At 48.1% G+C, this 144,179-nt stretch overlaps 1 protein-coding gene across 1 annotated transcript; it reads right to left on the minus strand.

Moving 5' to 3' along the window:
- Nucleotides 1–14,758: 14,758 nt before the first annotated feature.
- Nucleotides 14,759–83,186, minus strand: LOC138253600 (uncharacterized). Its single transcript, XM_069205796.1, has 2 exons — nucleotides 82,739–83,186; nucleotides 14,759–14,946 (listed from the first exon to the last, which is right to left on the minus strand). Exons 1-2 carry the CDS (start codon nucleotides 83,184–83,186, stop codon nucleotides 14,759–14,761), a joined length of 636 nt encoding a protein of 211 aa, XP_069061897.1.
- Between the last annotated feature and the right edge of the window lie 60,993 nt (nucleotides 83,187–144,179).

A 144,179-nucleotide genomic window follows, 5' to 3' on the forward strand; every position in this document is an offset into this window, starting at 1 on the left:
GACAGTTAGGCATCACACAGGGAACACATACATATAGGTCACAACCTTATGAGCACTGGGGTCCTGACTAGCAGGGTCCCAGTGACACATAACAAACATACTGAAAACATAGGGTTTTCACTATGAGCACTGGGCCCTGGCTAGCAGGATCCCAGTGAGACAGTGAAAACACCCTGACATACACTCACAAACAGGCCAAAAGTGGGGGTAACATGGCTAGAAAGAGGCTACTTTCTCACAACAGTGAAGGTGCGAAGCAGGTGTACCCTATGTTCCTGTAAGAGACAAAGGGCCAGATGTATGAAAGCTTTTTGCATTCACTAACAGTGCGAATGCCCGTTTGCGAATGCAAAAAGCCATTTCAGAATGTATGAAAGGCATTCTGAATGCAATTTTAAGGAATCGCTAAAATAGCGATTCCTTAAAATTGCGACCCAGATTAGAGAGTCGCAAATTGAGACTCTCTAAATAAGAAATCGCAAATAAGGATTCCTTATTTGCGATTTCTAAGCACATGTAAGAAGCAATTCCTAAAAGCGATTTGGGCATTTAGGAATCGCTATTTACCACCAAGTTGAACTTGGTGGTAACCACGTGCAAATTTTAAAAATGCATTTTTAACATTTACATGTAAAGCACACATGCCCTTTTGGCATGTTTGCACCTTATTTGTTGCAAAAATTTTTTTTGGGGTGCAGCAGAGAGGGCCTTAGGCCCCCAGCACCTGGGGTTTTGCATTTCCAAAATTGCGATTTCTGGTTAAGAAATTGCAATTTTGGAAATGCAAAATATTCGCAGATATGGGCCTACAGGCACATAGGTGCGAATGGGGCCGGTATCACAATTTGCCATTCGGTAATAGCATTTGCGATTTTTAAGAAATCGCTATTAATGATTTGCATATGTGATACATTGCATTTTGCTAATCAGAAATAGCGGTTTCTTAAAAAACACTATTTCCGACTCACAAAAGGCCTCCTTGATATATCTGGTCCAGAGTTGGCTCTGGCAACCTCTCAAGCTTTGCACTTGCAGTTGTGAACAACCTTAAGCTTAAAACCAAAGTTAAAAGGAAGAGGAGATTAAAAGGTGCTATAAAAGGCCAAGAAAAATCAACAAAATAAATCAAACGGCTGGAAGTGACAGGCAGGATCTTCTAGATCCCCAAGAAATATCGTTGAATGATTACTCTCTGACTAGTGAGGCAGAGCAAGTGTTCAACCAAGTATTAACATCGGGAAGGTAGAGGAATTCTAACTCTCCATACAGGTGCCGCTGAATACAGAGATTTCAAATCCACTAAATCCCATGGCTGAGTCTATTAGACAAGAAAACTCCTTCTATACGTGCAAGGCAATATGTTCTATGGATATGATAACTCATTATGCCTAGCTTCAATGATCCCAACATCATACTATTTCATTGATCTATTTCCTGACCCAATCTCCTCTGCCCCACTAGACAGGGACCATCTATTTGATCTCTTCTATGCGATTCCATCATTAAGACTAATTACCTTGAAAGACATAAAATACATTAATCCAAGTACTCATTAAAATATCTCTTCCAAAAATCATCTCAGAGAGACCAGAAGTGAGGTGAAATTGTATACACCTTCTATCACAAAACTTAATATGGAAAATGTGCATCATCCTCGTTCTATGGGTATAGATATGATCCTTCAAACACATGACCAGAAAGCCCATTTTAGGCAAAACTCCCCCATTGAGATAAAGTTGGAGACCAGTATCAAACACAGAACCATGTACAGTTCCGGACTACCCAAAGGGGTATTTAAGTTAGCTGGATATATTATAACGATGACCAAGAACATGATTGTCAATATAGAGAATAGCAGCTGAGTGGTACTGATATACAAGCTGAGTGGAATGTCACAGGTCATGGCTCTTGTGATGAAGATAACAAATGTGCCTGGTTATAGGAGACCTCAAATAGTACTACTGACATCAAAATCAATTGACTTGTATACCTTTGTTTTAACGCTGCCGATGCCCCAGACCCTGGAAACAAATAATAGGAGGGCCTGATTATCCAAGGCCTAAAGTAGTACTACTAATATCAAAAGTCAACTGGCTCGTATACCTTTGTTTTAATACTGCCAACACCCCACCTCCTGGAAAAAAATGTAAGGTCATTGAAAGTAACAGCACAATCTCTACAGAGGTAATTTTAGTCCTCTCTTGAAACGTCGCCAGGATTGAACCTAAACACGAAGCTGATGACTAGCTGGCTTATGTGAACTTACATTAAATTTGCTGTTTCCAGGAGACGTATGTAACAAAAATGTATCTGTTTCTGTACCAAATAATTATTTTGAACTCTCATCAGGAGCAATTATATCTAATAGAAGGAGGCCAGTGAATGGCCTTCCAAACTAGATTTCTGCAAAGCTGAATTGTAAAGCAAACCAAATACCTACTGCTAAACTGGTCACTAGCATACTACACGTAAGACTGACTAAAGACTCTAATCCAATACTGATGGTTTGTGGCAACTTTTATATCAATCCACCTGTAGGATTATGGGATGAGCACATCATTGAGGAAGAAGCAAGTTGAGACATTCCAACTATAGATATACTGAGTGGCATTGGGTGTGTAGTGTTGTACCAGTGACGTAATTAGGCAATGAGCACTACATTTTTTGGAATGTCAGAGTGGGGGTGTTTCTGTGTCTATAGGTCCAGCAGGTTATTGCAATGAGAGCGGTCCAGTGTCACGTGCCTTCAGTTAATAAATAGTGTTCGCTAGCAGGGCGTGGTCAGAGTTGAAGGCATGGAGAGACCCGTCACGGCTAGCCAGCATGTAACCAACATTCTGTGTATGGCCTGATTATTTGCCGCAACACGTGCCATCCTGCCATGACTGTGTAGGCCTCGCATTATACAACACTGGCGACGAGGGCCGGTGGACCCGCTGTGCACTTCTTACCATGACCCTTGACCCTAGGGTAGGTCGCTTCCCCCGCCGCTGCAGCTCCACCTGCCCAGGCTCCTGCCACCTCCCAGCAAACCGTAAGTATTCCCTGCGCTCCCCCGTCCAGCCCCTCGTTACTCACCTCTGTCTTCTGAAACTCTCTCTCTTCCAACTTTTCTTCATACCTCTGCTGTCCTCTCTATGTCCATTTTCATTCGCTTTCTGCCCTTCCTCTGGTATCCATTTTCCTCAGTTTTCTGCTCTTCTTCTGTAGCCCATCTTCCTTCGTGTTCTTCTCTTCTCCCGCTTTCTTCTCTTCTTCTGCACCCCATCTCCTTCGTGTTCTTCTCTTCTCCTGTGTGTGGTTCTAAAAATTCTGGACCCATGTAATTTACTTTGCCACAGCAGTACGATTTTAGTATCAAAAGACCGATAATGACTAGTACACTAAGCATGAGCATTTTCGCTCAATTCCAGCAGCGTTTTCACCTCGAAATCGCCATTTTCGTCCTGCACTCGTGGCTCCCATTTTATACACGGCAGCCATTTTTAAAAGTTGCCCTCACATAGGCTTATAATACAGTCAGTTTTGATTCCAAGGACACGTACACCTTGATTGACTTTTCTCTGAGCTGGGCAAGCTGGAACCATTGCCTCAGGCCAAACCTGTTTGGTCAGTCCCTCTCCCAGTGGCCGAATCAGATAGCATCAAGGCACACCATGCCATAAAACCCTTATTATCGCTCACACACCCTGCCTAATCTTGCTCGCACCTGCACCTGCTCTTTTCTTCTTCTTACTTTACGAGGGGGAGGTGCCCGTTTTTATTGGGGGTCCACACTTATCTGATGTAAAATACTAGGCCTTGCCGGGTAATTTATTATGGGTTGGATGACATGAAATATGAGGTTTCATCATGACACTGTTTTTTCCTTTGTAGTGAAAACATGTGAATGACCAACCAAAATGTCAAGAATGTTTGCCTGAAGCTTAAAAAACTGTATATAAGGAAACCTGATTTTGCATTGAAACACAGTCTCCTGAGAACATACAAACCGTGCTGTTGTACTTCTAGGACGCTTGTTACTTGGTTGCAGCCAATAAATTCGATCTTTGACTTCACCTAGAACTAGAGTTTCTGTGGTCTGAATCAGGAAAGTACCCGAGGTCTTTGGGTGTACCCTGGCACCGCTGGGTTACAGGATCAGTACCGGTTCTGAAAAACCCAGTACCTCAGTTGGCGCCCAACGTGGGGCGATACCAGCGGTACCGGTCCAAGCCTGAGGTCCGTGAGGAGCTTCGTGTGAAAATTCTGGAGGAAGGCCGCCACTTCATCGACCCCTGCATGTCGACGTGGTCCGAAAGTCTTTGCTGCGAGGTTCCCCGCTTCCCGACGGCTACGAAGGACTGCTGCCCTGGCTATCGCCCTGATTTGGACCCTTGATGTTTGGTAGAGCGAAACGATAAGACGAGTCTTCTGGTGACGTCATCGATATTTTCAGTTAAGTATAAGTGGAGCGTCTCCCAGTCCTTAGTTGGACACTTGGTTTGGTCCTTAGTTGGACATTTGGTTTGGTATCCCTTCGGGATCACTTTGATTTGGAACTTGCAAGTACCAAAGCCGAAGGACTCGTGTATTCACGAGACTATCGTAAACGATAATCCTTTGAAGTTTGAAGCTAGACTAGTGAGTGAAGATGCCTGGTCTTAGCAGACTTGGAAATTTGTTTTGTCTTGGTTGTAAAAGGGACTACCGGTTGGAGGACTCATGTCCGGTTCCTCCGATTGGAACTCCAACCTATGAACTATATGTGAAGCACGGAGTAGGCCCCATCACATATAATGAAGTATGGATCCGTTACACCAGAAAAGATGGTGTTTCAAAATGGCCCCAAAATGGTAGCTTTGACACAGAAATCTTAGATAACCTCGAAGTTAGACTTTTTAAGAAGAAAGCCCGGCCGGCAATGTTTGATTCTTTCCGCTTATGGCGTAAGGAAGCCAAGCAAAAGGAAATTAAATTAGCTAAGAAAAATAAGAGAGAAAAAGGTATTTTGATTATGCAAGCTGCTATACAGTTTAAAGATAACGAAGTAGAACAGTTGAATGAGCAGATGCATAGGCGACATAAAATGACAGTAGATAAATGCTATCCAGTTTTGCCGCCTCTTCAGCAAGATGCAGCAAAAGACTCTGAAAAAGATCCCCTAATGTCGCATTTGCTAAGTTCGCCACCACCCTATGCGTAGAATGCCACGGCACCTCCGCAACCTCTAGTTGCACAACCAGTGGTTGCATTGCCTCCTGCTCCTCCACAGCACCCACCAGCTATTCTTCAGTTGGTTCCTATTCCTCCGGTGCAGCCTCCTCAAGGGCCACCGGCTTTGACATCTGCTCTGCCTTTACTTCCTACAACTTTAACTACTGTAGCGACTACCACTCCTGGTATTGTTTCTGACACTGCTTCTGTCTCTGCCTTGTCTCATTCTGTTTTTCCTCCTTTTCATTTGTCAACCTCTCCCTCTGTCCGTCAGAGAATGACAAACACTGTGACTAGTCTTTTATCCCCTCTCTTTGGGTCATTAGCTACGACCCCAGTTTCAGAGCGTAAACAATTGCGTAGCCAATTGCCTGATGGTAGGGAGAAAGAGACACTGAATTATTTGGCGCATAAATGGGTTACTGAACCAGCGAGATATGAACTAGAGTCTGTTATGGATGTCTTCCATCAGTGCGAAGAACCGAAACAGAGATACGTTTTTGAGAAAATGTGTACTTTTCTTTCTGAGGATTTAGAGGAAAATGGTTTGGAGCCCAATCCGCCTAAATTGTGTCGTGTACGGTTTGATTTTGCGACAGGTTTGATTGTGGGTTCAGATGTCGAGAAAGCAGTTGCAATGTTATTGTCGTTTAGGACTGAAGGTGTTTCCAGGTTATTGTTTAAATATGATTCTTCTGCTAAAAAGAAAGGGAAACAGTACCCCATGAGAGAAGTTCCCCCACAATGGAGGGAAGGGGACCCAAATGCTAATCCACCTGTCCTGCCTCATTTCCAGCGTGTATGGGTACACGTTCCATGGAAGCGAGCTGAAGTTTTAGCCCTTAAGCAGACATTGCCTGATCCACGTAAGAATCCCCCAGGGTATTACAAGGAATTGTCACAGACTGCGGGGTCTTGCATTATGAATTTAGCTGACATAGACATGTTGTTTGGGAATGTTGTTCCACAGCCTTTATGGGGAAAGATTTGCCATACAGGCCATGCTCAAGAGTTAGGTGACACATGGGCTAATATTGCTGCTGCAGATGCCCGACAAATTGGTGGTGCTAAATCTGAGCCTTTAGTGACAGAGCTTCCTGGTAGGATTATTGATTACATGAAAACTATAATGCCTGCGATGCGTGTAAACTGGGATAAATTGTCTGCATGTAAGCAAAAGAAAGAAGAAACAGTATCAGATTTCTTCACCAGGTTTCAAGAAACGTTTGTGGACCACAGTGGTCAAGCTATGAGCACGGAAGGTGGTCAACGTTTGTTCGTCGATAAATTTGTGCATAAACTGCTTCCTGAGTTGTGTAAAAAGTTAAAAGATTCAGAAAGTTCTTGGGCAGTTTCCTCTTCAGCGCAGATATTGGCTACTGCACAGTACTACGAAAATAGAGATAAAGATGAGAGAGATAGAGTAGAGAAGAAAACTAAAGAATTGAAAACGAAGGTTCTGTTACAACAAGCGTACCCGCCACGTGGTGGTCAAAATAGTGGTGCACAGAGTAACTATCAGAACAACTATCAGAATAACTATCAGCCCCAACCGTTTCAGAGAAACTCGCAAAGAGCCGAGTATGCTCAACCACGTATCCCAGTAGGTCCCAATCAGTGTTCATACTGCAAGGAAGAGGGTCATTTCAAGTATAGTTGCCCTGCTTTGCTACAGCGCGCAAATGGTACTTCTGGTTTAAGAGGTCGAGGTGTTCCACAAGCACCTAGAGGAAGAGGACGTGGATATGTTCCGCAGAGCGCGCCCCCATTCCCCCCTCAAAACTCAATGAACAGATTTGATCAACAGGTTAATGCATCTGGTAGGACGGCTCAGTACTATACTGATGATTACTATACAGAGGATGAGCATTTGGACAGTAATGATTGCTAGGACAGCCATAGACAAAGAGAGGGAGTTGTTTCAGTTCCAGTAGATCAGAGTGGGCCTTATGTTAAGGTGATTGCATCAGGTGTGTCAGAACCTTTTCTGTTGGATACTGGTGCTACCAAGAGTTCTATTATGCACTCAAAACTCCCTGGCGCACCTTTGTCTGGCGAAACAAATGTATCAGTAGGGTTTTCCGGCGCCCCAGTTAGAAATCCGATTTCTAACCCTATATCTCTTTCTGTTGGACCTTGTAAATTTGAAACACCCCTTATTTTGACGACAGGTTGTGGCGAGAACTTGTTAGGATTAGATCTGTTAAAGAGATTGTATGCAACATTGTATTGCTCTCCTTCTGGAGTGCAACTCACATTGGGTAAGAAAGTGGTTTCACCAATGTATTTGTCAAAGGACAGATTTCCACCAGAATTTTCGTCTCTTCCTAATACTCTTTGGGCTACTGGACCTAATGATGTAGGTCTTTTGGAAATTCAGCCATATGTGATAACATTAAAAGCCAATGTTAAAATGCCACGTATTCCCCAATACAAGATCTCTAGTGAAGGGGAAAAAGCGTTGTTAGCAATTATTTGTGATCTGATTGAGAAGGATGTAATTGAAGAGACAAGAGGCAACGTTTGCAATAGTCCTGTTTTGCCTGTCTTGAAGCATACTGACCCTACTCAGCCACCTGTTTATAGGTTTGTAATTGATCTTAGAGAGGTGAACAAAATAGTTGTGCCACAGTTTCCAGTCGTCCCCGATATCACTGCATTGTTGACAATGATTCCAGCTTCAACCACTTGGTTTTCAGTGATAGACCTGAAAAATGCTTTCTTCAGCATCCCTATTGCAGAAGAGAGCAGGGACATTTTTGGCTTCAATTTGGGAGGACGAAGCTTCAGATTTAAGAGAGGTCCTCAAGGCTATTGTGAAAGTCCATCTATCTATAGTCAGGCTTTGAAAGCACAGCTTGACACTCTTATGTTACCTGATGGCTCCACTCTCATTCAATATGTCGATGATTTGCTAGTTGCTGCAGATACTAAGGAGATCTGCAAAGAAGCAACATTATCATTATTGCGTCATTTGTCTGATTTACACCACAAAGTGTCCCTTTCAAAGTTACAGTATTGTCAAAAAGAAGTGACCTATTTAGGTCATCTCTTTTCGAAGGAGGGAAGGCAACTGACCCCAGAGAGAATCAGGGCTGTTGCAGCAATGAGTGTGCCAAGAACACAGAGAGAAGTGCGTGCTTTCTTGGGTATCACATCATATTGCAGACAATGGATACCTAATTTTTCGTTAATAGCCAAACCCTTGGTGGCATTAACTTGTAAAGATACATCAAATCCCGTCCCATGGTCTGAAGATTGTCAGAAAAGTTTTGTCGAATTACGTGATGCATTATGTTCAGCTCCTGTGTTGGGTACCCCCAACTACAGCAAGCCTTTTACATTGTATGTCCATGAGAAAGAAGGTTGTGCGTTAGCAGTTTTGACACAACAGTTTGGAGACAGGGAGCGTCCATGCGCCTATTTCTCTTCAACCTTAGACCCAGTAGCTAAGGCACTACCGAGCTGCGTAAGAGCGGCAGCGGCAGCTGCTGTTTCTATCCGACAGTCTGCTGGTTTAGTGATGAACAACACATTAATCGTAATGGTTCCACATGCAGTGGACACGTTGTTAAACAGAACCAAGACACAGCATTTAACTAGTGCTCGATTGTCAGGTTACGAGTTGACATTGTTAGCAAGCCATGTACATATAAAAAGATGCACTACACTTAACCCAGCTACGTTATTGCCAATTGTGACGGAGTTAGATACTTCTGAACAACATGATTGTCTCCATAGAACAGAAGAAGAAACAAAAGGGAGAATAGACCTTCTGGACACTCCCCTTGCAAAGAGTGATGGTACTTTGTGGGTGGATGGTTCATGCTTTAAGCTCCCGAATGGTGACACGACTGCGGCGTATGCTGTGACAACTTTGTGTACGATTGTTGAAACTGCACGTATCCCACACAATTCAGCCCAAGCAGCTGAGTTAATAGCCCTAACAAGAGCATGTACAGTATCAAAAGGAATTAAAGTGACTATCTATACCGATAGCCAATATGCGTTTGGTGTGGCCCATAGTTTTGGGCGTTTGTGGAAGGAACGTGGGTTCCTGACCTCGCATGGAACTAAAATACAGCATGGTCAGTTGGTAAATGAGCTCCTTGATTCACTTACTTTACCGTTGCAAGTTGCGATTGTGAAGTGTAGCGCACATAAAAAGGTGACTGATGATGTTGGTCGTGGGAATGCATTTGCTGACGAGGTCGCAAAAGAGACGGCAAGGAATGTGATGAGCCGAATGTATGTTGCGGGCCCTGCAAGATGGATTGGTGATGTTGGAATGTGTGAAGACACGATAGAAAGCGTGAAATCGATTCAAGCTGAAGCCACAGAGAGAGAATTGAGTGTGTGGAGAGAAAGTACGGGTAAATTGGATGCGAATGGTTGTTGGGTCGAGTTGTCAGAACATCAGAGATGGTCGCTACCCGATGCGTATGTGCTTGCAGTGGTTACAATGGCTCATGGAATGGCTCACATCAGTGTGAAAGGGATTTGTAAGTTGTTGGCCCCAGTATGGCAAAATGCAGGAATTCCCAAGCGCGCAGAAAATGTGGTTAAAAATTGCATGGTATGCCTGAAACACAACCCTGGTAGAGGAACCCCAACTCCAGCTGGTCATTTTGCACCTCCTACGTATCCGTTTGAGGTTTTGCAGCTAGATTTCATCCACATGGAGAGGTGCAACAACTTAAAATACGTACTCGTTGTTGTTTGTGCCTTTTCAAGATGGGTGGAAGCCTATCCCCTAAAAGACAATACTGCGCTATCCACAGCCAAAGCCCTTGTGAAAGAGTTCTTCCCTAGATTCGGAATGCCGAGAATGATCTGGAGTGACAATGGAAGTGAATTTGTGGGTCAAGTGATGAAGAAAGTATGCGAAGGGCTAGGCATAAACCAAAAGTTTCACGCTGCAAATCACCCCCAATCAGCTGGATTAGTGGAGTGCTATAATGGCACTCTAAAGCTAAAATTGGCCAAGATACAAGCAAGCTCTGGTCTTAAATGGCTTGACGCTCTACCCTTAGCACTCCTATCAACCAGAATGACTGTGCATTCACGAGTGAAACTTAGTCCTTATGAAATAGTCTTTGGCCGCCCGGCCAATATATGGGGAGTGCCCAGGCCCAAGAAGTTTAGCGAGATAGAGCATCCTGTTTTGCTTGACTATCTGTATGAATTGACGGCTAAATTGCGTGTTTTACATCAACAGGTCCACGACACCCTGCCTCCAGTCTCTGAATCTCCAGGTCATCCCATTGAGCCTGGATCCTGGGTTTTAATAAAGAACTTTCAGCGAACCAAAAACGAGCAGCCCAGGTGGACCGGACCGCACCTCGTTCTTCTCTCCACAAGATCAGCTGTTCGAGTAGAAGGGAAGAAACACTGGATCCATGGGACCCATTGCAAAAGGGTACCCCTACCTCTGCCATATGACCGGTGGGTCCAGGAAGGTGTCGCCGACTCAGAGACTGAAACCGTGCCACGTTTTCTGCCTTTCAGCGATGCACGAATAAAAGGAACACTCACTGAGAAAGAAAGTGATGACATTTTACAATCAGCAGTATCACCTTCAGTTCGATTGGACACTACAGAACCTGAACTCCTTTTTCAGGACCACACGATACCTGGGACTAACCGTTATAATCTACGACCAAGAATAAAGGACAAATAAAACAGTTTACTTTTCTTCCCTTTAGCAAAGTTCTCCAATATGGAAAATTATTTTTGAATGACTTTTTGTTTTTTTGTTTTTTTCGAACCTCCATCCGGGTTCAGCTGTAGGATCGTGGCTGAAAAGACTTAGGGGGGTAGCCTGTGGACACAAGGTCTACAGGTCTGGTTTGTTCTAGGGCGGCCTGGAACATTCAGAACACTCCTAAGTGAAGTAAACCAACCGCCACGAACGGCAACGGTTAGAGGATGGAATCTTTCCAAAATGGAGAACATGTTGAAAGACTAAGTTTTAAGAAGAGAATATGTGAAACGATAACCAGGAAACGGTTTTTGCTGCTGTGCATTTTTATGTTATTTAGTATACTTATGTTTTTTATAGGATATGTTTTATTCTGTTTTAACGTGATATTGGCACCCACTACCTCGTCTACACCTCCTCCTTCCACTGTTTCCCCACATTCTTTTCAACTCCTCCCTAAACATGAATCTGCTAGGAGACTAGAGTTCATTAATAACTCCTTCATCTAGCTTTTGCACCAACACCAACTAGTGATAAATACAACTAACTGTTGGGTGTGTGGCCTTATGCCTCACACAGCAGATAAAGGTATCCCTTATCTGATCCTGCCTTTCAGCCACAATGGTTCCGTGTGGGCATTCAGAACGATATTCATCTATGCACACTACCCCCTACGTTTTGCGGAAGACAACCCTAAGAAAAATGCTTTAGTTAAAGGTATCATAGACATGATGAAGGACAATATCTTCTACGAGACTATCCCCAGAGATGAGACAATAGCATATATAGGATGGAACATGACCGGATATGAAGCCACAATGAGTGAGAAACAGCAAGCTCTAAGATATCTTCCCTGATTTGGGTTGTACCCCATCAGGGTCACCTGTGTCTGCAAGGTACTGGCAAGAATCCCAGAGCTCAGCTAGGGGAAAGCGTCTGCACTGAGACATATGTCTTTGCATCTCAGACCTCCCCTCCGCTCTTGGCAGCTAAGGGTACCTATTTCATCTGCCATGATAGAGCCCTTACATGGTTGCCCCCTGACTTTTTGGGCACATGCTTTGTTTCGTTCCTGTTGCCCCCTACCTACACAGCAGCGGCAGATTACCACAAGACAAGGATAGTTAGAGGCGTCTTCAGTGAAGAAGACACTGCAGGACAAGAATTTGGGGACTTCGTAAAAGGTTTTCTGCCGTTCTGGGGACAAATAGGTAACAGCAGGAGCATAAGGCAATTGATAAGAGTGGTTGAATCCACCGTGGCTGAAACCGCTGGTGCCCTTGGTAACTTGACTGCTGAGCTCCAGTCGGATCGTCTTATGACCCTTCAGAACAGGGTCGCATTAGATGTCATACTTGCAGACCGGGGTGGAGTATGTACATTGATCCAATCGAGTTGCTGTGTTTTTGTCCCAGATAACGCTCCAACAGTATACCAGGCCATCTCCAAACTGCATAGAATTTCCGAATCTATTCATTTAGATAGAGGAGATTGGTCATTAATGGGATGGTTCTGGGAACTGATATCAGCATGGGGATGGAAGATTCTGATGGTCATTGGGATGATTTTGGCCATTCTTTTCCTGTTCTGTCTATGCGTGCAGTGTGCTCCTGCGATATGTGGCCTCTGTGTTACATCATGCATAAGGAAACCTGCACCAAGAGACGAGCTAAATACTAGGATGATGTTACAGCAACATCTCAACGACTTTAGAAACATAGACCTGGACTCAGATTAGCATGAGAATAGGTTTATTGCCTATGTAAGGGCAAAAGGAGGGTTTGTGGTTCTAAAAATTCTGGACCCATGTAATTTACTTTGCCACAGCAGTACGATTTTAGTATCAAAAGACCGATAATGACTAGTACACTAAGCATGAGCATTTTCGCTCAATTCCAGCAGCGTTTTCACCTCGAAATCGCCATTTTCGTCCTGCACTCGTGGCTCCCATTTTATACACGGCAGCCATTTTTAAAAGTTGCCCTCACATAGGCTTATAATACAGTCAGATTTGATTCCAAGGACACGTACACCTTGATTGACTTTTCTCTGAGCTGGGCAAGCTGGAACCATTGCCTCAGGCCAAACCTGTTTGGTCAGTCCCTCTCCCAGTGACCGAATCAGATAGCATCAAGGCACACCATGCCATAAAACCCTTATTATCGCTCACACACCCTGCCTAATCTTGCTCGCACCTGCACCTGCTCTTTTCTTCTTCTTACTTTACGAGGGGGAGGTGCCCGTTTTTATTGGGGGTCCACACTTATCTGATGTAAAATACTAGGCCTTGCCGGGTAATTTATTATGGGTTGGATGACATGAAATATGAGGTTTCATCATGACACTGTTGTTTCCTTTGTAGTGAAAACATGTGAATGACCAACCAAAATGTCAAGAATGTTTGCCTGAAGCTTAAAAAACTGTATATAAGGAAACCTGATTTTGCATTGAAACACAGTCTCCTGAGAACATACAAACCGTGCTGTTGTACTTCTAGGATGCTTGTTACTTGGTTGCAGCCAATAAATTCGATCTTTGACTTCACCTAGAAGACTCTGAGTTTCTGTGGTCTGAATCAGGAAAGTACCCGAGGTCTTTGGGTGTACCCTGGCACCGCTGGGTTACAGGATCAGTACCGGTTCTGAAAAACCCAGTACCTCATGTGTTCTTCTCTTCTTCTGTGTTCTTCTCTGCTTCTGCTGCCCATTTTCTTCGTGTTCTACTCCTCTTCCTCACCCTATCTTCTTCGTGTTCTGCTCCTCTTCTTCACCCCATTTTCTTTGTGTTCTGCTCCTCTTCTTCACCCCATCTTCTTCGTGTTCTGCTCCTCTTCTTCACCCCATCTTCTTTGCGCTCTTCTCCTCTTCCTCACCCCATTTTCTTCGTGTTCTTCTCTTCTCCTGTGTTCTTCTCCTCTTCTGCACCCCATTCCTTCGTGTTCTTCTCTTCTGCTGTAGTCCATTCCCTTCGTGTTCCTCTCCTTCTGTAGTCCATTTCCTTCGTGTTCCTCTCTGCCTCTGTGTTCTTCTCTTCTTCTGTGTTCTTCTGTGCTCTACTCTTCTTCTGTGTTCTTCTCTTCGTCTGTGTTCTTCCTCTGTGTTCTACTCTTCTTCTGTGTTCTTCTCTTCTTCTGTGTTCTTCTTCTGTGTTCTTCTCTTCTTCTGTGTTCTTCCTCTGTGTTCTACTCTTCTTCTGTGTTCTTCTTCTGTGTTCTTCTCTTCTTCTGTGTTCTTCCTCTGTGTTCTTCTTCTGTGTTCTTCTCTTCTTCCGTAGTCCATTCTTCCTCCTCCTTCTCTGTTCTCTCCCTCGTCCATTCTTCTTCACGTTTCCTCTGCTCTCCTCCTGGCCCTGCTCCTCGTTTTCCGCCTCCTTCCCCTGTGATCTTCCTCTTCTGCCTCTTTCTTTTTGCACTTTCCCTTCCTCCTCTTCTTTCCCTTTCCCTTATATCTGACCCCCCGCCCACCGCCCTCTGCTTTCCCGCCGCAACCATCCGTGCGCCCCCGCCCCGCTCCCATTCGTTGCCCCCCTCCCGCCTCCCACCTCCAGCTGACCCCTCCTCCCTCTTATGGCGGCCGCTGCACGGCAGAGACAGCGACCCTTGACCCTAGGGTAGGTCACTTCCCCCGCCGCTGCAGCTCCACCTGCCCAGGCTCCTGCCACCTTCCAGCAAACCGTAAGTACTCCCTTGGCTCCCCCCGTCCAGCCCCTCGTTACTCAGCTCTGTCTTCTGAAACTCTCTCTCTTCCAACTTTTCTTCCTACCTTTGCTGTCCTCTCTCTGTCCATTTTCCTTTGTTTTCTGCCCTTCCTCTGGTATCCATTTTCCTCAGTTTTCTGCTCTTCTTCTGAAGCCCATCTTCCTTCATGTTCTTCTCTTCTCCCGCTTTCTTCTCTCCTTCTGCACCCCATCACCTTCGTGTACTTCTCTTCTCCTGTGTTCTTCTCTTCTTCTGTGTTCTTCTCTGCTTCTGCTGCCCATTTTCTTCGTGTTCTGCTCCTCTTCCTCACCACATCTTCTTCGTGTTCTGCTCCTCTTCTTCACCCCATTTTCTTGAAAGACATAAAATACATTAATCCAAGTACTCATTAAAATATCTCTTCCAAAAATCATCTCAGAGAGACCAGAAGTGAGGTGAAATTTTATACACCTTCTATCACAAAACTTAATATGGAAAATGTGCATCATCCTCGTGCTATGGGTATAGATATGATCCTTCAAACACATGACCAGAAAGCCCATTTTAGGCAAAACTCCCCCATTGAGATAAAGTTGGAGACCAGTATCAAACACAGAACCATGTACAGTTCCGCACTACCCAAAGGGGTATTTAAGTTAGCTGGATATATTATAACGATGACCAAGAACATGATTGTCAATATAGAGAATAGCAGCTTAGTGGTACTGATATACAAGCTGAGTGGAATGTCACAGGTCATGGCTCTTGTGATGAAGATAACAAATGTGCCTGGTTATAGGAGACCTCAAATAGTACTACTGACATCAAAATCAATTGACTTGTATACCTTTGTTTTAACGCTGCCGATGCCCCAGACCCTGGAAACAAATAATAGGAGGGCCTGATTATCCAAGGCCTAAAGTAGTACTACTAATATCTGTAGGAGGCTGGACTGGCTTGTAGTGAGTACCAAGGGGTACTTGCACCTTGCACCAGGCCCAGTTATCCCTTATTAGTGTATAGGGTGTCTAGCAGCATAGGCTGATAGATAATGGTAGCTTAGCAGAGCAGCTTAGGCTGAACTAGGAGACGTGTGAAGCTGGGTACCTCAGTACCATATACTAGGGAATTATCAGGGAGTTCCAGTATGTAGGAAAGTACCATCTTGCCTGGCATGTGACCCCCATTTTTCACTGTATATATGTTGTTTTAGTTGTATGTGTCACTGGGACCCTGGTAACCCAGGGCCCCAGTGCTCATAAGTGTGCCTGAATGTGTTACCTGTGTAGTGACTAACTGTCTCACTGAGGCTCTGCTAATCAGAACCTCAGTGGTTATGCTCTCTCATTTCTTTCCAAATTGTCACTAACAGGCTAGTGACCATTTTTACCAATTTACATTGGCTTACTGGAACACCCTTATAATTCCCTAGTATATGGTACTGAGGTACCCAGGGTATTGGGGTTCCAGGAGATCCCTATGGGCTGCAGCATTTCTTTTGCCACCCATAGGGAGCTCTGACAATTCTTACACAGGCCTGCCACTGCAGCCTGAGTGAAATAACGTCCACGTTATTTCACAGCCATTTTACACTGCACTTAAGTAACTTATAAGTCACCTATATGTCTAACCTTTACCTGGTAAAGGTTAGGTGCAAAGTTACTTAGTGTGAGGGCACCCTGGCACTAGCCAAGGTGCCCCCACATTGTTCAGAGCCAATTCCCTGAACTTTGTGAGTGCGGGGACACCATTACACGCATGCACTACATATAGGTCACTACCTATATGTAGCTTCACAATGGTAACTCCGAATATGGCCATGTAACATGTCTATGATCATGGAATTGCCCCCTCTATGCCATCCTGGCATAGTTGGCACAATCCCATGATCCCAGTGGTCTGTAGCACAGACCCTGGTACTGCCAAACTGCCCTTCCTGGGGTTTCACTGCAGCTGCTGCTGCTGCCAACCCCTCAGACAGGCATCTGCCCTCCTGGGGTCCAGCCAGGCCTGGCCCAGGATGGCAGAACAAAGGACTTCCTCTGAGAGAGGGTGTTACACCCTCTCCCTTTGGAAAATGGTGTGAAGGCAGGGGAGGAGTAGCCTCCCCCAGCCTCTGGAAATGCACAGATGTGCCCAATTCTGCATAAGCCAGTCTACACCGGTTCAAGGGACCCCTTAGCCCTGCTCTGGTGCGAAACTGGACAAAGGAAAGGGGAGTGACCACTCCCCTGACCTGCACCTCCCCTGGGAGGTGTCCAGAGCTCCTCCAGTGTGCTCCAGACCTCTGCCATCTTGGAAACAGAGGTGCTGCTGGCACACTGGACTGCTCTGAGTGGCCAGTGCCACCAGGTGACGTCAGAGACTCCTTCTGATAGGCTCCTTCAGGTGTTAGTAGCCTATCCTCTCTCCTAGGTAGCCAAACCCTCTTTTCTGGCTATTTAGGGTCTCTGTTTCTGGGGAAACTTTAGATAACGAATGCAAGAGCTCATCCGAGTTCCTCTGCATCTCTCTCTTCACCTTCTGATAAGGAATCGACTGCTGACCGCGCTTGAAGCCTGCAAACCTGCAACATAGTAGCAAAGACGACTACTGCAACTCTGTAACGCTGATCCTGCCGCCTTCTCGACTGTTTTCCTGCTTGTGCATGCTGTGGGGGTAGTCTGCCTCCTCTCTGCACCAGAAGCTCTGAAGAAATCTCCCGTGGGTCGACGGAATCTTCCCCCTGCAACCACAGGCACCAAAAAGTCTGCATCACTGGTCCCTTGGGTCTCCTCTCAGCACGACGAGCGAGGTCCCTCGTGTAGGAGGCTGGACTGGCTTGTAGTGAGTACCAAGGGGTACTTGCACCTTGCACCAGGCCCAGTTATCCCTTATTAGTGTATAGGGTGTCTAGCAGCTTAGGCTGATAGATAATGGTAGCTTAGCAGAGCAGCTTAGGCTGAACTAGGAGACGTGTGAAGCTACTACAGTACCACCTAGTGTCATATGCACAATATCATAAGAAAACACAATACACAGTTATACTAAAAATAAAGGTACTTTATTTTTATGACAATATGCCAAAGTATCTTAGAGTGTACCCTCAGTGAGAGGATAGGAAATATACACAAGATATATATACACAATAGCAAAAATATGCAGTATAGTCTTAGAAAACAGTGCAAACAATGTAGAGTTACAAGAGGATGCAATGGGGAAACATAGGGATAGGGGCAACACAAACCATATACTCCAAAAGTGGAATGCGAACCACGAATGGACCCCAAACCTATGTGACCTTGTAGAGGGTCGCTGGGACTATTAGAAAATAGTGAGAGTTAGAAAAATAACCCTCCCCAAGACCCTGAAAAGTGAGTGCAAAGTGCACTAAAGTTCCCCTTAGGACAAAGAAGTCGTGTTAGAGGAATAATGCAGGAAAGACACAAACCAACAATGCAACAACTGTGGATTTCCAATCTAGGGTACCTGTGGAACAAGGGGACCAAGTCCAAAAGTCACAAGCAAGTCGGAGATGGGCAAATGCCCAGGAAATGCCAGCTGTGGGTGCAAAGAAGCTTCTACTGGACAGAAGAAGCTGAGGTTTCTGCAGGAACGAAAAGGGCTAGAGACTTCCCCTTAGGTGGACAGATCCCTCTCGCCGTGGAGAGTTGTGCAAAAGTATTTTCCCGCCGAAAGAACGCCAACAAGCCTTGCTAGCTGCAAATCATGTGGTTATCGTTTTTGGACGCTGCTGTGGCCCTGGAGGGACCAGGAGGTTGCAAATTGGACCAGGGGAGAGAGGGGACGTCGAGCAAGACAAGGAGCCCTCTCAGCAGCAGGTACCATCCGGAGAAGTGCCAGAAACAGGCACTACAAAGATGCGTGAAACGGTGCTCACCCGAAGTCGCACAAAGGAGTCCCACATCGCCGGAGACCAACTTAGAAAGTCGTGCAATGCAGGTTAGAGTGACGTGGACCCAGGCTTGGCTGTGCACAAAGGATTTCCGCCGGAAGTGCACAGGGGTCGGAGTAGCTGCAAAAGTCGTGGTTCCCAGCAATGCAACCCAGCGAGGTGAGGCAAGGACTTACCTCCACCAAACTTGGACTGAAGAGTCACTGGACTGTGGGGGTCACTTGGACAGAGTCACTGGATTCGAGGGACCTCGCTCGTCATGCTGAGAGGAGACCTAAGGGACCGGTAATGCAGCTTTTTGGTGCCTGCGGTTGCAGGGGGAAGATTCCGTCGACCCACGGGAGATTTCTTCGGAGCTTCTGTTGCAGAGAGGAGGCAGACTACCCCCAGAGCATGCACAAGCAGGAAAACAGACGAGAAGGCGGCAGGATCAGCGTTACAGAGTTGCAGTAGTCGTCTTTGCTACTATGTTGCAGGTTTGCAGGCTTCCAGCGCGGTCAGCAGTCGATTCCTTGGCAGAAGGTGAAGAGAGAGATGCAGAGGAACTCGGATGAGCTCTTGCATTCGTTATCTAAAGTTTCCCCAGAGACAGAGACCCTAAATAGCCAGAAAAGAGGGTTTGGCTACCTAGGAGAGAGGATAGGATACTAACACCTGGAGGAGCCTATCAGCAGGAGTCTCTGACGTCACCTGGTGGCACTGGCCACTCAGAGCAGTCCAGTGTGCCAGCAGCACCTCTGTTTCCAAGATGGCAGAGGTCTGGAGCACACTGGAGGAGCTCTGGACACCTCCCAGGGGAGGTGCAGGTCAGGGGAGTGGTCACTCCCCTTTCCTTTGTCCAGTTTCGCGCCAGAGCAGGGCTAAGGGGTCCCCTGAACCGGTGTAGACTGGCTTATGCAGAATTGGGCACATCTGTGCCCAACAAAGCATTTCCAGAGGCTGGGGTAGGCTACTCCTCCCCTGCCTTCACACCATTTTCCAAAGGGAGAGGGTGTAACACCCTCTCTCAGAGGAAGTTCTTTGTTCTGCCATCCTGGGCCATGCCTTGCTGGACCCCAGGAGGGCAGCTGCCTGTCTGAGGGGTTGGCAGCAGCAGCAGCTGCAGTGAAACCCCAGGAAGGGCAGTTTGGCAGTACCAGGGTCTGTGCTACAGACCACTGGGATCATGGGATTGTGCCAACTATGCCAGGATGGCATAGAGGGGGCAATTCCATGATCATAGACATGTTACATGGCCATATTCGGAGTTACCATTGTGAAGCTACATATAGGTAGTGACCTATATGTAGTGCACGCGTGTAATGGTGTCCCCGCACTCACAAAGTTCAGGGAATTGGCTCTGAACAATGTGGGGGCACCTTGGCTAGTGCCAGGGTGCCCTCACACTAAGTAACTTTGCACCTAACCTTTACCAAGTAAAGGTTAGACATATAGGTGACTTATGAATTACTTAAGTGCGGTGTAAAATGGCTGTGAAATAACGTGGATGTTATTTCACTCAGGCTGCAGTGGCAGGCCTGTGTAAGAATTGTCAGAGCTCCCTATGGGTGGCAAAAGAAATGCTGCAGCCCATAGGGATCTCCTGGAACCCCAATACCCTGGATACCTCAGTACCATATACTAGGGAATTATAAGGGTGTTCCAGTAAGCCAATGTAAATTGGTAAAAATGGTCACTAGCCTGTTAGTGACAATTTGGAAAGAAATGAGAGAGCATAACCACTGAGGTTCTGATTAGCAGAGCCTCAGTGAGACAGTTAGTCACTACACAGGTAACACATTCAGGCACACTTATGAGCACTGGGGCCCTGGGTTACCAGGGTCCCAGTGACAAATACAACTAAAACAACATATATACAGTGAAAAATGGGGGTAACATGCCAGGCAAGATGGTACTTTCCTACACCTCGAATCCAGCGACTCTGTCCAAGTGACCCCCACAGTCCAGTGACTCTTCAGTCCAAGTTTGGTGGAGGTAAGTCCTTGCCTCACCTCGCTGGGCTGCATTGCTGGGAACCGCGACTTTTGCAGCTATTCCGGCCCCTTTGCACTTCAGGCGGAAATCCTTTGTGCACAGCCAAGCCTGGGTCCACGGCACTCTAACCTGCATTGCACGACGTTCTAAGTTGGTCTCCGGCGACGTGGGACTCCTTTGTGCGACTTCGGGTGAGCACCGTTTCACACATCCTCGTAGTGCCTGTTTCTGGCACTTCTCCGGCTGGTACCTGCTGCTGAGAGGGCTCTTTGTCTTGCTCGACGTCCCCTCTCTCTCCTGGTCCAATTTGCGACCTCCTGGTCCCTCCAGGGCCACAGCAGCGTCCAAAAACGCTAACCACACGATTTGCAGCTAGCAAGGCTTGTTGGCGTTCTTTCGGCGGGAAAACACTTCTGCACGACTCTCCACGGCGAGAGGGATCCGTCCACCAAAGGGGAAGTCTCTAGCCCTTTTCGTTCCTGCAGAGACCGCAGCTTCTTCTGTCCAGTAGCAGCTTCTTTGCACCCGCAGCTGGCATTTCCTGGGCATCTGCCCATCTCCGACTTACTTGTGACTTTTGGACTTGGTCCCCTTGTTCCACAGGTACCCTAGATTGGAAATCCACAGTTGTTGCATTGTTGGTTTGTGTCTTTCCTGCATTATTCCTCTAACACAACTTCTTTGTCCTTAGGGGAACTTTATTGCACTTTGCACTCACTTTTCAGGGTCTTGGGGAGGGTTATTTTTCTAACTCTCACTATTTTCTAATAGTCCCAGCGACCCTCTACAAGGTCACATAGGTTTGGGGTCCATTCGTGGTTTGCATTCCACTTTTGGAGTATATGGTTTGTGTTGCCCCTATCCCTATGTTTCCCCATTGCATCCTATTGTAACTATACATTGTTTGCACTGTTTTCTAAGACTATACTGCATATTTTTGCTATTGTGTATATATATCTTGTGTATATTTCCTATCCTCTCACTGAGGGTACACTCTAAGATACTTTGGCATATTGTCATAAAAATAAAGTACCTTTATTTTTAGTATAACTGTGTATTGTGTTTTCTTATGATATTGTGCATATGACACTAAGTGGTACTGTAGTAGCTTCACACGTCTCCTAGTTCAGCCTAAGCTGCTCTGCTAAGCTACCATTATCTATCAGCCTAAGCTGCTAGACACCCTATACACTAAAAAGGGATAACTGGGCCTGGTGCAAGGTGCAAGTACCCCTTGGTACTCACTACAAGCCAGTCCAGCCTCCTACATTGGTTGTGCAGCGGTGGGATAAGTGCTTTGAGACTACTTACCACTCTTGTCATTGTACTTTTCATAAGAGACAAATATACAAAACAAGGTCAGTGTATATACACATAGCCAAAAAGTTTTGCATTTCCTCTTTTCACTCTTTTCTAAGTGCTGAAAAGTACTTCTAACTTTCCAAAAAGTTCTAAAAAGTTTAAAAAGTTTTTTTTCTCTGTCTTTTTAAAAGCTCTTACAAACTTTTTATCTTTTACTATCACTTTAACTCTCTCGAAAAATGTCTGGCACAGGCCAAAATGTTGATCTGTCCAAACTTGCATATGACCACCTTAGCTGGAAAGGAGCAAGGAGTCTCTGTGTAGAGAGAGGTTTGAGTGTAGGGAAGAATCCTTCCTTGGAACTGTTACTTAACATGCTTAGAGAACAGGATAAGGCTAGAAGTGCCCCATCTGTTGAAAAAGTAGCTAATGGTTCTCAATCTGATCCAGGGACTCCCCCAGGAAAAGATTCAGGAAAGAAACTTCCTAGCCTGCCCATTACAAGACAGTCTAGCATAGTTGGTAATGATGATGAGCCACACCGTATAAATAGTGTTGTCTCACATCATAGCAAAAGCATTTATTCTCACCATACTGGTAGTGATGTTTCTGTTAGCCAAGCTGTTAGGGTGGCTTCTGTAAGGGACAGGTCTCCTTCTGTCCATTCTCACCATACTTCTGTTTCAAGGCATGTCCCTCCCACCCACCCTGATGACAGATTGTTAGAAAGGGAGCTCAATAGATTGAGAGTGGAACAAACCAGACTGAAGCTCAAGAAGCAACAGCTGGATTTGGATAGACAGACTTTAGAAGTAGAGAAGGAGAGACAGAAACTGGGTTTAGAAACCCATGGTGGCAGCAGCAGTATTCCCCATAGTCATCCTGCAAAAGAGCATGATTCCAGGAATCTGCATAAGATAGTTCCCCCTTATAAGGAGGGGGATGACATTAACAAGTGGTTTGCTGCACTTGAGAGGGCCTGTGTTGTACAGGATGTCCCTCAAAGGCAGTGGGCTGCTATCCTATGGCTATCATTTAGTGGAAAAGGTAGGGATAGGCTCCTTACTGTGAAAGAAAATGATGCTAATAATTTCCAAGTTCTTAAGAATGCACTCCTGGATGGTTATGGCTTAACCACTGAACAATACAGGATAAAGTTCAGAGAGACCAAAAAGGAGTCTTCACAAGACTGGGTGGATTTCATTGACCATTCAGTGAAGGCCTTGGAGGGGTGGTTACATGGCAGTAAAGTTACTGATTATGACAGCCTGTATAACTTGATCCTGAGAGAGCATATTCTTAATAATTGTGTGTCTGATTTGTTGCACCAGTACTTGGTGGACTCTGATCTGACCTCTTCCCAAGAATTGGGAAAGAAGGCAGACAAATTGGTCAGAACAAGGGTGAACAGAAAAGTTCATACAGGGGGTGACAAAGATGGCAACAAAAAGAAGGATGGTAAGTCTTCTGACAAGGGTGGGGACAAATCTAAAAATGTGGCTTCATCAGGCCCACAAAAACACTCTGGTGGGGGTGGTGGGTCCAAATCCTCCTTTAATCAAAACAAAGAAAAGAAACCATGGTGCTATTTATGTAAAGTAAAAGGCCATTGGACAACAGATCCCAGTTGTCCAAAGAAAAGCACCAAGCCTCCTACCACTACAACCGCTACTGCTACACCTAGTGTCCCTACTAATAGCAGTGGTGGTGGGAGCAAACCTACTAATAGCCAATCCAAGGGAGTAGCTGGGCTCACTATTGGTAACTTAGTTGGGGTTGGTCTGGTTAGGGAGACCACAGAGGCTATACTAGTCTCTGAGGGGGCTATTGATTTAGCCACCTTAGTTGCTTGTCCCCTTAATATGGATAAGTACAAGCAGCTACCCCTAATAAATGGTGTTGCGGTTCAGGCCTACAGGGACACTGGTGCCAGTGTGACTATGGTCATAGAGAAACTGGTCCACCCTGAACAACACCTACTTGGTCACCAGTACCAAGTAACCGATGCTCACAACAACACACTTAGCCACCCCATGGCTGTTGTTAGTCTCAACTGGGGGGGGGGTTACTGGTCCAAAGAAAGTTGTGGTAGCCACAGATAAACCTGTAGACTGTCTACTAGGAAATGATTTGGAGACATCAGCTTGGTCAGATGTGGAGTTGGAGGCCCATGCAGCAATGCTGGGCATCCCAGAGCATATTTTTGCTTTAACCAGGGCTCAGGCCAAAAAGCAAAAAGGACAGGGAAGCTTGGATCCTGGAACAATGGACCAAGTGCTCCCTAAAGCTAGGGCTAGTAGAAGCAAACCACTTCCTACTATCCCTCCCTCTCCTGTGGATTCTACTTCTGAGGAAGAAGAATTCCCTCCCTGTGCAGAACCTACACCAGAGGAGCTGGAAGCAGACACTGCTGAGCTTTTGGGTGAAGGGGGGCATGCCAGAGAGGAGCTGAGTGTGGCACAGCAAACCTGTCCCACATTAGAGGGTCTCAGACAGCAAGCTGTCAAACAGGCTAATGGGGATGTCAGTGACTCTCACAGAGTTTACTGGGAGGACAACCTCTTGTACACTGAGCATAGGGATCCTAAACCTGGAGCTGCCAGGAGATTAGTGATTCCTCAGGAGTACAGAAAGTTCCTCCTAACCCTGGCACATGACATTCCCCTAGCTGGGCATCTAGGACAAATGAAAACTTGGGACAGGCTTGTTCCCCTGTTTCATTGGCCTAGAATGTCTGAGGACACAAAGGAATTTTGTAAGTCCTGTGAAACCTGTCGAGCCAGTGGCAAGACAGGTGGCACCCCAAAGGCACCCCTTATTCCACTGCCTGTGGTTGGGGTTCCCTTTGAAAGGGTAGGGGTTGACATAGTTGGCCCCCTTGACCCTCCTACTGCTTCAGGCAATAGATTTATTTTAGTGGTAGTGGACCATGCCACAAGATATCCTGAAGCTATTCCTTTAAGGACCACTACAGCACCTGCAGTGGCAAAGGCCCTACTGGGAATATTTTCCAGAGTGGGCTTCCCAAAGGAAGTAGTATCAGACAGGGGAAGCAATTTCATGTCTGCATACTTAAAGGCCATGTGGAAGGAGTGTGGTGTAAGGTACAAGTTCACAACACCCTATCATCCACAAACAAATGGACTGGTGGAGAGATTTAATAAAACTCTCAAAGGCATGATTTGGGTCTCCCTGAAAAACTCTGCAGGAGATGGGATATCCTTCTACCATGCCTCCTTTTTGCCTACAGGGAGGTACCCCAGAAAGGAGTGGGCTTCAGCCCCTTTGAACTTCTTTTTGGACACCCTGTTAGGGGTCCACTCACACTTGTAAAGGAGGGTTGGGAACAACCTTTAAAAGCTCCTAAGCAGGATATTGTGGATTATGTACTTGGCCTCAGATCAAGGATGGCTGAGTACATGAAAAAGGCCAGTAAAAACCTTCAGGCCAGCCAAGAGCTCCAGAAGCAATGGCATGATCAGAAGGCTGTTTTGGTTCAGTGCCAACCAGGGCAGAAAGTGTGGGTCTTGGAGCCTGTGGCCCCAAGAGCACTCCAAGATAAATGGAGTGGACCCCACACAATTGTTGAAAAGAAGGGTGAAGTCACCTACTTAGTTGACTTAGGCACTGCAATGAGTCCCCTTAGGGTACTCCATGTAAACCGCCTGAAACCCTACTATGACAGGGCTGATCTCACCCTGCTCATGGCAACAGATGAGGGACAGGAAGAAGACAGTGATCCTCTACCTGATCTCTTCTCTTCCACAGAACAAGATGCTCTGGTGGAAGGTGTAGTTTTGGCTGATTGTCTTACTGCTGAGCAGAAAGACAATTGCATAAACCTCCTAGATCAATTCTATGAACTCTTCTCTACTGTGCCAGGTACCACTTCTTGGTGTGAGCACACTATAGATACTGGAGACAGCTTGCCTGTCAAAAGTAAGATCTATAGGCAGCCTGACCATGTCAGGGACTGCATAAAGCAAGAGGTCCAGAAAATGTTAGAACTAGGAGTAGTTGAGCACTCTGACAGTCCATGGGCTTCTCCTGTGGTACTGGTACCAAAACCCCATTCCAAAGATGGAAAGAAGGAAATGCGGTTTTGTGTAGAATATAGAGGTCTCAACTTGGTAACCAAAACTGATGCTCACCCTATACCCAGGGCAGATGAGCTCATAGATACACTGGCATCTGCCAAGTATCTACGCACTTTTGATTTGACTGCAGGGTATTGGCAGATCAAATTGTCAGAAGATGCTAAACCTAAGACTGCATTTTCTACCATTGGAGGACATTACCAGTTTACTGTAATGCCTTTTGGTTTGAAAAATGCACCTGCCACTTTTCAGAGGTTGGTGAACACAGTCCTGCAAGGGCTGGAAGCTTTCAGTGCAGCATATTTGGACGATATAGCCGTCTTTAGCTCCAGCTGGGATGATCACCTGGTCCACCTATGGAAAGTTTTGGAGGCCCTGCAAAAGGCAGGCCTCACTATCAAGGCTTCAAAGTGCCAGATAGGGCAGGGTAAGGTGGTTTATCTGGGACACCTTGTTGGTGGGGAACAGATTGCACCACTTCAGGGGAAAATCCAAACAATTATTGATTGGGTTCCCCCTACCACACAGACTCAGGTGAGAGCCTTCCTAGGCCTCACTGGGTATTACAGGAGGTTCATTAAGAACTATGGCTCCATTGCAGCCCCTCTTAATGACCTCACTTCCAAGAAGATGCCTAAAAAGGTATTATGGACAGCAAACTGTCAGAAAGCTTTTGAGGAGCTGAAGCAGGCCATGTGCTCTGCACCTGTCCTGAAAAGCCCTTGTTACTCTAAAAAATTATATGTCCAAACTGATGCATCTGAATTAGGAGTAGGGGCAGTCCTATCACAACTTAGTTCTGAGGGCCAGGATCAACCTGTTGCTTTTATTAGTAGGAGGTTAACCCCTAGAGAAAAGCATTGGTCTGCCATTGAGAGGGAGGCCTTTTCTGTGGTCTGGGCTCTGAAGAAGTTGAGGCCATACCTGTTTGGCACTCACTTCATTGTTCAGACAGACTCAAACCTCTACTTTGGCTAAAACAAATGAAAGGTGAAAATCCTAAATTGTTGAGGTGGTCCATATCCCTAGAGGGAATGGACTATACAGTGGAACATAGACCTGGGAGTAGCCACTCCAATGCAGATGGACTCTCCAGATATTTCCACTTAGACAATGAAGACTCATCAGGTCATGGCTAGTCTTATTGTCCTTCGTTTGGGGGGGGTTGTGTAGGAAAGTACCATCTTGCCTGGCATGTGACCCCCATTTTTCACTGTATATATGTTGTTTTAGTTGTATGTGTCACTGGGACCCTGGTAACCCAGGGCCCCAGTGCTCATAAGTGTGCCTGAATGTGTTACCTGTGTAGTGACTAACTGTCTCACTGAGGCTCTGCTAATCAGAACCTCAGTGGTTATGCTCTCTCATTTCTTTCCAAATTGTCACTAACAGGCTAGTGACCATTTTTACCAATTTACATTGGCTTACTGGAACACCCTTATAATTCCCTAGTATATGGTACTGAGGTACCCAGGGTATTGGGGTTCCAGGAGATCCCTATGGGCTGCAGCATTTCTTTTGCCATCCATAGGGAGCTCTGACAATTCTTACACAGGCCTGCCACTGCAGCCTGAGTGAAATAACGTCCACGTTATTTCACAGCCATTTTACACTGCACTTAAGTAACTTATAAGTCACCTATATGTCTAACCTTTACCTGGTAAAGGTTAGGTGCAAAGTTACTTAGTGTGAGGGCACCCTGGCACTAGCCAAGGTGCCCCCACATTGTTCAGAGACAATTCCCTGAACTTTGTGAGTGCGGGGACACCATTACACGCGTGCACTACATATAGGTCACTACCTATATGTAGCTTCACAATGGTAACTCCGAATATGGCCATGTAACATGTCTATGATCATGGAATTGCCCCCTCTATGCCATCCTGGCATAGTTGGCACAATCCCATGATCCCAGTGGTCTGTAGGACAGACCCTGGTACTGCCAAACTGCCTTTCCTGGGGTTTCACTGCAGCTGCTGCTGCTGCCAACCCCTCAGACAGTCATCTGCCCTCCTGGGGTCCAGCCAGGCCTGGCCCAGGATGGCAGAACAAAGGACTTCCTCTGAGAGAGGGTGTTACACCCTCTCCCTTTGGAAAATGGTGTGAAGGCAGGGGAGGAGTAGCCTCCCCCAGCCTCTGGAAATGCTTTGTTGGGCACAGATGTGCCCAATTCTGCATAAGCCAGTCTACACCGGTTCAAGGGACCCCTTAGCCCTGCTCTGGCACGAAACTGGTCAAAGGAAAGGGGAGTGACCACTCCCCTGACCTGCACCTCCCCTGGGAGGTGTCCAGAGCTCCTCCAGTGTGCTCCAGACCTCTGCCATCTTGGAAACAGAGGTGCTGCTGGCACACTGGACTGCTCTGAGTGGCCAGTGCCACCAGGTGACGTCAGAGACTCCTTCTGATAGGCTCCTTCAGGTGTTAGTAGCCTATCCTCTCTCCTAGGTAGCCAAACCCTCTTTTCTGGCTATTTAGGGTCTCTGTCTCTGGGGAAACTTTAGATAACGAATGCAAGAGCTCATCCGAGTTCCTCTGCATCTCTCTCTTCACCTTCTGATAAGGAATCGACTGCTGACCGCGCTGGAAGCCTGCAAACCTGCAACATAGTAGCAAAGACGACTACTGCAACTCTGTAACGCTGATCCTGCCGCCTTCTCGACTGTTTTCCTGCTTGTGCATGCTGTGGGGGTAGTCTGCCTCCTCTCTGCACCAGAAGCTCCAAAGAAATCTCCCGTGGGTCGACGGAATCTTCCCCCTGCAACCGCAGGCACCAAAAAGCTGCATCACCGGTCCCTTGGGTCTCCTCTCAGCATGACGAGCGAGGTCCCTCGAATCCAGCGACTCTGTCCAAGTGACCCCCACAGTCCAGTGACTCTTCAGTCCAAGTTTGGTGGAGGTAAGTCCTTGCCTCACCTCGCTGGGCTGCATTGCTGGGAACCGTGACTTTTGCAGCTACTCCGGCCCCTGTGCACTTCCGGCGGAAATCCTTTGTGCACAGCCAAGCCTGGGTCCACGGCACTCTAACCTGCATTGCACGACGTTCTAAGTTGGTCTCCGACGACGTGGGACTCCTTTGTGCAACTTCGGGTGAGCACCGTTTCACACATCCTTGTAGTGCCTGTTTCTGGCACTTCTCTGGGTGCTAACTGCTGCTGAGAGGGCCCGTTGTCTTGCTCGACGTCCCCTCTCTCTCCTGGTCCAATTTGCGACCTCCTGGTCCCTCCAGGGCCACAGCAGTGTCCAAAACCGCTAACCACACGATTTGCAACTAGCAAGGCTTGTTGGCATTCTTTTGGCAGGAAAACACTTCTGCACGACTCTCCACAGCGAGCGGGATCCGTCCTCCTAAGGGGAAGTCTCTAGCCCTTTTCGTTCCTGCAGAAACCGCAGCTTCTTCTGTCCAATAGAAGCTTCTTTGCATCCGCAGCTGGCATTTCCTGGGCATCTGCCCATCTCCGACTTACTTGTGACTTTTGGACTTGGTCCCCTTGTTCCACAGGTACCCTAGATTGGAAATCCACAGTTGTTGCATTGTTGGTTTGTGTCTTTCCTGCATTATTCCTCTAACACGACTTCTTTGTCCTTAGGGGAACTTTAGTGCACTTTGCACTCACTTTTCAGGGTCTTGGGGAGGGTTATTTTTCTAACTCTCACTATTTTCTAATAGTCCCAGCGACCCTCTACAAGGTCACATAGGTTTGGGGTCCATTCGTGGTTCGCATTCCACTTTTGGAGTATATGGTTTGTGTTGCCCCTATCCCTATGTTTCCCCATTGCATCCTATTGTAACTATACATTGTTTGCACTGTTTTCTAAGACTATACTGCATATTTTTGCTATTGTGTATATATATCTTGTGTATATTTCCTATCCTCTCACTGAGGGTACACTCTAAGATACTTTGGCATATTGTCATAAAAATAAAGTACCTTTATTTTTAGTATAACTGTGTATTGTGTTTTCTTACGATATTGTGCATATGACACTAAGTGGTACTGTAGTAGCTTCACACGTCTCCTAGTTCAGCCTAAGCTGCTCTGCTAAGCTACCATTATCTATCAGCCTAAGCTGCTAGACACCCTATACACTAATAAGGGATAACTGGGCCTGGTGCAAGGTGCAAGTACCCCTTGGTACTCACTACAAGCCAGTCCAGCCTCCTACACAGTAAGCCAATGTAAATTGGTAAAATTGGTCACTAGCCTGTTAGTGACAATTTGAAAGAAATGAGAGAGCATAACCACTGAGGTTCTGATTAGCAGAGCCTCAGTGAGACAGTTATTCACTACACAGGTAACACATTCAGGCACACTTATGAGCACTGGGGCCCTGGTGAACAGGGTCCCAGTGACACATACAACTAAAACAACATATATACAAAGAAAAATGGGGGTAACATGCCAGGCAAGATGGTACTTTCCTACACAACCCCCCCCCCAAACGAAGGACAATAAGACTAGCCATGACCTGATGAGTCTTAATTGTCTAAGTGGAAATATCTGGAGAGTCCATCTGCATTGGAGTGGCTACTCCCAGGTCTATGTTCCACTGTATAGTCCATTCCCTGTAGGGATATGGACCATCTCAACAATTTAGGATTTTCACCTTTCATTTGTTTTAGCCAAAGTAGAGGTTTGTGGTCTGTCTGAACAATGAAGTGAGTGCCAAACAGGTATGGCCTCAACTTCTTCAGAGCCCAGACCACAGCAAAGGCCTCCCTCTCTATGGCAGACCAACGCTTTTCTCTAGGGGTCAACCTCCTACTAATAAAAGCAACAGGTTGATCCTGGCCCTCAGAATTAAGTTGTGATAGGACTGCCCCTACTCCTAATTCAGATGCATCAGTTTGGACATAGAATTTTTTAGAGTAACAAGGGCTTTTCAGGACAGGTGCAGAGCACATGGCCTGCTTCAGCTCCTCAAAAGCTTTCTGACAGTTTGCTGTCCATAATACCTTTTTAGGCATTTTCTTGGATGTGAGGTCATTAAGAGGGGCTGCAATGGAGCCATAGTTCTTAATGAACCTCCTGTAATACCCAGTGAGGCCTAGGAAGGCTCTCACCTGAGTCTGAGTGGTAGGGGGAACCCAAATTAATAATTGTTTGGATTTTCCCCTGAAGTGGTGCAATCTGTTCCCCACCAACAAGGTGTCCCAGATAAACCACCTTTCCCTGCCCTATCTGGCACTTTGAAGCCTTGATAGTGAGGCCTGCCTTTTGCAGGGCCTCCAAAACTTTCCATAGGTGGACCAGGTGATCATCCCAACTGGAGCTAAATACAGCTATATCGTCCAAATATGCTGCACTGAAAGCTTCCAGCCCTTGCAGGACTGTATTCACCAACCTCTGAAAAGTGGCAGGTGCATTTTTCAAACCAAAAGGCATTACAGTAAACTGGTAATGGCCTCCAATGGTTGAAAATGCAGTTTTAGGTTTAGCATCTTCTGACAATTTGATCTGCCAATACCCTGCAGTCAAATCAAAAGTGCTTAGATACTTGGCAGATGCCAGTGTATCTATGAGCTCATCTGCCCTGGGTATAGGGTGAGCATCAGTTTTGGTTACCAGGTTGAGACCTCTATAGTCTACACAAAACCGCATTTCCTTCTTTCCATCTTTGGAATGGGGTTTTGGTATAAGTACCACAGGAGAAGCCCATGGACTTTCAGAGTGCTCAACCACTCCTAGTTCTAACATTTTCTGTACCTCTTGCTTTATGCAGTCCCTGACATGGTCAGGCTGCCTATAGATCTTACTTTTGACAGGTAAACTGTCTCCAGTATCTATAGTGTGCTCACACCAAGAAGTGGTACCTGGCACAGTAGAGAAGAGTTCAGAGAATTGATCTAGGAGATTTATGCAATGGTCTTTCTGCTCAGCAGTAAGACAATCAGCCAAAACTACACCTTCCACAAGAGCATCTTGTTCTGTGGAAGAGAAGAGATCAGGTAGAGGATCACTGTCTTCTTCCTGTCCCTCATCAGTTGCCATGAGCAGGGTGAGATCAGCCCTGTCATAGTAGGGTTTCAGGCGGTTTACATGGAGTACCCTAAGGGGACTCCTTGCAGTGCCTAAGTCAACTAAATAGATGACTTCACCCTTTTTCTCAACAATTGTGTGGGGTCCACTCCATTTATCTTGGAGTGCTCTTGGGGCCACAGGCTCCAAGACCCACACTTTCTGCCCTGGTTTGTACTGAACCAAAACAGCCTTCTGATCATGCCATTGCTTCTGGAGCTCTTGGCTGGCCGGAAGGTTTTTACTGGCCTTTTTCATATACTCAGCCATCCTTGATCTGAGGCCAAGTACATAATCCACATTATCTTGCTTAGGAGCTTTTAAAGGTTGTTCCCAACCCTCCTTTACAAGTGTGAGTGGACCCCTAACAGGGTGTCCAAAAAGAAGTTCAAAGGGGCTGAAGCCCACTCCTTTCTGGGGTACCTCCATGTAGGCAAAAAGGAGGCATGGTAACAGGATATCCCATCTCCTGCGGAGTTTTTCAGGGAGACCCATAATCATGCCTTTGAGAGTTTTATTAAATCTCTCCACCAGTCCATTTGTTTGTGGATGATAGGGTGTAGTGAACTTGTAAGTTACACCACACTCCTTCCACATGGCCTTTAAGTATGCAGACATGAAATTGCTTCCCCTGTCTGATACTACTTCCTTTGGGAAGCCCACCCTGGAAATATTCCCAGGAGGGCCTTTGCCACTGCAGGAGCTGTAGTGGTCCTTAAAGGAATAGCTTCAAGATATCTTGTGGCATGGTCCACTACCACCGAGATAAACCTATTGCCTGAAGCAGTAGGAGGGTCAAGGGGGCCAACTATGTCAACCCCTACCCTTTCAAAGGGAACCCCAACCACAGGCAGTGGAATAAGGGGTGCCTTTGGAGTGCCACCTGTCTTGCCACTGGCTTGACAGGTTTCACAGGACTTACAAAAATCTTTTGTGTCCTCAGACATTCTAGGCCAATGAAACAAGGGAACAAGTCTGTCCCAAGTTTTCATTTGTCCCATATGCCCAGCTAGGGGAATGTTGTGTGCAAGAGTTAGGAGGAACTTTCTGTACTCCTGAGGAATCACTAATCTCCTGGCAGTTCCAGGTTTAGGATCCCTTGCCTCAGTGTACAAGAGGTTGTCCTCCCAGTAAACTCTGTGAGAGTCACTGATATCCCCTTTAGCCTGTTTGACAGCTTGCTGTCTTAGACCCTCTAATGTGGGACAGGTTTGCTGTGCCACACTCAGCTCCTCCCTGGCAGGCCCCCCTTCACCCAAAAGCTCAGCAGTGTCTGCTTGAATCTCCTCTGGTGTAGGTTCTGCACAGGGAGGGAATTCTTCTTCCTCAGAAGTAGAATCCACTGTAGAGGGAGGGATAGTAGGAAGTGGTTTGCTTCTACTAGCCCTAGCTTTAGGGAGCACTTGGTCCATTGTTCCAGGATCCAAGCTTCCCTGTCCTTTTTGCTTTTTGGCCTGAGCCCTGGTTAAAGCAAAAATATGCTCTGGGATGCCCAGCATTGCTGCATGGGCCTCCAACTCCACATCTGACCAAGCTGATGTCTCCAAATCATTTCCTAGTAGACAGTCTACAGGTTTATCTGTGGCTACCACAACTTTCTTTGGACCAGTAACCCCCCCCCCAGTTGAGACTAACAACAGCCATGGGGTGGCTAAGTGTGTTGTTGTGAGCATCGGTTACTTGGTACTGGTGACCAAGTAGGTGTTGTTCAGGGTGGACCAGTTTCTCTATGACCATAGTCACACTGGCACCAGTGTCCCTGTAGGCCTGAACCGCAACACCATTTATTAGGGGTAGCTGCTTGTACTTATCCATATTAAGGGGACAAGCAACTAAGGTGGCTAAATCAATAGCCCCCTCAGAGACTAGTATAGCCTCTGTGGTCTCCCTAACCAGACCAACCCCAACTAAGTTACCAATAGTGAGCCCAGCTACTCCCTTGGATTGGCTATTAGTAGGTTTGCTCCCACCACCACTGCTATTAGTAGGGACACTAGGTGTAGCAGTAGCGGTTGTAGTGGTAGGAGGCTTGGTGCTTTTCTTTGGACAACTGGGATCTGTTGTCCAATGGCCTTTTACTTTACATAAATAGCACCATGGTTTCTTTTCTTTGTTTTGATTAAAGGAGGATTTGGACCCACCACCCCCACCAGAGTGTTTTTGTGGGCCTGATGAAGCCACATTTTTAGATTTGTCCCCACCCTTGTCAGAAGACTTACCATCCTTCTTTTTGTTGCCATCTTTGTCACCCCCTGTATGAACTTTTCTGTTCACCCTTGTTCTGACCCATTTGTCTGCCTTCTTTCCCAATTCTTGGGGAGAGGTCAGATCAGAGTCCACCAAGTACTGGTGCAACAAATCAGACACACAATTATTAAGAATATGCTCTCTCAGGATCAAGTTATACAGGCTGTCATAATCAGTAACTTTACTGCCATGTAACCACCCCTCCAAGGCCTTCACTGAATGGTCAATGAAATCAACCCAGTCTTGTGAAGACTCCTTTTTGGTCTCTCTGAACTTTATCCTGTACTGTTCAGTGGTTAAGCCATAACCATCCAGGAGTGCATTCTTAAGAACTGTAAAATTATTGGCATCACTTTCTTTCACAGTAAGGAGCCTATCCCTACCTTTTCCACTAAATGATAGCCATAGGATAGCAGCCCACTGCCTTTGAGGGACATCCTGTACAAAACAGGCCCTCTCAAGTGCAGCAAACCACTTGTTAATGTCATCCCCCTCCTTATAAGGGGGAACTATCTTATGCAGATTCCTGGAATCATGCTCTTTTGCAGGATGACTATGGGGAATACTGCTGTTGCCACCATGGGTTTCTAAACCCATCTTCTGTCTTTCCTTCTCTAATTCTAAAGACTGTCTATCCAAATCCAGCTGTTGCTTTTTAAGCTTCAGTCTGGTTTGTTCCACCCTCAACTTATTGAGTTCCCTTTCTAACAATCTGTCATCAGGGTGGGTGGGAGGGACATTTCTAGATACAGAGGTATGATGAGAATGAACAGAAGGAGACCTGTCCCTTACAGAGGGCACCCTAACAGCTTGGCTGACAGTGTAATGTGAGAGGACATCATCTGTATGATGTGACTCCACCTCAGTACCAACTATGCTAGACTGTCTTGTAATGGGAAGGCTAAGAAGTTTCTTTCCTGAACCTTTACCTGGGGGAGTCTCTGGATCAGATTGGGAACCATTAGCTACTTTTTCAACAGATGGGGCACTTTTAGCCTTATCTTGTTCTCTAAGCATGTTAAGTAACAATTCCAAGGAAGGATTCTTCCCTACACTCAAACCTCTCTCTATGCAGAGACTCCTTGCTCCTTTCCAGCTAAGGTGATCATATGCAAGTTTGGACAGATCAACATTTTGGCCTGTGCCAGACATTTTTAGAGAGAGTTAAAGTGATAGAAAAAGAGAAAAAAGTTTTCAGAACTTTTTGGAAAGACAGAAAAACTTTTTAAACTTTTAAGAACTTTTTGAAAGTTTAGAAGTACTTTCCAGCACTTTAGAAAAGAGTGAAAAGAGGAAATGCAAAACTTTTTGGCTATGTGTATATACACTGAACTTGTTTTGTATATTTTTCTCTTATGAAAAGTACAATGACAAGAGTGGTAAGTAGACTCAAAGCACTTATCCCACCGCTGCACAACCAATGTAGGAGGCTTGACTGGCTTGTAGTAAGTACCAAGGGGTACTTGCACCTTGCACCAGGCCCAGTTATCCTTTATTAGTGTATAGGGTGTCTAGCAGCATAGGCTGATAGATAATGGTAGCTTAGCAGAGCAGCTTAGGCTGAACTAGGAGACGTGTGAAGCTACTACAGTACCACAAGTGTCACTTGCACAATATCATAAGAAAACACAATACACAGTTATACTAAAAATAAAGGTACTTTATTTTTATGACAATATGCCAAAGTATCTTAGAGTGTACCCTCAGTGAGAGGATAGGAAATATACACAAGATATATATACACAATAGCAAAAATATGCAGTATAGTCTTAGAAAACAGTGCAAACAATGTATAGTTACAATAGGATGCAATGGGGACACATAGGGATAGGGGCAACACAAACCATATACTCCAAAAGTGGAATGCGAACCACGAATGGACCCCAAACCTATGTGACCTTGTAGAGGGTCGCTGGGACTATTAGAAAATAGTGAGAGTTAGAAAAATAACCCTCTCCAAGACCCTGAAAAGTGAGTGCAAATTGCACTAAAGTTCCCCTAAGGACAAAGAAGTTGTGTTAGAGGAATAATGCAGGAAAGACACAAACCAACAATGCAACAACGATGGATTTCCAATCTAGGGTACCTGTGGAACAAGGGGACCAAGTCCAAAAGCCACAAGCAAGTCGGAGATGGGCATATGCCCAGGAAATGCCAGCTGTGGATGCAAAGAAGCTTCTACTGGACAGAAGAAGCTGAGGTTTCTGCAGGAACGAAAAGGGCTAGAGACTTCCCCTTTAGAGGACGGGTCCCACTCGCCGTGGAGAGTTGTGCAGAAGTGTTTTCCCGCCGAAAGAACGCCAACAAGCCTTGCTAGCTGCAAATCGTGCGGTTAGCATTTTTGGATGCTGCTGTGGCTCAGGAGGGACCAGGAGGTCGCAAATTGGACCAAGAGGTAGAGGGGACGTCGTGCAAGACAAGGAGCCCTTTTAGGAGCAGGTAGCACCCAGAGAAGTGCCAGAAACAGGCACTACAAGGATGCGTGAAACAGTGCTCACCCAAAGTTACACAAAGGAGTCCCACGTTGCCGGAGACCAACTTGGAAAGTCGTGCAATGCAGGTTAGCGTGCCGTGGACCCAGGCTTGGCTGTGCACAAAGGATTTCCGCCGGAAGTGCACAGGGGCCGGAGTAGCTGCAAAAGTCGCGGTTCCCAGCAATGCAGTCTAGCGAGGTGAGGCAAGGATTTACCTCCACCAAACTTGGACTGAAGAGTCACTGGACTGTGGGGGCCACTTGGACAGAGTTGCTGGATTCGAGGGACCTCGCTCGTCGTGCTGAGAGGAGACCCAAGGGACCGGTAATGCAGCTTTTTGGTGCCTGCGGTTGCAGGGGGAAGATTCCGTCGACCCACGGGAGATTTCTTCGGAGCTTCTAGAGCAGAGAGGAGGCAGACTACCCCCACAGCATGCACCACCAGGAAAACAGTTGAGAAGGCGGCAGGATCAGCGTTACAGAGTTGCAGTAGTCGTCTTTGCTACTATGTTGCAGTTTTGCAGGCTTCCAGCGCAGTCAGCAGTCGATTCCTTGGCAGAAGGTGAAGAGAGAGATGCAGAGGAACTCGGATGAGCTCTTGCATTCGTTATCTAAAGTTTCCCCAGAGACAGAGACCCTAAATAGCCAGAAAAGAGGGTTTGGCTACCTAGGAGAGAGGATAGGCTAGCAACACCTGAAGGAGCCTATCAGAAGGAGTCTCTGACGTCACCTGGTGGCACTGGCCACTCAGAGCAGTCCAGTGTGCCAGCAGCACCTCTGTTTCCAAGATGGCAGAGGTCTGGAGCACACTGGAGGAGCTCTGGACACCTCCCAGGGGAGGTGCAGGTCAGGGGAGTGGTCACTCCCCTTTCCTTTGTCCAGTTTCGCGCCAGAGCAGGGCTAAGGGGTCCCCTGAACCGGTGTAGACTGGCTTATGCAGAATTGGGCACATCTGTGCCCAAGAAAGCATTTCCAGAGGCTGGGGGAGGCTACTCCTCCCCTGCCTTCACACCATTTTACAAAGGGAGAGGGTGTAACACCCTCTCTCAGAGGAAGTCCTTTGTTCTGCCATCCTGGGACAAGCCTGGCTTGACCCCAGGAGGGCAGAAACCTGTCTGAGGGGTTGGCAGCAGCAGCAGCTGCAGTGAAACCCCAGGAAAGGCAGTTTGGCAGTACCAGGGTCTGTGCTACAGACCACTGGGATCATGGGATTGTGCCAACTATGCCAGGATGGCATAGAGGGGGCAATTCCATGATCTTAGACATGTTACATGGCCATATTCGGAGTTACCATTGTGAAGCTACATATAGGTAGTGACCTATATGTAGTGCACGCGTGTAATGGTGTCCCCGCACTCACAAAGTCCGGGGAATTGGCCCTGACCAATGTGGGGGCACCTTGGCTAGTGCCAGGGTGCCCTCACACTAAGTAACTTTGCACCTAACCTTTACCAGGTAAAGGTTAGACATATAGGTGACTTATAAGTTACTTAAGTGCAGTGTAAAATGGCTGTGAAATAACGTGGACGTTATTTCACTCAGGCTGCAGTGGCAGGCCTGTGTAAGAATTGTCAGAGCTCCCTATGGGTGGCAAAAGAAATGCTGCAGCCCATAGGGATCTCCTGGAACCCCAATACCCTGGGTACCTCAGTACCATATAATAGGGAATTATAAGGGTGTTCCAGTAAGCCAATGTAAATTGGTAAAATTGGTCACTAGCCTGTTAGTGACAATTTGAAAGAAATGAGAGAGCATAACCACTGAGGTTCTGATTAGCAGAGCCTCAGTGAGACAGTTAGTCACTACACGGGTAACACATTCAGGCACACTTATGAGCACTGGGGCCCTGGTGAACAGGGTCCCAGTGACACATACAACTAAAACAACATATATACAGTGAAAAATGGGGGTAACATGCCAGGCAAGATGGTACTTTCCTACAATATCAAAAGTCAACTGGCTCATATACCTTTGTTTTAATACTGCCAACACCCCACCTCCTGGAAACAAATGTAAGGTCATTGAAAGTAACAGCACAATCTCTACAGAGTTAATTTTAGTCCTCTCTTGAAACGTCGCCAGGATTGAAACTAAACACGAAGCTGATGACTAGCTGGCTTATGTGAATTTACATTAAATTTTCTGTTTCCAGGAGACGTATGTAACAAAAATGTATATGTTTCTGTACCAAATAATTATTTTGAACTCTCATCAGGAGCAATTTTATCTAGTAGAAGGAGGCCAGTGAATGGCCTTCCAAACTAGATTTCTGCAAAGCTGAATTGTAAAGCAAACCAAATACCTACTGCTAAACTGGTCACTAGCATACTACACGTAAGACTGACTAAAGACTCTAATCCAATACTGATGGTATGTGGCAACTTTTATATCAATCCACCTGTAGGATTATGGGATGAGCACATCATTGAGGAAGAAGCAAGTTGAGACATTCCAACTGTAGATATACTGAGTGGCATTGGGTGTGTAGTATTGAACCAGTGACGTAATTAGGCAATGAGCACTACATTTTTTGGAATGTCAGAGTTGGGGTGTTTCTGTGTCTATTGATCCAGCAGGTTATTGCAATGAGAGCGGTCCAGTGTCACGTGCCTTCATTTAATAAATAGTGTTCGCTAGCAGGCCGTGGTCAGAGTTGAAGTCATGGAGGGACCCGTCACGGCTAGCCAGCATGTAACCAACATTCTGTGTATGGCCTGATTATTTGCCGCAACACGTGCCATCCTGCCATGACTGTGTAGGCCTCGCATTATACAACACTGGCGACGAGGGCCGGTGGACCCGCTGTGCACTTCTTACCATGACCCTTGACCCTAGGGTAGGTCGCTTCCCCCGCCGCTGCAGCTCCACCTGCCCAGGCTCCTGCCACGTCCCAGCAAACCGTAAGTACTCCCTGCGCTCCCCCCGTCCAGCCCCTCGTTACTCACCTCTGTCTTCTGAAACTCTCTCTCTTCCAACTTTTCTTCATACCTCTGCTGTCCTCTCTATGTCCATTTTCATTCGCTTTCTGCCCTTCCTCTGGTATCCATTTTCCTCAGTTTTCTGCTCTTCTTCTGTAGCCCATCTTCCTTCGTGTTCTTCTCTTCTCCCGCTTTCTTCTCTCCTTCTGCACCCCATCTCCTTCGTGTTCTTCTCTTCTCCCGTGTTCTTCTCTTCTTCTGTGTTCTTCTCTGCTTCTGCTGCCCATTTTCTTCGTGTTCTGCTCCTCTTCCTCACCCCATCTTCTTTGTGTTCTGCTCCTCTTCTTCACCCCATTTTCTTTGTGTTCTGCTCCTCTTCTTCACCCCATCTTCTTCGTGTTCTGCTCCTCTTCTTCACCCCATCTTCTTCGTGTTCTGCTCCTCTTCCTCACCCCATTTTCTTCGTGTTCTTCTCTTCTCCTGTGTTCTTCTCCTCTTCTGCACCCCATTCCTTCGTGTTCTTCTCTTCCCCTGTGTTTTTCTCCTCTTCTGCACCCCATTCCTTCGTGATCTTCTCTTCTGCTGTAGTCCATTCCCTTCGTGTTCCTCTCCTTCTGTAGTCCATTTCCTTTGTGTTCCTCTCTGCCTCTGTGTTCTTCTCTTCTTCTGTGTTCTTCTCTTCTTCTGTGTTCTTCCCTTCTTCTGCGTTCTTTTTCTGTGCTCTACTCTTCTTCTGTGTTCTTCTGTGTTCTTCTCTTCTTCTGTGTTCTTCCTCTGTGTTCTACTCTTTGTAGGAGGCTGGCCTGGCTTGTAGTGGGTACCAAGGGGTACTTACACCTTGCACCAGGTCCAGGTATCCCTTATTAGTGGGGTGTCTAGCAGCTTAGGCTGATAGAAAAGGTAGCTTAGCAGAGCAGCTTAGGCTGAACTAGGAGGCGTGTAAAGCTCCTACTATACCACTGGTGTCATATGCACAATATCACAAGAAAACACAATACACAGATATACTAAAAATAAAGGTACTTTATTTTTATGACAATATGCCAAAGTATCTCAGTGAGTACCCTCAGTATGAGGATAGCAAATATACACAAGATATATCTACACAACACCAAAATATGCAGTAATAGCAATAGAAAACAGTGCAAGCAATATATAGTCACAATAGATTGCAATGGGGACTCATAGGGATAGGGGCAACACAAACCATATACTCTGGAAGTAGAATGCGAACCACGAATGGACCCCAAACCTATGTGACATTGTAGAGGGTCGCTGGGACTGTAAGAAAACAGTGAGGGTTAGAAAAATAGCCCACCCCAAGACCCTGAAAAGTGGGTGCAAAGTGCACCTAAGTTCCCCAGAGAGCACAGAAGTTGTGATAGGGGAATTCTGCAAGTAAGACCAACACCAGCAATGCAACAACAATGGATTTCCTGACGAGAGTACCTGTGGAACAAGGGGACCAAGTCCAAGAGTCACGATCAAGTCGGGAGTGGGCAGATGCCCAGGAAAAGCCAGCTGTGGGTGCAAAGAAGCTGCTACTGGATGGTAGAAGCTGTGGATTCTGCAAGAACAACAAGGTCTAGAAACTTCACCTTTGGAGTATAGATGTCCCACGTCGTGAAGAGACTTGCAGAGGTGTTTCCGTGCAGAAAGACCGCAAACAAGCCTTGCTAGCTGCAAGGGTCACGGTTAGGGTTTTTGGATGCTGCTGTGGCCCAGGAGGGACCAGTATGTCGCCAATTGCGTGAAGAGACAGAGGAGGCGTCCAGCAAGACAAAGAGCCCACTCAGAAGCCAGCAGCTCCTGCAGAAGTGCCGGAAAAGGCACTTGTGAGAAAGTAGCCTCTTTCTAGCCTTGTTACCCCCACTTTTGGCCTGTTTGTGAGTGTATGTCAGGGTGTTTTCACTGTCTCACTGGGATCCTGCTAGCCAGGGCCCAGTGCTCATAGTGAAAACCCTATGTTTTCAGTATGTTTGTTATGTGTCACTGGGACCCTGCTAGTCAGGACCCCAGTGCTCATACGTTTGTGGCCTATATGTATGTGTTCCCTGTGTGGTGCCTAACTGTCTCACTGATGCTCTGCTAACCAGAACCTCAGTGGTTATGCTCTCTCATTTCTTTCAAATTGTCACTAACAGGCTAGTGACCAATTTTACCAATTTACATTGGCTTACTGGAACACCCTTATAATTCCCTAGTATATGGTACTGAGGTACCCAGGGTATTGGGGTTCCAGGAGATCCCTATGGGCTGCAGCATTTCTTTTGCCACCCATAGGGAGCTCTGATAATTCTTACACAGGCCTGCCACGTTATTTCACAGCCATTTTTCACTGCACTTAAGTAACTTATAAGTCACCTATATGTCTAACCTTTACCTGGTAAAGGTTAGGTGCAAAGTTACTTAGTGTGAGGGCACCCTGGCACTAGCCAAGGTGCCCCCACATTGTTCAGGGCCAATTCCCCGGAGTTTGTGAGTGCGGAGACACCATTACACGCGTGCACTACATATAGGTCACTACTTACATGTAGCTTCACAATGGTAACTCCGAATATGGCCATGTAACATGTCTATGATCATGGAATTGCCCCCTCTATGCCATCCTGGCATAGTTGGCACAATCCCATGATCCCAGTGGTCTGTGGCACAGACCCTGGTACTGCCAAACTGCCTTTCCTGGGGTTTCACTGCAGCTGCTGCTGCTGCCAACCCCTCAGACAGGCTTCTGCTCTCCTGGGGTCCAGCCAGGCTTGGCCCAGGATGGCAGAACAAAGGACTTCCTCTGAGAGAGGGTGTTACACCCTCTCCCTTTGGAAAATGGTGTGATGGCAGGGGAGGAGTAGCCTCCCCCAGCCTCTGGAAATGCTTTCATGGGCACACATGGTGCCCATGAAAGCATAAGCCAGTCTACACCGGTTCAGGGACCCCTTAGCCCTGCTCTGGCACGAAACTGGACAAAGGAAAGGGAAGTGACCACTCCCCTGACCTGTACCTCCCCTGGGAGGTGCCCAGAGCTCCTCCATTGTGCTCCAGACCTCTGCCATCTTGGAAACAGAGGTGCTGCTGGCACACTGGACTGCTCTGAGTGGCCAGTGCCATCAGGTGACGTCAGAGACTCCTGCTGATAGGCTCCTTCAGGTGTTGCTAGCCTATCCTCTCTCCTAGGTAGCCAAACCCTCTTTTCTGGCTATTTAGGGTCTCTGTCTCTTGGGATTCCTTAGATAACAAATGCAAGAGCTCATCCGAGTTCCTCTGCATCTCTCTCTTCACCACCTTCTGCCAAGGAATCGACTGCTGACCGCGCTGGAAGCCTGCAAAACTGCAACAAAGTAGCAAAGACGACTACTGCAACTCTGTAACGCTGATCCTGCCGCCTTCTCGACTGTTTTCCTGGTGGTGCATGCTGTGGGGGTAGACTGCCTCCTCTCTGCACTAGAATCTCCGAAGAAATCTCCCGTGGGTCGACGGAATCGTCCCCCTGCAACCGCAGGCACCAAAGAACTGCATCACCTGTCCCCTGGGTCTCCTCTCAGCACGACGAGCGAGGTCCCTTGAATCCAGCAACTCTGTCCAAGTGACTCCCACAGTCCAGTGACTCTTCAGTCCAAGTTTGGTGGAGGTAAGTCCTTGCCTCCCCACGCCAGACTGCATTGCTGGGAACCGCGACTTTTACAGCTACTCCGGCCTCCGTGCACTTCCGGCGGAAATCCTTTGTGCACAGTCCAGCCTGGGTCCACGGCACTCCAACCTGCATTGCATGACTTTCTAAGTTGGTCTCCGACGACGTGGGACTCCTTTGTGCGACTTCGTGTGAGCACCGTTTCACACATCTTTGTAGTGCCTGTTTCTGGCACTTCTCCGGGTGCTGCCTACTGCTAAGAGAGCTCCTTGTCTTGCTCGACGTCCCCTCTGTCCCCTGACACAATTGGCGACATCCTGGTCCCTCCTGGGCCACAGCAGCATTCAAAAACACTAACCGCACGATTTGCAGCTAGCAAGGCTTGTTGGTGGTCTTTCAGCGGAAAAACACTTCTGCACAACTCTCCATGGCGTGAGGGATCCGTTCTCCAAAGGGGAAGTCTCTAGCCCTTGTCGTTCCTGCAGAAACCTAAGCTTCTACTATCCAGTGGCAGCTTCTTTGCACCCACAGCTGGCATTTCCTGGTCATCTGTGTAGGAAAGTACCATCTTGCCTGGCATGTTACCCCCATTTTTCACTGTATATATGTTTTTTTAGTTGTATGTGTCACTGGGACCCTGGTAACCCAGGGCCCCAGTGCTCATAAGTGTGCCTGAATGTGTTACCTGTGTGGTGCCTAACTGTCTCACTGAGGCTCTGCTAACCAGAACCTCAGTGGTTATGCTCTCTCATTTCTTTCAAATTGTCACTAACAGGCTAGTGACCAATTTTACCAATTTACATTGGCTTACTGGAACACCCTTATAATTCCCTAGTATATGGTACTGAGGTACCCAGGGTATTGGGGTTCCAGGAGATCCCTATGGGCTGCAGCATTTCTTTTGCCACCCATAGGGAGCTCTGACAATTCTTACACAGGCCTGCCACTGCAGCCTGAGTGAAATAACGTCCACGTTATTTCACAGCCATTTTTCACTACACTTAAGTAACTTGTAAGTCAGCTATATGTCTAACCTTTACCTGGTAAAGGTTAGGTGCAAAGTTACTTAGTGTGAGGGCACCCTCGCACTAGCCAAGGTGCCCCAACATTGTTCAGGGCCAATTCCCCGGACTTTGTGAGTGCGGAGACACCATTACACGCGTGCACTACATATAGGTCACTACCTATATGTAGCTTCACAATGGTAACTCCGAATATGGCCATGTAACATGTCTATGATCATGGAATTGCCCCCTCTATGCCATCCTGGCATAGTTGGCACAATCCCATGATCCCAGTGGTCTGTAGCACAGACCCTGGTACTGCCAAACTGCCCTTCCTGGGGTTTCACTGCAGCTGCTGCTGCTGCCAACCCCTCAGACAGGCAGCTGCCCTCCTGGGGTCCAGCCAGGCCTGGCCCAGGATGGCAGAACAAAGAACTTCCTCTGAGAGAGGGTGTGACACCCTCTCCCTTTGGAAAATGGTGTGAAGGCAGGGGAGGAGTAGCCTCCCCCAGCCTCTGGAAATGCTTTGTTGGGCACAGAGGTGCCCAATTCTGCATAAGCCAGTCTACACCGGTTCAGGGACCCCTTAGCCCCTGCTCTGGCGTGAAACTGGACAAAGGAAAGGGGAGTGACCACTCCCCTGACCTGCACCTCCCCTGGAGGTGTCCAGAGCTCCTCCAGTGTGCTCCAGACCTCTGCCATCTTGGAAACAGAGGTGCTGCTGGCACACTGGACTGCTCTGAGTGGCCAGTGCCACCAGGTGACGTCAGAGACTCCTGCTGATAGGCTCCTTCAGGTGTTAGTAGCCTATCCTCTCTCCTAGGTAGCCAAACCCTCTTTTCTGGCTATTTAGGGTCTCTGTCTCTGGGGAAACTTTAGATAACGAATGCATGAGCTCAGCCGAGTTCCTCTGCATCTCTCTCTTCACCTTCTGATAAGGAAACGACCGCTGACCGCGCTGGAAGCCTGCAAACCTGCAACATAGTAGCAAAGACGACTACTGCAACTCTGTAACGCTGATCCTGCCGCCTTCTCGACTGTTTTTCTGCTTGTGCATGCTGTGGGGGTAGCCTGCCTCCTCTCTGCACCAGAAGCTCCGAAGAAATCTCCCGTGGGTCGATGGAATCTTCCCCCTGCAACCGCAGGCACCAAAAAGCTGCATTACCGGTCCCCTGGGTCTCCTCTCAGCACGATGAGCGAGGTCCCTTAAATCCAGCAACTCTGTCCAAGTGACTCCCACAGTCCAGTGACTCTTCACTCCAAGTTTGGTTGAGGTAATCTTAGCCTCCCCACGCCAGACTGCATTGCTGGGAACTGCGACTTTTGCAGCTACTCCGGCTTCCGTGCATTTCCGGCGGAAATCCTTTGTGCACAGTCCAGCCTGGGTCCACGGCACTCTAACCTGCATTGCACGACTTTCTAAGTTGGTCTCTGGCGACGTGGGACTCCTTTGTGCGACTTCGGGCGAGCACCGTTTCACACATCCTCGTAGTGCCTGTTTCTGGCACTTCTCCGGGTGCTGCCTGCTGCTGAGAGGGCTCCTTGTCTTGCTCGACATCCCCTCTGTCCCCTGATGCAATTGGCGACATCCTGGTCCCTCCTGGGCCACAGCAGCATCCAAAAACACTAACCGCACGATTTGCAGCTAGCAAGGCTTGTTGGTGGTCTTTTGGCGGGAAAACACTTCTGCACAACTCTCCATGGCGTGAGGAATCCTTCCTCCAAAGGGAAAGTCTCTAGCCCTTGTCGTTCCTGCAGAAACCTAAGCTTCTACTATCCAGTGGCAGCTTCTTTGCACCCACAGCTGGCATTTTCTGGGCATCTGCCCATCTCCGACTTGCTTGTGACTTTTGGACTTGGTCCCCTTGTTCCACAGGTACCCTCAACTGGAAATCCATCTTTGTTGCATTGCTGGTTTGTGTCTTTCCTGCCTTATTCCCCTATCACGACTTCTTTGTCCTTTGGGGAACTTTAGTGCACTTTGCACTCACTTTTCAGGGTCTTGGGGTGGGCTATTTTTCTAACCCTTACTATTTTCTAATAGTCCCAGCGACCCTCTACAAGGTCACATAGGTTTGGGGTCCATTCGTGGTTCGCATTCCACTTTTGGAGTACATGGTTTGTGTTGCCCCATCCCTATGTGTCTCCATTGTATCCTATTGTAACTATACATTGTTTGCACTGTTTTCTAATACTATTACTGCATATTTTGGTATTGTGTGCATATATCTTGTGTATATTTGCTATCCTCATACTGAGGGTACACTCTGAGATACTTTGGCATATTGTCATAAAAATAAATTACCTTTATTTTTAGTATAACTGTGTATTGTGTTTTCTTATGATATTGTGCATATGACACTAAGTGGTACTGTAGGAGCTTCACTCGTCTCCTAGTTCAGCCTAAGCTGCTCTGCTAAGCTACCATTATCTATCAGCCTATGCTGCTAGACACCCTATACACTAATAAGGGATAACTGGGCCTGGTGCAAGGTGAAAGTACCCCTTGGTACTCACTACAAGCCAGTCCAGCCTCCTACATTGATTGTGCAGCGGTGGGATAAGTGCTTTGAGACTACTTACCACTCTTGTCATTGTACTTTTCATAAGAGAAAAATATACAAAACAAGTTCAGTGTGTGTACACATAACTAAAAAGTTTTGCATTTCCTCTTCTCACTCTTTTCTAATTGCTGAAAAGTACTTCTAAACTTTCAAAAAGTTCTAAAAAGTTTTAAAAGTTTTTTTTTCTGTCTTTCTAAAAGTTCTAAAAACTTTTTCTCACTTTTTCTGTCACTTAAACTCTTTCTAAAAATGTCTGGCACAGGCCAAAATGTTGATCTGTCCAAACTTGCATATGACCACCTTAGCTGGAAAGGAGCAAGGAGTCTCTGTATAGAAAGAGGTTTGAGTGTAGGGAAGAATCCTTCCTTGGAATTATTGCTTAACATGCTTAGAGAACAAGATAAGGCCAAAAGGGCCCCATCTGTTGAAAAAGTAGCTAATGGTTCCCAATCTGATCCAGGGACACCCCTAGGAAAAGATTCAGGAAAGAAACTTCAGAGCCTGCCCATTACTAGACAGTCTTGCATAGTTGGTACTGATGTAGAGTCACACCATACAGATAGTGTTGTCTCACATCATAGCAAGAGCATTCATTCTCACCACAGTAGAAGTGATGTTTCTGTTAACCAAGCTGTTAGGGTGCCCTCTGTAAGGGACAGGTCTCCTTCTGTCCATTCTCATTATACTTCTGTTTCAAGACATGTCCCTCCCACCCACCCTGATGACAGATTGTTAGAAAGGGAGCTCAATAGATTGAGAGTGGAACAAACCAGACTGAAGCTCAAGAAGCAACAGCTGGATTTGGAGAGACAGACTTTAGAAATAGAGAAGGAGAGACAGAAATTGGGTTTAGAAACCCATGGTGGCAGCAGCAGTATTCCCCATAGTCATCCTGCAAAAGAGCATGATTCCAGGAATCTGCACAAGATAGTTCCCCCTTATAAGGAGGGGGATGACATTAACAAGTGGTTTGCTGCACTTGAGAGGGCCTGTGCTGTACAGGATGTCCCTCAAAGGCAGTGGGCTGCTATCCTATGGCTATCATTTAGTGGAAAAGGTAGGGATAGGCTCCTTACTGTGAAAGAAAGTGAAGCCAATGATTACAAAGTTCTTAAGAATGCACTCCTGGATGGTTATGGCTTAACCACTGAACAATACAGGATAAAGTTCAGAGAGACCAAAAAGGAGTCTTCACAAGACTGGGTGGATTTCATTGACCATTCAGTGAAGGCCTTGGAGGGGTGGTTACATGGCAGTAAATTTACTGATTATGACAGCCTGTATAACTTGATCCTGAGAGAGCATATTCTTAATAATTGTGTGTCTGATTTGTTGCACCAGTACTTGGTGGACTCTGATCTGACCTCTCCCCAAGAATTGGGAAAGAAGGCAGACAGTTTCAATAAATGGTGTTGAGGCCTTGGCCTACAGGGACACAGGTGCCAGTATCACTTTGGTGACTGAAAACCTAGTGGCTCCTGAACAACACATCATTGGACAACAGTATAAAATTATTGATGTCCATAACTCCACTAAGTTTCTTCCCTTAGCTATAATTCAGTTTAGTTGGGGTGGAGTTACTGGCCCTAAGCAGGTGGTGGTATCACCTAGCTTACCTGTAGACTGTCTCTTAGGTAATGACCTAGAGGCCTCAGGTTGGGCTGAGATAGAGTTTTATGCCCAAGCAGCCATGCTGGGCATCCCAGAGGAATTGTTCCCTCTCATTTCTACTGAAATGAAAAAGCAAAGGAGAGAAGGCCTGAAAACTCAGGATCCCTCTCCATCAACAGGTAAAAAGGGTATCACAGTATCCCCTAACCACCCTACCATTCAGGATACCATTCCTGTGGTGGGAGAAACCTCTCCTGGGGTGGCACCTGTTCCAAGGGAATCATCAGTTGGCAAAACTGTACTCCCTGAGGTAGAAGTACATCTCTGTGGGATAACTAACATTGGTGAGAAAAAGAGCACAATTTTAGTTAACATGGAGCATCCCTCCAACCCTCCCAGAGAAACTTGTGTGCAGAAACCCTGCACTACCTCACAACACTTAGGACAGCATCCCTGCCCTAGTGTGGAGCTCATAGGACAGCATCCCTGCCCTGCTCCAACTCAAGAGAAACAGTATCCCTGTTCTCTCTTCCAGCCATATGGACAAAGTGTTTGCCCAGCTATGGCTTTATTGAGACAGCATCCCTGTCTGGCATTTCCATCACTACAAATAGGTTCAGTGGACAATTCCCACTGCTCTAAACTAATACTTACTGATAGAAACTCTGAAAATACATCTTCACATTGTTGCTTAGCTAAAAAACTTCAAACAGGGTGGTTTACATCCCCACAGGGAAGTAACCATATAGTGGATGATAAAGGGAGTAACCAGTCTATTGCAGAGCTACTCTCTACTTATCACCACTTAGACAATAAAGTCTCAACTGGCCAAGGTTAGCCTTATTGTCCTTCGTTTTGGGGGGGGTTGTGTGAGAAAGTAGCCTCTTTCTAGCCTTGTTACCCCCACTTTTGGCCTGTTTGTGAGTGTATGTCAGGGTGTTTTCACTGTCTCACTGGGATCCTGCTAGCCAGGGCCCAGTGCTCATAGTGAAAACCCTATGTTTTCAGTATGTTTGTTATGTGTCACTGGGACCCTGCTAGTCAGGACCCCAGTGCTCATAAGTTTGTGGCCTATATGTATGTGTTCCCTGTGTGGTGCCTAACTGTCTCACTGAGGCTCTGCTAACCAGAACCTCAGTGGTTATGCTCTCTCATTTCTTTCAAATTGTCACTAACAGGCTAGTGACCAATTTTACCAATTTACATTGGCTTACTGGAACACCCTTATAATTCCCTAGTATATGGTACTGAGGTACCCAGGGTATTGGGGTTCCAGGAGATCCCTATGGGCTGCAGCATTTCTTTTGCCACCCATAGGGAGCTCTGACAATTCTTACACAGGCCTGCCACTGCAGCCTGAGTGAAATAACGTCCACGTTATTTCACAGCCATTTTTCACTACACTTAAGTAACTTGTAAGTCACCTATATGTCTAACCTTTACCTGGTAAAGGTTAGGTGCAAAGTTACTTAGTGTGAGGGCACCCTGGCACTAGCCAAGGTGCCCCTACATTGTTCAGGGCCAATTCCCCTGACTTTCTGAGTGCGGAGACACCATTACACACGTGCACTACATATAGGTCACTACCTATATGTAGCTTCACAATGGTAACTCCGAATATGGCCATGTAACATGTCTATGATCATGGAATTGCCCCCTCTATGCCATCCTGGCATAGTTGACACAATTCCATGATCCCAGTGGTCTGTAGCACAGACCCTGGTACTGCCAAACTGCCTTTCCTGGGGTTTCACTGCAGCTGCTGCTGGTACCAAGCCCTCAGACAGGCTTCTGCCCTCCTGGGGTCCAGCCAGGCCTGGCCCAGGATGGCAGAACAAAGGACTTCCTCTGAGAGAGGGTGTTACACCCTCTCCATTTGGAAAATGGTGTGAAGGCAGGGGAGGAGTAGCCTCCCCCAGCCTCTGGAAATGCTTTCATGGGCACACATGGCGCCCATGAAAGCATAAGCCAGTCTACACCGGTTCAGGGACCCCTTAGCCCTGCTCTGGCGCGAAACTGGACAAAGGAAAGGGGAGTGACCACTCCCCTGACCTGTACCTCCCCTGGGAGGTGCCCAGAGCTCCTCCAGTGTGCTCCAGACCTCTGCCATCTTGGAAACAGAGGTGCTGCTGGCACACTGGACTGATCTGAGTGGCCAGTGCCATCAGGTGACGTCAGAGACTCCTGCTGATAGGCTCCTTCAGGTGTTGCTAGCCTATCCTCTCTCCTAGGTAGCCAAACCCTCTTTTCTGGCTATTTAGGGTCTCTGTCTCTTGGGATTCCTTAGATAACGAATGCAAGAGCTCATCCGAGTTCCTCTGCATGTCTCTCTTCACCTTCTGCCAAGGAATCGACTGCTGACCGCGCCGGAAGCCTGCAAAACTGCAACAAAGTAGCAAAGACGACTACTGCAACTCTGTAACGCTGATCCTGCCGCCTTCTCGGCTGTTTTCCTGGTGGTGCATGCTGTGGGGGTAGTCTGCCTCCTCTCTGCACTAGAAGCTCAGAAGAAATCTCCCGTGGGTCGATGGAATCGCCCCCCCTGCAACCGCAGGCACCAAAGAACTGCATCACCGGTCCCCTGGGTCTCCTCTCAGCACGACGAGCGAGGTCCCTTAAATCCAGCAACTCTGTCCAAGTGACTCCCACAGTCCAGTGACTCTTCAGTTCAAGTTTGGTCGAGGTAAGTCCTAGCCTCCCCACGCCAGACTGCATTGCTGGGAACTGCGACTTTTGCAGCTACTCCGGCCTCCGTGCATTTCCGGCGGAAATCTTTTGTGCACAGTCCAGCCTGTGTCCACGGCACTCTAACCTGCATTGCACGACTTTCTAAGTTGGTCTCCGGCGACGTGGGACTCCTTTGTGCGACTTCGGGTGAGCACCGTTTCACACATTCTCGTAGTGCCTGTTTCTGGCACTTCTCTGGGTGCTGCCTGCTGCTGAGAGGGCTCCTTGTCTTGCTCGACGTCCCTTCTGTCCCCTGATGCAATTGGCGACATCCTGGTCCCTCCTGGGCCACAGCAGCATCCAAAAACACTAACCACACAATTTGCAGCTAGCAAGGCTTGTTGGTGGTCTCTCGGCGGGAAAATACTTCTGCACAACTCTCCATGGCGTGAGGGATCCTTCCTCCAAAGGGAAAGTCTCTAGCCCTTGTCGTTCCTGCAGAAACCTAAGCTTCTACTATCCAGTGGCAGCTTCTTTGCACCCACAGCTGGCATTTTCTGGGCATCTGCCCATCTCCGACTTGCTTGTGACTTTTGGACTTGGTCCCCTTGTTCCACAGGTACCCTCGACTGGAAATCCATCTTTGTTGCATTGCTGGTTTGTGTCTTTCCTGCCTTATTCCCCTATCACGACTTCTTTGTCCTTTGGGGAACTTTAGTGCACTTTGCACTCACTTTTCAGGGTCTTGGGGTGGGCTATTTTTCTAACCCTTACTATTTTCTAATAGTCCCAGCGACCCTCTACAAGGTCACATAGGTTTGGGGTCCATTCGTGGTTCGCATTCCACTTTTGGAGTACATGGTTTGTGTTGCCCCATCCCTATGTGTCTCCATTGTATCCTATTGTAACTATACATTGTTTGCACTGTTTTCTAATACTATGACTGCATATTTTGGTATTGTGTACATATATCTTGTGTATATTTGCTATCCTCATACTGAGGGTACACTCTGAGATACTTTGGCATATTGTCATAAAAATAAACTACCTTTATTTTTAGTATAACTGTGTATTGTGTTTTCTTATGATATTGTGCATATGACACTAAGTGGTACTGTAGGAGCTTCACTCGTCTCCTAGTTCAGCCTAAGCTGCTCTGCTAAGCTACCATTATCTATCAGCCTATGCTGCTAGACACCCTATACACTAATAAGGGATAACTGGGCCTGGTGCAAGGTGCAAGTACCCCTTGGTACTCACTACAAGCCAGTCCAGCCTCCTACATTGGTTGTGCAGCGGTGGGATAAGTGCTTTGAGACTACTTACCACTCTTGTCATTGTACTTTTCATAAGAGAAAAATATACAAAACAAGTTCAGTGTGTGTACACATAACTTAAAAGTTTTGCATTTCCTCTTTTCACTCTTTTCTAATTGCTGAAAAGTACTTCTAAACTTTCAAAAAGTTCTAAAAAGTTTTAAAAGTTTTTTTTTCTGTCTTTCTAAAAGTTCTAAAAACTTTTTCTCACTTTTTCTGTCACTTAAACTCTTTCTAAAAATGTCTGGCACAGGCCAAAATGTTGATCTGTCCAAACTTGCATATGACCACCTTAGCTGGAAAGGAGCAAGGAGTCTCTGTATAGAAAGAGGTTTGAGTGTAGGGAAGAATCCTTCCTTGGAATTATTGCTTAACATGCTTAGAGAACAAGATAAGGCCAAAAGGGCCCCATCTGTTGAAAAAGTAGCTAATGGTTCCCAATCTGATCCAGGGACACCCCTAGGAAAAGATTCAGGAAAGAAACTTCAGAGCCTGCCCATTACTAGACAGTCTTGCATAGTTGGTACTGATGTAGAGTCACACCATACAGATAGTGTTGTCTCACATCATAGCAAGAGCATTCATTCTCACCACAGTAGAAGTGATGTTTCTGTTAACCAAGCTGTTAGGGTGCCCTCTGTAAGGGACAGGTCTCCTTCTGTCCATTCTCATTATACTTCTGTTTCAAGACATGTCCCTCCCACCCACCCTGATGACAGATTGTTAGAAAGGGAGCTCAATAGATTGAGAGTGGAACAAACCAGACTGAAGCTCAAGAAGCAACAGCTGGATTTGGAGAGACAGACTTTAGAAGTAGAGAAGGAGAGACAGAAATTGGGTTTAGAAACCCATGGTGACAGCAGCAGTATTCCCCATAGTCATCCTGCAAAAGAGCATGATTCCAGGAATCTGCACAAGATAGTTCCCCCTTATAAGGAGGGGGATGACATTAACAAGTGGTTTGCTGCACTTGAGAGGGCCTGTGCTGTACAGGATGTCCCTCAAAGGCAGTGGGCTGCTATCCTATGGCTATCATTTAGTGGAAAAGGTAGGGATAGGCTCCTTACTGTGAAAGAAAGTGAAGCCAATGATTACAAAGTTCTTAAGAATGCACTCCTGGATGGTTATGGCTTAACCACTGAACAATACAGGATAAAGTTCAGAGAGACCAAAAAGGAGTCTTCACAAGACTGGGTGGATTTCATTGACCATTCAGTGAAGGCCTTGGAGGGGTGGTTACATGGCAGTAAATTTACTGATTATGACAGCCTGTATAACTTGATCCTGAGAGAGCATATTCTTAATAATTGTGTGTCTGATTTGTTGCACCAGTACTTGGTGGACTCTGATCTGACCTCTCCCCAAGAATTGGGAAAGAAGGCAGACAGTTTCAATAAATGGTGTTGAGGCCTTGGCCTACAGGGACACAGGTGCCAGTATCACTTTGGTGACTGAAAACCTAGTGGCTCCTGAACAACACATCATTGGACAACAGTATAAAATTATTGATGTCCATAACTCCACTAAGTTTCTTCCCTTAGCTATAATTCAGTTTAGTTGGGGTGGAGTTACTGGCCCTAAGCAGGTGGTGGTATCACCTAGCTTACCTGTAGACTGTCTCTTAGGTAATGACCTAGAGGCCTCAGGTTGGGCTGAGATAGAGTTTTATGCCCAAGCAGCCATGCTGGGCATCCCAGAGGAATTGTTCCCTCTCATTTCTACTGAAATGAAAAAGCAAAGGAGAGAAGGCCTGAAAACTCAGGATCCCTCTCCATCAACAGGTAAAAAGGGTATCACAGTATCCCCTAACCACCCTACCATTCAGGATACCATTCCTGTGGTGGGAGAAACCTCTCCTGGGGTGGCACCTGTTCCAAGGGAATCATCAGTTGGCAAAACTGTACTCCCTGAGGTAGAAGTACATCTCTGTGGGATAACTAACATTGGTGAGAAAAAGAGCACAATTTTAGTTAACATGGAGCATCCCTCCAACCCTCCCAGAGAAACTTGTGTGCAGAAACCCTGCACTACCTCACAACACTTAGGACAGCATCCCTGCCCTAGTGTGGAGCTCATAGGACAGCATCCCTGCCCTGCTCCAACTCAAGAGAAACAGTATCCCTGTTCTCTCTTCCAGCCATATGGACAAAGTGTTTGCCCAGCTATGGCTTTATTGAGACAGCATCCCTGTCTGGCATTTCCATCACTACAAATAGGTTCAGTGGACAATTCCCACTGCTCTAAACTAATACTTACTGATAGAAACTCTGAAAATACATCTTCACATTGTTGCTTAGCTAAAAAACTTCAAACAGGGTGGTTTACATCCCCACAGGGAAGTAACCATATAGTGGATGATAAAGGGAGTAACCAGTCTATTGCAGAGCTACTCTCTACTTATCACCACTTAGACAATAAAGTCTCAACTGGCCAAGGTTAGCCTTATTGTCCTTCGTTTTGGGGGGGGGTTGTGTGAGAAAGTAGCCTCTTTCTAGCCTTGTTACCCCCACTTTTGGCCTGTTTGTGAGTGTATGTCAGGGTGTTTTCACTGTCTCACTGGGATCCTGCTAGCCAGGGCCCAGTGCTCATAGTGAAAACCCTATGTTTTCAGTATGTTTGTTATGTGTCACTGGGACCCTGCTAGTCAGGACCCCAGTGCTCATAAGTTTGTGGCCTATATGTATGTGTTCCCTGTGTGGTGCCTAACTGTCTCACTGAGGCTCTGCTAACCAGAACCTCAGTGGTTATGCTCTCTCATTTCTTTCAAATTGTCACTAACAGGCTAGTGACCAATTTTACCAATTTACATTGGCTTACTGGAACACCCTTATAATTCCCTAGTATATGGTACTGAGGTACCCAGGGTATTGGGGTTCCAGGAGATCCCTATGGGCTGCAGCATTTCTTTTGCCACCCATAGGGAGCTCTGACAATTCTTACACAGGCCTGCCACTGCAGCCTGAGTGAAATAACGTCCACGTTATTTCACAGCCATTTTTCACTACACTTAAGTAACTTGTAAGTCACCTATATGTCTAACCTTTACCTGGTAAAGGTTAGGTGCAAAGTTACTTAGTGTGAGGGCACCCTGGCACTAGCCAAGGTGCCCCAACATTGTTCAGGGCCAATTCCCCGGACTTTGTGAGTGCGGAGACACCATTACACGCGTGCACTACATATAGGTCACTACCTATATGTAGCTTCACAATGGTAACTCCGAATATGGCCATGTAACATGTCTATGATCATGGAATTGCCCCCTCTATGCCATCCTGGCATAGTTGGCACAATCCCATGATCCCAGTGGTCTGTAGCACAGACCCTGGTACTGCCAAACTGCCTTTCCTGGGGTTTCACTGCAGCTGCTGCTGGTACCAAGCCCTCAGACAGGCTTCTGCCCTCCTGGGGTCCAGCCAGGCCTGGCCCAGGATGGCAGAACAAAGGACTTCCTCTGAGAGAGGGTGTTACACCCTCTCCCTTTGGAAAATGGTGTGAAGGCAGGGGAGGAGTAGCCTCCCCCAGCCTCTGGAAATGCTTTCATGGGCACACATGGTGCCCATGAAAGCATAAGCCAGTCTACACCGATTCAGGGACCCCTTAGCCCTGCTCTGGCGCGAAACTGGACAAAGGATAGGGGAGTGACCACTCCCCTGACCTGTACCTCCCCTGGGAGGTGCCCAGAGCTCCTCCAGTGTGCTCCAGACCTCTGCCATTTTGGAAACAGAGGTGCTGCTGGCACACTGGACTGCTCTGAGTGGCCAGTACCATCAGGTGACGTCAGAGACTCCTGCTGATAGGCTCCTTCAGGTGTTGCTAGCCTATCCTCTCTCCTAGGTAGCCAAACCCTCTTTTCTGGCTATTTAGGGTCTCTGTCTCTTGGGATTCCTTAGATAACGAATGCAAGAGCTCATCCGAGTTACTCTGCATCTCTCTCTTCACCTTCTGCCAAGGAATCGACTGCTGACCGCGCCGGAAGCCTGCAAAACTGCAACAAAGTAGCAAAGACGACTACTGCAACTCTGTAACGCTGATCCTGCCGCCTTCTCGGCTGTTTTCCTGTTGGTGCATGCTGTGGGGGTAGTCTGCCTCCTCTCTGCACTAGAAGCTCAGAAGAAATCTCCCGTGGGTCGATGGAATCGTCCCCCTGCAACCGCAGGCACCAAAGAACTGCATCACCTGTCCCCTGGGTCTCCTCTCAGCACGATGAGCGAGGTCCCTTAAATCCAGCAACTCTGTCCAAGTGACTCCCACAGTCCAGTGACTCTTCACTCCAAGTTTGGTCGAGGTAATCTTAGCCTCCCCACGCCAGACTGCATTGCTGGGAACTGCGACTTTTGCAGCTACTCCGGCTTCCGTGCATTTCCGGCGGAAATCCTTTGTGCACAGTCCAGCCTGGGTCCACGGCACTCTAACCTGCATTGCACGACTTTCTAAGTTGGTCTCTGGCGACGTGGGACTCCTTTGTGCGACTTCGGGTGAGCACCGTTTCACACATCCTCGTAGTGCCTGTTTCTGGCACTTCTCCGGGTGCTGCCTGCTGCTGAGAGGGCTCCTTGTCTTGCTCGACATCCCCTCTGTCCCCTGATGTAATTGGCGACATCCTGGTCCCTCCTGGGCCACAGCAGCATCCAAAAACACTAACCGCACGATTTGCAGCTAGCAAGGCTTGTTGGTGGTCTTTTGGCGGGAAAACACTTCTGCACAACTCTCCATGGCGTGAGGAATCCTTCCTCCAAAGGGAAAGTCTCTAGCCCTTGTCGTTCCTGCAGAAACCTAAGCTTCTACTATCCAGTGGCAGCTTCTTTGCACCCACAGCTGGCATTTTCTGGGCATCTGCCCATCTCCGACTTGCTTGTGACTTTTGGACTTGGTCCCCTTGTTCCACAGGTACCCTCAACTGGAAATCCATCTTTGTTGCATTGCTGGTTTGTGTCTTTCCTGCCTTATTCCCCTATCACGACTTCTTTGTCCTTTGGGGAACTTTAGTGCACTTTGCACTCACTTTTCAGGGTCTCGGGGTGGGCTATTTTTCTAACCCTTACTATTTTCTAATAGTCCCAGCGACCCTCTACAAGGTCACATAGGTTTGGGGTCCATTCGTGGTTCGCATTCCACTTTTTGAGTACATGGTTTGTGTTGCCCCATCCCTATGTGTCTCCATTGTATCCTATTGTAACTATACATTGTTTGCACTGTTTTCTAATACTATTACTGCATATTTTGGTATTGTGTGCATATATCTTGTGTATATTTGCTATCCTCATACTGAGGGTACACTCTGAGATACTTTGGCATATTGTCATAAAAATAAATTACCTTTATTTTTAGTATAACTGTGTATTGTGTTTTCTTATGATATTGTGCATATGACACTAAGTGGTACTGTAGGAGCTTCACTCGTCTCCTAGTTCAGCCTAAGCTGCTCTGCTAAGCTACCATTATCTATCAGCCTATGCTGCTAGACACCCTATACACTAATAAGGGATAACTGGGCCTGGTGCAAGGTGAAAGTACCCCTTGGTACTCACTACAAGCCAGTCCAGCCTCCTACATTGATTGTGCAGCGGTGGGATAAGTGCTTTGAGACTACTTACCACTCTTGTCATTGTACTTTTCATAAGAGAAAAATATACAAAACAAGTTCAGTGTGTGTACACATAACTAAAAAGTTTTGCATTTCCTCTTCTCACTCTTTTCTAATTGCTGAAAAGTACTTCTAAACTTTCAAAAAGTTCTAAAAAGTTTTAAAAGTTTTTTTTTCTGTCTTTCTAAAAGTTCTAAAAACTTTTTCTCACTTTTTCTGTCACTTAAACTCTTTTTAAAAATGTCTGGCACAGGCCAAAATGTTGATCTGTCCAAACTTGCATATGACCACCTTAGCTGGAAAGGAGCAAGGAGTCTCTGTATAGAAAGAGGTTTGAGTGTAGGGAAGAATCCTTTCTTGGAATTATTGCTTAACATGCTTAGAGAACAAGATAAGGCCAAAAGGGCCCCATCTGTTGAAAAAGTAGCTAATGGTTCCCAATCTGATCCAGGGACACCCCTAGGAAAAGATTCAGGAAAGAAACTTCAGAGCCTGCCCATTACTAGACAGTCTTGCATAGTTGGTACTGATGTAGAGTCACACCATACAGATAGTGTTGTCTCACATCATAGCAAGAGCATTCATTCTCACCACAGTAGAAGTGATGTTTCTGTTAACCAAGCTGTTAGGGTGCCCTCTGTAAGGGACAGGTCTCCTTCTGTCCATTCTCATTATACTTCTGTTTCAAGACATGTCCCTCCCACCCACCCTGATGACAGATTGTTAGAAAGGGAGCTCAATAGATTGAGAGTGGAACAAACCAGACTGAAGCTCAAGAAGCAACAGCTGGATTTGGAGAGACAGACTTTAGAAATAGAGAAGGAGAGACAGAAATTGGGTTTAGAAACCCATGGTGGCAGCAGCAGTATTCCCCATAGTCATCCTGCAAAAGAGCATGATTCCAGGAATCTGCACAAGATAGTTCCCCCTTATAAGGAGGGGGATGACATTAACAAGTGGTTTGCTGCACTTGAGAGGGCCTGTGCTGTACAGGATGTCCCTCAAAGGCAGTGGGCTGCTATCCTATGGCTATCATTTAGTGGAAAAGGTAGGGATAGGCTCCTTACTGTGAAAGAAAGTGAAGCCAATGATTACAAAGTTCTTAAGAATGCACTCCTGGATGGGTATGGCTTAACCACTGAACAATACAGGATAAAGTTCAGAGAGACCAAAAAGGAGTCTTCACAAGACTGGGTGGATTTCATTGACCATTCAGTGAAGGCCTTGGAGGGGTGGTTACATGGCAGTAAATTTACTGATTATGACAGCCTGTATAACTTGATCCTGAGAGAGCATATTCTTAATAATTGTGTGTCTGATTTGTTGCACCAGTACTTGGTGGACTCTGATCTGACCTCTCCCCAAGAATTGGGAAAGAAGGCAGACAGTTTCAATAAATGGTGTTGAGGCCTTGGCCTACAGGGACACAGGTGCCAGTATCACTTTGGTGACTGAAAACCTAGTGGCTCCTGAACAACACATCATTGGACAACAGTATAAAATTATTGATGTCCATAACTCCACTAAGTTTCTTCCCTTAGCTATAATTCAGTTTAGTTGGGGTGGAGTTACTGGCCCTAAGCAGGTGGTGGTATCACCTAGCTTACCTGTAGACTGTCTCTTAGGTAATGACCTAGAGGCCTCAGGTTGGGCTGAGATAGAGTTTTATGCCCAAGCAGCCATGCTGGGCATCCCAGAGGAATTGTTCCCTCTCATTTCTACTGAAATGAAAAAGCAAAGGAGAGAAGGCCTGAAAACTCAGGATCCCTCTCCATCAACAGGTAAAAAGGGTATCACAGTATCCCCTAACCACCCTACCATTCAGGATACCATTCCTGTGGTGGGAGAAACCTCTCCTGGGGTGGCACCTGTTCCAAGGGAATCATCAGTTGGCAAAACTGTACTCCCTGAGGTAGAAGTACATCTCTGTGGGATAACTAACATTGGTGAGAAAAAGAGCACAATTTTAGTTAACATGGAGCATCCCTCCAACCCTCCCAGAGAAACTTGTGTGCAGAAACCCTGCACTACCTCACAACACTTAGGACAGCATCCCTGCCCTAGTGTGGAGCTCATAGGACAGCATCCCTGCCCTGCTCCAACTCAAGAGAAACAGTATCCCTGTTCTCTCTTCCAGCCATATGGACAAAGTGTTTGCCCAGCTATGGCTTTATTGAGACAGCATCCCTGTCTGGCATTTCCATCACTACAAATAGGTTCAGTGGACAATTCCCACTGCTCTAAACTAATACTTACTGATAGAAACTCTGAAAATACATCTTCACATTGTTGCTTAGCTAAAAAACTTCAAACAGGGTGGTTTACATCCCCACAGGGAAGTAACCATATAGTGGATGATAAAGGGAGTAACCAGTCTATTGCAGAGCTACTCTCTACTTATCACCACTTAGACAATAAAGTCTCAACTGGCCAAGGTTAGCCTTATTGTCCTTTGTTTTGGGGGGGGTTGTGTGAGAAAGTAGCCTCTTTCTAGCCTTGTTACCCCCACTTTTGGCCTGTTTGTGAGTGTATGTCAGGGTGTTTTCACTGTCTCACTGGGATCCTGCTAGCCAGGGCCCAGTGCTCATAGTGAAAACCCTATGTTTTCAGTATGTTTGTTATGTGTCACTGGGACCCTGCTAGTCAGGACCCCAGTGCTCATAAGTTTGTGGCCTATATGTATGTGTTCCCTGTGTGGTGCCTAACTGTCTCACTGAGGCTCTGCTAACCAGAACCTCAGTGGTTATGCTCTCTCATTTCTTTCAAATTGTCACTAACAGGCTAGTGACCAATTTTACCAATTTACATTGGCTTACTGGAACACCCTTATAATTCCCTAGTATATGGTACTGAGGTACCCAGGGTATTGGGGTTCCAGGAGATCCCTATGGGCTGCAGCATTTCTTTTGCCACCCATAGGGAGCTCTGACAATTCTTACACAGGCCTGCCACTGCAGCCTGAGTGAAATAACGTCCACGTTATTTCACAGCCATTTTTCACTACACTTAAGTAACTTGTAAGTCACCTATATGTCTAACCTTTACCTGGTAAAGGTTAGGTGCAAAGTTACTTAGTGTGAGGGCACCCTGGCACTAGCCAAGGTGCCCCAACATTGTTCAGGGCCAATTCCCCGGACTTTGTGAGTGCGGAGACACCATTACACGCGTGCACTACATATAGGTCACTACCTATATGTAGCTTCACAATGGTAACTCCGAATATGGCCATGTAACATGTCTATGATCATGGAATTGCCCCCTCTATGCCATCCTGGCATAGTTGGCACAATCCCATGATCCCAGTGGTCTGTAGCACAGACCCTGGTACTGCCAAACTGCCTTTCCTGGGGTTTCACTGCAGCTGCTGCTGGTACCAAGCCCTCAGACAGGCTTCTGCCCTCCTGGGGTCCAGCCAGGCCTGGCCCAGGATGGCAGAACAAAGGACTTCCTCTGAGAGAGGGTGTTACACCCTCTCCCTTTGGAAAATGGTGTGAAGGCAGGGGAGGAGTAGCCTCCCCCAGCCTCTGGAAATGCTTTCATGGGCACACATGGTGCCCATGAAAGCATAAGCCAGTCTACATCGATTCAGGGACCCCTTAGCCCTGCTCTGGCGCAAAACTGGACAAAGGATAGGGGAGTGACCACTCCCCTGACCTGTACCTCCCCTGGGAGGTGCCCAGAGCTCCTCCAGTGTGCTCCAGACCTCTGCCATTTTGGAAACAGAGGTGCTGCTGGCACACTGGACTGCTCTGAGTGGCCAGTGCCATCAGGTGACGTCAGAGACTCTTGCTGATAGGCTCCTTCAGGTGTTGCTAGCCTATCCTCTCTCCTAGGTAGCCAAACCCTCTTTTCTGGCTATTTAGGGTCTCTGTCTCTTGGGATTCCTTAGATAACGAATGCAAGAGCTCATCCGAGTTACTCTGCATCTCTCTCTTCACCTTCTGCCAAGGAATCGACTGCTGACCGCGCCGGAAGCCTGCAAAACTGCAACAAAGTAGCAAAGACGACTACTGCAACTCTGTAACGCTGATCCTGCCGCCTTCTCGGCTGTTTTCCTGTTGGTGCATGCTGTGGGGGTAGTCTGCCTCCTCTCTGCACTAGAAGCTCAGAAGAAATCTCCCGTGGGTCGATGGAATCGTCCCCCTGCAACCGCAGGCACCAAAGAACTGCATCACCTGTCCCCTGGGTCTCCTCTCAGCACGATGAGCGAGGTCCCTTAAATCCAGCAACTCTGTCCAAGTGACTCCCACAGTCCAGTGACTCTTCACTCCAAGTTTGGTCGAGGTAATCTTAGCCTCCCCACGCCAGACTGCATTGCTGGGAACTGCGACTTTTGCAGCTACTCCGGCTTCCGTGCATTTCCGGCGGAAATCCTTTGTGCACAGTCCAGCCTGGGTCCACGGCACTCTAACCTGCATTGCACGACTTTCTAAGTTGGTCTCTGGCGACGTGGGACTCCTTTGTGCGACTTCGGGTGAGCACCGTTTCACACATCCTCGTAGTGCCTGTTTCTGGCACTTCTCCAGGTGCTGCCTGCTGCTGAGAGGGCTCCTTGTCTTGCTCGACATCCCCTCTGTCCCCTGATGCAATTGGCGACATCCTGGTCCCTCCTGGGCCACAGCAGCATCCAAAAACACTAACCGCACGATTTGCAGCTAGCAAGGCTTGTTGGTGGTCTTTTGGCGGGAAAACACTTCTGCACAACTCTCCATGGCGTGAGGAATCCTTCCTCCAAAGGGAAAGTCTCTAGCCCTTGTCGTTCCTGCAGAAACCTAAGCTTCTACTATCCAGTGGCAGCTTCTTTGCACCCACAGCTGGCATTTTCTGGGCATCTGCCCATCTCCGACTTGCTTGTGACTTTTGGACTTGGTCCCCTTGTTCCACAGGTACCCTCAACTGGAAATCCATCTTTGTTGCATTGCTGGTTTGTGTCTTTCCTGCCTTATTCCCCTATCACGACTTCTTTGTCCTTTGGGGAACTTTAGTGCACTTTGCACTCACTTTTCAGGGTCTTGGGGTGGGCTATTTTTCTAACCCTTACTATTTTCTAATAGTCCCAGCGACCCTCTACAAGGTCACATAGGTTTGGGGTCCATTCGTGGTTCGCATTCCACTTTTGGAGTACATGGTTTGTGTTGCCCCATCCCTATGTGTCTCCATTGTATCCTATTGTAACTATACATTGTTTGCACTGTTTTCTAATACTATTACTGCATATTTTGGTATTGTGTGCATATATCTTGTGTATATTTGCTATCCTCATACTGAGGGTACACTCTGAGATACTTTGGCATATTGTCATAAAAATAAATTACCTTTATTTTTAGTATAACTGTGTATTGTGTTTTCTTATGATATTGTGCATATGACACTAAGTGGTACTGTAGGAGCTTCACTCGTCTCCTAGTTCAGCCTAAGCTGCTCTGCTAAGCTACCATTATCTATCAGCCTATGCTGCTAGACACCCTATACACTAATAAGGGATAACTGGGCCTGGTGCAAGGTGAAAGTACCCCTTGGTACTCACTACAAGCCAGTCCAGCCTCCTACATTGATTGTGCAGCGGTGGGATAAGTGCTTTGAGACTACTTACCACTCTTGTCATTGTACTTTTCATAAGAGAAAAATATACAAAACAAGTTCAGTGTGTGTACACATAACTAAAAAGTTTTGCATTTCCTCTTCTCACTCTTTTCTAATTGCTGAAAAGTACTTCTAAACTTTCAAAAAGTTCTAAAAAGTTTTAAAAGTTTTTTTTTCTGTCTTTCTAAAAGTTCTAAAAACTTTTTCTCACTTTTTCTGTCACTTAAACTCTTTCTAAAAATGTCTGGCACAGGCCAAAATGTTGATCTGTCCAAACTTGCATATGACCACCTTAGCTGGAAAGGAGCAAGGAGTCTCTGTATAGAAAGAGGTTTGAGTGTAGGGAAGAATCCTTCCTTGGAATTATTGCTTAACATGCTTAGAGAACAAGATAAGGCCAAAAGGGCCCCATCTGTTGAAAAAGTAGCTAATGGTTCCCAATCTGATCCAGGGACACCCCTAGGAAAAGATTCAGGAAAGAAACTTCAGAGCCTGCCCATTACTAGACAGTCTTGCATAGTTGGTACTGATGTAGAGTCACACCATACAGATAGTGTTGTCTCACATCATAGCAAGAGCATTCATTCTCACCACAGTAGAAGTGATGTTTCTGTTAACCAAGCTGTTAGGGTGCCCTCTGTAAGGGACAGGTCTCATTCTGTCCATTCTCATTATACTTCTGTTTCAAGACATGTCCCTCCCACCCACCCTGATGACAGATTGTTAGAAAGGGAGCTCAATAGATTGAGAGTGGAACAAACCAGACTGAAGCTCAAGAAGCAACAGCTGGATTTGGAGAGACAGACTTTAGAAATAGAGAAGGAGAGACAGAAATTGGGTTTAGAAACCCATGGTGGCAGCAGCAGTATTCCCCATAGTCATCCTGCAAAAGAGCATGATTCCAGGAATCTGCACAAGATAGTTCCCCCTTATAAGGAGGGGGATGACATTAACAAGTGGTTTGCTGCACTTGAGAGGGCCTGTGCTGTACAGGATGTCCCTCAAAGGCAGTGGGCTGCTATCCTATGGCTATCATTTAGTGGAAAAGGTAGGGATAGGCTCCTTACTGTGAAAGAAAGTGAAGCCAATGATTACAAAGTTCTTAAGAATGCACTCCTGGATGGTTATGGCTTAACCACTGAACAATACAGGATAAAGTTCAGAGAGACCAAAAAGGAGTCTTCACAAGACTGGGTGGATTTCATTGACCATTCAGTGAAGGCCTTGGAGGGGTGGTTACATGGCAGTAAATTTACTGATTATGACAGCCTGTATAACTTGATCCTGAGAGAGCATATTCTTAATAATTGTGTGTCTGATTTGTTGCACCAGTACTTGGTGGACTCTGATCTGACCTCTCCCCAAGAATTGGGAAAGAAGGCAGACAGTTTCAATAAATGGTGTTGAGGCCTTGGCCTACAGGGACACAGGTGCCAGTATCACTTTGGTGACTGAAAACCTAGTGGCTCCTGAACAACACATCATTGGACAACAGTATAAAATTATTGATGTCCATAACTCCACTAAGTTTCTTCCCTTAGCTATAATTCAGTTTAGTTGGGGTGGAGTTACTGGCCCTAAGCAGGTGGTGGTATCACCTAGATTACCTGTAGACTGTCTCTTAGGTAATGACCTAGAGGCCTCAGGTTGGGCTGAGATAGAGTTTTATGCCCAAGCAGCCATGCTGGGCATCCCAGAGGAATTGTTCCCTCTCATTTCTACTGAAATGAAAAAGCAAAGGAGAGAAGGCCTGAAAACTCAGGATCCCTCTCCATCAACAGGTAAAAAGGGTATCACAGTATCCCCTAACCACCCTACCATTCAGGATACCATTCCTGTGGTGGGAGAAACCTCTCCTGGGGTGGCACCTGTTCCAAGGGAATCATCAGTTGGCAAAACTGTACTCCCTGAGGTAGAAGTACATCTCTGTGGGATAACTAACATTGGTGAGAAAAAGAGCACAATTTTAGTTAACATGGAGCATCCCTCCAACCCTCCCAGAGAAACTTGTGTGCAGAAACCCTGCACTACCTCACAACACTTAGGACAGCATCCCTGCCCTAGTGTGGAGCTCATAGGACAGCATCCCTGCCCTGCTCCAACTCAAGAGAAACAGTATCCCTGTTCTCTCTTCCAGCCATATGGACAAAGTGTTTGCCCAGCTATGGCTTTATTGAGACAGCATCCCTGTCTGGCATTTCCATCACTACAAATAGGTTCAGTGGACAATTCCCACTGCTCTAAACTAATACTTACTGATAGAAACTCTGAAAATACATCTTCACATTGTTGCTTAGCTAAAAAACTTCAAACAGGGTGGTTTACATCCCCACAGGGAAGTAACCATATAGTGGATGATAAAGGGAGTAACCAGTCTATTGCAGAGCTACTCTCTACTTATCACCACTTAGACAATAAAGTCTCAACTGGCCAAGGTTAGCCTTATTGTCCTTCGTTTTGGGGGGGGTTGTGTGAGAAAGTAGCCTCTTTCTAGCCTTGTTACCCCCACTTTTGGCCTGTTTGTGAGTGTATGTCAGGGTGTTTTCACTGTCTCACTGGGATCCTGCTAGCCAGGGCTCAGTGCTCATAGTGAAAACCCTATGTTTTCAGTATGTTTGTTATGTGTCACTGGGACCCTGCTAGTCAGGACCCCAGTGCTCATAAGTTTGTGGCCTATATGTATGTGTTCCCTGTGTGGTGCCTAACTGTCTCACTGAGGCTCTGCTAACCAGAACCTCAGTGGTTATGCTCTCTCATTTCTTTCAAATTGTCACTAACAGGCTAGTGACCAATTTTACCAATTTACATTGGCTTACTGGAACACCCTTATAATTCCCTAGTATATGGTACTGAGGTACCCAGGGTATTGGGGTTCCAGGAGATCCCTATGGGCTGCAGCATTTCTTTTGCCATCCATAGGGAGCTCTGACAATTCTTACACAGGCCTGCCACTGCAGCCTGAGTGAAATAACGTCCACGTTATTTCACAGCCATTTTTCACTACACTTAAGTAACTTGTAAGTCACCTATACGTCTAACCTTTACCTGGTAAAGGTTAGGTGCAAAGTTAATTAGTGTGAGGGCACCCTGGCACTAGCCAAGGTGCCCCCACATTGTTCAGGGCCAATTCCCCTGACTTTGTGAGTGCGGAGACACCATTACACGCGTGCACTACATATAGGTCACTAACTATATGTAGCTTCACAATGGTAACTCCGAATATGGCCATGTAACATGTCTATGATCATGGAATTGCCCCCTCTATGCCATCCTGGCATAGTTGGCACAATTCCATGATCCCAGTGGTCTGTAGCACAGACCCTGGTACTGCCAAACTGCCTTTCCTGGGGTTTCACTGCAGCTGCTGCTGCTACCAAGCCCTCAGACAGGCTTCTGCCCTCCTGGGGTCCAGCCAGGCCAGGCCCAGGATGGCAGAACAAAGGACTTCCTCTGAGAGAGGGTGTTACACCCTCTCCATTTGGAAAATGGTGTGAAGGCAGGGGAGGAGTAGCCTCCCACAGCCTCTGGAAATGCTTTCATGGGCACACATGGTGCACATGAAAGCGTAAGCCAGTCTACACCGGTTCAGGGACCCCTTAGCCCTGCTCTGGCGCGAAACTGGACAAAGGAAAGGGGAGTGACCACTCCCCTGACCTGTACCTCCCCTGGGAGGTGCCCAGAGCTCCTCCAGTGTGCTCCAGACCTCTGCCATCTTGGAAACAGAGGTGCTGCTGGCACACTGGACTGCTCTGAGTGGCCAGTGCCATCAGGTGACGTCAGAGACTCCTGCTGATAGGCTCCTTCAGGTGTTGCTAGCCTATCCTCTCTCCTAGGTAGCCAAACCCTCTTTTCTGGCTATTTAGGGTCTCTGTCTCTTGGGATTGCTTAGATAACGAATGCAAGAGCTCATCCGAGTTCCTCTGCATCTCTCTCTTCACCTTCTGCCAAGGAATCGACTGCTGACCGTGCCGGAAGCCTGCAAAACTGCAACAAAGTAGCAAAGACGACTACTGCAACTCTGTAACGCTGATCCTGCCGCCTTCTCGGCTGTTTTCCTGGTGGTGCATGCTGTGGGGGTAGTCTGCCTCCTCTCTGCACTAGAAGCTCAGAAGAAATCTCCCGTGGGTCGATGGAATCGCCCCCCTGCAACCGCAGGCACCAAAGAACTGCATCACCGGTCCCCTGGGTCTCCTCTCAGCACGACGAGCGAGGTCCCTTAAATCCAGCAACTCTGTCCAAGTGACTCCCACAGTCCAGTGACTCTTCAGTTCAAGTTTGGTCGAGGTAAGTCCTAGCCTCCCCACGCCAGACTGCATTGCTGGGAACTGCGACTTTTGCAGCTACTCCGGCCTCCGTGCATTTCCGGCGGAAATCCTTTGTGCACAGTCCAGCCTGGGTCCACGGCACTCTAACCTGCATTGCACGACTTTCTAAGTTGGTCTCCGGCGACGTGGGACTCCTTTGTGCGACTTCGGGTGAGCACCGTTTCACACATCCTCGTAGTGCCTGTTTCTGGCACTTCTCTGGGTGCTGCCTGCTGCTGAGAGGGCTCCTTGTCTTGCTCGACGTCCCCTCTGTCCCCTGATGCAATTGGCGACATCCTGGTCCCTCCTGGGCCACAGCAGCATCCAAAAACACTAACCGCACAATTTGCAGCTAGCAAGGCTTGTTGGTGGTCTCTCGGCGGGAAAATACTTCTGCACAACTCTCCATGGCGTGAGGGATCCTTCCTCCAAAGGGAAAGTCTCTAGCCCTTGTCGTTCCTGCAGAAACCTAAGCTTCTACTATCCAGTGGCAGCTTCTTTGCACCCACAGCTGGCATTTTCTGGGCATCTGCCCATCTCCGACTTGCTTGTGACTTTTGGACTTGGTCCCCTTGTTCCACAGGTACCCTCGACTGGAAATCCATCTTTGTTGCATTGCTGGTTTGTGTCTTTCCTGCCTTATTCCCCTATCACGACTTCTTTGTCCTTTGGGGAACTTTAGTGCACTTTGCACTCACTTTTCAGGGTCTTGGGGTGGGCTATTTTTCTAACCCTTACTATTTTCTAATAGTCCCAGCGACCCTCTACAAGGTCACATAGGTTTGGGGTCCATTCGTGGTTCGCATTCCACTTTTGGAGTACATGGTTTGTGTTGCCCCATCCCTATGTGTCTCCATTGTATCCTATTGTAACTATACATTGTTTGCACTGTTTTCTAATACTATGACTGCATATTTTGGTATTGTGTACATATATCTTGTGTATATTTGCTATCCTCATACTGAGGGTACACTCTGAGATACTTTGGCATATTGTCATAAAAATAAACTACCTTTATTTTTAGTATAACTGTGTATTGTGTTTTCTTATGATATTGTGCATATGACACTAAGTGGTACTGTAGGAGCTTCACTCGTCTCCTAGTTCAGCCTAAGCTGCTCTGCTAAGCTACCATTATCTATCAGCCTATGCTGCTAGACACCCTATACACTAATAAGGGATAACTGGGCCTGGTGCAAGGTGCAAGTACCCCTTGGTACTCACTACAAGCCAGTCCAGCCTCCTACATTGGTTGTGCAGCGGTGGGATAAGTGCTTTGAGACTACTTACCACTCTTGTCATTGTACTTTTCATAAGAGAAAAATATACAAAACAAGTTCAGTGTGTGTACACATAACTTAAAAGTTTTGCATTTCCTCTTTTCACTCTTTTCTAATTGCTGAAAAGTACTTCTAAACTTTCAAAAAGTTCTAAAAAGTTTTAAAAGTTTTTTTTTCTGTCTTTCTAAAAGTTCTAAAAACTTTTTCTCACTTTTTCTGTCACTTAAACTCTTTCTAAAAATGTCTGGCACAGGCCAAAATGTTGATCTGTCCAAACTTGCATATGACCACCTTAGCTGGAAAGGAGCAAGGAGTCTCTGTATAGAAAGAGGTTTGAGTGTAGGGAAGAATCCTTCCTTGGAATTATTGCTTAACATGCTTAGAGAACAAGATAAGGCCAAAAGGGCCCCATCTGTTGAAAAAGTAGCTAATGGTTCCCAATCTGATCCAGGGACACCCCTAGGAAAAGATTCAGGAAAGAAACTTCAGAGCCTGCCCATTACTAGACAGTCTTGCATAGTTGGTACTGATGTAGAGTCACACCATACAGATAGTGTTGTCTCACATCATAGCAAGAGCATTCATTCTCACCACAGTAGAAGTGATGTTTCTGTTAACCAAGCTGTTAGGGTGCCCTCTGTAAGGGACAGGTCTCCTTCTGTCCATTCTCATTATACTTCTGTTTCAAGACATGTCCCTCCCACCCACCCTGATGACAGATTGTTAGAAAGGGAGCTCAATAGATTGAGAGTGGAACAAACCAGACTGAAGCTCAAGAAGCAACAGCTGGATTTGGAGAGACAGACTTTAGAAGTAGAGAAGGAGAGACAGAAATTGGGTTTAGAAACCCATGGTGACAGCAGCAGTATTCCCCATAGTCATCCTGCAAAAGAGCATGATTCCAGGAATCTGCACAAGATAGTTCCCCCTTATAAGGAGGGGGATGACATTAACAAGTGGTTTGCTGCACTTGAGAGGGCCTGTGCTGTACAGGATGTCCCTCAAAGGCAGTGGGCTGCTATCCTATGGCTATCATTTAGTGGAAAAGGTAGGGATAGGCTCCTTACTGTGAAAGAAAGTGAAGCCAATGATTACAAAGTTCTTAAGAATGCACTCCTGGATGGTTATGGCTTAACCACTGAACAATACAGGATAAAGTTCAGAGAGACCAAAAAGGAGTCTTCACAAGACTGGGTGGATTTCATTGACCATTCAGTGAAGGCCTTGGAGGGGTGGTTACATGGCAGTAAATTTACTGATTATGACAGCCTGTATAACTTGATCCTGAGAGAGCATATTCTTAATAATTGTGTGTCTGATTTGTTGCACCAGTACTTGGTGGACTCTGATCTGACCTCTCCCCAAGAATTGGGAAAGAAGGCAGACAGTTTCAATAAATGGTGTTGAGGCCTTGGCCTACAGGGACACAGGTGCCAGTATCACTTTGGTGACTGAAAACCTAGTGGCTCCTGAACAACACATCATTGGACAACAGTATAAAATTATTGATGTCCATAACTCCACTAAGTTTCTTCCCTTAGCTATAATTCAGTTTAGTTGGGGTGGAGTTACTGGCCCTAAGCAGGTGGTGGTATCACCTAGCTTACCTGTAGACTGTCTCTTAGGTAATGACCTAGAGGCCTCAGGTTGGGCTGAGATAGAGTTTTATGCCCAAGCAGCCATGCTGGGCATCCCAGAGGAATTGTTCCCTCTCATTTCTACTGAAATGAAAAAGCAAAGGAGAGAAGGCCTGAAAACTCAGGATCCCTCTCCATCAACAGGTAAAAAGGGTATCACAGTATCCCCTAACCACCCTACCATTCAGGATACCATTCCTGTGGTGGGAGAAACCTCTCCTGGGGTGGCACCTGTTCCAAGGGAATCATCAGTTGGCAAAACTGTACTCCCTGAGGTAGAAGTACATCTCTGTGGGATAACTAACATTGGTGAGAAAAAGAGCACAATTTTAGTTAACATGGAGCATCCCTCCAACCCTCCCAGAGAAACTTGTGTGCAGAAACCCTGCACTACCTCACAACACTTAGGACAGCATCCCTGCCCTAGTGTGGAGCTCATAGGACAGCATCCCTGCCCTGCTCCAACTCAAGAGAAACAGTATCCCTGTTCTCTCTTCCAGCCATATGGACAAAGTGTTTGCCCAGCTATGGCTTTATTGAGACAGCATCCCTGTCTGGCATTTCCATCACTACAAATAGGTTCAGTGGACAATTCCCACTGCTCTAAACTAATACTTACTGATAGAAACTCTGAAAATACATCTTCACATTGTTGCTTAGCTAAAAAACTTCAAACAGGGTGGTTTACATCCCCACAGGGAAGTAACCATATAGTGGATGATAAAGGGAGTAACCAGTCTATTGCAGAGCTACTCTCTACTTATCACCACTTAGACAATAAAGTCTCAACTGGCCAAGGTTAGCCTTATTGTCCTTCGTTTTGGGGGGGGTTGTGTGAGAAAGTAGCCTCTTTCTAGCCTTGTTACCCCCACTTTTGGCCTGTTTGTGAGTGTATGTCAGGGTGTTTTCACTGTCTCACTGGGATCCTGCTAGCCAGGGCCCAGTGCTCATAGTGAAAACCCTATGTTTTCAGTATGTTTGTTATGTGTCACTGGGACCCTGCTAGTCAGGACCCCAGTGCTCATAAGTTTGTGGCCTATATGTATGTGTTCCCTGTGTGGTGCCTAACTGTCTCACTGAGGCTCTGCTAACCAGAACCTCAGTGGTTATGCTCTCTCATTTCTTTCAAATTGTCACTAACAGGCTAGTGACCAATTTTACCAATTTACATTGGCTTACTGGAACACCCTTATAATTCCCTAGTATATGGTACTGAGGTACCCAGGGTATTGGGGTTCCAGGAGATCCCTATGGGCTGCAGCATTTCTTTTGCCACCCATAGGGAGCTCTGACAATTCTTACACAGGCCTGTCACTGCAGCCTGAGTGAAATAACGTCCACGTTATTTCACAGCCATTTTTCACTACACTTAAGTAACTTGTAAGTCACCTATATGTCTAACCTTTACCTGGTAAAGGTTAGGTGCAAAGTTACTTAGTGTGAGGGCACCCTGGCACTAGCCAAGGTGCCCCCACATTGTTCAGGGCCAATTCCCCAGACTTTGTGAGTGCGGAGACACCATTACACACGTGCACTACATATAGGTCACTACCTATATGTAGCTTCACAATGGTAACTCCGAATATGGCCATGTAACATGTCTATGATCATGGAATTGCCCCCTCTATGCCATCCTGGCATAGTTGGCACAATTCCATGATCCCAGTGGTCTGTAGCACAGACCCTGGTACTGCCAAACTGCCTTTCCTGGGGTTTCACTGCAGCTGCTGCTGCTACCAAGCCCTCAGACAGGCTTCTGCCCTCCTGGGGTCCAGCCAGGCCTGGCCCAGGATGGCAGAACAAAGGACTTCCTCTGAGAGAGGGTGTTACACCCTCTCCCTTTGGAAAATGGTGTGAAGGCAGGGGAGGAGTAGCCTCCCCCAGCCTCTGGAAATGCTTTCATGGGCACACATGGTGCCCATGAAAGCATAAGCCAGTCTACACCGGTTCAGGGACCCCTTAGCCCTGCTCTGGCGCGAAACTGGACAAAGGAAAGGGGAGTGACCACTCCCCTGACCTGTACCTCCCCTGGGAGGTGCCCAGAGCTCCTCCAGTGTGCTCCAGACCTCTGCCATCTTGGAAACAGAGGTGCTGCTGGCACACTGGACTGCTCTGAGTGGCCAGTGCCATCAGGTGACGTCAGAGACTCCTGCTGATAGGCTCCTTCAGGTGTTGCTAGCCTATCCTCTCTCCTAGGTAGCCAAACTCTCTTTTCTGGCTATTTAGGGTCTCTGTCTCTTGGGATTCCTTAGATAACGAATGCAAGAGCTCATCCGAGTTCCTCTGCATCTCTCTCTTCACCTTCTGCCAAGGAATCGACTGCTGACCGCGCCGGAAGCCTGCAAAACTGCAACAAAGTAGCAAAGACGACTACTGCAACTCTGTAACGCTGATCCTGCCGCCTTCTCAGCTGTTTTCCTGGTGGTGCATGCTGTGGGGGTAGTCTGCCTCCTCTCTGCACTAGAAGCTCAGAAGAAATCTCCCGTGGGTCGATGGAATCGCCCCCCTGCAACCGCAGGCACCAAAGAACTGCATCACCGGTCCCCTGGGTCTCCTCTGAGCACGACGAGCGAGGTCCCTTAAATCCAGCAACTCTGTCCAAGTCACTCCCACAGTCCAGTGACTCTTCAGTCCAAGTTTGGTCGAGGTAAGTCCTAGCTTCCCCACGCCAGACTGCATTGCTTGGAACTGCGACTTTTGCAGCTACTCCGGCCTCCGTGCATTTCCGGCGGAAATCCTTTGTGCACAGTCCAGCCTGGGTCCATGGCACTCTAACCTGCATTGCACGACTTTCTAAGTTGGTCTCCGGCGACGTGGGACTCCTTTGTGCGACTTCGGGTGAGCACCGTTTCACACATCCTCGTAGTGCCTGTTTCTGGCACTTCTCTGGGTGCTGCCTGCTGCTGAGAGGGCTCCTTTTCTTGCTCGACGTCCCCTCTGTCCCCTGATGCAATTGGCGACATCCTGGTCCCTCCTGAGCCACAGCAGCATCCAAAAACACTAACCGCACAATTTGCAGCTAGCAAGGCTTGTTGGCAGTCTTTCGGCGGGAAAACACTTCTGCACTACTCTCCATGGCGTGTGGGATCCTTCCTCCAAAGGGAAAGTCTCTAGCACTTGTCGTTCCTGCAGAAACCTAAGCTTCTACTATCCCATGGCAGCTTCTTTGCACCCACAGCTGGCATTTTCTGGGCATCTGCCCATCTCCGACTTGCTTGTGACTTTTGGACTTGGTCCCCTTGTTCCACAGGTACCCTCGACTGGAAATCCATCTTTGTTGCATTGCTGGTTTGTGTCTTTCCTGCCTTATTCCCCTATCACGACTTCTTTGTCCTTTGGGGAACTTTAGTGCACTTTGCACTCACTTTTCAGGGTCTTGGGGTGGGCTATTTTTCTAACCCTCACTATTTTCTAATAGTCCCAGCGACCCTCTACAAGGTCACATAGGTTTGGGGTCCATTCGTGGTTCGCATTCCACTTTTGGAGTACATGGTTTGTGTTGCCCCATCCCTATGTGTCTCCATTGTATCCTATTGTAACTATACATTGTTTGCACTGTTTTCTAATACTATGACTGCATATTTTGGTATTGTGTACATATATCTTGTGTATATTTGCTATCCTCATACTGAGGGTACACTCTGAGATACTTTGGCATATTGTCATAAAAATAAATTACCTTTATTTTTAGTATAACTGTGTATTGTGTTTTCTTATGATATTGTGCATATGACACTAAGTGGTACTGTAGGAGCTTCACTCGTCTCCTAGTTCAGCCTAAGCTGCTCTGCTAAGCTACCATTATCTATCAGCCTATGCTGCTAGACACCCTATACACTAATAAGGGATAACTGGGCCTGGTGCAAGGTGCAAGTACCCCTTGGTACTCACTACAAGCCAGTCCAGCCTCCTACATTGGTTGTGCAGCGGTGGGATAAGTGCTTTGAGACTACTTACCACTCTTGTCATTGTACTTTTCATAAGAGAAAAATATACAAAACAAGTTCAGTGTGTGTACACATAACTTAAAAGTTTTGCATTTCCTCTTTTCACTCTTTTCTAATTGCTGAAAAGTACTTCTAAACTTTCAAAAAGTTCTAAAAAGTTTTAAAAGTTTTTTTTTCTGTCTTTCTAAAAGTTCTAAAAACTTTTTCTCACTTTTTCTGTCACTTAAACTCTTTCTAAAAATGTCTGGCACAGGCCAAAATGTTGATCTGTCCAAACTTGCATATGACCACCTTAGCTGGAAAGGAGCAAGGAGTCTCTGTATAGAAAGAGGTTTGAGTGTAGGGAAGAATCCTTCCTTGGAATTATTGCTTAACATGCTTAGAGAACAAGATAAGGCCAAAAGGGCCCCATCTGTTGAAAAAGTAGCTAATGGTTCCCAATCTGATCCAGGGACACCCCTAGGAAAAGATTCAGGAAAGAAACTTCAGAGCCTGCCCATTACTAGACAGTCTTGCATAGTTGGTACTGATGTAGAGTCACACCATACAGATAGTGTTGTCTCACATCATAGCAAGAGCATTCATTCTCACCACAGTAGAAGTGATGTTTCTGTTAACCAAGCTGTTAGGGTGCCCTCTGTAAGGGACAGGTCTCCTTCTGTCCATTCTCATTATACTTCTGTTTCAAGACATGTCCCTCCCACCCACCCTGATGACAGATTGTTAGAAAGGGAGCTCAATAGATTGAGAGTGGAACAAACCAGACTGAAGCTCAAGAAGCAACAGCTGGATTTGGAGAGACAGACTTTAGAAATAGAGAAGGAGAGACAGAAATTGGGTTTAGAAACCCATGGTGGCAGCAGCAGTATTCCCCATAGTCATCCTGCAAAAGAGCATGATTCCAGGAATCTGCACAAGATAGTTCCCCCTTATAAGGAGGGGGATGACATTAACAAGTGGTTTGCTGCACTTGAGAGGGCCTGTGCTGTACAGGATGTCCCTCAAAGGCAGTGGGCTGCTATCCTACGGCTATCATTTAGTGGAAAAGGTAGGGATAGGCTCCTTACTGTGAAAGAAAGTGAAGCCAATGATTACAAAGTTCTTAAGAATGCACTCCTGGATGGTTATGGCTTAACCACTGAACAATACAGGATAAAGTTCAGAGAGACCAAAAAGGAGTCTTCACAAGACTGGGTGGATTTCATTGACCATTCAGTGAAGGCCTTGGAGGGGTGGTTACATGGCAGTAAATTTACTGATTATGACAGCCTGTATAACTTGATCCTGAGAGAGCATATTCTTAATAATTGTGTGTCTGATTTGTTGCACCAGTACTTGGTGGACTCTGATCTGACCTCTCCCCAAGAATTGGGAAAGAAGGCAGACAGTTTCAATAAATGGTGTTGAGGCCTTGGCCTACAGGGACACAGGTGCCAGTATCACTTTGGTGACTGAAAACCTAGTGGCTCCTGAACAACACATCATTGGACAACAGTATAAAATTATTGATGTCCATAACTCCACTAAGTTTCTTCCCTTAGCTATAATTCAGTTTAGTTGGGGTGGAGTTACTGGCCCTAAGCAGGTGGTGGTATCACCTAGCTTACCTGTAGACTGTCTCTTAGGTAATGACCTAGAGGCCTCAGGTTGGGCTGAGATAGAGTTTTATGCCCAAGCAGCCATGCTGGGCATCCCAGAGGAATTGTTCCCTCTCATTTCTACTGAAATGAAAAAGCAAAGGAGAGAAGGCCTGAAAACTCAAGATCCCTCTCCATCAACAGGTAAAAAGGGTATCACAGTATCCCCTAACCACCCTACCATTCAGGATACCATTCCTGTGGTGGGAGAAACCTCTCCTGGGGTGGCACCTGTTCCAAGGGAATCATCAGTTGGCAAAACTGTACTCCCTGAGGTAGAAGTACATCTCTGTGGGATAACTAACATTGGTGAGAAAAAGAGCACAATTTTAGTTAACATGGAGCATCCCTCCAACCCTCCCAGAGAAACTTGTGTGCAGAAACCCTGCACTACCTCACAACACTTAGGACAGCATCCCTGCCCTAGTGTGGAGCTCATAGGACAGCATCCCTGCCCTGCTCCAACTCAAGAGAAACAGTATCCCTGTTCTCTCTTCCAGCCATATGGACAAAGTGTTTGCCCAGCTATGGCTTTATTGAGACAGCATCCCTGTCTGGCATTTCCATCACTACAAATAGGTTCAGTGGACAATTCCCACTGCTCTAAACTAATACTTACTGATAGAAACTCTGAAAATACATCTTCACATTGTTGCTTAGCTAAAAAACTTCAAACAGGGTGGTTTACATCCCCACAGGGAAGTAACCATATAGTGGATGATAAAGGGAGTAACCAGTCTATTGCAGAGCTACTCTCTACTTATCACCACTTAGACAATAAAGTCTCAACTGGCCAAGGTTAGCCTTATTGTCCTTCGTTTTGGGGGGGGTTGTGTGAGAAAGTAGCCTCTTTCTAGCCTTGTTACCCCCACTTTTGGCCTGTTTGTGAGTGTATGTCAGGGTGTTTTCACTGTCTCACTGGGATCCTGCTAGCCAGGGCCCAGTGCTCATAGTGAAAACCCTATGTTTTCAGTATGTTTGTTATGTGTCACTGGGACCCTGCTAGTCAGGACCCCAGTGCTCATAAGTTTGTGGCCTATATGTATGTGTTCCCTGTGTGGTGCCTAACTGTCTCACTGAGGCTCTGCTAACCAGAACCTCAGTGGTTATGCTCTCTCATTTCTTTCAAATTGTCACTAACAGGCTAGTGACCAATTTTACCAATTTACATTGGCTTACTGGAACACCATTATAATTCCCTAGTATATGGTACTGAGGTACCCAGGGTATTGAGGTTCCAGGAGATCCCTATGGGCTGCAGCATTTCTTTTGCCACCCATAGGGAGCTCTGACAATTCTTACACAGGCCTGCCACTGCAGCCTGAGTGAAATAACGTCCATGTTATTTCACAGCCATTTTTCACTGCACTTAAGTAACTTATAAGTCACCTATATGTCTAACCTTTATCTGGTAAAGGTTAGGTGCAAAGTTACTTAGTGTGAGGGCACCCTGGCACTAGCCAAGGTGCCCCCACATTGTTCAGGGCCAATTCCCCGGACTTTGTGAGTGCGGGGATACCATTACACGGTTGCACTACATATAGGTCACTACCTGTATGTAGCTTCACAATGGTAACTCCGAATATGGCCATGTAACATGTCTATGATCATGGAATTGCCCCCTCTATGCCATCCTGGCATAGTTGGCACAATCCCATGATCCCAGTGGTCTGTAGCACAGACCCTGGTACTGCCCTGCCTTTCCTGGGGTTTCACTGCAGCTGCTGCTGCTGCCAACCCCTCAGACAGGCTTCTGCCCTCCTGGGGTCCAGCCAGGCCTGGCCCAGGATGGCAGAACAAAGGACTTTCTCTGAGAGAGGGTGTTACACCCTCTCCATTTGGAAAATGGTGTGAAGGCTGGGGAGGAGTAGCCTCCCCCAGCCTCTGGAAATGCTTTCATGGGCACACATGGTGCCCATGAAAGCATAAGCCAGTCTACACCGGTTCAGGGACCCCTTAGCCCTGCTCTGGCGCGAAACTGGACAAAGGAAAGGGGAGTGACCACTCCCCTGACCTGTACCTCCCCTGGGAGGTGCGCAGAGCTCCTCCAGTGTGCTCCAGACCTCTGCCATCTTGGAAACAGAGGTGCTGCTGGCACACTGGACTGCTCTGAGTGGCCAGTGCCATCAGGTGACGTCAGAGACTCCTGCTGATAGGCTCCTTCAGGTGTTGCTAGCCTATCCTCTCTCCTAGGTAGCCAAACCCTCTTTTCTGGTTATTTAGGGTCTCTGTCTCTTGGGATTCCTTAGATAACGAATGCAAGAGCTCATCCGAGTTCCTCTGCATCTCTCTCTTCACCTTCTGCCAAGGAATCGACTGCTGACCGCGCTGGAAGCCTGCAAAAATGCAACAAAGTAGCAAAGACGACTACTGCAACTCTGTAACGCTGATCCTGCCGCCTTCTCAACTGTTTTCCAGGTGGTGCATGCTGTGGGGGTAGTCTGCCTCCTCTCTGCACTAGAAGCTCCGAAGAAATCTCCCGTGGGTCGACGGAATCGTCCCCCTGCAACCGCAGGCACCAAAGAACTGCATCACCGGTCCCCTGGGTCTCCTCTCAGCATGACGAGCGAGGTCCCTTGAATCCAGCAACTCTGTCCAAGTGACTCCCACAGTCCAGTGACTCTTCAGTCCAAATTTGGTCAAGGTAAGTCCTTGCCTCCCCACGCCAGACTGCATTGCTGGGAACTGCGACTTTTGCAGCTACTCCGGCCTCCGTGCACTTCCGGCGGAAATCCTTTGTGCACAGTCCAGCCTGGGTACACGGCACTCTAACCTGCATTGCACGACTTTCTAAGTTGGTCTCCGGCGACGTGGGACTCCTTTGTGCGACTTCGGGTGAGCACGTTTCACGCATCCTTGTAGTGCCTGTTTCTGGCACTTCTCCGGGTGCTGCCTGCTGCTGAGAGGGCTCATTGTTGTGCTCGACATCCCCTCTGTCCCCTGACGCAATTGGCGACATCCTGGTCCCTCCTGGGCCACAGCAGCATCCAAAAACACTAACCGCATGATTTGCAGCTAGCAAGGCTTGTTGGCAGTCTTTCGGCGGGAAAACACTTTTGCACGACTCTCCGCAGCAAGGGGGATCCGTCCTCCAAAGGGGAAGTCTCTAGCCTTTGTCGTTCCTGCAGAAACCTAAGCTTCTACTATCCAGTGGCAGCTTCTTTGCACCCACAGCTGGCATTTCCTGGGCATCTGCCCATCTCCGACTTGCTTGTGACTTTTGGACTTGGTCCCCTTGTTCCACAGGTACCCTCAACTGGAAATCCATCGTTGTTGCATTGCTGGTTTGTGTCTTTCCTGCAGAATTCCCCTATCACGACTTCTTTGTCCTTTGGGGAACTTTAGTGCACTTTGCACTCACTTTTCAGGGTCTTGGGGTGGGCTATTTTTCTAACCCTTACTATTTTCTAATAGTCCCAGCGACCCTCTACAAGGTCACATAGGTTTGGAGTCCATTCGTGGTTCGCATTCCACTTTTGGAGTATATGGTTTGTGTTGCCCCTATCCCTATGTGTCTCCATTGCATCCTATTGTAACTATACATTGTTTGCACTGTTTTCCAATACTATTACTGCATATTTTGGTATTGTGTATATATATCTTGTGTATATTTGCTATCCTCATACTGAGGGTACACTCTGAGATACTTTGGCATATTGTCATAAAAATAAAGTACCTTTATTGTTAGTATAACTGTGTATTGTGTTTTCTTATGATATTGTGCATATGACACTAGTGGTACTGTAGGAGCTTAACTCGTCTCCTAGTTCAGACTAAGCTGCTCTGCTAAGCTACCATTATCTATCAGCCTATGCTGCTAGACACCCTCTACACTAATAAGGGATAACTGGGCCTGGTGCAAGGTGCAAGTACCCCTTGGTACTCACTACAAGCCAGTCCAGCCTCCTACAGCACTACAAAGTGGAGTGAACTGGAGCTCACCCGAAGTCACAAAGGAAGGTCCCACGACGCCGGAGGACAACTCAAGAGGTCGTGCACTGCAGGTTAGAGTGTCGAGGACCCAGGCTTGGGTGTGCACAAATGAAATCCTGGAAGAGTACACAGGAGCCGGAGCAGCTGCAAATCACGCGGTTCCCAACAATGCAGTCTAGCGTGGGGAGGCAAGGACTTACCTCCACCAAACTTGGACTGAAGAGTCTCTGGACTGTGGGAGTCACTTGGACAGAGTTGCTGAGTTCAAGGGACCTCGCTCGTCGTGCTGAGAGGAGACCCAGAGAACCGGTGATGCAGTCTTTTGGTGCCTGCGGTTGCAGGGGGAAGATTCCGTCGACCCACGGGAGATTTCTTCGGAGCTTCTAGTGCAGAGAGGAGGCAGACTACCCCAACAGCATGCACCACCGGGAAAACAGTCGAGAATGCGGCCGGATCAGTGTTACAAGGTCGCAGTAGTCGTCTTTGCTACTTTGTTGCAGTTTTGCAGGCTTCCAGAGCAGTCAGCGGTCGATTCCTTGGCAGAAGGTGAAGAGAGAGATGCAGAGGAACTCTGATGAGCTCTTGCATTCATTATCTAAAGAATTCCCCAAAGCAGAGACCCTAAATAGCCAGAAAAGGAGGTTTGGCTACTTAGGAGAGAGGATAGGCTAGCAACACCTGGAGGAGTCTATCAGAAGGAGTCTCTGACGTCACCTGCTGGCACTAGCCACTCAGAGCAGTCCAGTGTGCCAGCAGCACCTCTGTTTCCAAGATGGCAGAGGTCTGGAGCACACTGGAGGAGCTCTGGGCAACTCCCAGGGGAGGTGCAGGTCAGGGGAGTGGTAACTCCCCTTTCCTTTGTCCAGTTTCGTGCCAGAGCAGGGCTGGGGGATCCCTGAACCGGTGTAGACTGGCTTATGCAGAAATGGGCACCATCTGTGCCCATGAAAGCATTTTCAGAGGCTGGGGGAGACTACTCCTCCCCAGCCCTAACACCTTTTTCCAAAGGGAGAGGGTGTAACACCCTCTCTCTGAGGAAGTCCTTTGTTCTGCCTTCCTGGCCAAGCCTGGCTGGACCCCAGGAGGGCAGAAACCTGTCTGAGGGGTTGGCAGCAGCTGCAGTGAAACCCTGGGAAAGGTAGTTTGGCAGTCCCCGAGTCTGTGCTAGAGACTCGGGGGATCATGGAATTGTCTCCCCAATGCCAGAATGGAATTGGGGTGACAATTCCATGATCTTAGACATGTTACATGGCCATGTTCGGAGTTACCATTGTGACGCTATACATATGTCGTGACATATGTATAGTGCATGCGTGTAATGGTGTCCCCGCACTCACAAAGTCCGGGGAATTTACCCTGAACAATGTGGGAGCACCTTGGCTAGTGCCTGGGTGCCCACACAGTAAGTAACTTAGCACCTAACGTTTACCAGGTAAAGGTTAGACATATAGGTGACTTATAAGTTACTTAAGTGCAGTGGTAAATGGCTGTGAAATAACGTGGACGTTATTTCACTCAGGCTGCAATGGCAGGCCTGTGTAAGAATTGTCAGAGCTCCCTATGGGTGGCAAAAGAAATGCTGCATCCCATAGGGATCTGCTGGAACCGCAATACCCTGGGTACCTCAGTACCATATACTAGGGAATTATAAGGGTGTTCCAGTATGCCAATGTAAATTGGTGAAATTGGTCACTAGCCTGTTAGTGACAATTTGGAAAGAAATGAGAGAGCATAACCACTGAGGTTCTGTTTAGCAGAGCCTCAGTGAGACAGTTAGTTATAACACAGGTAACACATACAGGGCACACTTATGAGCACTGGGGCCCTGGCTGGCAGGGTCCCATTGACACATAGAACTAAAACAACATATATACAGTGAAATATGGGGGTAACATGCCAGGCAAGATGGTACTTTCCTACACTCTTCTTCTGCGTTCTTCTTCTGTGTTCTTCTCTTCTTCTGTGTTCTTCTTCTGTGTTCTTCTCTTATTCTGTGTTCTTCCTCTGTGTTCTACTCTTCTTCTGTGTTCTTCTTCTGTGTTCTTCTCTTCTTCTGTGTTCTTCTTCTGTGTTCTTCTTCTGTGTTCTTCTCTTCTTCCGTAGTCCATTCTTCCTCCTCCTTCTCTGTTCTCTCACTCGTCCATTCTTCTTCAGGTTTCCTCTGCTCTCCTCCTGGCCCTGCTCCTCATTTTCCGCCTACTTCCCCTGTGATCTTCCTCTTCGGCCTCTTTCTTTTCGCACTTTCCCTTCCTCCTCTTCTTTCCCTTCTATCTGACCCCCCGCCCTCTGGTTTCCCGCTGCCACCACCCGTGCAGCCCCGCCCCCACCTGCTCCCATTCGTCGCCCCCCCTCCCGCCTCCCGCCCCCACCTGACCACTCCCCCCCCTCCTCCGTCTTATGGCAGCCGCTGCGCGGCAGAGACAGCGACCCTTGACCCTTGGGTAGGTCGCTTCCTCCGCCGCTGCAGCTCCACCTGCCCAGGCTCCTGCCACCTCCCAGCAAACCGTAAGTACTCCCTGCGCTCCCCCCGTCCAGCCCCTCGTTACTCACCTCTGTCTTCTGAAACTCTCTCTCTTCCAACTTTTCTTCGTACCTCTGCTGTCCTCTCTATGTCCATTTTCGTTTGCTTTCTGCCCTTCCTATGGTATCCATTTTCCTCAGTTTTCTGCTCTTCTTCTGTAGCCCATCTTCCTTCGTGTTCTTCTCTTCTCCCGCTTTCTTCTCTCCTTCTGCACCCCATCTCCTTCGTGTTCTTCTCTTCTCCTGTGTTCTTCTCTTCTTCTGTGTTCTTCTCTGCTTCTGCTGCCCATTTTCTTCGTGTTCTACTCCTCTTCCTCACCCCATCTTCTTCGTGTTCTGCTCCTTTTCTTCGCCCCATCTTCTTCGTGTTCTGCTCCTCTTCTTCACCCCATCTTCTTCGCGCTCTTCTCCTCTTCCTCACCCCATTTTCTTTGTGTTCTTCTCTTCTCCTGTGTTCTTCTCCTCTTCTGCACCCCATTCCTTCATGTTCTTCTCTTCTCCTGTGTTCTTCTCCTCTTCTGCACCCCATTCCTCCGTGTTCTTCTCTTCTGCTGTAGTCCATTCCCTTCGTGTTCCTCTCTTTCTGTAATCCATTTCCTTTGTGTTCCTCTCTGCCTATGTGTTCTTCTCTTCTTCTGTGTTCTTCTCTTCTTCTGTGTTGTCCCTTCTTCTGTGTTCTTCTTCTGTGCTCTACTCTTCTTCTGTGTTCTTCTTCTGTGTTCTTCTCTTCTTCTGTGTTCTTCCTCTGTGTTCTTCTCTTCTTCTGTGTTCTTCTGTTCTTCTGTGATCTTCTTCTGTGTTCTTCTCTTCTTCTGTATTCTTCCTCTGTGTTCTACTCTTCTTCTGTGTTCTTCTTCTGTATTCATCTCTTCTTCTGTGTTCTTCCTCTGTGTTCCTCTTCTGTGTTCTTCTCTTCTTCCGTAGTCCATTCTTCCTCCTCCTTCTCTGTTCTCTCCTGTAAGGAAATGCCTCCTTGGCATGGTTACCCCCTGACTTTTTGCCTTTGTTGATGCTATGTTTTGATTTGAAAGTGTGCTGAGGCCTGCTAACCAGGCCCCAGCACCAGTGGTCTTTCCCTAACCTGTACTTTTGTTTACACAATTGGCACACCCTGGCATCCAGGTCTGTCCCTTGTAACTGGTACCCCTGGTACCAAGGGCCCGATGCCAGGGACGGTCTCTAAGGGCTGCAGCATATCTTATGCCACCCTGGGGACCCCTCACTCAGCACAGACACACTGCTTGCCAGCTTGTGTGTGCTGGTGAGGACAAAACGAGTAAGTCGACATGGCACTCCCCTCAGGGTGCCATGCCAACCTCACACTGCCTATGCAGTAAAGATAAGTCTCCCCTCTAGCAGGCCTTACAGCCCTAAGGCAGGGTGCACTATACCATAGGTGAGGGCACCAGTGCATGAGCACTGTGCCCCTACAGTGTCTAAGCCACACCTTAGACCTTGTAAATGCAGGGTAGCCATAAGAGTATATGGTCTGGGAGTCTGTCAAACACGAACTCCACAGCACCATAATGGCTACACTGAAAACTGTGAAGTTTGGTATCAAACCTCTCAGCACAATAAATGCACACTGATGCCAGTGTACATTTTATTGTAACATACACCCCAGAGGGCACCTTAGAGGTGCCCCCTGAAACCTTAACCAACTACCTGTGTAGGCGGACTTGTTTTAGCAGCCTGACACACTCGAGACATGTTGCTGGCCACATGGGGAGAGTGCCTTTGTCACTCTGTGGCTAGTAACAAAGCCTGCACTGGGTGGAGATGCTTATCACCTCCCCCTTGCAGGAGCTGTAACACCTGGCGGTGAGCCTCAAAGGCTCACCCCCTTTGTTACAGCACCACAGGGCATTCCAGCTAGTGGAGTTGCCCGCCCCCTCCGGCCACGGCCCCACTTTTGGCGGCAAGGCCGGAGGAGATAATGAGAAAAACAAGGAGTCACTGACCAATCAGGACAGCCCCTAAGGCAACCTGAGCTGAAGTGGCTCTGACTTTTAGGAATCCTCCATCTTGCAGATGGAGGATCCCCCCAATAGGGATAGGAATGTGACCCCCTCTCCTTGGGAGGAGGCACAAAGAAGGTGTAGTCACCCTCAGGGCTAGTAGCCATTGGCTACTGCCCTCCGTGACCTAAACACACCCCAAAATTCTGTATTTAGGGGCTCCCCTGAACCTAGGAACTCAGATTCCTGCAACCTAAGAAGAAGAGGACTGCTGAGATGAAAAACCCTGCAGAGAAGACGGAGACACCAACTGCTTTGGCCCCAGCTCTACCGGCCTGTCTCCCCTCCTTCTGAAGAAACTGCTCCAGCGACGCTTTCCCCAGGACCAGCGACCTCTGAATCCTCAGAGGACTGCCCTGCTCTAGAAGGACCAAGAAGCTCCTGAGAACAGCGGCCCTGTTCACCAAAGACTGCAACTTTGTTTCCAAAGGAGCAACTTAATGACAACTGCGTTTCCCGCCAGAAGCGTGAGACTTGCAACTCTGCACCCAACACCCCCGGCTCGACTTGTGGAGAAACACTTCAGAGAGGACTCCCCGGCAACTACGAGACTGTGAGTAGCCAGAGTTGCCCCCCCCTTGGCCCCCACAGCGACGCCTGCAGAGGGAATCCCGAGGCTCCCCCTGACCGCGACTGCCTGACTCCCAGATCCTGACACCTGGAAAAGACTCTGCACCTGCAGCCCCCAGGACCTGAAAGATCGGAACTCCAGTGCAGGAGTGACCCCCAGGAGGCCCTCTCCCTTGCCCAGGTGGTGGCTACCCCGAGGAGCCCCCCCCTTGCCTGCCTGCATCGCTGAAGAGATCCCTTGGTCTCCCATTGATTTACTTTGGAAACCCGACGTGTGTTTGCATACTGCAACCGGCCGCCCCCGTGCTGCTGAGGGTGTACTTTCTGTGCTAACTTGTGTCCCCCACGGTGCCCTACAAAACCCCCCTGGTCTGCCCTCCGTAGACGCGAGTACTTACCTGCTGGCAGACTGGATACTGGGCACCCCCTTCTCCATTGAAGCCTATGTGTTTTGGGCACCACTTTGAACTCTGCACCTGACCGGCCCTGAGCTGCTGGTGTGGTAACTTTGGGGTTGCTCTGAACCCCCAACGGTGGGCTACCTTGGACCCAAACTTGAACCCCGTAGGTGGTTTACTTACCTGCAAGAACTAACAATTACTTACCTCCCCTAGGAACTGTGAAAATTGCACTGTCTAGTTTTAAAATAGCTATATGTGTTTTATTTGAAAAGTATAAAAGCTATTGTGATTATTCAAAGTTCCTAAAGTACTTACCTGCAATACCTTTCATGCAAAGTATTACATGTAGAATTTGAACCTGTGGTTCTTAAAATAAACTAAGAAAAGATATTTTTCTATACAAAGACCTATTGGCCTGGAATTGTCTCTGAGTGTGTGTCCTCATTTATTGCCTGTGTGTATGTACAACAAATGCTTAACACTACTCCTTTGATAAGCCTACTGCTCGACCACACTACCACAAAATAGAGCATTAGTATTATCTCTTTTTGCCACTATCTTACCTCTAAGGGGAACCCTTGGACTCTGTGCATACTGTTCCTTACTTTGAAATAGTGCATGCAGAGCCAACTTCCTACATTGGTGGATCAGCGGTGGGGTACAAGACTTTGCATTTGCTGGACTACTCAGCCAACACCTGATCACACTACAAATTCCAAAAATTGTCATTAGAAATTGATTTTTGCAATTTGAACTATTTTTCAAAATTCTTAAAAGTCCTGCTAGGGCCTTGTGTTAGTCCCTGTTAGCATTTCTTTTAGAGTTTAAAAGTTTTGTGAAAGTTGAATTAGATTCTAGAACTAGTTTTAGATTCTTAAAAAGTATTCCAACTTTTAGAAACATAGGTGGTCATTCTGACCCTGGCGGTCTTTGACCGCCAGGGCGGAGGACCGCGGGAGCACCGCCGACATGCCGGCGGTGCTCCAATGGGGATTCCGACCGCGGCGGTAAAGCCGCGGTCGGACCGGCACCACTGGCGGGGTCCCGCCAGTGTACCGCGGCCCCATTGAATCCTCCGCGGCGGCGCAGCTTGCTGCACCGCCGCGGGGATTCCGACCCCCCCTACCGCCATCCAGATCCCGGCGGTCGGACCGCCGAGATCCGGATGGCGGTAGGGGGGGTCGCGGGGCCCCTGGGGGCCCCTGCAGTGCCCATGCCACTGGCATGGGCATTGCAGGGGCCCCCGTAAGAGGGCCCCTACATGTATTTCACTGTCTGCTGCGCAGACAGTGAAATACGCGACGGGTGCAACTGCACCCGTCGCACAGCTTCCACTCCGCCGGCTCGATTCCGAGCCGGCTTCATCGTGGAAGCCTCTTTCCCGCTGGGCTGGCTGGCGGTCTGAAGGCGACCGCCCGCCAGCCCAGCGGGAAAGTCAGAATTACCGCCGCGGTCTTTCGACCGCGGAACGGTAACCTGACGGCGGGACTTTGGCGGGCGGCCTCCGCCGCCCGCCAAGGTCAGAATGAGGGCCATAATGTCTAGTGCAGATGTGAATGTGGAGGAACTCGACCTCACACCTTACCTCCATCTTAAGATGAGGGAGTTAAGGTCACTCTGCAAACTAAAGAAAATCACAATTGGCTCAAGACCCTCCAAACAACAGCTCCAGGAGCTTTTGGCAGAGTTTGAAAAAGCCAACCCCTCTGAGGATGACAACCCAGAGGATGATGATAGTGACTTGGAGGAGACTTCCCCCCTCCAGTCCTACATAGGGAGAACAGGGCCCCTCAAGCCCAGTCTCCAAATATACTAGTCAGAGATGCTGCTTCCCTCACAGGAGGGGCCAGCACCTCTGAAATCACTGAGGATAGCCTCAGTGAAGAGGACCTCCTGTTAGCCAGGATGGCCAAAAGATTGGCTTTGGAAAGACAGATCCTAGCCATAGAAAGGGACAGACAAAAGATGGGCCTAGGTTCCATCAATCGTGGCAGCAACATAAATAGGGTCAGAGATTCTCCTGACATGTTGAAAATCCCTAAAGGGATTGTAACTAAATATGAAGATGGTGATGACATCACCAAATGGTTCACAGCTTTTGAGAGGGCTTGTGTAACCAGAAAAGTAAGCAGATCTCACTGGGGTGATCTCTTTTGGGAAATGTTCACTGGAAAGTGTAGGGATAGACTCCTCACACTCTCTGGAAAAGATGCAGAATCTTATGACCTCATTAAGGGAACCCTGATTGAGGGCTTTGGATTCTCCACTGAGGAGTATAGAATTAGATTCAGGGGGGCTCAAAAAACCTCGAGCCAGCCCTGGGTTGATTTTGTGGACTACTCAGTGAAAACACTGAATGGTTGGATTCAAGGCAGTGGTGTTAATGATTATGATGGGCTGTACAATTTATTTGTGAAAGAACACCTGTTAAGTAATTGTTCAAATGATAAACTGCATCAGCATCTGGTAGACCTAGGACCAATTTCTCCCCAAGAATTGGGAAAGAAGGCGGACCATTGGGTCAAGACTAGGGTGACCAAGACTTCCACAGGGGGTGACCAAAAGAAAGGGGTCACAAAGCCTCCCCAGGGGAAGGGTGTTGAGACATCCAAAAACAAAAATAGTAAAGAGTCTTCTTCAGGCCCCCAAAAACCTCCACAGGAGGGTGGGCCCAGAGCCTCTTCACAAAACAATTTTGGGTACAAGGGTAAAAACTTTGATCCCAAAAAGGCCTGGTGTCGTAGCTGTAATCAGCCTGGACACCAAACTGGAGACAAGTCCTGTCCCAAGAAAAGTACCAATTCCAACTCCACTCCAGCTAACACTGGAATGGCTAGTCTCCAAGTGGGATCAACAGTGTGCCCAGAGCAAATCAGGTGTCACACTGAAGCTACATTAGTCTCTGAGGGTGGGGTGGATTTAGCCACACTGGCTGCCTGGCCTCCTAACATGCAAAAATACGGGCAGCAGCTCTTAATTAATGGGACAAGTGTAGAAGGCCTGAGGGATACAGGTGCCAGTGTCACCAATGCTGACAATCAAACTAAAGTACATCCCATGGCTATGGTAACTTTAGAGTGGGGAGGGGTCAATGGCCTAAAACAGGTGGTGGTCTCCTAAAACATCCCAGTAGACTGTGTGCTTGGAAATGACCTGTAGTCCTCAGCATGGGCTGAGTGTAGGAGGCTGGACTGGCTTGTAGTGATTACCAAGGGGTACTTACACCTTGCACCAGGCCCAGGTATCCCTTATTAGTGTATAGGGTGTCTAGCAGCTTAGGCTGATAGATAATGGTAGTTTAGCAGAGCAGCTTAGGCTGAACTAGGAGACGAGTGAAGCTCCTACAGTACCACTAGTGTCACTTGCACAATATCATAAGAAAACACAAAACACAGATATACTAAAAATAAAGGTACTTTATTTTTATGACAATATGCCAAAGTATCTCAGAGTGTACCCTCAGTAAGAGGATAGCAAATATACACAAGATATATGTACACAATACCAAAAATATGCAGTATAGTCTTAGAAAACAGTGCAAACAATGTATAGTTACAATAGGATGCAATGGGGACACATAGGGATAGGGGCAACACAAACCATATACTCCAAAAATGGAATGCGAACCACGAATGGACCCCAAACCTATGTGACCTTGTAGAGGGTCGCTGGGACTGTAAGAAAACAGTGAGGGTTAGAAAAATAGCCCACCCCAAGACCCTGTAAAGTGAGTGCAAAGTGCACTAAAGTTCCCCAAAGGACATAGAAGTCGTGATAGGGGAATTCTGCAGGAAAGACACAAACCAGCAATGCAACAACAATGGATTTCCAGTTGAGGGTACCCGTGAAACAAGGGGACAAGTCCAAAAGTCACAAGCAAGTCGGAGATGGGCATATGACCAGGAAATGCCAGCTGTGGGTGCAAAGAAGCTGCTACTGGACAGTAGAAGCTAAGGATTCTGCAGGAACGACAAGGGCTAGAGACTTTCCCTTTAGAGGATGGATCCCCCAGGCCGTGGAGAGTTGTACAGAAGTGTTTTCTCACCGAAAGACAGCCAAAAAGCCTTGCTAGCTGCAAATCGTGTGGCTAGGGTTTTTGGATGCTGCTGTGGCTCAGGAGGGACCAGGATGTTGCCAATTACGTCAGGGGACAGAGGGGGCATCGAGCAACACAAGGTGTCCTCTCAAAAGCAGGCTGCACCCGCAGAAGTGCCAGAACAGGCACTACAAAGAGGAGTGAAATGGTGCTCACCCGAAGTTGCACAAAGGAGTCCCACGCCGCCGGAGGACAACTTAGAAAGTCGTGCAATGCAAGTTACAGTGCCGTGGACCCAGGCTTGGCTGTGCACAAAGGATTTCCGCCGGAAGTGCACAGAGGCCGGAGTAGCTGCAAAAGACGTGGTTCCCAGCAATGCAGTCTGGCGTGGGTAGGCAAGGACTTACCTCCACCAAACTTGGACTGAAGAGTCACTGGACTGTGGGAGTCACTTGGACAGAGTTGCTGGATTCAAGGGACCTCGCTCGTCGTGCTGAGAGGAGACCCAGGGGACCGGTGATGCAGTTCTTTGGTGCCTGCGGTAGCAGGGGGAAGATTACGTCGACCCACGGGAGATTTCTTCGGAGCTTCTAGTGCAGAGAGGAGGCAGACTACCCCCACAGCATGCACCACCAGGAAAACAGTCGAGAAGGCGGCAGGATCAGCGTTACAGAGTTGCAGTAGTCGTCTTCGCTACTTTGTTGCAGTTTTGCAGGCTTCCAGCGCGGTCAGCAGTCGATTCCTTGGCAGAAGGTGAAGAGAGAGATGCAGAGGAACTCTGATGAGCTCTTGAATTCATTATCTAAGGAAATCTTTAAAGCAGAGACCCTAAATAGCCAGAAAAGAGGGTTTGGCTACTTAGGAGAGAGGTTAGGCTAGCAACACCTGAAGGAGCCCATCAGAAGGAGTCTCTGACATCACCTGCTGGCCCTGGCCACTCAGAGCAGTCCAGTGTGCCAGCAGCACCTCTGTTTCCAGGATGGCAGAGGTCTGGAGCACACTGGAGGACCTCTGGTCACCTCCCAGGGGAGGTGCAGGTCAGGGGAGTGGTCACTCCCCTTTCCTTTGTCCAGTTTCACGCCAGAGCAGGGCTGAGGGGTCCCTGAACCAGTGTAGACTGGCTGATGCAGAAATGGGCACCATCTGTGCCCATGAAAGCATTTCCAGAGGCTGGGGGAGGCTACTCCTCCCCTGCCTTAACCCCTTTTTCCAAAGGGAGAGGGTGTAACACCCTCTCTCTGAGGAAGTCCTTTGTTCTGCCATCCAGGGCCAAGCCTGGCTGGACCCCAGGAGGGGAGAAACCTGTCTGAGGGGTTGGCAGCAGTAGCAGCTGCAGTGAAACCCCTGAAAAGGCAGTTTGGCAATACCCGGGTCTGAGCTACAGACCCGTGGGATCATGGGATTGTGCCAACAATGCCAGGATGGCATAGAGGGGGCAATTCCATGATCTTAGACATGTTACATGGCCATATTCGGAGTTACCATTGTGAAGCTACACATAGGTAGTGACCTATGTGTAGTGCACGCGTGTAATGGTATCCCCGCACTCACAAAGTCCGGGGAATTTGCCCTGAACAATGTGGGGGCACCTTGGCTAGTGCCAGGGTGCCCACACACTAAGTAACTTTGCACCTAACCTTTACCAGGTAAAGGTTAGACATATAGGTGACTTTTAAGTTACTTAAGTGCAGTGGTAAATGGCTGTGAAATAACGTGGACATTATTTCACTCAGGCTGCAGTGGCAGGCCTGTGTAAGAATTGTCAGAGCTCCCTATGGGTGGCAAAAGAAATGCTGCAGCCCATAGGGATCTCCTGGAACCCCAATACCCTGGGTATCTCAGTACCATATACTAGGGAATTATAAGGGTGTTCCAGTATGCCAATGTGAATTGGTGAAATTGGTCACTAGCCTGTTAGTGACAATTTGTACAGAGAGAGCATAACCACTGAGGTTCTGGTTAGCAGAGCCTCAGTGAGTCAGTTAGGCACCACACAGGGAACACATACATGTAGGTCACAAACTTATGAGCACTGTGGTCCTGGCTAGCAGGTTCCCAGTGACACATAACAAACATACTGAAAACATAGGGTCTTCATTATGAGCACTGGGCCCTGGCTGGCAGGATCCCAGTGAGACAGTGAAAACACCCTGACATACACTCACAAACAGGCCAAAAGTGTGGGTAACAAGGCTAGAAAGAGGCTACTTTCTCACACTGAGGTAGAACTGAAAACCCATGCAGCCATGCTGGGTATCTCTGAACTGGTGTGTGTCAAGACAAGGGCACAGTGCAAGGCTCAGGGTGAAAAAGTAGAGCTGGAGCCTGGAAAAAAGGCCCAGCCTACCAAGAGGAAAGGAAAGACAACTGGGAAACCAGCTGCAACACAACAACAAAAAGAGAACCTCTCTTCTCAGGAAGAAGCTCTGCCCTCTGAGGGAACTGAGCCTATGGATTTGGAACCTTATCATGTTGAACTCTTAGGCCCAGGGGGTCCCTCAAGGGAGCAGTTGTGTAAGGGGCAAGAAACCTGTCCCTCTCTTGAAGGCCTGAGGCAGCAAGCTGCTGAAGAGTCCAATGGCAAGAAAACTGGAACACATAGGGTCTATTGGGAAGATGGACTCCTGTACACTGAGGCAAGAGATCCCAAACCTGGTGCCACTAGGAGAGTGGTAGTGCCTCAGGAGTTCAGAGAGTTCATACTGACCTTAGCCCATGATATTCCTCTTGCTGGGCATTTGGGGCAAACCAAGACGTGGGAGAGACTACTCAACCATTTCTACTGGCCCAACATGTCCCAGAAAGGCAAGGAGTTTTGTGTCTCCTGTACCACCTGTCAAGCCAGTGGTAAGACAGGTGGACACCCAAAGGCCCCCCTCATTCCACTTCCAGTGGTGGGGGTCCCCTTTGAAAGAGTGGGTGTGGACATAGTGGGTCCACTTGAACCTCCCACAGCCTCAGGGAATATGTACATACTAGTAGTAGTGGATCATGCTACTAGATACCCTGAAGCTATTCCCCTTAGGTCGACTACTGCCCCTGAAGTAGCCAAGGCTCTCATTGGTATTTTTACCAGAGTGGGTTTCCCTAAGGAGGTGGTGTCTGACAGAGGTACCAACTTCATGTCAGCATACCTGAAACACATGTGGAATGAGTGTGGAGTGACTTATAAATTCACTACACCCTACCATCCACAAACGAATGGCCTTGTTGAGAGATTTAACAAGACATTAAAAGGCATGATCATTGGGCTCCCTGAAAAACTCAAAAGGAGATGGGATGTCCTCTTGCCATGTCTGCTCTTTGCTTACAGAGAGGTGCCTCAGAAGGGAGTAGGGTTCTCACCCTTTGAACTTCTGTTTGGCCACCCTGTAAGGGGACCACTAGCTCTTGTGAAAGAAGGCTGGGAGAGACCTCTTCATGAGCCTAAACAAGACATAGTGGACTATGGGGGTCATTCTTACCCCGGCGGGTGGCGGGAGCCGCCCGCCTGGCGGGAACCGCCGAATGACCGCACCGCGGTCAAAAGACCGAAGGCGGCCATTCTGGCTTTCCCGCTGGGCGGGCGACCGCCAGAAGGCCGCCCACCGGCCCAGCGGGAAACCCCCTGCAACAATGAAGCCCGCTCCGAATGGAGCTGGCGGAGTTGTAGGGGTGCGACGGGTGCAGTGGCACCCGTCGCGATTTTCAGTGTCTGCAAAGCAGACACTGAAAATCCTTATGGGGCCCTGTTAGGGGGGCCCTGCACTTGCCATGCCAGTGGCATGGGCAGTGCAGGGAACCCCAGGGGCCCCACAACACCCGTTCCCGCCATCCTGTTCCTGGTGGTAAAATCCGCCTGGAACAGGATGGCGGGAAGGCGGTCGGAATCCCTATGGCGGCGCTGCAAGCAGCGCCGCCATGGAGGATTCCCTGGGCCAGGGGAAAACCGGCAGGAAACCGGCAGGAAACCGGCAGGAAACCGGCGGGAAACCGGCAGGAAACCGGCGGGAAACCGCCGGTTCCCCTTTTCTGACCGCGGCTTTACCGCCGCGGTCAGAATGGCCCAGGAAGCACCGCCAGCCTGTTGGCGGTGCTTCCGTGGTTCCCGGCCCTGGCGGTCATGGACCGCCAGGGTCGGAATGACCCCCTATGTACTTGGCCTACGTTCTAGGATGGCACAGTACATGGAAAAGGCAAGTAAAAACCTTGAGGCCAGCCAACAGCTCCAGAAGTTTTGGTATGACCAAAAGGCTGCAATGGTTGAATTTCAACCAGGGTAGAAAGTCTGGGTTCTGGAGCCTGTGGCTCCCAGGGCACTTCAGGACAAATGGAGTGGCCCTTACCCGGTGCTAGAGAAGAAGAGTCAGGTCACCTACCTGGTGGACCTCAGCACTAGAAGGAGCCCCAAGAGGGTGATCCATGTGAACCGCCTTAAGCTCTTCCATGATAGGGCTGATGTGAATCTGTTGATGGTAACAGATGAGGACCAGGAAGCTGAGAGTGAACCTCTCCCTGATCTCCTCTCATCAAACCCTAAAGATGGCTCAGTTGATGGAGTGATCTACTCAGACACCCTCTCTAGCCAACTGCAATCTGACTGCAGAAAGGTCCTGCAACAGTTTGCTGAGCTCTTTATCCTTAACCCCTGGTCAGACACACCTGTGTACCCATGATGTGGACACAGGAGACAGCATGCCTGTCAAATACAAAATATTCAGACAGTCTGACCAAGTTAAGGAAAGCATCAAGGTGGAAGTCCACAAGATGCTGGAATTGGGAATCATTGAGCACTCTGACAGCCCCTGGGCTAGCCCAGTGGTCTTAGTCCCCACACCTCACACCAAAGATGGAAAGAGAGAGATGAGGTTGTGTGTGGACTACAGAGGACTTAATTCTGTCACCAAGACAGATGCCCATCCCATTCCAAGGTCTGATTAACTGATTGATAAATTAGGTGCTGCCAAATTCTTAAGTACCTTTGACTTAACAGCAGGGTACTGGCAAATCAAAATGGCACCTGGAGCAAAAGAAAAGGCAGCATTCTCCACACCTAATGGGCATTATCAGTTTACTGTTATGCCCTTTGGTTTAAAGAATGCCCCTGCCACCTTCCAAAGGTTGGTGAATCAAGTCCTTGCTGGCTTGGAGTCCTTTAGTGCAGCTTATCTTGACGATATTGCTGTCTTTAGCTCCAACTGGCAGGATCACCTGGTCCACCTGAAGAAGGTTTTGAAGGCTCTGCAATCAGCAGGCCTCTCTATCAAGGCATCCAAATGCCAGATAGGGCAGGGAACTGTGGTTTACTTGGGACACCTTGTAGATGGAGACCAAGTTCAGCCACTCTAGCCTAAGATCCAGACTATTCTCGACTGGGCAGCTCCAAAAACCCAGACTCAAGTCAGGGCATTCCTTAGCTTGACTGGGTATTACAGGAGGTTTGTGAAGGGATATGGATCCATAGTGTCAGCCCTCACAGAACTCACCTCCAAGAAAATGCCCAAGAAGGTAAACTGGACTGTAGAATGCCAACAGGCCTTTGACACCCTGAAACAAGCAATGTGTACAGCACCAGTTCTAAAAGCTCCAGATTACTCCAAGCAGTTCATTGTGCAGACAGATGCCTCTGAACATCGGATAGGGGCAGTTTTGTCCCACACAAATGATGGCCTTGACCAGCCTGTTGCTTTCATTAGCAGGAGGTTACTCCCCAGGGAGCCGCGTTGGAGTGCCATTGAGAGGGAGGCCTTTGCTGTGGTTTGGTCCCTGAAGAAGCTGAGACCATACCTCTTTGGTACTCAATTTGTAGTTCAAACTGACCACAGACCTCTCAGATGGCTGATGCAAATGAAAGGTGAAAATCCCAAACTGTTGAGGTGGTCCATCTCCCTACAGGGAATGGACTTTATAGTGGAACACAGACCTGGGACTGCCCATGCCAATGCACATGGCCTTTCCAGGTTCTTCCACTTAGAAAATGAAGACTCTCTTGGGAAAGGTTAGTCTCATCCTCTTTCGTTTGGGGGGGGGGGGGTTGTGTAAGGAAATGCCTCCTTGGCATGGTTACCCCCTGACTTTTTGCCTTTGCTGATGCTATGTTTTGATTTGAAAGTGTGCTGAGGCCTGCTAACCAGGCCCCAGCACCAGTGTTATTTCCCCAACCTGTACTTTTGTTTACACAATTGGCACACCCTGGCATCCAGGTAAGTCCCTTGTAACTGGTACCCCTGGTACCAAGGGCCCTGATGCCAGGGAAGGTCTCTAAGGGCTGCAGCATATCTTATGCCACCCTGGGGATCCCTCACTCAGCACAGACACACTGCTTGCCAGCTTGTGTGTGCTGGTGAGGACAAAACGAGTAAGTCGACATGGCACTCCCCTCAGGGTGCCATGCCAACCTCACACTGCCTATGCAGTATAGATAAGTCACCCCTCTAGCAGGCCTTACACCCCTAAGGCAGGGTGCACTATACCATAGGTGAGGGCACCAGTGAATGAGTACTGTGCCCCTACAGTGTCTAAGCCACACCTTAGACCTTGTAAGTGCAGGGTAGCCATAAGAGTATATGGTCTGGGAGTCTGTCAAACACGAACTCCACAGCACCATAATGGCTACACTGAAAACTGGGATGTTTGGTATCAAACTTCTCAGCACAATAAATGCACACTGATGCCAGTGTGCATTTTATTGTAACATACACCCCAGAGGGCACCTTAGAAGTGCCCCCTGAAACCTTAACCAACTACCCGTGTAGGCTGACTGCTTTTAGCAGCCTGCCACACTCGAGACATGTTGCTGGCCACAGAAAGAGAGTGCCTTTGTCACTCTGTGGCTAGTAACAAAGCCTGCACTGGGTGGAGATGCTTATCTCCTCCACCTTGCAGGAGCTGTAACACCTGGTGGTGAGCCTCAAAGGCTCACCCCCTTTGTTACAGCACCACAGGGCATTCCAGCTAGTGGAGTTGCCCGCCCCCTCCGGCCACGGCCCCACTTTTGGCGGCAAGGCCGGAGGAGATAATGAGAAAAACAAGGAGGAGTCACTGACCAGTCAGGACAGCCCCTAAGGCAACCTGAGCTGAAGTGACTCTGACTTTTAGGAATCCTCCATCTTGCAGATGGAGGATCCCCCCAATAGGGATAGGAATGTGATCCCCTCCCCTGGGGAGGAGGCACAAAGAGGGTGTAGCCACCCTCAGGGCTAGTAGCCATTGGCTACTGCCCTCCCTGACCTAAACACACCCCTAAATTCTGTATTTAGGGGCTCCCCTGAACCTAGGAACTCAGATTCCTGCAACCTAAGAAGAAGAGGACTGCTGAGCTGAAAAACCCTGCAGAGAAGACGGAGACACCAACTGCTTTGGCCCCAGCTCTACCGGCCTGTCTCCCCCCCTTCTGAAGAAACTGCTCCAGCGACGCTTTCCCCAGGACCAGCGACCTCTAAATCCTCAGAGGACTGCCCTGCTCTAGAAGGACCAAGAAACTCCCAAGAACAGCGGCCCTGTTCACCAAAGACTGCAACTTTGTTTCCAAAGGAGCAACTTAAAGACAACTGCGTTTCCCGTCAGAAGCGTGAGACTTGCAACTCTGCACCCGACGCCCCCGGCTCGACTTGTGTAGAAACAACACTTCAGAGAGGACTCCCCGGCAACTACGAGACTGTGAGTAGCCAGAGTTGCCCCTCCCTGAGCCCTCACAGCGACGCCTGCAGAGGAAATCCCGAGGCTCCCCCTGACCGCGACTGCCTGACTCCCAGATCCCGACACCTGGAAAAGACTCTGCACCCGCAGCCCCCAGGACCTGAAAGATCGGAACTCCAGTGCAGAAGTGACCCCCAGGAGGCCCTCTCCCTTGCCCAGGTGGTGGCTACCCCGAGGAGCCCCCCCCTCTTGCCTGCCTGCATCGCTGAAGAGATCCCTTGGTCTCCCATTGATTTACATTGGAAACCCGACGTGTGTTTGCATACTGCACCCGGCCGCCCCCATGCTGCTGAGGGTGTACTTTCTGTGCTAACTTGTGTCCCCCCCCCCGGTGCCCAACAAAACCCCCCTGGTCTGCCCTCCGAAGACGCGAGTACTTACCTGCTGGCAGACTGGAACCGGGGCACCCCCTTCTCCATTGAAGCCTATGTGTTTTGGGCACCACTTTGAACTCTGCACCTGACCGGCCCTGAGCTGCTGGTGTGGTAACTTTGGGGTTGCTCTGAACCCCCAACGGTGGGCTACCTTGGACCCAAACTTGAACCCCATAGGTGGTTTACTTACCTGCAAGAACTAACAATTACTTACCTCCCCTAGGAACTGTGAAAATTGCACTCTCGTTTTAAAATAGCTATATGTGTTTTATTTGAAAAGTATATAAGCTATTGTGATTATTCAAAGTTCCTAAAGTACTTACCTGCAATACCTTTCATGCAAAGCATTACATGTAGAATTTGAACCTGTGGTTCTTAAAATAAACTAAGAAAAAATATTTTTCTATACAAAAACCTATTGGCCTGGAATTGTCTCTGAGTGTGTGTTCCTCATTTATTGCCTGTGTGTATGTACAACAAATGCTTAACACTACTCCTTTGATAAGCCTACTGCTCGACCACACTACCACAAAATAGAGCATTAGTATTATCTCTTTTTGGCACTATCTTACCTCTAAGGGGAACCCTTGGACTCTGTGCATACTATTCCTTACTTTGAAATAGTGCATACAGAGCCAACTTCCTACATTGGTGGATCAGCGGTGGGGTACAAGACTTTGCATTTGCTGGACTACTCAGCCAATACCTGATCACACGACAAATTCCAAAAATTGTCATTAGAAATTGATTTTTGCAATTTGAACTATTTTTCGAAATTCTTAAAAGTCCTGCTAGGGCCTTGTGTTAGTCCCTGTTAGCATTTCTTTTAGAGTTTAAAAGTTTTGTGAAAGTTGAATTAGATTCTAGAACTAGTTTTAGATTCTTAAAAAGTATTCCAACTTTTAGAAACTTTGGGGGTGATTCTTACCTTGGCGGGCGGCGGAGGCCGCCTGCCAAAGTACCCCCGCCAGAACACCGCACCGCGGTCGTCAGACCGCTGCGGTGATTCTGGGTTTTCCACTGGGCTGGCGGGCGACCGCCAAAAGGCCGCCCGCCAGCCCAGTGGAAAACAACCTTCCCACGAGGACGCCGGCTCTGAATGGAGCCGGCGGAGTGGGAAGGTGCGACGGGTGCAGTTGCACCAGTCGCAAATTTCACTGTCTGCAATGCAGACAGTGAAATTCAAAGTGGGGCCCTCTTACGGGGGCCCACGACACCCCATACCGCCAACCTGTTCCTGGCGGGCGGACCGCCAGGAACAGGATGGCGGTATGGGGTCTCTGAATGCCCATGGCGGCGCAGCGCGCTGCGCCGCCATGGCGGATTCAGAAGGGCAGCGGAAAACCGGCGGGAGACCGCCGGTTTTCCACTTCTGACCGCGGCCGAACCGCCGCGGTCAGAATGCCCTGCGGGGCACCGCCAGCCTGTTGGCGGTGCCCCCGTCATTTTAGCCCTGGTGGTCGACGACCGCCAGGGTTAGAATGACCCCCATAATGTCTAGTGCAGATGTGAATGTGGAGGAACTCGACCTCACACCTTACCTCCATCTTAAAATGAGGGAGCTAAGGTCACTCTGCAAACTAAAGAAAATCACAATTGGCTCAAGACCCTCCAACAACAGCTCCAGGAGATTTTGGCAGAGTTTGAAAAAGCCAACCCCTCTGAGGATGATATCCCAGAGGATGATGATAGTGACTTGGAGGAGACTTCCCCCCCTCCAGTCCTACATAGGGAGAACAGGGCCCCTCAAGCCCTGTCTCCAAATATACTAGTCAGAGATGCTGCTTCCCTCACAGGAGGGGCTAGCACCTTTGAAATCACTGAGGATAGCCTCAGTGAAGAGGACCTCCTGTTAGCCAGGATGGCCAAAAGATTGGCTTTGGAAAGACAGATCCTAGCCATAGAAAGGGAAAGATAAGAGATGGGCCTAGGTCCCATCAATGGTGGCAGCAACATAAATAGGGTCAGAGATTCTCCTGACATGTTGAAAATCCCTAAAGGGAGTGTAACTAAATATGAAGATGGTGATGACATCACCAAATGGTTCACAGCTTTTGAGAGGGCTTGTGTAACCAGAAAAGTAAGCAGATCTCACTGGGGTGCTCTCCTTTGGGAAATGTTCACTGGAAAGTGTAGGGATAGACTCCTCACACTCTCTGGAAAAGATGCAGAATCTTATGACCTCATTAAGGAAACCCTGATTGAGGGCTTTGGATTCTCCACTGAGGAGTATAGAATTAGATTCAGGGGGGCTCAAAAAACCTCGAGCCAGACCTGGGTTGATTTTGTGGACTACTCAGTGAAAACACTGAATGGTTGGATTCAAGGCAGTGGTGTTAATGATTATGATGGGCTGTACAATTTATTTGTGAAAGAACACCTGTTAAGTAATTGTTCAAATGATAATCTACATCAGCATCTGGTAGACCTAGGACCAATTTCTCCCCAAGAATTGGGAAAGAAGGCGGACCATTGGGTCAAGACTAGGGTGACCAAGACTTCCACGGGGGTGACCAAAAGAAAGGGGTCACAAAGCCTCCCCAGGGGAAGGGTGTTGAGACATCCAAAAACAAAAATAGTAAAGAGTCTTCTTCAGGCCCCCAAAAACCTGCACAGGAGGCTTCACAAAACAATTTTAGGTACAAGGGTAAAAACTTTGATCCCAAAAAGGCCTGGTGTCGTAGCTGTAATCAGCCTGGACACCAAACTGGAGACAAGGCCTGTCCAAAGAAAAGTACCACTTCCAACTCCACTCCAGCTAACACTGGAATGGCTAGTCTCCAAGTGGGATCAACAGTGTGCCCAGAGCAAATCAGGTGTCACACTGAAGCTACATTAGTCTCTGAGGGTGGGGTGGATTTAGCCACACTGGCTGCCTGGCCTCCTAACATGCAAAAATACAGGCAGCAGCTCTTAATTAATGGGACAAGTGTAGAAGGCCTGAGGGATACAGGTGCCAGTGTCACCATGGTGACAGAGAAACTGTTTTCCCCTGGTCAATACCTGGCTGGACAAACTTATCCAGTCACTAATGCTGACAATCAAACTAAAGTACATCCCATGGCTATGGTAACTTTAGAGTGGGGAGGGGTCAATGGCCTGAAACAGGTGGTGGTCTCCTCAAATATCCCAGTAGACTGTTTGCTTGGAAATGACCTGGAGTCCTCAGCATGGGCTGAGGTAGAACTGAAAACCCATGCAACCATGCTGGGTATCCCTGAACTGGTGTGTGTCAAGACAAGGGCACAGTGCAAGGCTCAGAGTCAAAAAGTAGAGCTGGAGCCTGGAAAAAGGGCCCAGCCTACCAAGAGGAAAGGAAAGACAACTGGGAAATCAGCTGCAACACAACAACAAAAAGAGAACCTCTCTTCTCAGGAAGAAGTTCTGCCCTCTGAGGGAACTGAGCCTATGGAGTTGGAACCTTATCAGGTTGAACTCTTAGGCCCAGGGGGATCCTCAAGGGAGCAGTTGTGTAAGGGGCAAAAAACCTGTCCCTCTCTTGAAGGCCTGAGGCAGCAAGCTGCTGAAGAGTCCAATGGCAAGAAAACTGGAACACATAGGGTCTATTGGGAAGATGGACTCCTGTACACTGAGGCAAGAGATCCCAAACCTGGTGCCACTAGGAGAGTGGTAGTGCCTCAGGATTTCAGAGAGTTCATACTGACCTTAGCCCATGATAGTCATCTTGCTGGGCATTTGGGACAAACCAAGACGTGGGAGAGACTAGTCAACCACTTCTACTGGCCCAACATGTCCCAGAAAGTCAAGGAGTTTTGTGTCTCCTGTACCATCTGTAAAGCCAGTGGTAAGACAGGTGGACACCCAAAGGTCCCCCTCATTTCACTTCCAGTGGTGGGGGTCCTCTTTGAAAGAGTGGGTGTGGACATAGTGGGTCCACTTGAACCTCCCACAGCCTCAGGGAATATGTACATACTAGTAGTAGTGGATCATGCTACTAGATACCCTGAAGCTATTCCCCTTAGGTCGACTACTGCCCCTGCAGTAGCCAAGGCCCTCATTGGTATTTTTACCAGAGTGGGTTTCCCTAAGGAGGTGGTGTCTGACAGAGGTACCAACTTCATGTCAGCATACCTGAAACACATGTGGAATGAGTGTGGAGTGACTTATAAATTCACTACACCCTACCATCCACAAACTAATGGCCTTGTTGAGAGATTCAACAAGCCATTAAAAGACATGATCATGGGGCTCCCTGAAAAACTCAAAAGGAGATGGGATGTCCTCTTGCCATGTCTGCTCTTCGCTTACAGAGAGGTGCCTCAGAAGGGAGTAGGGTTCTCACCCTTTGAACTTCTGTTTGGCCACCCTGTAAGGGGACCACTAGCTCTTGTGAAAGAAGGCTGGGAGAGACCTCTTCATGAGCCTAAACAATACATAGTGGACTTGTGAGAAAGTAGCCTCTTTCTAGCCTTGTTACCCCCACTTTTGGCCTGTTTGTGAGTGTATGTCAGGGTGTTTTCACTGTCTCACTGTGACCCTGCTAGCCAGGGCCCAGTGCTCATAGTGAAAACCCTATGTTTTCAGTATGTTTGTTATGTGTCACTGGGACCCTGCTAGTCAGGACCCCAGTGCTCATAAGCTTGTGACCTATATGTATGTGTTCCCTGTGTGATGCCTAACTGTCTCACTGAGGCTCTGCTATCCAGAACCTCAGTGGTTATGCTCTCTCATTTCTTTCCAAATTGTCACTAACAGGCTAGTGACCAATTTTACCAATTTACATTGGCTTACTGGAACACCCTTATAATTCCCTAGTATATGGTACTGAGGTACCCAGGGTATTGGGGTTCCAGGAGATCCCTATGGGCTGCAGCATTTCTTTTGCCACCCATAGGGAGCTCTGACAATTCTTACACAGGCCTGCCACTGCAGCCTGAGTGAAATAACGTCCACGTTATTTCACAGCCATTTTACACTGCACTTAAGTAACTTATAAGTCACCTATATGTCTAACCTTTACCTGGTAAAGGTTAGGTGCAAAGTTACTTAGTGTGAGGGCACCCTGGCACTAGCCAAGGTGCCCCCACATTGTTCAGGGCCAATTCCCCGGACTTTGTGAGTGCGGGGACACCATTACACGCGTGCACTACATATAGGTCACTACCTATATGTAGCTTCACAATGGTAACTCCGAATATGGCCATGTAACATGTCTATGATCATGGAATTGCCCCCTCTATGCCATCCTGGCATAGTTGGCACAATCCCATGATCCCAGTGGTCTGTAGCACAGACCCTGGTACTGCCAAACTGCCTTTCCTGGGGTTTCACTGCAGCTGCTGCTGCTGCCAACCCCTCAGACAGGTTTCTGCCCCCCTGGGGTCAAGCCAGGCTTGTCCCAGGATGGCAGAACAAAGGACTTCCTCTGAGAGAGGGTGTTACACCCTCTCCCTTTGGAAAATGGTGTGAAGGCATGGGAGGAGTAGCCTCCCCCAGCCTCTGGAAATGCTTTCTTGGGCACAGATGTGCCCAATTCTGCATAAGCCAGTCTACACCGGTTCAGGGGACCCCTTAGCCCTGCTCTGGCGCGAAACTGGACAAAGGAAAGGGGAGTGACCACTCCCCTGACCTGCACCTCCCCTGGGAGGTGTATAGAGCTCCTCCAGTGTGCTCCAGACCTCTGCCATCTTGGAAACAGAGGTGCTGCTGGCACACTGGACTGCTCTGAGTGGCCAGTGCCACCAGGTGACGTCAGAGACTCATTGTGATAGGCTCCTTCAGGTGTTGTTAGCCTATCCTCTCTATTAAGTAGCCAAACCCTCTTTTCTGGCTATTTAGGGTCTCTGTCTCTGGGGAAACTTTAGATAACGAATGCAAGAGCTCATCCGAGTTCCTCTGCATCTCTCTCTTCACCTTCTGCCAAGGAATCGACTGCTGACCACGCTGGAAGCCTGCAACACTGCAACAAAGTAGCAAAGACGACTACTGCAACTCTGTAACGCTGATCCTGCCGCCTTCTCGACTGTTTTCCTGGTGGTGCATGCTGTGGGGGTAGTCTGCCTCCTCTCTGCACTAGAAGCTCCGAAGAAATCTCCCGTGGGTCGACGGAATCTTCCCCCTGCAACCGCAGGCACCAAAAAGCTGCATTACCGGTCCCTTGGTTCTCCTCTCAGCACAACGAGCGAGGTCCCTCGAATCCAGCAACTCTGTCCAAGTGACCCCCACAGTCCAGTGACTCTTCAGTCCAAGTTTGGTGGAGGTAAGTCCTTGCCTCACCTCGCTGGGCTGCATTGCTGGGAACCGCGACTTTTGCAGCTACTCCGGCCCCTGTGCACTTCCGGTGGAAATCCTTCGTGCACAGCCAAGCCTGGGTCCACGGCACTCTAACCTGCATTGCACGACTTTCTAAGTTGGTCTCCGGCGACGTGGGACTCCTTTGTGTAACTTCAAGTGAGCACCATTTCATGCATCCTTGTAGTGCCTGTTTCTGGCACTTTTCCGGGTGCTACCTGCTGCTGAGAGGGCTCTTTGTTTTGCTCGACGTCCCCTCTCTCTCCTGGTCCAATTTGCGACCTCCTGGTCCCTCCAGGGCTACAGCAGCGTCCAAAAACGCTAACCACATAATTTGCAGCTAGCAAGGCTTGTTGGCGTTTTTTCGGCGGGAAAACACTTCTGCACGACTCTCCACGGCGAAAGGAATCAGTCCACCAAAGGGGAAGTCTCTAGCCCTTTTCGTTCCTGCAGAAACCTCAGCTTCTTCTGTCCAGTAGAAGCTTCTTTGCACCCACAGCTGGCATTTCCTGGGCATATGCCCATCTCCGACTTGCTTGTGACTTTTGGACTTGGTCCCCTTGTTCCACAGGTACCCTAGATTGGAAATCCACAGTTGCTGCATTGTTGGTTTGTGTCTTTCCTGCATTATTCCTCTATCACGACTTCTTTGTCTTTAGGGGAACTTTAGTGCACTTTGCACTCACTTTTCAGGGTCTTGGGGAGGGCTAATTTTCTAACTCTCACTATTTTCTAATAGTCCCAGCGACCCTCTACAAGGTCACATAGGTTTGGGGTCCATTCGTGGTTCGCATTCCACTTTTGGAGTATATGGTTTGTGTGGCCCCTATCCCTATGTGTCCCCATTGCATCCTATTGTAACTATACATTGTTTGCACTGTTTTCTAAGACTATACTGCATATTTTTGCTATTGTGTATATATATCTTGTGTATATTTCCTATCCTCTCACTGAGGGTACACTCTAAGATACTTTGGCATATTGTCATAAAAATAAAGTACCTTTATTTTTAGTATAACTGTGTATTGTGTTTTCTTATGATATTGTGCAAGTGACACTTGTGGTACTGTAGTAGCTTCACACGTCTCCTAGTTCAGCCTAAGCTGCTCTGCTAAGCTACCATTTTCTATCAGCCTATGCTGCTAGACACCCTATACACTAATAAGGGATAACTGGGCCTGGTGCAAGGTGCAAGTACCCCTTGGTACTCACTACAAGCCAGTCCAGCCTCCTACATTGGTTGTGCAGCGGTGGGATAAGTGCTTTGAGACTACTTACCACTCTTGTCATTGTACTTTTCATAAGAGAAAAATATACAAAACAAGTTCAGTGTATATACACATAACCAAAAAGTTTAGCATTTCCTCTTTTCACTCTTTTCTAAGTGCTGAAAAGTACTCCTAAACTTTCTAAAAGTTCTTAAAAGTTTAAAAAGTTTTTTTCTGTCTTTCTAAAAAGTTCTGAAAACTTTTTTCTCTTTTTCTATCACTTTAACTCTCTCTAAAAATGTCTGGCACAGGCCAAAATGTTGACCTGTCTAAGATTGCATATGATCACCTTAGCTGGAAAGGAGCAAGGAATCTCTGCATAGAGAGAGGTTTGAGTGTAGGGAAGAATCCTTCCTTGGAACTGTTACTTAATATGCTTAGAGAACAAGATAAGGCTAAAAGTGCCCCATCTGTTGAAAAAGTAGCTAATGGTTCCCAATCTGATCCAGGGACTCCCCCAGGAAAAGGTTCAGGAAAGAAACTTCTTAGCCTGCCCATTACAAGACAGTCTAGCATAGTTGTTACTGAGGTGGAGTCACATCATACAGATGATGTGCTCTCACATTACACTGTCAGCCAAGCTGTTAGGGTGCCCTCTGTAAGGGACAGGACTCCTTCTGTTCATTCCCATCACACCTCTGTATCTAGGAATGTCCCTCCCACCAACCCTGATGACAGATTGTTAGAAAGGGAACTCAATAAGTTGATAGTGGAACAAACCAGACTGAAGCTTAAAAAGCAACAGCTGGATTTGGATAGACAGTCCTTAGAGATAGAGAAGGAAAGACAGAAGTTGGGTTTAGAAACCCATGGTGGCAGCAGCAGTATTCCCCATAGTCATCCTGCAAAAGAGCATGATTCCAGGAATCTGCATAAGATAGTTCCCCCTTATAAGGAGGGGGATGACATTAACAAGTGGTTTGCTGCACTTGAGAGGGCCTGTGTTGTACAGGATGTCCCTCAAAGGCAGTGGGCTGCTATCCTATGGCTATCATTTAGTGGAAAAGATAGGGATAGGCTCCTTACTGTGAAAGAAAGTGATGCCAATAATTTTACAGTACTTAACAATGCACTCCTGGATGGTTATGGCTTAACCACTGAACAATACAGGATAAAATTCAGAGAGACCAAAAAGGAGTCTTCACAAGACTGGGTTGATTTCATTGACCATTCAGTGAAGGCCTTGGAGGGGTGGTTACATGGCAGTAAAGTTACTGATTATGACAGCCTGTATAACTTGATCCTGAGAGAGCATATTCTTAATAATTGTGTGTCTGATTTGTTGCACCAGTACTTGGTGGACTCTGATCTGACCTCTCCCCAAGAATTGGGAAAGAAGGCAGACAAATGGGTCAGAACAAGGGTGAACAGAAAAGTTCATACAGGGGGTGACAAAGATGGCAATAAGAAGAAAGATGGTGAAAAATCTCAAGATAAGCATGGGGATAAGGGTAAAACCAAAGATCCCACTTCAAATCTTAAACACTCTTCAGGGGGTGGGGATAAAACAAATTCTTCTTCTTCTCAACCTACACAATTTAAAAAGCCTTGGTGCTTTGTGTGTAAAAACAGAGGCCATAGGCCAGGGGATAAGTCCTGTCCAGGTAAACCCCCTGAGCCTACCACCACTAATACATCAAGCTCTAGTGCCCCTAGCAGTAGTGGTACTAGTGGTGGGACTGCTGGCAACAGTCAAGTTAAGGGTGTAGTTGGGTTCACTTATGGGTCCATCATAGAAACTGGGGTAGTCAGTCCCAAGACAGTTTCTGTCACACCTAGTGGCATTGTGTAGGAGGCTGGACTGGCTTGTAGTGAGTACCAAGGGGTACTTGCACCTTGCACCAGGCCCAGTTATCCCTTATTAGTGTATAGGGTGTCTAGCAGCTTAGGCTGATAGATAATGGTAGCTTAGCAGAGCAGCTTAGGCTGAACTAGGAGACGTGTGAAGCTACTACAGTACCACTTAGGGGGTCATTCTGACCCCGGCGGTCTAAGACCGCCGGGGCCAGGGTCGGCGGGAGCACCGCCGACAGGCCGGCGGTGCCCCGCAGGGCATTCTGACCGCGGCGCTTCGGCCGCGGTCAGAAGAGGCAAACCGGCGGTCTCCCGCCGGTTTACCGCTGCCCTTTGAATCCCCCATGGCGGCGCAGCTTGCTGCGCCGCCATGGGGGATTCTGACACCCCCTACCGCCATCCTGTTCCTGGCGGTTCGCCCGCCAGGAACAGGATGGCGGTAGGGGGTGCCGCGGGGCCCCTGGGGGCCCCTGCCGTGCCCATGCCAATGACATGGGCATGGCAGGGGCCCCCGCAAAGTATTTCAGTGTCTGCTAAGCAGACACTGAAATACGCGACGGGTGCAAACTGCACCCGTCGCACCCCTGCAACTCCGCCGGCTCAATTCTGAGCCGGCGTCCTCGTTGCAGGGGCATTTCCTCTGGGCCGGCGGGCTCTCTTTTGGAGAGCGCCCCCCGGCCCAGAGGAAATGTCTAAATGGCCGCCGCGGTCTTTTGACCGCGGTGCGGTCATTCAGCGGCAGTAGCTTGGCGGGCGGCGGGCCCTTAGTGTCATATGCACAATATCATAAGAAAACACAATACACAGTTATACTAAAAATAAAGGTACTTTATTTTTATGACAATATGCCAAAGTATCTTAGAGTGTACCCTCAGTGAGAGGATAGGAAATATACACAAGATATATATACACAATAGCAAAAATATGCAGTATAGTCTTAGAAAACAATGCAAACAATGTATAGTTACAATAGGATGCAATAGGGAAACATAGGGATAGGGGCAACACAAACCATATACTCCAAAAGTGGAATGCGAACCACGAATGGACCCCAAACCTATGTGACCTTGTAGAGGGTCGCTGGGACTATTAGAAAATAGTGAGAGTTAGAAAAATAACCCTCCCCAAGACCCTGAAAAGTGAGTGCAAAGTGCACTAAAGTTCCCCTAAGGACAAAGAAGTCGTGTTAGAGGAATAATGCAGGAAAGACACAAACCAACAATGCAACAACTGTGGATTTCCAATCTAGGGTACCTGTGGAACAAGGAGACCAAGTCCAAAAGTCACAAGCAAGTCGGAGATGGGCAAATGCCCAGGAAATGCCAGCTGCGGGTGCAAAGAAGCTTCTACTGGACAGAAGAAGCTGAGGTTTCTGCAGGAACGAAAAGGGCGAGAGACTTCCCCTTTGGTGGACGGACGCAGCTCGCCGTGGAGAGTTGTACAAAAGTGTTTTCCTGCCAAAAGAATGCCAACAAGCCTTGCTAGCTGCAAATCGTGCGGTTAGTGTTTTTGGACGCTGCTGTGGCCCTGGAGGGACCAGGAGGTCGCAAATTGGACCAGGAGAGAGAGGGGACGTGGAGCAAGACATGGAGCCCTCTCAGCAGCAGGTAGCTCCCAGAGAAGTGCCAGAAACAGGCACTCCAAGGATGCGTGAAACTGTGCTCACCCGAAGTCGCACAAAGGAGTCCCACGTCGCCGGAGACCAACTTAGAACGTCGTGCAATGCAGGTTAGAGTGCCGTGGACCCAGGCTTGGATGTGCACAAAGGATTTCTGCCGGAAGTGCACAGGGGCCGGAGTAGCTGCAAAAGTCGCGGTTCCCAGCAATGCAGCCCAGCGAGGTGAGGCAAGGACTTACCTCCACCAAACTTGGACTGAAGGGTCACTGGACTGTGGGGGTCACTTGGACAGAGTCGCTGGATTTGAGGGACCTCGCTCGTCGTGCTGAGAGGAGACCCAAAGGACCGGTAATGCAGCTTTTTGGTGCCTGCGGTTGCAGGGGGAAGATTCCGTCGACCCACGGGAGATTTCTTCGGAGCTTCTGGTGCAGAGAGGATGCAGACTACCCCCACAGCATGCACAAGCAGGAAAACAGTCGAGAAGGCAGCAGAATCAGCGTTACAGAGTTGCAGTAGTCGTCTTTGCTACTATGTTGCAGGTTTGCAGGCTTCCAGCGCGGTCAGCAGTCGATTCCTTGGCAGAAGGTGAAGAGAGAGATGCAGAGGAACTCGGATGAGCTCTTGCATTCGTTATCTAAAGTTTCCCCAGAGACAGAGACCCTAAATAGCCAGAAAAGAGGGTTTGGCTACCTAGGAGAGAGGATAGGCTACTAACACCTGAAGGAGCCTATCAGAAGGAGTCTCTGACGTCACCTGGTGGCACTGGCCACTCAGAGCAGTCCAGTGTGCCAGCAGCACCTCTGTTTCCAAGATGGCAGAGGTCTGGAGCACACTGGAGGAGCTCTGGACACCTCCCAGGGGAGGTGCAGGTCAGGGGAGTGGTCACTCCCCTTTCCTTTGTCCAGTTTCGCGCCAGAGCAGGGCTAAGGGGTCCCCTGAACCGGTGTAGACTGGCTTATGCAGAATTGGGCACCTCTGTGCCCAACAAAGCATTTCCAGAGGCTGGGGGAGGCTACTCCTCCCCTGCGTTCACACCATTTTCCAAAGGGAGAGGGTGTAACACCCTCTCTCAGAGGAAGTCCTTTGTTCTGCCATCCTGGGCCAGGCCTGGCTGGACCCCAGGAGGGCAGATGCCTGTCTGAGGGGTTGGCAGCAGCAGCAGCTGCAGTGAAACCCCAGGAAGGGCAGTTTGGCAGTACCAGGGTCTGTGCTACAGACCACTGGGATCATGGGATTGTGCCAACTATGCCAGGATGGCATAGAGGGGGCAATTCCATGATCATAGACATGTTACATGGCCATATTCGGAGTTACCATTGTGAAGCTACATATAGGTAGTGACCTATATGTAGTGCACGCGTGTAATGGTGTCCCCGCACTCACAAAGTTCAGGGAATTGGCTCTGAACAATGTGGGGGCACCTTGGCTAGTGCCAGGGTGCCCTCACACTAAGTAACTTTGCACCTAACCTTTACCAGGTAAAGGTTAGACGTATAGGTGACTTATAAGTTACTTAAGTGCAGTGTAAAATGGCTGTGAAATAACGTGGACGTTATTTCACTCAGGCTGCAGTGGCAGGCCTGTGGAAGAATTGTCAGAGCTCCCTATGGGTGGCAAAAGAAATGCTGCAGCCCATAGGGATCTCCTGGAACCCCAATACCCTGGGTACCTCAGTACCATATACTAGGTAATTATAAGGGTGTTCCAGTAAGCCAATGTAAATTGGTAAAAATGGTCACTAGCCTGTTAGTGACAATTTGGAAAGAAATGAGAGAGCATAACCACTGAGGTTCTGATTAGCAGAGCCTCAGTGAGACAGTTAGTCACTACACAGGTAACACATTCAGGCACACTTATGAGCACTGGGGCCCTGGGTTACCAGGGTCCCAGTGACACATACAACTAAAACAACATATATACAGTGAAGAATGGGGGTAACATGCCAGGCAAGATGGTACTTTCCTACACAACCCCCCCCCAAACGAAGGACAATAAGACTAGCCATGACCTGATGAGTCTTCATTGTCTAAGTGGAAATATCTGGAGAGTCCATCTGCATTGGAGTGGCTACTCCCAGGTCTATGTTCCACTGTATAGTCCATTCCCTGTAGGGATATGGACCACCTCAACAATTTAGGATTTTCACCTTTCATTTGTTTTAGCCAAAGTAGAGGTTTGTGGTCTGTCTGAACAATGAAGTGAGTGCCAAACAGGTATGGCCTCAACTTCTTCAGAGCCCAGACCACAGCAAAGGCCTCCCTCTCTATGGCAGACCAACGCTTTTCTCTAGGGGTCAACCTCCTACTAATAAAAGCAACAGGTTGATCCTGGCCCTCAGAATTAAGTTGTGATAGGACTGCCCCTACTCCTAATTCAGATGCATCAGTTTGGACATAGAATTTTTTAGAGTAACAAGGGCTTTTCAGGACAGGTGCAGAGCACATGGCCTGCTTCAGGTCCTCAAAAGCTTTCTGACAGTTTGCTTTCCATAATACCTTTTTAGGCATTTTCTTGGATGTGAGGTCATTAAGAGGGGCTGCAATGGAGCCATAGTTCTTAATGAACCTCCTGTAATACCCAGTGAGGCCTAGGAAGGCTCTCACCTGAGTCTGAGTGGTCGGGGGAACCCAATCAATAATTGTTTGGATTTTCCCCTGAAGTGGTGCAATCTGTTCCCCACCAACAAGGTGTCCCAGATAAACCATCTTACCCTGCCCTATCTGGCACCTTGAAGCCTTGATAGTGAGGCCTGCCTTTTGCAGGGCCTCCAAAACTTTCCATAGGTGGACCAGGTGATCATCCCAGCTGGAGCTAAAGACAGCTATATCGTCCAAATATGCTGCACTGAAAGCTTCCAGCCCTTGCAGGACTGTGTTCACCAACCTCTGAAAAGTGGCAGGTGCATTTTTCAAACCAAAAGGCATTACAGTAAACTGGTAATGTCCTCCAATGGTTGAAAATGCAGTCTTAGGTTTAGCATCTTCTGACAATTTGATCTGCCAATACCCTGCAGTCAAGTCAAAAGTGCTTAGATACTTGGCAGATGCCAGTGTATCTATGAGCTCATCTGCCCTGGGTATAGGGTGAGCATCAGTTTTGGTTACCAAGTTGAGACCTCTATAGTCTACACAAAACCGCATTTCCTTCTTTCCATCTTTGGAATGGGGTTTTGGTACCAGTACCACAGGAGAAGCCCATGGACTGTCAGAGTGCTCAACCACTCCTAGTTCTAACATTTTCTGGACCTCTTGCTTTATGCAGTCCCTGACATGGTCAGGCTGCCTATAGATCTTACTTTTGACAGGCAAGCTGTCTCCAGTATCTATAGTGTGCTCACACCAAGAAGTGGTACCTGGCACAGTAGAGAAGAGTTCAGAGAATTGATCTAGGAGATTTATGCAATTGTCTTTCTGCTCAGCAGTAAGACAGTCAGCCAAAACTACACCTTCCACCAGAGCATCTTGTTCTGTGGAAGAGAAGAGATCAGGTAGAGGATCACTGTCTTCTTCCTGTCCCTCATCAGTTGCCATGAGCAGGGTGAGATCAGCCCTGTCATAGTAGGGTTTCAGGCGGTTGACATGGAGCACCCTAAAGGGACTCCTGGCAGTGCCTAAGTCAACTAAATAGGTGACTTCTCCCTTCTTTTCAACAATTGTATGGGGACCACTCCATTTATCTTGGAGTGCTCTTGGGGCCACAGGCTCCAAGACCCACACTTTCTGCCCTGGTTGGTACTGAACCAAAACAGCCTTCTGATCATGCCATTGCTTCTGGAGCTCTTGGCTGGCCTAAAGGTTTTTACTGGCCTTTTTCATGTACTCAGCCATCCTTGATCTGAGGCCAAGTACATAATCCACAATATCCTGCTTAGGAGCTTTTAAAGGTTGTTCCCAACCCTCCTTTACAAGTGTGAGTGGACCCCTAACAGGGTGTCCAAAAAGAAGTTCAAAGGGGCTGAAGCCCACTCCTTTCTGGGGTACCTCCCTGTAGGCAAAAAGGAGGCATGGTAGAAGGATATCCCATCTCCTGCGGAGTTTTTCAGGGAGACCCATAATCATGCCTTTGAGAGTTTTATTAAATCCCTCCACCAGTCCATTTGTTTGTGGATGATAGGGTGTTGTGAACTTGTAAGTTACACCACACTCCTTCCACATGGCCTTTAAGTATGCAGACATGAAATTGCTTCCCCTGTCTGATACTACTTCCTTTGGGAAGCCCACCCTGGAAAATATTCCCAGGAGGGCCTTTGCCACTGCAGGTGCTGTAGTGGTCCTTAAAGGAATAGCTTCAGGATATCTTGTGGCATGGTCCACTACCACCAAGATAAATCTATTGCCTGAAGCAGTAGGAGGGTCAAGGGGGCCAACTATGTCAACCCCTACCCTTTCAAAGGGAACCCCAACCACAGGCAGTGGAATAAGGGGTGCCTTTGGGGTGCCACCTGTCTTGCCACTGGCTTGACAGGTTTCACAGGACTTACAAAATTCCTTTGTGTCCTCAGACATTCTAGGCCACTGAAACAGGGGAACAAGCCTGTCCCAAGTTTTCATTTGTCCTAGATGCCCAGCTAGGGGAATGTCATGTGCCAGGGTTAGGAGGAACTTTCTGTACTCCTGAGGAATCACTAATCTCCTGGCAGCTCCAGGTTTAGGATCCCTATGCTCAGTGTACAAGAGGTTGCCCTCCCAGTAAACTCTGTGAGAGTCACTGACATCCCCATTAGCCTGTTTGACAGCTTGCTGTCTGAGACCCTCTAATGTGGGACAGGTTTGCTGTGCCACACTCAGCTCCTCTCTGGCAGGCCCCCCTTCACCCAAAAGCTCAGCAGTGTCTGCTTCCAGCTCCTCTGGTGTAGGTTCTGCACAGGGAGGGAATTCTTCTTCCTCAGAAGTAGAATCCACTGTAGAGGGAGGGATAGTAGGAAGTGGTTTGCTTCTACTAGCCCTAGCTTTAGGGAGCACTTGGTCCATTGTTCCAGGATCCAAGCTTCCCTGTCCTTTTTGCTTTTTGGCCTGAGCCCTTGTCAAAGCAAAAATATGCCCTGGGATGCCCAGCATTGCTGCATGGGCCTCCAACTCCACATCTGACCAAGCTGATGTCTCCAAATCATTCCGTAATAGACAGTCTACAGGTAAATCTGAAGCTACCACAACTTTCTTTGGACCAGTAACCCCCCCCAGTTGAAATTTACAACAGCCATGGGGTGGCTAAGTGTGTTGTTGTGAGCATCGGTTACTTGGTACTGGTGACCAAGTAGGTGTTGTTCAGGGTGGACCAGTTTCTCTATGACCATAGTCACACTGGCACCAGTGTCCCTGTAGGCCTGAACCTCAACACCATTTATTAGGGGTAGCTGCTTGTACTTATCCATATTAAGGGGACAAGCAACTAAGGTGGCTAAATCAATAGCCCCCTCAGAGACTAACACAGCCTCTGTGGCCTCCCTAACAAGGCCAACCCCAACTAAGTTACCAATAGTGAGCCCAGCTACTCCCTTGGATTGGCTATTAGTAGGTTTGCTCCCACCACCACTGCTATTAGTAGGGACACTAGGTGTAGCAGTAGGGGTTGTAGTGGTAGGAGGCTTGGTGCCTTTCTTTGGACAACTGGGATCTGTTGTCCAATGGCCTTTTATTTTACATAAATAGCACCATGGTTTCTTTTCCTTGTTCTGATTAAAAGAGGATTTGGGCCCATCACCCCCACCAGAGTGTTTTTGTGGGCCTGATGAAGACTCATTTTTAGATTTGTCCCCACCCTTGTCAGAAGACTTACCATCCTTCTTCTTGTTGCCATCTTTGTCACCCCCTGTATGAACTTTTCTGTTCACCCTTGTTCTGACCCATTTGTCTGCCTTCTTTCCCAATTCTTGGGGAGAGGTCAGATCAGAGTCCACCAAGTACTGGTGCAACAAATCAGACACACAATTATTAAGAATATGCTCTCTCAGGATCAAGTTATACAGGCTGTCATAATCAGTAACTTTACTGCCATGTAACCACCCCTCCAAGGCCTTCACTGAATGGTCAATGAAATCAACCCAGTCTTGTGAAGACTCCTTTTTGGTCTCTCTGAACTTTATCCTGTATTGTTCAGTGGTTAAGCCATAACCATCCAGGAGTGCATTCTTAAGAACTTGGAAATTATTAGCATCATTTTCTTTCACAGTAAGGAGCCTATCCCTACCTTTTCCACTAAATGATAGCCATAGGATAGCAGCCCACTGCCTTTGAGGGACATCCTGTACAACACAGGCCCTCTCAAGTGCAGCAAACCACTTGTTAATGTCATCCCCCTCCTTATAAGGGGGAACTATCTTGTGCAGATTCTTGGAATCATGCTCTTTTGCAGGATGACTATGGGGAATACTGCTGCTGCCACCATGGGTTTCTAAACCCAGTTTCTGTCTCTTCTTCTCTACTTCTAAAGTCTGTCTATCCAAATCCAGCTGTTGCTTCTTGAGCTTCAGTCTGGTTTGTTCCACTCTCAATCTATTGAGCTCCCTTTCTAACAATCTGTCATCAGGGTGGGTGGGAGGGACATGCCTTGAAACAGAAGTATGGTGAGAATGGACAGAAGGAGACCTGTCCATTACAGAAGCCACCCTAACAGCTTGGCTAACAGAAACATCACTACCAGTATGGTGAGAATAAATGCTTTTGCTATGATGTGAGACAACACTATTTGTATGGTGTGGCTCATCATCATTACCAACTATGCTAGACTGTCTAGTAATGGGCAGGCTAGGAAGTTTCTTTCCTGAATCTTTTCCTGGGGGAGTCCCTGGATCAGATTGAGAACCATTAGCTACTTTTTCAATAGATGGGGCACTTCTAGCCTTATCCTGTTCTCTAAGCATGTTAAGTAACAGTTCCAAGGAAGGATTCTTCCCTACACTCAAACCTCTCTCTACACAGAGACTCCTTGCTCCTTTCCAGCTAAGGTGGTCATATGCAAGTTTGGACAGATCAACATTTTGGCCTGCGCGAGACATTTTTAGAGAGAGTTAAAGTGATAGTAAAAGATAAAAAGTTTGTCAGAGCTTTTAGAAAGACAGAGAAAAAAAACTTTTACAACTTTTTAGAACTTTTTAGAAAGTTAGAAGTACTTTTCAGCACTTAGAAAAGAGTGAAAAGAGGAAATGCAAAACATTTTGGCTATGTGTATATACACTGACCTTGTTTTGTATATTTTTCTCCTATGAAAAGTACAATGACAAGAGTGGTAAGTAGTCTCAAAGCACTTATCCCACCGCTGCACCACCAATGTAGGAGGCTGGACTGGCTTGTAGTGAGTACCAAGGGGTACTTGCACCTTGCACCAGGCCCAGTTATCCCTTATTAGTGTATAGGGTGTCTAGCAGCTTAGGCTGATAGATAATGGTAGCTTAGCAGAGCAGCTTAGGCTGAACTAGGAGACGTGTGAAGCTACTACAGTACCACTTAGTGTCATATGCACAATATCATAAGAAAACACAATACACAGTTATACTAAAAATAAAGGTACTTTATTTTTATGACAATATGCCAAAGTATCTTAGAGTGTACCCTCAGTGAGAGGATAGGAAATATACACAAGATATATATACACAATAGCAAAAATATGCAGTATACTCTTAGAAAACAGTGCAAACAATGTATAGTTACAATAGGATGCAATAGGGAAACATAGGGATAGGGGCAGCACAAACCATATACTCCAAAAGTGGAATGTGAACCACGAATGGACCCCAAACCTATGTGACCTTGTAGAGGGTCGCTGGGACTATTAGAAAATAATGAGAGTTAGAAAAATAACCCTCCCCAAGACCCTGAAAAGTGAGTGCAAAGTGCACTAAAGTTCCCCTAAGGACAAAGAAGTCGTGTTAGAGGAATAATGCAGGAAAGACACAAACCAACAATGCAACAACTGTGGATTTCCAATCTAGGGTACCTGTGGAACAAGGGGACCAAGTCCAAAAGTCACAAGCAAGTCGGAGATGGGCAAATGCCCAGGAAATGCCAGCTGCGGGTGCAAAGAAGCTTCTACTGGACAGAAGAAACTGAGGTTTCTGCAGGAACGAAAAGGGCTAGAGACTTCCCCTTTGGTGGACGGATCCGTCTTGCAGTGGAGAGTCGTGCAAAAGTGTTTTCCCGCCGAAAGAACGCCAACAAGCCTTGCTAGCTGCAAATCGTGCAGTTAGCGTTTTTGGACACTGCTGTGGCCCTGGAGGGACCAGGAGGTCACAAATTGGACCAGGAGAGAGATAGGATGTCGAGCAAGACAAGGAGCCCTCTCAACAGCAGGTAGCACCCGGAGAAGTGCCAGAAACAGGCACTACGAGGATGTGTGAAACAGTGCTCACCAGAAGTCACACAAAGGAGTCCCACGTCGCCGGAGACCAACTTAGAAAGTCGTGCAATGCAGGTTAGAGTGCCGTGGACCCAGGCTTGGCTGTGCACAAAGGATTTCTGCCGGAAGTGCACAGGGGCCGGAGTAGCTGCAAAAGTCACGGTTCCCAGCAATGCAGCCCAGCGAGGTGAGGCAAGGACTTACCTCCACCAAACTTGGACTGAAGAGTCACTGGACAGTGGGGGTCACGTGGACAGAGTCGCTGGATTCGAGGGACCTCGCTCGTCGTGCTGAGAGGAGACCCAAGGGACCGGTAATGCAGCTTTTTGGTGCCTGCGGTTGCAGGGGGAAGATTCCGTCGACCCACGGGAGATTTCTTCGGAGCTTCTGGTGCAGAGTGGAGGCAGACTACCCCCACAGCATGCACAAGCAGGAAAAAAGTCGAGAAGGCGGCAGGATCAGCGTTACAGAGTTGCAGTAGTCGTCTTTGCTACTATGTTGCAGGTTTGCAGGCTTCCAGCGCGGTCAGCGGTCGATTCCTTGGCAGAACGTGAAGAGAGAGATGCAGAGGAACTCGGATGAGCTCTTGCATTCGTTATCTAAAGTTTCCCCAGAGACAGAGACCCTAAATAGCCAGAAAATAGGGTTTGGCTACCTAGGAGAGAGGATAGGCTACTAACACCTGAAGCAGCCTATCAGAAGGAGTCTCTGACGTCACCTGGTGGCACTGGCCACTCAGAGCAGTCCAGTGTGCCAGCAGCACCTCTGTTTCCAAGATGGCAGAGGTCTGGAACACACTGGAGGAGCTCTGGACACCTCCCAGGGGAGGTGCAGGTCAGGGGAGTGGTCACTCCCCTTTCCTTTGTCCAGTTTCGCGCCAGAGCAGGGCTAAGGGGTCCCCTGAACCGGTGTAGACTGGCTTATGCAGAATTGGGCACCTCTGTGCCCAACAAAGCATTTCCAGAGGCTGGGAGAGGCTACTCCTCCCCTGCCTTCACACCATTTTCCAAAGGGAGAGGGTGTAACACCCTCTCTCAGAGGAAGTCCTTTGTTCTGCCATCCTGGGCCAGGCCTGGCTGGACCCCAGGAGGGCAGATGCCTGTCTGAGGGGTTGGCAGCAGCAGCAGCTGCAGTGAAACCCCAGGAAGGGCACTTTGGCAGTACCAGGGTCTGTGCTACAGACCACTGGGATCATGGGATTGTGCCAACTATGCCAGGATGGCATAGAGGGGGCAATTCCATGATCATAGACATGTTACATGGCCATATTCGGAGTTACCATTGTGAAGCTACATATAGGTAGTGACCTATATGTAGTGCACGCGTGTAATGGTGTCCCCGCACTCACAAAGTTCAGGGAATTGGCTCTGAACAATGTGGGGGCACCTTGGCTAGTGCCAGGGTGCCCTCACACTAAGTAACTTTGCACCTAACCTTTACCAGGTAAAGGTTAGACATATAGGTGACTTATAAGTTACTTAAGTGCAGTGTAAAATGGCTGTGAAATAACGTGGACGTTATTTCACTCAGGCTGCAGTGGCAGGCCTGTGTAAGAATTGTCAGAGCTCCCTATGGGTGGCAAAAGAAATGCTGCAGCCCATAGGGATCTCCTGGAACCCCAATACCCTGGGTACCTCAGTACCATATACTAGGGAATTATAAGGCTGTTCCAGTAAGCCAATGTAAATTGGTAAAAATGGTCACTAGCCTGTTAGTGACAATTTGGAAAGAAATGAGAGAGCATAACCACTGAGGTTCTGATTAGCAGAGCCTCAGTGAGACAGTTAGTCACTACACAGGTAACACATTCAGGCACACTTATGAGCACTGGGGCCCTGGGTTACCAGGGTCCCAGTGACACATACAACTAAAACAACATATATACAGTGAAAAATGGGGGTAACATGCCAGGCAAGATGGTACTTTCCTACACATTGGCCTTGCCACACTGGCTGCTTGTCCCCTTACAATGGATAAGTACAGGCAGACAGTTTCAATAAATGGTGTTGAGGCCTTGGCCTACAGGGACACAGGTGCCAGTATCACTTTGGTGACTGAAAACCTAGTGCACCCTGATCAACACATCATTGGACAACAGTATAAGATTATTGATGTCCATAACTCCACTAAGTTTCTTCCCTTAGCTATAATTCAGTTTAGTTGGGGTGGAGTTACTGGCCCTAAGCAGGTGGTGGTATCACCTAGCTTACCTGTAGATTGTCTCTTAGGTAATGACCTAGAGGCCTCAGGTTGGGCTGATGTAGAGTTTTATGCACATGCAGCCATGCTGGGCATCCCAGAGGAATTGTTCCCTCTCATTTCTACTGAAATGAAAAAGCAAAGAAGAGAAGGCCTGAAAACTCAGGATCCCTCTCCATCAACAGGTAAAAAGGGTATCACAGTATCCCCTAACCACCCTACCACTCAGGATACCATTCCTGTGGTGGGAGAAACCTCTCCTGGGGTGGCACCTGTTCCAAGGGAAGCATCAGCTGGCAAAGCTGTACTCCCTGAGGTAGAAGTACCCCTCTGTGGGATAACTAACATTGGTGACAAAAAGAGCACCATTTTAGGTAACATGGAGCATCCCTCCAACCCTCCCAGAGAAACTTTAGTGCAGAAACTCTGCACTGCCTCACAACACTTAGGACAGCATCCCTGCCCTAGTGTGGAGCTCATAGGACAGCATCCCTGCCCTGCTGCAACTCAAGAGAAACAGCATCCCTGTTCTTTCTTCCAGCCATATGGAAAAAGTTTTTGCCCAGCTATGGCTTTTCTGAGACAGCATCCCTGTCTGGCATTTCCATCACTACAAATAGGTTCAGTGGACAATTCCCACTGCTCTAAACTAAAACTTACTGATAGAAACTCTGAAAATACATCTTCACATTGTTGCTTAGCTAAATAACTTCAAACAGGGTGGTTTACATCCCCACAGGGAAGTAACCATATAGTGGATGATAAAGGGAGTAACCAGTCTATTGCACAGCTACTCTCTACTTATCACCACTTAGACAATAAAGTCTCAACTGGCCAAGGTTAGCCTTATTGTCCTTCATTTGGGGGGGGGTTGTGTGAGGAAGTAGCCTCTTTCTAGCCTTGTTACACCCACTTTTGGCCTGTTTGTGAGTGTATGTCAGGGTGTTTTCACTGTCTCACTGGGACCCTGCTAGCCAGGGCCCAGTGCTCATAGTGAAAACCCTATGTTTTCAGTATGTTTGTTATGTGTCACTGGGACCCTGCTAGTCAGGACCCCAGTGCTCATAAGTTTGTGACCTATATGTATGTGTTCCCTGTGTGATGCCTAACTGTCTCACTGAGGCTCTGCTATCCAGAACCTCAGTGGTTATGCTCTCTCATTTCTTTCCAAATTGTCACTAACAGGCTAGTGACCAATTTTACCAATTTACATAGGCTTACTGGAACACCCTTATAATTCCCTAGTATATGGTACTGAGGTACCCAGGGTATTGGGGTTCCAGGAGATCCCTATGGGCTGCAGCATTTCTTTTGCCACCCATAGGGAGCTCTGATAATTCTTACACAGGCCTGCCACGTTATTTCACAGCCATTTTTCACTGCACTTAAGTAACTTATAAGTCACCTATATGTCTAACCTTTACCTGGTAAAGGTTAGGTGCAAAGTTACTTAGTGTGAGGGCACCCTGGCACTAGCCAAGGTGCCCCCACATTGTTCAGGGCCAATTCCCCGGAGTTTGTGAGTGCGGAGACACCATTACACGCGTGCACTACATATAGGTCACTACTTACATGTAGCTTCACAATGGTAACTCCGAATATGGCCATGTAACATGTCTATGATCATGGAATTGCCCCCTGTATGCCATCCTGGCATAGTTGGCACAATCCCATGATCCCAGTGGTCTGTAGCACAGACCCTGGTACTGCCAAACTGCCTTTCCTGGGGTTTCACTGCAGCTGCTGCTGCTGCCAACCCCTCAGACAGGTTTCTGCCCCCCTGGGGTCAAGCCAGGCTTGTCCCAGGATGGCAGAACAAAGGACTTCCTCTGAGAGAGGGTGTTACACCCTCTCCCTTTGGAAAATGGTGTGAAGGCAGGGGAGGAGTAGCCTCCCCCAGCCTCTGGAAATGCTTTCTTGGGCACAGATGTGCCCAATTCTGCATAAGCCAGTCTACACCGGTTCAGGGGACCCCTTAGCCCTGCTCTGGCGCGAAACTGGACATAGGAAATGGGAGTGACCACTCCCCTGACCTGCACCTCCCCTGGGAGGTGTCCAGAGCTCCTCCAGTGTTCTCCAGACCTCTGCCATCTTGGAAACAGAGGTGCTGCTGGCACACTGGACTGCTCTGAGTGGCCAGTGCCACCAGGTGATGTCAGAGACTCCTTGTGATAGGCTCCTTCAGGTGTTGCTAGTCTATCCTCTTTCCTAAGTAGCCAAACCCTCTTTTCTGGCTATTTAGGGTCTCTGTCTCTGGGGAAACTTTAGATAACGAATACAAGAGCTCATCCGAGTTCCTCTGCATCTCTCTCTTCACCTTCTGCCAAGGAATCGACTGCTGACCGCGCTGGAAGCCTGCAACACTGCAACAAAGTAGCAAAGACGACTACTGCAACTCTGTAACGCTGATCCTGCCGCTTTCTCAACTGTTTTCCTGGTGGTGCATGCTGTGGGGGTAGTCTGCCTCCTCTCTGCACTAGAAGCTCCGAAGAAATCTCCCGTGGGTCGACGGAATCTTCCCCCTGCAACCGCAGGCACCAAAAAGCTGCATTATCGGTCCCTTGGGTCTCCTCTCAGCACGACGAGCGAGGTCCCTCGAATCCAGCAACTCTGTCCAAGTGACCCCCACAGTCCAGTGACTCTTCAGTCCAAGTTTGGTGGAGGTAAGTCCTTGCCTCACCTCGCTGGGCTGCATTGCTGGGAACCGCGACTTTTGCAGCTACTCCGGCCCCTGTGCACTTCCGGTGGAAATCCTTCGTGCACAGCCAAGACTTGGTCCACGGCACTCTAACCTGCATTGCACGACTTTCTAAGTTGGTCTCCGGCGACGTGGGACTCCTTTGTGTAACTTCTGGTGAGCACTGTTTCACACATCCTTGTAGTGCCTGTTTCTGGCACTTCTATGGGTGCTGCCTGCTGCTGAGAGGGCTCCTTGTCTTGCTTGACGTCCCTTCTCTCTCCTGGTCCAATTTGCTACCTCCTGGTCCCTCCAGGGCCACAGCAGCGTCCAAAAACGCTAACTGCACGATTTGCAGCTAGCAAGGCTTGTTGGCGTTGTTTTGGTGGGAAAATACTTCTGCACAACTGTCCACGGCGAGTGGGATCCGTCCACCAAAGGGGACGTCTCTAGCCTTTTTTGTTCCTGTAGAAACCTCAGCTTCTTCTGTCCAGTAGAAGCTTCTTTGCACCCACAGCTGGCATTTCCTGGGCATATGCCCATCTCCGACTTGCTTGTGACTTTTGGACTTGGTCCCCTTGTTCCTCAGGTACCCTAGATTGGAAATCCACAGTTGTTGCATTGTTGGTTTGTGTCTTTCCTGCATTATTCCTCTATCACAACTTCTTTGTCCTTAGGGGAACTTTAGTGCACTTTGCACTCACTTTTCAGGGTCTTGGGGAGGGCTAATTTTCTAACTCTCACTATTTTCTAATAGTCCCAGCGACCCTCTACAAGGTCACATAGGTTTGGGGTCCATTCGTGGTTCGCATTCCACTTTTGGAGTATATGGTTTGTGTGGCCCCTATCCCTATGTGTCCCCATTGCATCCTATTGTAACTATACATTGTTTGCACTGTTTTCTAAGACTATACTGCATATTTTTGCTATTGTGTATATATATCTTGTGTATATTTCCTATCCTCTCACTGAGGGTACACTCTAAGATACTTTGGCATATTGTCATAAAAATAAAGTACCTTTATTTTTAGTATAACTGTGTATTGTGTTTTCTTATGATATTGTGCAAGTGACACTTGTGGTACTGTAGTAGCTTCACACGTCTCCTAGTTCAGCCTAAGCTGCTCTGCTAAGCTACCATTTTCTATCAGCCTATGCTGCTAGACACCCTATACACTAATAAGGGATAACTGGGCCTGGTGCAAGGTGCAAGTACCCCTTGGTACTCACTACAAGCCAGTCCAGCCTCCTACAGGACTATGTACTTGGCCTACGTTCTAGGATGGCAGAGTACATGGAAGAGGCAAGTAAAAACTTTGAGGCCAGCCAACAGCTCCAGAGGTTTTGGTATGACCAAAAGGCTGAAATGGTCGAATTTCAACCAGGGCAGAAAGTCTGGGTTCTGGAGCCTGTGGCTCCCAGGGCACTTCAGGGCAAATGGAGTGGCCCTTACCCAGTGCTAGAGAAGAAGAGTCAGGTCACCTACCTGGTGGACATAGCCACTAGCAGGAGCCCCAAGAGGGTGATCCATGTGAACCGCCTTAAGCTCTTCCATGATAGGGCTGATGTGAATCTGTTGATGGTAACAGATGAGGACCAGGAAGCTGAGAGTGAACCTCTCCCTGATCTCCTCTCATCAAACCCTAAAGATGGCTCAGTTGATGGAGTGATCTACTCAGACACCCTCTCTAGCCAACAGCAATCTGACTGCAGGAAGGTCCTGCAACAGTTTGCTGAGCTCTTTTCCCTAACCCCTGGTCAGACACACCTGTGTACCCATGATGTGGACACAGGAGACAGCATGCCTGTCAAAAACAAAATATTCAGACAGTCTGACCAAGTTAAGGAAAGCATCAAGGTGGAAGTCCACAAGATGCTGGAATTGGGAGTCATTGAGCACTCTGACAGCCCCTGGGCTAGCCCAGTGGTCTTAGTCCCCAAACCTCACACCAAAGATGGAAATAGAGAGATGAGGTTTTGTGTGGACTACAGAGGACTAAATTCTGTCACCAAGACAAATGCCCATCCCATTCCAAGGGCTGATGAACTGATTGATAAATTAGGTGCTGCCAAATTCTTAAGTACCTTTGACTTAACAGCAGGGTACTGGCAAATCAAAATGGCACCTGGAGCAAAAGAAAAGACAGCATTCTCCACACCTGATGGGCATTATCAGTTTACTGTTATGCCCTTTGGTTTAAAGAATGCCCCTGCCACCTTCCAAAGGTTGGTGAATCAAGTCCTTGCTGGCTTGGAGTCCTTTAGTGCAGCTTATCTTGACGATATTGCTGTCTTTAGCTCCAACTGGCAGGATCACCTGGTCCACCTGAAGAAGGTTTTGAAGGCTCTGCAATCAGCAGGCCTCTCTATCAAGGCATCCAAATGCCAGATAGGGCAGGGAACTGTGGTTTACTTGGGACACCTTATAGGTGGAGGCCAAGTTCAGCCACTCCAGCCTAAGATCCAGACTATTCTGGACTGGGCAGCTCCAAAAACCCAGGCTCAAGTCAGGGCATTCCTTGGCTTGACTGGGTATTACAGGAGGTTTGTGAAGGGATATGGATCCATAGTGACAGCCCTCACAGAACTCACCTCCAAGAAAATGCCCAAGAAGGTAAACTGGACTGTAGAATGCCAACAGGCCTTTGACACCCTGAAACAAGCAATGTGCACAGCACCAGTTCTAAAAGCTCAAGATTACTCCAATCAGTTAATTGTGCAGCCAGATGCCTCTGAACATGGGATAGGGGCAGTTTTGTCCCAAACAAATGATGATGGCCTTGACCAGCCTGTTGCTTTCATTAGCAGGAGGTTACTCCCCAGGGAGCACCGTTGGAGTGCCAATGAGAGGGAGGCCTTTGCTGTGGTTTGGTCCCTGAAGAAGCTGAGACCATACCTCTTTGGTACTCACTTTGTAGTTCAAACTGACCACAGACCTCTCAGATGGCTGATGCAAATGAAAGGTGAAAATCCAAAACTGTTGAGGTGGTCCATCTCCCTACAGGGAATGGACTTTATAGTGGAACACAGACCTGGGACTGCCCATGCCAATGCAGATGGCCTTTCCAGGTTCTTCCACTTAGAAAAAGAAGACTCTCTTGGGAAAGGTTAGTCTCATCCTCTTTCGTTTGGGGGGGGGGGTTGTGTAAGGAAATGCCTCCTTGGCATGGTTACCCCCTGACTTTTTGCCTTTGCTGATGCTATGTTTTGATTTGAAAGTGTGCTGAGGCCTGCTAACCAGGCCCCAGCACCAGTGTTCTTTCCCTAACCTGTACTTTTGTTTACACAATTGGCACACCCTGGCATCCAGGTAAGTCCCTTGAAACTGGTACCCCTGGTACCAAGGGCCCTGATGCCAGGGAAGGTCTCTAAGGGCTGCAGCATATCTTATGCCACCCTGGGGACCCCTCACTCAGCACAGACACACTGTTTGCCAGCTTGTGTGTGCTGGTGAGGACAAAACGAGTAAGTCGACATGGCACTCCCCTCAGAGTGCCATGCCAACCTCACACTGCCTATGCAGTATAGATAAGTCACCCCTCTAGCAGGCCTTACAGCCCTAAGGCAGGGTGCACTATACCATAGGTGAGGGCACCAGTGCATGAGCACTGTGACCCTACAGTGTCTAAGCCACACCTTAGACCTTGTAAGTGCAGGGTAGCCATAAGAGTATATGGTCTGGGAGTCTGTCAAACACGAACTCCACAGCACCATAATGGCTACACTGAAAACTGGGAAGTTTGGTATCAAACTTCTCAGCACAATAAATGCACACTGATGCCAGTGTACATTTTATTGTAACATACACCCCAGAGGGCACCTTAGAGGTGCCCCCTGAAACCCTAACCAACTACCCGTGTAGGCTGACTGGTTTTAGCAGCCTGCCACACTCGAGACATGTTGCTGGCCACATGGGGAGAGTGCCTTTGTCACTCTGTGGCTAGTAACAAAGCCTGCACTGGGTGGAGATGCTTATCACCTCCCCCTTGCAGGAGCTATAACACCTGGCGGTGAGCCTCAAAGCCTCACCCCCTTTGTTACAGCACCACAGGGCATTCCAGCTAGTGGAGTTGCCCGCCCCCTCCGGCCACGGCCCCACTTTTGGCGGCAAGGCCAGAGGAGATAATGAGAAAAACAAGGAGGAGTCACTGACCAGTCAGGACAGCCCCTAAGGCAACCTGAGCTGAAGTGACTCTGACTTTTAGGAATCCTCCATCTTGCAGATGGAGGATCCCCCCAATAGGGATAGGAATGTGACCCCCTCCCCTTGGGAGGAGGCACAAAGAGGGTGTAGCCACCCTCAGGGCTAGTAGCCATTTGCTACTGCCCTCCCTGACCTAAACACACCCCTAAATTCTGTATTTAGGGGCTCCCCTGAACCTAGGAACTCAGATTCCTGAAACTTAAGAAGAAGAGGACTGCTGAGCTGAAAAACCCTGCAGAGAAGACGGAGACACCAACTGCTTTGGCCCCAGCTCTACCAGCTTGTCCCCCCCCCCTTCTGGAGAAACTGCTCCAGCGACGCTTTCCCCAGGACCAGCGACCTCTGAATCCTCAGAGGACTGCCCTGCTCTAGAAGGACCAAGAAACTCCCGAGAACAGCGGCCCTGTTCACCAAAGACTGCAACTTTGTTTCCAAAGGAGCAACTTAAAGACAACTGCGTTTCCCGCCATAAGCGTGAGACTTGCAACTCTGCACCCGACGCCCCCGGCTTGACTTGTGGAGAAACAACACTTCAGAGAGGACTCCCCGGTGACTACGAGACTGTGAGTAGCCAGAGTTGCCCCCCCAAGCCCCCACAGCGACGCCTGCAGAGGGAATCCCGAGGCACCCCCTGACCGCGACTGCCTGACTCCCAGATCACATGCCTGGAAAAGACTCTGCACCCGCAGCCCCCAGGACCTGAAAGATCGGAACTCCAGTGCAGGAGTGACCCCCAGGAGGCCCTCTCCCTTGCCCAGGTGGTGGCTACCCCGAGGAGCCCCCCCCTTGCCTGCCTGCATCGCTGAAGAGATCCCTTGGTCTCCCATTGATTTACATTGGAAACCCGACGTGTGTTTGCATACTGCACCCGGCCGTCCCATGCTGCTGAGGGTGTACTTTCTGTGCTAACTTGTGTCCCCCCGGTGCCCTACAAAACCCCCCTGGTCTGCCCTCCGAAGACGCGAGTACTTACCTGCTGGCAGACTGGAACCGGGGCACCCCCTTCTCCATTGAAGCCTTTGTGTTTTGGGCACCACTTTGAACTCTGCACCTGACCGGCCCTGAGCTGCTGGTGTGGTAACTTTGGGGTGGCTCTGAACCCCCAACGGTGGGCTACCTTGGACCCAAACTTGAACCCCGTAGGTGGTTTACTTACCTGCAAGAACTAACAATTACTTACCTCCCCTAGGAACTGTGAAAATTGCACTGTGTCTAGTTTTAAAATAGCTATATGTGTTTTATTTGAAAAGTATATATGCTATTGTGATTATTCAAAGTTCCTAAAGTACTTACCTACAATACCTTTCATGGAAAGTATTACATGTAGAATTTGAACCTGTGGTTCTTAAAATAAACTAAGAAAATATATTTTTCTATACGAAAACCTATTGGCCTTGAATTGTCTCTGAGTGTGTTCCTCATTTATTGCCTGTGTGTATGTACAACAAATGCTTAACACTACTCCTTTGATAAGCCTACTGCTCGACCACACTACCACAAAATAGAGCATTAGTATTATCTCTTTTTGCCACTATCTTACCTCTAAGGGGAACCCTTGGACTCTGTGCATACTATTCCTTACTTTGAGATAGTGCATACAGAGCCAACTTCCTACATCTCCCTCGTCCATTCTTCTTCACGTTTCCTCTGCTCTCCTCCTGGCCCTGCTCCTCGTTTTCTGCCTCCTTCCCCTGTGATCTTCCTCTTCCGCCTCTTTTTTTTCGCACTTTCCCTTCCTCCTCTTCTTTCCCTTTCCCTTCTATCTGACCCCCGCCCTCTGCTTTCCCGCCACCACCACCTGTGCGGCCCCGCCCCCTGCTCCCATTCGTCACCCATCCTCCTGCCTCCCGCCCCCAGCTGACCCCTCCTCCCTCTGATGGCGCCCGCTGCGCGACAGAGACAGCGACCCTTGACCCTAGGGTAGGTCGCTTCCCCCGCCGCTGCAGCTTCACCTGCTCAGGCTCCTGCCACTTTCCAGCAAACCGTAAGTACTCCCTGCGCTCCCCCCGTCCAGCCTCTCATTACTCACCTCTGTCTTCTGAAACTCTCTCTCTTCCAACTTTTCTTCGTACCTCTGCTGTCCTCTCTCTGTCCATTTTCCTTCATTTTCTGCCCTTCCTCTGGTATCCATTTTCCTCCGTTTTCTGCTCTTCTTGTGTAGCCCATCTTCCTTCGTGTTCTTCTCTTCTCCCGCTTTCTTCTGTGTTCTTCTCTGCTTCTGCTGCCCATTTTCTTCGTGTTCTGCTCCTCTTCCTCACCTCATCTTCTTCGTGTTCTGCTCCTCTTCTTCACCCCATCTTCATCGTGTTCTGCTCCTCTTCTTCACCCCATCTTCTTCGTGTTCTGCTCCTCTTCTTCACCCAATCTTCTTCGCGCTCTGCTCCTCTTTGTCACCCTATTTTCTTCGTGTTCTTCTAATCTCCTGTGTTCTTCTCCTCTTCTGCACCCCATTCCTTCGTGTTCTTCTCTTCTCCTGTGTTATTCTCCTCTTCTGCATCCCATTCCTTCGTGTTCTTCTCTTCTGCTGTAGTCCATTCCCTTAGTGTTCCTCTCCTTCATTGGTCCATTTCCTTCGTGTTCCTCTCTGCATATGTGTTCTTCTCTTCTTTTGTGTTCTTCCCTTCTTCTGTGTTCTTCTTCTGTGCTCTGCTCTTCTTCTGTGTTCTTCTTCTGTGTTCTACTCTTCTTCTGTGTTCTTCCTCTGTGTTCTACTCTTCTTCTGTGTTCTTCTCTTCTTCTGTGTTCTTCTCTTTTTCTGTGTTCTTCCTCTGTGTTCTACTCTTCTTCTGTGTTCTTCTTCTGTGTTCTTCTCTTCTTCTGTGTTCTTCCTCTGTGTTCTTCTTCTGTGTTCTTCTCTTCTTCCGTAGTCCATTCTTCCTCCTCCTTCTCTGTTCTCTCCCTCGTCCATTCTTCTTCACGTTTCCTCTGCTCTCCTCCTGGCCCTGCTCCTCGTTTTCTGCCTCCTTCCCCTGTGATCATCCTCTTCAGCCTCTTTCTTTTCGCACTTTCCGTTCCTCCTCTTCTTTCCCTTTCCCCTCTATCTGACCCCCCCGCCCTCTGCTTTCCCGCCGCCACCACCCGTGCAGCCCACCCCCCCTGCTCCCATTCGTCCCCCCCTCCCGCCTCCCGCCCCGAGCTGACCCCTCCTCCCCCCTCCTTCCTCTTATGGCGGCCGCTGCGCAGCAGAGACAGCGACCCTTGACCCTAGGGTAGGTCGCTTCCCCCGCCGCTGCAGCTTCACCTGCCCAGGCTCCTGCCATCTCCCAGCAAACCGTAAGTACTCCTTGCGCTCCCCCCGTCCAGCCCCTCGTTACTCACCTCTGTCTTTTGAAACTCTCTCTCTTCCAACTTTTCTTCGTACCTCTGCTGTCCTCTCTCTGTCCATTTTCCTTCGTTTTCTGCCCTTCCTCTGGTATCCATTTTCCTCCGTTTTCTGCTCTTCTTCTGAAGCCAATCTTCCTTCGTGTTCTTCTCTTCTCCCGCTTTCTTCTCTCCTTCTGCACCCCATCTCCTTTGTGTTCTTCTCTTCTCCTGTGTTCTTCTCTTCTTCTGTGTTCTTCTCTGCTTCTGCTGCCCATTTTCTTCGTGTTCTGCTCCTCTTCCTCAACCCATCTTCTTCGTGTTCTGCTCCTCTTCTTCACCCCATTTTCTTTGTGTTCTGCTCCTCTTCTTCACCCCATTTTCTTTGTGTTCTGCTCCTCTTCTTCACCCTATCTTCTTCATGTTCTGCCCCTCTTCTTCACCCCATCTTCTTCGTGTTCTGCTCCTCTTCTTCACCCCATCTTCTTCGCACTCTGCTCCTCTTCCTCACCCCATCTTCTTCGCACTCTGCTCCTCTTCCTCACCCCATTTTCTTTGTGTTCTTCTCTTCTCCTGTGTTCGTCTCCTCTTCTGCACCCCATTCCTTCGTGTTCTTCTCTTCTCCTGTGTTCTTCTCCTCTTCTGCACCCCATTCCTTCGTGTTCTTCTCTTCTGCTGTAGTCCATTCCCATCGTGTTCCTCTCCTTCTGTAATCCATTTCCTTTGTGTTCCTCTCTGCCTCTGTGTTCTTCTCTTCTTCTGTGTTCTTCTCTTCTTCTGTGTTCTTCCCTTCTTCTGTGTTCTTCTTCTGTGCTCTACTCTTCTTCTGTGTTCTTCTTCTATGTTCTTCTCTTCTTCTGTGTTCTTCCTCTGTGTTCTATTCTTCTTCTGTGTTCTTCTATTCTTCTGTGTTCTTCTTCTGTGTTCTTCTCTTCTTCTGTGTTCTTCCTCTGTGTTCTACTCTTCTTCTGTGTTCTTCTTCTGTGTTCTTCTCTTTTTCTGTGTTCTTCTTCTGTGTTCTTCCTCTGTGTTCTACTCTTCTTCTGTGTTCTTCTCTTCTTAGGTGTTCTTCCTCTGTGTTCTTCTTCTGTGTTCTTCTCTTCTTCCGTAGTCCATTCTTCCTCCTCCTTCTCTGTTCTCTCCCTCGTCCATTCTTCTTCACGTTTCCTCTGCTCTCCTCCTGGCCCTGCTCCTCATTTTCCGCCTCCTTCCCCTGTGATCTTCCTCTTCGGCCTCTTTCTTTTCGCACTTTCCCTTCCTCTTCTTCTTTCCCTTCTATCTGACCCCCTTACCCCCGCCCTCTGCTTTCCTGCCGCCACCACCCGTGCGGCCCCGCCCCCCCAACTCCCATTTGTCGCCCCCCCTCCCGCCTCCTGACCCCAGATGACCCCTCCTCCCTCTTATGGCGGCCGCTGCGCGGCAGAGACAGCGACCCTTGACCCTAGCGTAGGTCACTTCCCCCGCCGCTGCAGCTCCAGCTGCCCAGGCCCCTCCACCTCCCAGCAAACCGTAAGTACTGCCTGCACTCCCCCCATCCAGCCCCTCGTTACTCACCTCTGTCTTCTGAAATTCTCTCTCTTCCAACTTTTCTTCGTACCTCTACTGTCCTCTCTCTGTCCATTTTCCTTCGTTTTCTGCCCTTCCTCTGGTATCCATTTTCCTCAGTTTTCTGCTCTTCTTCTGTAACCCATCTTCCTTCGTGTTCTTCTCTTCTCCCGCTTTCTTCTCTCCTTCTGCACCCCATCGCCTTCGTGTTCTTCTCTTCTCCTGTATTCTTCTCTTCTTCTGTGTTCTTCTCCGCTTCTGCTGCCCATTTTCTTTGTGTTCTGCTCCTCTTCCTCATCCCATCTTCTTCGTGTTCTGCTCCTCTTCTTCACCCCATTTTCTTCGTGTTCTGCTCCTCCTCTTCACCCCATCTTCTTTGTGTTCTGCTCCTCTTCTTCACCCCATCTTCTTCGTGTTCTGCTCCTCTTCTTCACCCCATCTTCTTCGTGTTCTGCTCCTCTTCTTCACCCCATCTTCTTCGCGCTCTGCTCCTCTTCCTCACCTCAATTTCTTCATTTTCTTCTCTTCTCCTGTGTTCTTCTCCTCTTCTGCACCCCATTCCTTCGTGTTCTACTCTTCCTCTGTGTTCTTCTTCTGTGTTCTTCTCTTCTTCTGTGTTTTTCCTCTGTGTTGTTCTTCTGTGTTCTTGTGTTCTTCTCTTCTTCCGTAGTCCATTCTTCCTCCTCCTTCTCTGTTCTCTCCCTCATCCATTTTTCTTCACGTTTCCTCTGCTGTCCTCCTGGACCTGCTCCTCATTTTCCACCTCCTTCCCTTGTGATCTTCCTCTTCGGCCGCTTTCTTTTCGCACTTTCCCTTCCTTCTCTTCTTTCCCTTCTGTCTGACCCCGCCGCTCTCTGCTTTCCCGCTGCCACCACCTGTGCGGCCTGGCCCCCCTCTGCTCCCATTCGTTGCCCCCCTTCCCACCCCCAGCTGACCCCTCCTCCCCCCTCCTCCCTCTTATGGCTGCCGCTGCGCGGCCGAGACAGCGACCCTTGACCCTAGGGTAGGTCGCTTCCCCTGCCGCTGCAGCTCCATCTGCCCAGGCTCCTGCCACCTCCCAGCAAACCGTAAGTCCTCCCTGCGCTCCCCCCGTCCAGCCCCTCGTTACTGACCTCTGTCTTCTGAAACTCTCTCTCTTCCACCTTTTCTTCGTACCTCTGCTGTCCTCTCTCTGTCCTTTTTCCTTTGTTTTCTGCCCTTCCTCTGGTATCCATTTTCCTCCGTTTTCTGCTCTTCTTCTGTAGCCCATCTTCCTTCGTGTTCTTCTCTTCTCCCGCTTTCTTCTCTCCTTCTGCACCCCATCTCCTTCGTGTTCTTCTCTTCTCCTGAGTTCTTCTCTTCTTTTGTGTTCTTCTCTGCTTCTGCTGCCCATCTTCTTCGTATTCTGCTCCTCTTCCTCACCCCATCTTCTTCGTGTTCTGCTCCTCTTCTTCACCCCATTTTCTTTGTGTTCTGCTCCTCTTCTTCACCCCATCTTCTTCGTGTTCTGCCCCTCTTCTTCACCCCATCTTCTTCGCGCTCTGCTCCTCTTCCTCACCCCATATTCTTTGCGTTCTTCTCTTCTCCTGTGTTCTTCTCCTCTTCTGCACCCCATTCCTTTGTGTTCTTCTCTTCTCCTGTGTTCTTCTCCTCTTGTGCACCCCATTCTTTTGTGTTCTTCTCTTCTGCTGTAGTCCATTCCCTTTGTGTTCCTTTCCTTCTGTAGTCCATTTCCTTCGTGTTCCTCTCTGCCTCTGTGTTCTTCTCTTCGTCTGTGTTCTTTTCTTCTTCTATGTTCTTCCCTTCTTCTGTGTTCTTCTTCTGTGCTCTACTCTTATTCTGTGTTCTTCTTCTGTGTTCTTCTCTTCTTGTGTGTTCTTCCTCTGTGTTCTATTCTTCTTCTGTGTTCTTCTCTTCTTCTGTGTTCTTCTTCTGTGTTCTTCTCTTCTTCTGTGTTCTTCCTCTGTGTTCTACTCTTCTTCTGTGTTCTTCTTCTGTGTTCTTCTCTTCTGTGTTCTTCCTCTGTGTTCTTCTTCTGTGTTCTTCTCTTCTTCCGTAGTCCATTCTTTCTCCTCCTTTTCTGTTCTCTCCCTCGTCCGTTCTTCTTCACGTTTCCTCTGCTCTCCTCCTAGCCCTGCTCCTCATTTTCCGCCTCCTTCCCCTGTGATCTTCCTCTTCAGCCTCTTTCTTTTCGCACTTTCCCTTCCTCCTCTTCTTTCCCTTCTATCTGACCCCCCGCCCTCTGCTTTCCCGGCGCCACCACCCGTGCGGCCCGCCCCCTCTGCTCCCATTCGTCGCCCCCCTCCTGCCTCCCGCCCCCAGCTGACCCCTCCTCCCCACCTCTGCCCTGTTATGGCGGCCGCTGCGCGGCAGAGACAGCGACCCTTGACCCTAGGGTAGGTCGCTTCCCCGGCCGCTGCAGCTCCACCTGCCCAGGCTCGTTGCCACCTCCCAGCAAACCGTAAGTACTCCCTGCGCTCCCCCCGTCCAGCCCCTCGTTACTCACCTCTGTCTTCTGAAACTCTCTCTCTTCCAACTTTTCTTCGTACCTCTGCTGTCCTCTCTCTGTCCATTTTCCTTCGTTTTCTGCCCTTCCTCTGGTATCAATTTTCCTCCGTTTTCTGCTCTTCTTCTGTAGCCCATCCTCCTTTGTGTTCTTCTCTTCTCCCGCTTTCTTCTCTTCTTCTGCACCCCATCTCCTTCGTGTTCTTCTCTTCTCCTGGGTTCTTCTCTTCTTCTGTGTTCTTCTCTGCTTCTGCTGCCCATTTTCTTCGTGTTCTGCTCCTCTTCCTCACCCCATCTTCTTTGTGTTCTGCTCCTCTTCTTCATCCCATTTTCTTTGTGTTCTGCTCCTCTTCTTCACCCCATGTTCTTAGTGTTCTGCTCCTCTTCTTCACCCCATCTTCTTCGTGTTCTGCTCCTCTTCTTCACCCCATCTTCTTCGCGCTCTGCTCCTCTTCCTCACCCCATATTCTTCACTTTCTTCTCATCTCCTGTGTTCTTCTCCTCTTCTGCACCCCATTCCTTTGTGTTCTTCTCTTCTCCTGTGTTCTTCTCCTCTTCTGCACCCCATTCCTTCGTGTTCTTCTCTTCTGCTGTAGTCCATTCCCTTCGTGTTCCTCTCCTTCTGTAGTCCATTTCCTTGGTGTTCCTCTCTGCCTCTATGTTCTTCTGTTCTTCTGTGTTCTTTTCTTCTTCTGTGTTCTTCCCTTCTTCTGTGTTCATCTTCTGTGCTCTACTCTTCTTCTGTGTTCTTCTTCTGTGTTCTTCCTCTGTGTTCTATTCTTCTTCTGTGTTCTTCTTCTGTGCTCTTCTCTTCTGTGTTCTTCCTCTGTGTTCTACTCTTCTTCTGTGTTCTTCTTCTGTGTTCTTCTCTTCTTCTGTGTTCTTCCTCTGTGTTCTTCTTCTGTGTTCTTCTCTTCTTCCGTAGTCCATTCTTCCTCCTCCTTTTCTGTTCTCTCCCTCATCTGTTCTTCTTCACATTTCCTCTGCTCTCCTCCTGGCCCTGCTCCTCGTTTTCCGCCTCCTTCCCCTGTGATCTTCCTATTCTGCCTCTTTCTTTTCGCACTTTCCCTTCCTCCTCTTCTTTCCCTTTCCCTTCTATCTGACCCCCCCGCCCTCTGCTTTCCCGCCGCCACCACCCGTGCGGCCCCGCCCCCCGCTCCCATTCGTCGCCCCACCTCCCGCCCCCAGCTGACCCCTCCTCCCTCTTATGGTGGCTGCCAAAGGCAAGCAAGTCTGCGCCCGTCCGCGCCTGGACCGCGCCCAGCGCCACGACCCCTGGCCCCCAGCACTCCCAAACCCCCCAGCGCCGCTACAACCCCACCTCCCTCCACGCACTCAACCCGGAACGCTCTACAACCTGCTTCCAAGCCAACCCGAAACGCACTCATGGAACCTTTGCATGTCTTACCTGCAAGCACACCTTCCGCCGCAACTGCACCCAGCCCGCCAGCCCACGCGCCAATAACCACCTCAAATGCATCCTCATCAGCGAACGCTCCGTCCACAAGCACGCCATTGAACTATGGGACCTTCTGGACTCCACCGCACCGGACGTCGCCTTCATCACTGAGACCTGGATGAACGCCTCCTCGGCCCCCGACATCGCCATAGCCATCCCCGACGGCTACAAGATCACCAGGAGAGACCGCACCAACCAAGTCGGAGAAGGAATCGGCATCATATTTAAGGACTCCATCAACGTCTCTACCTCCACCGAAGACACCCCCCTCGCCGCCGAACACATGCACTTCCAGATCCACACCGACCCCAGGACCACCCTCAGAGGAACTCTCATCTACAGATACCCTGGACCACGCGCTGTAGGAGGCTGGACTGGCTTGTAGTGAGTACCAAGCGGTACTTACACCTTGCACCAGGCCCAGTTATCCCTTATTAGTGTATAGGGTGTCTAGCAGCATAGGCTGATAGATAATGGTAGCTTAGCAGAGCAGCTTAGGCTGAACTAGGAGACGAGTGAAGCTCCTACAGTACCACTTAGTGTCATATGCACAATATCATAAGAAAACACAATACACAGTTATACTAAAAATAAAGGTACTTTATTTTTATGACAATATGCCAAAGTATCTCAGAGTGTACCCTCAGTGAGAGGATAGGAAATATACACAAGAAATATATACACAATACCAAAAATATGCAGTATAGTCTTAGAAAACAGTGCAAACAATGTATAGTTACAATAGGATGCAATGGGGACACATAGGGATAGGGGCAACACAAACCATATACTCCAAAAGTGGAATGCGAACCACGAATGGACCCCAAACCTATGTGACCTTGTAGAGGGTCGCTGGGACTATTAGAAAATAGTGAGGGTTAGAAAAATAGCCCACCCCAAGACCCTGAAAAGTGAGTGCAAAGTGCACTAAAGTTCCCCCAAGGACAAAGAAGTCGTGATAGAGGAATACTGCAGAAAAGACACAAACCAGCAATGCAACAACAATGGATTTCCACTCGAGGGTACCTGTGGAACAAGGGGACCAAGTCCAAAAGTCACAAGCAAGTCGGAGATGGGCAGCTGCCCAGGAAATGCCAGCTGTGGGTGCAAAGAAGCTTCTACTGGACAGAAGAAGCTGAGGTTTCTGCAGGAACGACAAGGGCTAGAGACTTCCACTTTGGAGGACGGATCCCTCACGCCGTGGAGAGTCGGGCAGAAGTCTTTTCCCGCCAAAACAACGCCAACAAGCCTTGCTAGCTGCAAATCGTGTGGTTAGCGTTTTTGGATGCTGCTGTGGCCGAGGAAGGACCAGGATGTCGCAAATTGCGCCAGGAGGTAGAAGGGACGTTGAGCAAGACAAAGAGCCCTATCAGCAGCAGGTAGCACCCGGAGAAGTGCCAGAAACAGGCACTAAGAAGATGCCTGAAATGGTGCTCACCCGAAGTTACACAAAGGAGTCCCACGTCGCCGGAGACCAACTTAGAAAGTCGTGCAATGCAGGTTAGAGTGCCGTGGACCCAGGCTTGGCTGTGCAAAAAAGGATTTCCACCGGAAGTGCACAGGGGCCGGAGTAGCTGCAAAAGTCGCGGGTCCCAGAAATGCAGTCTGGCGTGGGGAGGCAAGGACTTACCTCCACCAAACTTGGACTGAAGAGTCACTGGACTGTGGGAGTCACTTGGACAGAGTTGCTGGATTCGAGGGACCTCGCTCGTCGTGCTGAGAGGAGACCCAAGGAACCGGTAATGCAGCTTTTTGGTGCCTGCGGTTGCAGGGGGAAGATTCCGTCGACCCACGGGAGATTTCTTCGGAGCTTCTAGTGCAGAGAGGAGGCAGACTACCCCCACAGCATGCACCACCAGGAAAACAGTCGAGAAGGCGGCAGGATCAGCGTTACAGAGTTGCAGTAGTCGTCTTTGCTACTATGTTGCAGTTTTGCAGGCTTCCAGCGCGGTCAGCAGTCGATTCCTTGGCAGAAGGTGAAGAGAGAGATGCAGAGGAACTCGGATGAGCTCTTGCATTCGTTATCTAAAGTTTCCCCAGAGACAGAGACCCTAAATAGCCAGAAAAGAGGGTTTGGCTACCTAGGAGAGAGGATAGGCTAGCAACACCTGAAGGAGCCTATCAGAAGGAGTCTCTGACGTCACCTGGTGGCACTGGCCACTCAGAGCAGTCCAGTGTGCCAGCAGCACCTCTGTTTCCAAGATGGCAGAGGTCTGGAGCACACTGGAGGAGCTCTGGACACCTCCCAGGTGAGGTGCAGATTAGGGGAGTGGTCACTCCCCTTTCCTTTGTCCAGTTTCGCGCCAGAGCAGGGCTAAGGGGTCCTCTGAACCGGTGTAGACTGGCTTATGCAGAATTGGGCACATCTGTGCCCAAGAAAGCATTTCCAGAGGCTGGGGGAGGCTACTCCTACCCTGCCTTCACACCATTTTAAAAAGGGAGAGGGTGTAACACCCTCTCTCAGAGGAAGTCCTTTGTTCTGCCATCCTGGGACAAGCCTGGCTTGACCCAAGGAGGGCAGAAACCTGTCTGAGGGGTTGGCAGCAGCAGCAGCTGCAGTGAAACCCCAGGAAAGGCAGTTTGGCAGTACCAGGGTCTGTGCTACAGACCACTGGGATCATGGGATTGTGCCAACTATGCCAGGATGGCATAGAGGGGGCAATTCCATGATCATAGACATGTTACATGGCCATATTCGGAGTTACCATGGTGAAGCTACATATAGGTAGTGACCTATATGTAGTGCACGCGTGTAATGGTGTCCCCGCACTCACAAAGTCCGGGGAATTGGCCCTGAACAATGTGGGGGCACCTTGGCTAGTGCCAGGGTGCCCTCACACTAAGTAACTTTGCACCTAACCTTTACCAGGTAAAGGTTAGACATATAGGTGACTTATAAGTTACTTAAGTACAGTGTAAAATGGCTGTGAAATAACGTGGACGTTATTTCACTCAGGCTGCAGTGACAGGCCTGTGTAAGAATTGTCAGAGCTCCCTATGGGTGGCAAAAGAAATGCTGCAGCCCATAGGGATCTCCTGGAACCCCAATACCCTGGGTACCTCAGTACCATATACTAGGGAATTATAAGGGTGTTCCAGTAAGCCAATGAAAATTGGTAAAATTGGTCACTAGCCTGTTAGTGACAATTTGGAAAGAAATGAGAGAGCATAACCACTGAGGTTCTGGTTAGCAGAGCCTCAGTGAGACAGTTAGTCACTACACAGTTAAGACATTCAGGCACACTTATGAGCACTGGGGCCCTGGATGCCAGGGTCCCAGTGACACATACAACTAAAACAACATATATACAGTGAAAAATGGGGGTAACATGCCAGGCAAGATGGTACTTTCCTACAGAACCCCCCCCAAACGAAGGACAATAAGACTAGCCATCACCTGATGAGTCTTCATTGTCTAAGTGGAAATATCTGGAGAGTCCATCTGCATTGGAGTGGCTACTCCCAGGTCTATGTTCCACTGTATAGTCCATTGCCTGTAGGGATATGGACCACCTCAACAATTTAGGATTTTCACCTTTCATTTGTTTTAGCCAAAGTAGAGGTTTGTGGTCTGTCTGAACAATGAAGTGAGTGCCAAACAGGTATGGCCTCAACTTCTTCAGAGCCCAGACCACAGCAAAGGCCTCCCTCTCTATGGCAGACCAACGCTTTTCTCTAGGGGTCAACCTCCTACTAATAAAAGCAACAGGTTGATCCTGGCCCTCAGAATTAAGTTGTGATAGGACTGCCCCTACTCCTAATTCAGATGCATCAGCTTGGACATATAATTTTTTAGAGTAACAAGGGCTTTTCAGGACAGGTGCAGAGCACATGGCCTGCTTCAGCTCCTCAAAAGCATTCTGACAGTTTGCTGTCCATAATACCTTTTTAGGCATTTTCTTGGATGTGAGGTCATTAAGAGGGGCTGCAATGGAGCCATAGTTCTTAATGAACCTCCTGTAATACCCAGTGAGGCCTAGGAAGGCTCTCACCTGAGTCTGAGTGGTAGGGGGAACCCAATCAATAATTGTTTGGATTTTCCCCTGAAGTGGTGCAATCTGTTCCCCACCAACAAGGTGACCCAGATAAACCACCTTACCCTGCCCTATCTGGCACTTTGAAGCCTTGATAGTGAGGCCTGCCTTTTGCAGGGCCTCCAAAACTTTCCATAGGTGGACCAGGTGATCATCCCAGCTGGAGCTAAAGACAGCTATATCGTCCAAATATGCTGCACTGAAAGCCTCCAGCCCTTGCAGGACTGTGTTCACCAACCTTTGAAAAGTGGCAGGTGCATTTTTCAATCCAAAAGGCATTACTGTAAATTGGTAATGGCCTCCAATGGTTGAAAATGCAGTTTTAGGTTTAGCATCTTCTGACAATTTGATCTGCCAATACCCTGCAGTCAAATCAAAAGTGCTTAGATACTTGGCAGATGCCAGTGTATCTATGAGCTCATCTGCCCTGGGTATAGGGTGAGCATCAGTTTTGGTTACCTGGTTGAGACCTCTGTAGTCTACACAAAACCGCATTTCCTTCTTTCCATCCTTGGAATGAGGTTTTGGTACAAGTACCACAGGAGAAGCCCATGGACTTTCAGAGTGCTCAACCACCCCTAGTTCTAACATTTTCTGCACCTCTTGCTTTATGCAGTCCCTGACATGGTCAGGCTGCCTATAGATCTTACTTTTGACAGGCAAGCTGTCGCCAGTATCTATAGTGTGCTCACACCAAGAAGTGGTACCTGGCACAGTAGAGAAGAGTTCAGAAAACTGACCCAGGAGATTTATGCAATGGTCTTTCTGTTAAAGCAGTAAGACAATCAGCCAAAACTACACCTTCCACAAGAGAATCTTGTTCTGTGGAAGAGAAGAGATCAGGTAGAGGATCACTGTCTTCTTCTTGTCCCTCATCAGTTGCCATGAGCAGGGTGAGATCAGCCCTGTCATAGTAGGGTTTCAGGGGGTTGACATGGAGCACCCTAAGGGGACTCCTGGCAGTGCCTAAGTCAACTAAATAGGTGACTTCACCCTTTTTCTCAACAATTGTGTGGGGACCACTCCATTTATCTTGGAGTGCTCTTGGGGCCACAGGCTCCAAGACCCACACTTTCTGCCCTGGTTTGTACTGAACCAAAACAGCCTTCTGATCATGCCATTGCTTCTGGAGCTCTTGGCTGGCCTGAAGGTTTTTACTGGCCTTTTTATATACTCAGCCATCCTTGATCTGAGGCCAAGTACATAATCCACAATATCTTGTTTTGGAGCTTTTAAAAGTTGTTCCCAACCCTCCTTTCCAAGTGTGAGTGGACCCCTAACAGGGTGTCCAAAAAGAAGTTCAAAGGGGCTGAAGCCCACTCCTTTCTGGGGTACCTCCCTGTAGGCAAAAAGGAGGCATGGTAACAGGATATCCCATCTCCTGCGGAGTTTTTCAGGGAGACCCATAATCATGCCTTTGAGAGTTTTGTTAAATCTCTCCACCAGTCCATTTGTTTGTGGATGATAGGGTGTAGTGAACTTGTAAGTCACACCACACTCCTTCCACAAGGCCTTTAAGTATGCAGACATGAAATTGCTTCCCCTGTCTGATACTACTTCCTTTGGGAAGCCCACCCTAGAAAATATTCCCAGGAGGGCCTTTGCCACTGCAGGTGCTGTAGTGGTCCTTAAAGGAATTGCTTCAGGATATCTTGTGGCATGGTCCACTACCACCAAGATAAACCTATTGCCTGAAGCAGTAGGAGGGTCAAGGGGGCCAACTATGTCAACCCCTACCCTTTCAAAGGGAACCCCAACCACAGGCAGTGGAATAAGGGGTGCCTTTGGAGGGCCACCTGTCTTGCCACTAGCTTGACAGGTTTCACAGGACTTACAAAATTCCTTTGTGTCCTCAGACATCCTAGGCCAATGAAACAAGGGAACAAGTCTCTCCCAAGTTTTCATTTGTCCCAGGTGTCCAGCTAGGGGAATGTCGTGGGATAGAGTTAGGAGGAACTTTCTGTACTCCTGAGGAATCACTAACCTCCTGGCAGTTTCAGGTTTAGGATCCCTTGCTTCAGTGTACAAGAGGTTGTCCTCCCAGTAAACTCTGTGAGAGTCACTGACATCCCCATTAGCCTGTTTGACAGCTTGCTGTCTTAGACCCTCTAGTGTGGGACAGGTTTGCTGTGCCACACTCAGCTCCTCCCTGGCAGGCCCCCCTTCACCCAAAAGCTCAGCAGTGTCTGCTTCCAGCTCCTCTGGTGTAGGTTCTGCACAGGGTGGGAATTCTTCTTCCTCAGAAGTAGAATCCACTGTAGAGGGAGGGATAGTAGGAAGTGGTTTGCTTCTACTAGCCCTAGCTTTAGGGAGCACTTGGGCCATTGTTCCAGGATCCAAGCTTCCCTGTCCTTTTTGCTTTTTGGCCTGAGCCCTGGTTAAAGCAAAAATATGCCCTGGGATGCCCAGCATTGCTGCATGGGCCTCCAAATCCACATCTGACCAAGCTGATGTCTCCAAATCATTTCCTAGTAGACAGTCTACAGGTAAATCTGTGGCTACCACAACGTTCTTTGGACCAGTAACCCCCCCCTCAGTTGAGATTTACAACAGCCATGGGGTGGCTAAGTGTGTTGTTGTGAGCATCAGTTACTTGGTACTGGTGACCAAGTAGGTGTTGTTCAGGGTGGACCAGTTTCTCTATGACCATAGTCACACTGGCACCAGTGTCCCTGTAGGCCTGAACCTCAACACCATTTATTAGGGGTAGCTGCTTGTACTTATCCATATTAAGGGGACAAGCAACTAAGGTGGCTAAATCAATAGCCCCCTCAGAGACTAATATAGCCTCTGTGGTCTCCCTAACAAGACCAACCCCAACTAAGTTACCAATAGTGAGCCCAGCTACTCCCTTGGATTGGCTATTAGTAGGTTTGCTCCCACCACCACTGCTATTAGTAGGGACACTAGGGGTAGCAGTAGGGGTTGTAGTGGTAGGAGGCTTGTTGCTTTTCTTTGGACAACTGGGATCTGTTGTCCAATGGCCTTTTACTTTACATAAATAGCACCATGGTTTCTTTTCTTTGTTTTGATTAAAAGAGGATTTGGGCCCACCACCCCCACCAGAGTGTTTTTGTGGGCATGATGAAGACTCATTTTTAGATTTGTCCCCACTCTTGTCAGAAGACTTACCATCCTTCTTTTTGTTGCCATGTTTGTCACCCCCTGTATGAACTTTTCTGTTCACCCTTGTTCTGACCCATTTGTCTGCCTTCTTTCCCAATTCTTGGGGAGAGGTCAGATCAGAGTCCACCAAGTACTGGTGCAACAAATCAGACACACAATTATTAAGAATATGCTCTCTCAGGATCAAGTTATACAGGCTGTCATAATCAGTAACTTTACTGCCATGTAACCACCCCTCCAAGGCCTTCACTGAATGGTCAATGAAATCAACCCAGTCTTGTGAAGACTCCTTTTTGGTCTCTCTGAACTTTATCCTGTATTGTTCAGTGGTTAAGCCATAACCATCCAGGAGTGCATTCTTAAGAACTGTAAAATTATTGGCATCACTTTCTTTCACAGTAAGGAGCCTATCCCTACCTTTTCCACTAAATGATAGCCATAGGATAGCAGCCCACTGCCTTTGAGTGACATCCTGTACAACACAGGCCCTCTCAAGTGCAGCAAACCACTTGTTAATGTCATCCCCCTCCTTATAAGGGGGAACTATCTTATGCAGATTCCTGGAATCATGCTCTTTTGCAGGATGACTATGGGGAATACTGCTGCTGCCACCATGGGTTTCAAAACCCAACTTCTGTCTTTCCTTCTCTAGTTCTAAAGACTGTCTATCCAAATCCAGCTGTTGCTTTTTAAGCTTCAGTCTGGTTTGTTCCACCCTCAACTTATTGAGTTCCCTCTCTAACATTCTGTCATCAGGGTTGGTGGGAGGGACATTCTTAGACACAGAAGTATGATGAGAATGAACAGAAGGAGACCTGTCCCTTACAGAGGACACCCTAACAGCTTGGCTAACAGAAACATCATTTCTACTGTGATGAGAATGAATGCTCTTGCTATGATGTGAGACAACGCTATCTGTATGGTGTGACTCAACATCAGTACCAACTATGCTAGACTGTCTAGTAATGGGCAGGCTAGAAAGTTTCTTTCCTGAATCTTTTCCTGGTGGAGTCCCTGGATCAGATTGGGAACCATTAGCTACTTTTTCAACAGATGGGGCACTTTTAGCCTTATCTTGTTCTCTAAGCATATTAAGTAACAATTCCAAGGAAGGATTCTTCCCTACATTCAAACCTCTCTCTATGCAGAGACTCCTTGCTCCTTTCCAGCTAAGGTGATCATATGCAAGTTTGGACAGATCAACATTTTGGACTGTGCCAGACATTTTTAGAGAGAGTTAAAGTGATAGAAAAAGAGAAAAAAGTTTTCAGAACTTTTTAGAAAGACAGAAAAAAAACTTTTACAACTTTTTAGAACTTTTTAGAAAGTTTAGAAGTACTTTTCAGCACTTAGAAAAGAGTGAAAAGAGGAAATGCAAAACTTTTTGGTTATGTGTATATACACTGAACTTGTTTTGTATATTTTTCTCTTATGAAAAGTACAATGACAAGAGTGGTAAGTAGTCTCAAAGCACTTATCCCACCGCTGCACAACCAATGTAGGAGGCTGGACCGGCTTGTAGTGAGTACCAAGGGGTACTTACACCTTGCACCAGGCCCAGTTATCCCTTATTAGTGTATAGGGTGTCTAGCAGCATAGGATGATAGATAATGGTAGCTTAGCAGAGCAGCTTAGGCTGAACTAGGAGACGAGTGAAGCTCCTACAGTACCACTTAGTGTCATATTCACAATATAATCAGAAAACACAATACACAGTTATACTAAAAATAAAGGTACTTTATTTATATGACAATATGCCAAAGTATCTTAGAGTGTACCCTCAGTGAGAGGATAGGAAATATACACAAGATATATATACACAATAGCAAAAATGTGCAGTATAGTCTTAGAAAACAGTGCAAACAATGTATAGTTACAATAGGATGCAATGGGGACACATAGGGATAGGGGCAACACAAACCATATACTCCAAAAGTGGAATGCGAACCACGAATGGACCCCAAACCTATGTGACCTTGTAGAGGGTCGCTGGGACTATAAGAAAATAGTGAGGGTTAGAAAAATAGCCCACCCCAAGACCCTGAAAAGTGAGTGCAAAGTGCACTAAAGTTCCCCCAAGGACAAAGAAGTCGTGATAGAGGAA

The sequence above is a fragment of the Pleurodeles waltl genome, chromosome 1_2 (genome assembly GCF_031143425.1).
Source record: "Pleurodeles waltl isolate 20211129_DDA chromosome 1_2, aPleWal1.hap1.20221129, whole genome shotgun sequence".
Classification (NCBI taxonomy): domain Eukaryota; kingdom Metazoa; phylum Chordata; class Amphibia; order Caudata; family Salamandridae; genus Pleurodeles; species Pleurodeles waltl.

What these genes read in the sequence shown, in the direction of transcription:
- LOC138253600 (XM_069205796.1), bottom strand. Translation starts at nt 83,186, where the DNA reads ATGGGGTGCAGAAGAGGAGAAGAACACAGGAGAAGAGAAGAACACAAA. An exon ending in GAGAGTTTCAGAAGACAGAG is followed by an intron (nt 14,947 to 82,738) that starts GTGAGTAACGAG and finishes ATGTCTTTCAAG; the next exon opens with AAAATGGGGTGAAGAAGAGG.